Raw genomic sequence first — 121,896 nt, forward strand, 5'->3', positions numbered from 1 at the left:
TTGATCGCGTTCGGATTTTGAACATGTTCAAAGTTCAGATGTGACCAGCCACGACCACCTCGAGCTCGTGCGACCGTCTACAACGACTGCGAGTGCTCGCAAGACACCAAGGGATCGATCGTGCAACAACAAGAAAAAACTGTTGCAGGCGGTCGTAAACTGGTCGGACGTCAATTGTGAAAGGGGCTGAACGGTCGCATACATGCGAATGCAACGGTAGTGGAATGTAGTAAGCCGTAATTTCGATCGGTCTTGCAACAGTCTCATATTATCGCACCCAGTCGCAAGACTGGTCTCTGTAGGTCTCCAGCACATGTGCAAGTGTTGTACGACCTCCAGTCGACTAAATGCGACTATACTTAGTTGTGCCACCTCTCGCACCAAGTCGTACAACGTTGAACAACACTCACACGATGATCGCCCGACCGATGGTACGATCTGTTGCGAGTGAATCAATCGTATTTGATCGCGTTTGGATTTTGAACATGTTCAAAGTTCAGATGCGACCAGTCACGATCACCTCCGACCACCTCGAGTTTGTGCGATCGTCTACATATCGAAAACTTGTATGCAGTGTACCGGACATGTAAAAACATAGCAGACGACGTTTGCAGACCTCGCGATCATCGTATGACTAGTGGTGCGGAATGTTCCATTGCGGCTTTATGGGTGAAATAGCATTACAGAGGGATAAAATGTATACACAGATAATGTTTCAGCGTTGATTCGCAATATTTTGAGTCAATTTTCATGAATTATCGTTGTTTGAACATTTAAACATCATTATAAAATGAAAGAAATAAGCAAAACTTAATTTTCAGACTTAGCTATGCAGTGGTAAGCTAGGATGCACCCCTCGTATACATAATGGACCCGTCACGAGTGTAGGTTTGCTCTTCGGACATCACTATCACAAAGAAAATCTCCTCTGATTTGATGATAAAAGTGCCCTATTTCCTTATTAACCAATCTCCATGGTTCTTTCATGAGTATTTGCCTTACAATGTGCCCTTTATTGTAATCTGGGCGGAAATTCATGATACCACCACCCACCGATGTGACGAGGGATATAATCCACCCGGGTACTATAAAAATGTCCCCCAAACCCATTATCCCAATACATATTCCTGACTATGGATGGTTTTTAGTGATTTTAATGTAATAAAGTGCCATATTTCCCACCAATTGAATGTAAAGAAAATTATGGTCATCTGATAGAAGAAGTTGTTACCATTCATTTCAGGGAGGCGGAAATTCTATCTGAATCAACGCTTGTCCTTGATACACATTTGTTTGTGAAAAAAGGGTATAATGCAAGGGAATTCTGCGTGTTATAAGGGTGCGCGCGTGCAGCGAGGACCTTCTGTCCGCTAGTTTTCCATATGAACGACTGCGAGTGCTCGCAAGACACCAAGGGATCGATCGTGCAACAACAAGAAAAAACTGTTGCAGGTGGTCGTAAACAGGTCGTACGTCAATTGTGAAAGGGGCTTAAATGCGACTACTTAGTTGTGCCACCTCTCGCACCAAGTCGTACAACGTTGAACAACACTCGCACGATTATCACCCGACCGATCGCGATGGTACGACCCCGGGTACGGCCTGATGCGAGTGAATCGATCGTATTTGATCGCGTTCGGATTTTGAACATGTTCAAAGTTCAGATGTGACCAGTCACGACCACCTCGAGTTCGTGCGACCGTCTACAACGACTGCGAGTGCTCGCAAGACACCAAGAGATCGATCGTGCAACAACAAGAAAAAACTGTTGCAGGCGGTCGTAAACTGGTCGGACGTCAATTGTGAAAGGGGCTGAACGGTTGCATACATGCGAATGCAACGGTAGTGGAATGTAGTAAGCCGTAATTTCGATCGGTCTTGCAACAGTCTCATATTATCGCACCCAGTCGCAAGACTGGTCTCTGTAGGTCTCCAGCACATGTTCAAGTGTTGTACGACCTCCAGTCGACTAAATGCGACTATACTTAGTTGTGCCACCTCTCGCACCAAGTCGTACAACGTTGAACAACACTCACACGATGATCGCCCGACCGATGGTACGACCTGTTGCGAGTGAATCAATCGTATTTGATCGCGTTTGGATTTTGAACATGTTCAAAGTTCAGATGCGACCAGTCACGATCATCTCCGACCACCTCGAGTTTGTGCGATCGTCTTCAACGACTGCGAGTGCTCGCAAGACACCAATGGATCGATCGTGCAACAACAAGAAAAAACTGTTGCAGGTGGTCGTAAACAGGTCGTACGTCAATTGTGAAAGGGGCTTTAGGGACGCCACATCCGACATAGGGGGTGCCGAAATTAAGTTCTACCTAGGGGCGCCGATTTGATATTCGACATTGGAGCACCAATTTGATATTATTTTGTCCCGAGGCGCCAAATTCCTGTTCAACCGAAGGAGGCGGACGCCAAATTCATATTCGGCTTTTGGGGCGCCAATTTGATGTTTGACCGGGGGCGCCAAATTCATGTTTCACATGAGTTTGGCGCTCGCATCAAATGCATAGTTAGATACCCATCCTGTTCATGATTACCAAAAGTGCTTTAGAAAGTCAAAATTTTAGGTCAGAATATAACAAATTTTCATCTCGTGCTTCGCGCTCGCAACAGTTTTTTAGATAGATACCCATCCTATTCATGCATAAAATGATTTGTTAGATACCCATCCTGTTCATGATTACCAAAAATGTTTACTCGAATGTCCAAATTTTAGGTCAGAATTTCACAATTTTTCAGCTCGCGCTTCGCGCTCGCATCAATTATTTAGATAGATACCCATCCTGTTTATGGTTACGAAAGTGCTTAGAATTTCCAGTTTTGGATCGGAAATTAATTAGTTGTCAGCTCGCGCTTCGCGTCCGCATATAATTACGAGATAGATACCCACTATCCTGTTCATAATTACTTTAACAGCTTATAGATTTTCCAAATTTGAGGTCAGAATATCGACATTTTTCAGCTCGCGTTTCGCGCTCGCATCAATATTGTTTAGATGAAATTACGTATACCCATCATGGTCACGGTACTTGGTTGCAAAATGTGCATAGAAAGTCCGATCGGGAAACATAAAGATGAAAATATCCCCCCCCCCTATTGGCGAAAGCTGGATCCGCCCCTGGTAAAGAAATTACAGCTCCCGCACAAATAATTTTAGTAGGGCATACCATTCTGATGACAAGTTAAACTAAATTGAAATCCCAAATTGCTCAAAATTCTATGCCTTCTGGTCGCATTTATTCTTTTCAAAAAGTGGTATTACAACATACTCATGGATATCACTTTTTTCATGAACACATGAAAAAAAAGTGGTCTTCGATTGCCCTTTTATCACGTGATTATAAAACAAGAAATTCAACATGCATTTAACACGTTTAAGGCACCTATGATTGCCTGGCAGGGGGGGGGTAGCATTTTCCGAAAAGTTCAAAGGGGCGTCAAAATTAGGTCGGGCCCCCGTACGGTGGTGCAAAATCCTGGACACGCGCCTGGTATGCATCTCGTAAATAAAGTATTCAAAACCCCCGGTAACCCCCTTCAGAGCTGTCATCCAATTCCATCCGTTTTCATCCGCAAAGTTACCTATTAACAACTTTTTAACATCCGCCCTAAATACCACCCTAGTTCGCTCTTTTCCGTAGTGTTTTCGCATTTTTTTTTGTTATGGAGCGGATGAAAACAGATGGAGCCACCTGCGACATTTTGCTCGTCCGCTGTGTCCTTAAAGCCCCTTTCACAATTGACGTACGACCTGTTTACGACCGCCTGCAACAATATTTTCCTTTTGTTGCACGATCGATCTCTTGGTGTCTTGCGAGCACTCGCAGTCGTTGTAGACGATCTCACGAACTCGAGGTGGTCGTGACTGGTCGCATCTGAACTTTGAAGTTGTTCAAAATCCAAACCCGATCAAATACGATCGATTAACTTGCATCAGATCGTACCATCGGTCTTAAGATCATCGTGTGAGTGTTGTTCAACGTTGTACGACTTGATGCGAGAGGTGGCACAACTAAGTAGTCGCATTTAGTCGACTGGAGGTCGTACAACAATTGCACATGTGCTAGCGACCTATAGAGACCAGTCTTGCGACTGGGTGCGATACTATATAGGCCATAAGACTGTTGTAAGACCTATCGCAACACGGCTTACAACATTGCACTACCATTGCATTCGCATGTATGCGACCTTTCCTCGGTGTTACAAAATAGGAGTTAAGAATAAATAAAGCCCCTTTCACAATTGACGTACGACCAGATTACGACCGCCTGAAACAGTTTTTTCTTGTTGTTGCACGATCGATCTCTTGGTGTCTTGCGAGCACTCGCAGTCGTTGTAGACGGTCGCACGAACTCGAGGTGGTCGTGACTGGTCGCATCTGAACTTTTAACATGTTCCAAACGCGATCGAATACGATCGATTCACCCGCATCAGGACGTACCATCAGTCGGGCGATCATCGTGTGAGTGTTGTTCAACGTTGTACGACTTGGTGCGAGAGGTGGCACAATTAAGTAGTCGCATTTAGTCGACTGGAGGTCGTACAACACTTGCACATGTGCTAGCGACCTACATGTACAGAGACCAGTCTTGCGACTGTGTACGATAATATATAGGCCATAAGACTGTTGCAAGACCGATCGCAACGGCTTACAACATTGCACTACCATTGCATTCGCATGTATGCGACCGTTCCACTCGCAATCCCTCGTGCAACACTCGCATGTGATCGCACGAGCACAATAAGAGCATATGCGACTTACTCGTGCAACGGGATTTACTGGTTGTTTTGTTGTACGACAGCTGTTGCATTTGTGAAAGCCTCTGTGCGATCTTATGGGATGACTAGCGATTGATGCCTGTTGCAGCCTGTCGCACGACCAAAAGGTCGCAAATGGTCGTACGTCAATTGTGAAAGGGGCTTTATGAATACGTTTTGTATCCGTCGGCCGGTGGAGCCAGACCTTTAGGAACGGGAGAGAACGGGTCGGTTGATCAAGAAAGGTGAAAATGACGGAAATTTGGAACTGCTGGCAAGGCAAGAAACATGTGAAAAGGGGGAAAGGCCACTTGGGGCGGCACACACCCAGTGGCGTACCGTGGGTCACGGCATAGGGGGGGGGGGGGAGCACCAGCAAAAAAAAAATTAGTCACTCAGTGAGCGCGCGCAGTTGCCAGGTATACTGACCTAATAAAGACATTTTAAGGACAGTGCCATTAAATGGATAAGTATCTCACGGATCGCATAATGCAAGCGCGAAGCACGAGCTAAAATGTTTGTATATATTGACCCTAAGCAGGGACATTTTAAGGAATATATTTTAGGAATCCATTAAGAGTATACATGTCTCACCATAGTCATCTAATGCGAGTGCCAAACACTTGCTGATTTTGTTAGAATTACATCGAAACAAGCACTTGTAGTCATTGTAATCATGATTAACATACGCATCTCGCTCAGTAATAAATAATTGCGAGCGCGAAGCGCGAGCTTAAAATTTAGGAAATTCAGACCTGAAGATGGACATTTTAATGTTTGTTTGTAGGAATTTACGAAGACTATACGTATTTCACTAACCAAATGATTTTAAGGACTGATTTTAGGAACTCATGAAGAGCAGAAATATCTCACCAATCCACTAATCCGAACGTAAGCACGGACAAGAAATGTTTTATATTAAGACCTTAAAATGGGGCAATCACTTTAAGTAGTCATGAGAAAGAAGCATATGTAACTACATGAAACAATAATAATTCGAAGTGCGAGGAAATATATTTGTTATATGTTGACTTGAAAACGGGAGGTTTTAGTACAACAGGATTATATATCTCGTTAAACAGAAAATGCGAGCACCAGGAACAATGAAGCTAGACATAGGCCTTGAGCAAATTATGTTTCATAAAGTTATGAAAAAATGTTTTTATGCAATATAACATAACATATGATTATAATATGATATAAAATTATAATGAACAATATTTTTTCTTTCCCACTACGTTTCTTTCCCTTTCTCACTCTTTTATCCTTTTTTTGCCAGCCGATGGGGGGGGGGGGGGGGGGCACGTGCCACCCCCCCCCCCGTAGTTACGCCACTGCACACACCCGTACTGTCATTAGACGAACTTGCCCCCGGGGTTGAGGGGGATGGTTGTACTCTTCCTTTAATCCAATTTGAACAATAATCATAATTCAATCCGTCTTAAAAGTTCATTTAACATCGAGATTCCTTTTTTATCAAATATGCGAAGGCTTCTAGTAAGAATACCCATTGAAGGCAATAAAAAAAACCACGTATACACCTAGTTAAAAACAATGCATATAGCATTTCCATTTATTTGAAAGCAGGATAAAAGAGCGTTGTAGATTAGATGTCTTGCTCACGGGCATAGGTGCCGCGGCCGGGGATCGAACCCCGGACTTTCCATGTATAGCTAGGCGCCTTAAGGCCACCGTACACCTTACGATTGGTCTGAGACCCGATTTTGGAATAAAACAGAGGCGTGGGTTCAAATCCCAGCCACTGGCGTAGTTTCCTTCAGCAAGAAATTAATCCACATTGTGTTGCACTCAACCCAGGTGAGGTGAATGGGTACCTGGCAGGAATTTATTCCTTGAAATGCCGAGCACGTAAAAGCTGCTTGAGCTACAGCCAGGGTAATAATATCCAAGTCCTTTGGAAGCGCATAGAGACGTTATTCATAATGTGTTATGCGCTATACAAGAACTGACTATTATTACCATTATTAAAACGTAATAAATTTTGATCCAATATTGAGACATGGAATATCTTACTTAGTAATGTTCTAAATCCACTTACATCTATAGTCGCTATGACGTCATAACGTTCGTACGATTAATTGGCTACGATTTGAAACCGATTTGCAGTTTACTCCAAAATAAATGCTTGCAATCAATAACAATTAATATATTAGTATCCTTACAGCTAATTTGAACCTCATATAAAACTATATTTTTTATTCACATTTTCAGAAAAAGTCTAGAGCAAAAAGCGATTTGTTCCCAATTGGATCCGATCGTGGACCAGTTTTAAGGTGTGCGGTGCCGGTGGCCTTGAGACCACTAGCACTCAGTCACTTTTTGTTTTGAATAATATTTTATTTTCTTCCTCTTTCAAATCAATAAGTTGACAATCACAATTCATATAAATAAAGATTCTTTGCATGTATACAATCAATAAACAATCAAACAAATAAATATATCAATATCAATGAGATTACAAATATTTTTAAAATGATTACAAATGAAATTAAACTGCCAAATTTCTCTTCTATGACAATGTGAAACATTTTTTTTTATGTGAAAAAAAAAAAAACTCTTATAACTTTTCCCCAAAAAGTACATAATATAGCATAAAATTATTTCGATATTCTTAATATAAAAATTATGTCAAATCAAATAAACTACTTTTTTCATGAAACTCTATGCTCCTTTAAAGGAGAATGAAACTCTTGCAGCAAGTTAGCTTTTGTGAAAGCAGAAAAATCAAAGAATGAGATCAACAAAAGTTTGAGTAAAATAGGACTAGCAATAGAAGAGTTATGAGCATATGAATGTCGAGATCACTAATGCTATGGAGATCCTCCCATTGGCAATGCGACCAAGATCTATGATGTCACAGATGAACAACTCTCCCCTTTTGGACACTGAAAATAAACCGCAAAACATCTCTTTTTGCTCATTCTAATCATATGACAAACGATTCATCAATGATATAATGTTGTGAAACCTCTGTACTTGTCCTCTCATAAAAAGAACTCCTCACCTTGTGATAGACTCTATAAAAGTGAGAATATAAGTGAAATAAGTACTAAAGTAATGAGGGAGTTGTACGTGTGTGACATCACAGATCTTGGTCGCATTGCCAATGGGAGGATCTACATGGCATTAGTGATCTCAATATTCAAATGCTCATAACTTTCTTATTATTCATTCAATCTTCCTCAAACTTTCAACAATATGTTTCTTTGATTTTTCTCTTTGATATGGATTCAGCTGGTTTCAAGGGTTTCATTCTCCTTTAAGAGGAAGATTACATATATATAATATTTCACTCACCCACGCACCCCACACTCCCTACCACCCAACCATACCACCCCCCCAAAAAAAACACCCACGCACCCTCACACACATACACGCACACGCATCATACAACAGGTAGCACATCCGTTCTGGTCTGTCGATCTGTAACTTTGTATCATTTAAAAAAAAATAAATAAATAAAATAGAATACGATAAATGATAAGTCAAAGAAATGCACCAATTTGTTCCCATTTTCTTAAGTGTACTCCCAAATTCCCTGTTTTCTTGGCTATATTATATTCTTCTTTTCTGTAACCTTTAATCATATCTGTTTTTTTTTGTACGGACGGTGGTTCGCCCTTTTCTCTGGAAATAAAAATTATATGTTTGAGCAGAAAGATTATACAGTTTATTGCATGTATTCTCACACATTTACCAGATAGACCGATGAAAATTGTTTTCCAATCATCAATCCTAACTTCCTTTAAATGAAGCTTTTTGATGACCTCCTTCCATAACTTCAATCAAATTTCTCTTCTCTATCCACTTTTGATATATTCCTATTATTTTGTGCAATAAAAGATAGTCTCTTTTATTGCACTATACAGTCTGGTTTTCTATCCCCTTTCCTTTCGAGGCCTCCATCGCTTTCAAGCTCCAAGCTTAAGATGGAGGTCTCCCACATTTCTATATATATGTTCAGTAATTAAAGAAAATGTATATAGATATATAATTTCACAGTACAGTTGATATTTTATAATGATTTATGTGCATTATTCATTATGTTTAAAAAAATATTTGCTTATTATGTAATATTGAAAAAAAAATGTTATACTTGTATATTCTTTGTTTTTTGTTTAGAAATGTGGAAATAAAATAAATCAAATCAAATCAAACTGTTTAACCTTTAAACAATCTAAAAATAAATGTTGGTATGTTTCTACATGTTGTTTACAAAAAGAACAAAAATTGTCTGACTCAAAACCAAATTGGAAGAGCTTCTCTTTTGTATACACTACCCCATGTAATAGTTTGTACTGAAACTCCCTTTGTTTACTACATATAAAAGCATTCTTCAATCTTGTAAAGGTTTCTTTCAACTCCCCTATTCCAAGATCAGATCATATTCACAATGTCCATCATAAACCTTTAGAGTGTACTCTTTTTGAGATTGCTCAATAAAGTAATTATATATATATCTGGCTTTTAAATCCATAAATTTATGTAGGTAACCAAAGATCTTCAGTTCTATTTGAAAATTTTCACTATCTATAACTATAAAATCACTTTGTATCCATTCTTTTTTAATCACAGAAAATATTATTTGAATCATCAGCAGATTATCAGCAGTGTAACCCCGGTTATGGAAATATGAGACTGGTCTTAGTTGACCTCCTACAATGATATCTGATGCTTGAAATATACCTTTCTGAAAGAGTTCAACATCAAAAAACGGTTTATTATGAAGACATATAAATCTGTTGTTAAAAATCACAGGATTGATCTTGTTTTTCTCAAAGTTTCTACATTGATCCAAATCTTGCCATGCTTTCAACATATCTTTATAAAATATTGGTATACCTTGTGAGTCCATTTTATTTGCATCATAATTACAAAGAAATATACTCCGGCCTCCCAATGATCTAAAAAAGTAGTCAAAGGTTACTTTCCAACCTAAATATTTCTCACCGTACAGCAGCCTTTTAATCCACATAATTCTCTGAGTTTTAATGAAAACTTCAAAATGAGTTACTTTGAGTCCCCCTGCATAATAATCTTGATATAGAATTTTCCGTTTTATTCTGTCATTTCCATCCCAAATGAAATTAAAAGAAATCTTTTCAATTTCTTTAAAGATATTTTGAGGAACTGAAATAAGAGAAGAAACATAATTTAATTTTGAAAATACATGCATTTTTAACAATCTAATTTTACCAAACATTGTCAGATCTCGTTGCCTCCACCATCCAATTAATCTTTTGATTTTACTCAAAATTTCTTTATAATTTAGGTCATCTTTTATTTTGGAGTCTCGTGAAAAATATACCCCTAAAATTTGTATATATTGCATTCTATGTCCAAACAGAGGTAAAACCGGCCTATCACATTCTTCCCCCAACCACATAAAATTTGTCTTATCCATGTTTATTTTCAAACCACTCAATTTCTCAAACTCTAGCTCTCCGAAGACTTTCTTCACCCTATTAACTGAGTACGTGTCTTTTAGAAACAATGTACAATCATCTGCGTACAATACTTGTTTTATTTTTCTTTCACCAAACCCAATCCCTTCAATACCCGGATCATTTCGAATAGAATTAGCAAGTAATTCAATAGCTATAATAAATAAATAAGGAGAGAGGGGATCTCCTTGTCTTACTCCTCTTTTAACCTCAAAATATCCAGTTGAGTGTCCCCCATTCATCACACAGCTACTAACGTCATTATAAAGAATTCTAACCCAAGAGCACAATACATTACCAAAACCAAAAGATTCCAATGCTTTAAATAGAAGTCTATGTGATATACAATCAAATGCTTTTTCGAAATCTACAGCAATTACAAATCCTACTGGCTGATATAAGGATTGAAAGAATACATCGTCTATTAACCTCACTGCCTCTTCAATATTCCTATCTTTAACATACCCTACTTGGTCATAATGAATAATGTCCCCTAGTACCTCTTTTACCCTTTTAGCTAAAACTTTTGACAATATTTTGTAGTCTACATTAAGAAGTGTTATTGGTCTGTAGTTTTTCATATACAAATGATCTTTTGTATATGAAACGTTTTCTCTGTTAGCTTTGCCGCGCCCTCTACGTTCGTTAGGGCTGATGAAAGAAACACGGAAGATGATTTTGTAATAAACATTCGTGATCAGCGCCTTTTGTTGATTTTGTGTTCTTATTATTTAAAAACTGGTCACCAAGTACATCTGGATAGTTTTATTTGCCACGAAGACAAGTTACTTTTAGCAAATAATTTCCTTGCTTGATGATTTTCGGCTGCGAATTTCTACTAAAAAACGTCATCATCGGGCCACCGTCAGGCAACTGCAGCAATTCAACTCCCGAGTGACGCCCCGTGTGTGGATCAGAGCCGTGTCGGCGTAGGCCTACCGGTGCGGTGTATGTAGAATATACCGTACCAGCACGGACTGGTACACGTACATGTACATCATCAACAACAGTGAACAGGCAACAACAAACTCGGAACAGTAAACAAAGCTGTTTCTTTGGACTTTGACTCATTTCTCACACTCGCAGTCAAGTTTCGGCAAACATGCTCCATTTAACAGGCAAGGCTTTTATTTTTAATGTTAACTTTTTTTTTGCAGTTGGACTAAAAATTAATATGTGAGCAGATGAGATTGAGAGGTCCTATTTTTTCCTAATAAAAATAATTTTAAAATTAAACAATGTTAAGAAAGGTTAAGGCTTGCCTAGTCTTGAGGACTCCATGATGATGTTTTTTTTAAATATTTTGACATATATTTCTTCATCATGGAGTCTTGAAAGTTGAATCCCCGTCCATATATCTATAATTTTATAAGAGACGCGTCACATGTACACAAAGTCAAAGATGGATTTCCCTAGGAAATCCATAGAGGGTGAAATCGGTTTGTATTGTCGAATTGTATTTATCTATGAACCTTCAGGCGCCTAATGCGTATAAAGGGATAAAATTTATTTCACTATAAATGGTAAAAATGAGACGTTTCTTACCAGACCCGATCTCCCGTCGATCCCTCGATCTGTTTGTCAACAAAGCAAAGACAATAGACGTACCGGTACTTCCGACTAGAGATGCAGTTTTGAAGAACAATTTCTAGATAAAAATTATTATTTCACAAATACTAAAATTTAATACGTGATTATGTACAGTAGGTCTACATGTATATTATTCAGCATGGACAAAATTAGAAAAGGGAAAGAAATACACCCCAACAATCCCTGAGGCCTGAGGTCTATGCTCAAGATCACTCTACTAAACTCATTGTTTTTCAATTGCATTTTTGTATGTGTAAAAATGTACACAAAAATGTGATAGTCCCAGGGGACCAGTTACATTGACAAGTGGATACCATGCGTGACCAAAAAAACATAAAAAGGGTGTCTTTTCAAGATAGGGCACGTTACGTAGGTAACGTAATAAGTGTGTCAAAAACACTAAAATAATGATATACTGTAAGGGTACATGTATCTTTTTCGCCAGGAAGCTACATGTACGTGTTTAGGGTCAAATTTGCAATGGTATATCAAATTAAGACTAAAATGTTTTATAAAGGATGTACTTTTTGCCCCAAAAGTCAACACTACGTGTTTAGAGTACGATTTGCGAGAGGTGTGGGAGGTGGGGCTGTACTTAACCCAACGATGCAGGTAAAGGTGAACGATGACCAACGTCTGTGACATAACAATTAAAATATTGCTGTACTTGTTTAGGGGTTCAATTCAGGGAATACTTGCCAAGAGTATCGTTAAATTATTTCCAAAACGGGTAGGGTTTCATCACATGCCAATACTTGTTAAGGGGTACATTTTCAGAATATGGAAAATATGTGTTTAGGGTGCTATTTGAGACCCCATGGTTGCGCATGGTATCCACTCGTTAATGGAAGTGTCCCCCTGGGGCCCGTTTCTCAACACCTGGACAAGTTAGTCATATCTTTATCCACCAACCACGGAGTTAGTTCCAATCTTACTAAACCCGTTTCACGAAGGGCTTCCTAACTAGAATCCCTTGATATCGATACTATCGGTAGAAAGAGCAGACGAGACGTAGCCTTAGTCACAAAATAGCATAATTTTTGAAAAGCAAAAATGTGATAAAACTGCAATTATTGTGATTAATTTGGAAATACATCTAATGAAAATAATAGCAGAGGAAAAATATGAACCATGCATACTTAAACCATGAAGACTTGAGCATCTAATTGCTGAGAAAATCAAATTATGAATATATCATTTCATGACTAAAAAATCACATGGGGACAATGAGATGGGTATCCCCGGGATAGTAAATTTTGATAGTTTACGAAAGTAAACCACAATTGTTATCTTTGTAAAATAATGATAATTATACGTTTATTTATGGTTCCAAACATCATCAAAATATAGTTTAAATTAATTTTTAAAAATTTTTTTACATACCGAAACACACGATTTGACAAATTCTTTGCATAAATTAGAGATAGAATTTATCAAAAATGTTGATAAGTGTTTGAAAACGACGAATACGAGTCCAGTTATGGATGACCTCGGGGCCGTGGTAGAATCTTTATCGATTCAATTACTTTACTATTTTAAAATGAGTGGTTTTGTTGCGTTTTACCAACAGTTTTGATAGTTTCTGTGCATAACAATTACTATTGAATGATCTATCACACCTGTTTTGCAATGTAATTTCAACTTCTATGAATGATTACGTAAGATTACAATTTTCAAATTTCGAGGCAATTTTGCATGTCATAGTCTACCCACGTGATGCCACTACGTCATTAAGAAAGAAGTTATGACAGGTTCGGAGGTGTCATAAATATTTAGTGAGGTTGTTGTACCCGATCTTGGTAAAGAGGGCTTCGTGAAACGGTTAGCGGACAAGTAGCTCACTATCTCCGATTTAGTCAAGAAGTTAGACTTATGACGGTGTTGAGAAACGGGCCCCTGGGGTGATAGTATACATCTACGTCAAGAGTAAAGCAAAGTAAGACTATACTATATAAAGAGGACAGTACTCAACAGAAGAAGAAGAGTTAACTCTAGTACATGTAAGTAATGTCAGCATTCACTCTCCACTGCACTGTGCTGCAAAGACAAAACTTCATACAGCTGTCAGAAGTACATGTATGTATCTCATATTCATTTGTTGATTTTTGTTTAGGCCTACATGTTATACGCATGTACACTGTTTGTTTCAAATTATTTCAATTTTTTTATTTTACTACAGGTCAGCAGTTGGTTTTTCTGATGGTGATTCCATTGTTCATACAATCTGTGATTTCAATCAGCTTAGGTAAGAAAATGTATACAAAATATAATTTACAAGTGATCCTTGCATTCATTGAAAAAAAACACCCTTAAACATACATGGAGAAATGTATGTTGTCATGAAAACAAATTACATTCTAGATGATCTGTCAGTCTTTATCATCTTGAGAATAATGATGACTACATGTATGTTGATAATGTTATATTAATCAGGACTGAATATGATGATGATGATTATAAGAATATTGATGTGATCATGATGATGATGATTAAAATGATGATAGGTACACGTACATGTACATGGCGTATTGGCATGATGATAATGATGTTGGCATACAGGCAATGATAGCATGATGATAATGTTGAAGAATGATGATGAAAATGTAAGTTGATGGTATGGCATGGCATGAAAATGTGTGGAGTTTTACATGCACTTTCATGTACGGGCCTTAAAATTTGTTATTTTGGGGGCAATGAATGGCTGCCTGCTAGGGAGCATTTCATGGAAGGACTTGTCAGATGTTTTATCCGACATGCCCTGCTTTATACGATAGTTACCATGGTAACATTGCCTCTTTGCCAATCAGAATCAAGGAAAAATTGTCAGATCTGACAACTTGTCGGACAAAAATGTTGATGAAACGCTGGTATACGTTAGGGCACCAAGGCCAAAATCTGTTTTGTTTTTTCAAATAATTTCTGAATGGCAATTGGGGAATGTACAAAAATAAATGTTGATCCTCTTTTTAATTTGAGAAAATATACCAAATTGATTAAATTTATAAGTAATAAGTTCCGCCGATTTAAAGAATGTATTTTTTCTGTACATATGTACGTTTTGTGTTTGTTAGCTCCTTTGGCAGCATGTCCAGCGGACGATCCAGATAGACGTGAGCAGCAAGGGGAGATAACCAGCCCTAATTACCCTGATGAGTACCCGAATGGTTCTCAGTGCAAGTGGCGTATTTATCATGACCCGGATGAAGTTGTGACTATCAGGTAGGCTTACATAAAATTTACTACACGTTTATGACCATCAATAATCGATGACCTTAACCCATGTTAAATATTTTCCTACTCACACGAGCCAAATTTTCTGCCTAACTCCGGCTAAGGACAATGCTTGCTGTCTTCAAATGAAATTCAGTAGTCCCAGAGAAGTCGCCTTTAGATGGGGCTAACTAGGTATTAAGCCCCTATCGTATGGGGATTGAGGAAAATTTTGCCTGTGAGAAAAGGGTATAATGTGTAGTGTTTACAGTGACAGTCAAGGCGAAATTTACAGTTGGAAAGAAAAAGTTATTGTGATCTTTCACATGCCTTCCCGTTAGTTAGGAAATAATTTCATATAATTATAGGGAAAGATAACCCTGAAGAAAAGTTTGTTGTAAAAATAGCAGAAAAAATAATAAAAAATATTGGTGAAGAATTGAGGAAAAACCATTAAAGATTAAAAAAGTTATTAAAATTTAAAGTTTTGGATTTGTGCCGTCATAAACGAGCAGCTGTCCTGTAATACAAAATGCATGAATTTCAATTTTTTAATTGTTTGTGATGACTAATCATTGTTTTCTTTTTAAATGCCCGTCCTACGGGATGTATTATGGTATCATGCTCGGTGTCCGTCTGTCCGTACGTTAACTTTTCTTTGTAAACGCGATAACTTCAGTTTAACTTAACCTAGGTTCATATAATTTGGATTTTGGTGTGTATGATACAAGCATGGATCCCAGGAAGCCTATTGATTTTGAGGTCAAAACGTCAAAGGCCAAGGTCACAATGACATGCTTTCATCTTAACCTTCTGAAATCCTTATAAACGCGATAATTTGGCGTGTATGGTACTAGCATGGATCACAGGACTTCTCTTGATTTTGAGGTCAAAAGGTCAACTGTCAACTCGCCACTTTCCACTTTTCTTGCTTGACCAAAACATGTAACTCCATTTTCCATGTTACAGGCGGGCGTATTGTGTGTGCTCGCCCCAGCGACACTCTTGTTAGGAATGGGTGTGAAATGATTTGTCTATTGATATACATGTACTGAAGGTAGGCCTACAGTAAAAGCCGTTTTCAGTTTTCTGAGAAATGACATTTTTTTACCATATGATATGTACGTGTACATGTAGGAAATCTGCTAGCATATTTATCAAATAATTAAAATTCTAATAACTTTTTTATTTTTTGATGGATTTTTCTCAAACCTTGGGCAATATTTTTGATGATTTTTTTCTGCTATAGTTACAGTAAAATGTTGTCAGGGTGAACTTCCCCTTTAAAGAGATCTACTATTAGGACTGCTCTTTTAATAGATACCATCACACAAGTTTTCCCCATGAATAGGCTATCTTACAAGCCAAAACTTTTACATGTATGTGTCATCCGGGATGACACATAAAAGTTTTGGCTTGTAAGATAGCCTATTCATGGGGACTCATCCCATTCATGCTTTTTTGTGTGCACTCCATGTGACACACCAGAATCGAGTCCTTTGGTTTCTTTTTGTTGTTGTTGCTGATTCCAAAAATATTTACATGTACGTTTAATATCACAATATTATTTGCATACTGTACATGTACATTTACGTGTTTGGTTTTGGGAGAGCTACAATGTATGAAAGTGTTTAATAACTTTGAATGGAACTGAATATAATGGCTTGTACTACATGTGTTGAGCTTTGTTCAGATAAGTTGGAATAGAGCTCTACTACATGTATGATTTTACATTGTGCTCAGACACAATGCTATTTGTTTTAATTCAAGTCTTGAAAATTAGTGTTCATAATAAAATGTTTTGCGCTCAAATTTATTACATACAGGTTAATGTCATACATGAACATTGTAATTATTCATCATGACGTCATGCGGTCATAAGTCATGTCGAATGACGTCATGAGTTTGTCTGTGTAATCATAAACAAATTAATGTAAACTAAAAAAACTTTGATTGGCATTATGGTTGTTGCCCTGTGTCCCCACCCACACTCCCCAAACAAATGTCTCTTGCCTCTGCAATTTTTTTTCATATCATATTTACTTTTTTTGTTGCCGAGCTGTTGCACCATGTCTGAATAAACCAAAAAATTGCAACTTCCAAGTTCCCTGCAGTGCTATTGTGATTAGGCAGTTTACATTTCGCAGAGTTTCTTTGGTATGCATACATGTACATTACACATTTGTATCTACATGTAGTACGTCCATGGTTTTACTTAAACATAATGAGCTTTTCGTTCTGTACTTGTAATGACAAGTATATATTCTGACTGTCACATGCTCCAAAAGATAAAAGATCCAGTAGCGTGCAAACTGTCAACAAAAGTTTGAAGGCTCATCAGTGTTTATTGTTGTTATATCATTTTCCTTGGCTTAGTCTGTACCTGCCTACATGTAAAGGAGTATTAGTCCAAAGTTCAGTGAGTGTGTACAGTTTACGCCCATCAACTTCTTTTTTTCATTTTTTGGGGTGAAAATAAAGTACATGAACATGTATGAGAAGTTCAGAATATTCTGTTCACAGTTTTGTCTCACCTGCATGTACATTGTGTGTACCAGAAGTGGGACATACATTGTACAGTATGTTGGTGCCCTTTTTTTTTTTGGGGGGGGGGGAATCTGACATGCACTTGCGAAATGTTGTGTGATTTCGGAACCGTGTATCCTGGTCCGGGGGTCATAAATTTGGTCTCCAAAGTTGACAGAAAAAAAGTGATGGCACGGCATGTCACAAGCTTTTTAATTGGTACTGTACAGATTTATTATTAAAAAATGTTGGTATTATGAGGGTTAATCGATACACCACGATCCCATTGAATAAAAGTTGCCATTATGGTAACTACCATGGCAACAAGTCTCAACAGCCAATCAGAATCGAGGATTCCATGAAAGATATCATTGGAAGGCACATTATATTTATAATATAATTTTTGTTTATCGGGGCCCTGTATCGTACATGTACAGTATGTGTACACAGGTACTAAAAAATATGTGATACATTTTTAGTCATGTACATCATGCAAGCCTAGCTTTGCTTGCTTCCTTGATCTTGCTACAATGTAGTCCTTGCGTGCAGAGTCACAGATGAGTAGATCCAGGAAATTCAGCTCAGTGACAATGCATTTTACAATTTAAATGTGCATGTACATGTAGGGTTACATGTAATTTTTTAATAGATCAATTGCATTATAGACACAGTACATGTACAATGTACATTCATATACATGTACATGTATGGTTTACATGAATTATCCCAATATTTTATCATAAAGGTGTGTAGACAAATATACATTCATGTAGGGGAGAGTGGGATAGAAGAGGCCACGAGGTAAATAAAGCCACCTAATAGTTTTTACATGTAGCTCAGTGCTCAAGAATGGTAGGGTCAAATTGATTGCTGTTTGTGTAGTATTTTAGACAGTTCCTTAGCATACATGTAGCTTTTGCCGGGGGGGGGGGGGGCACTTCCATTGACGAGTGGATACCATGCGCGACCATGGGGTCTCGAAAAGCACCCTAAACACGTATTTTCCATATTCTAAAAATGCACCCCTTAGCAAGTATTGGCTTGTAAAACCCTACCCTTAACAAGTATTGGAAACAAAACGATACTCTTGGCAAGTGTTTCCTAAATTGACCCCCTAAACAAGTACAACGATAATTTTGTTGTTATGTCACGGACGTCGGTCGTCGGTTTTACCTTAACCTACATCATTGGGTTTAGTACAGCCCCACCTCCCACATCTCGCGCAAATCGTATACTCGAAACACGCAGTGTTGACTCTTGGGGCAAAAAGTACATCCTTTATAAAACATTTTAGTCTTAATTTTTTACACCCTCGCAAATTTGACCCTAAACACGTAGCTTTCCTAGCGAAAATAGATACCCTTTTTTTTTCATTATTTTAGTGTTTTTGACACCCTTATTCCGTTACGTACGTAACGTGCCCTATCTTGAAAAGGACATCCTTTTATGTGATTTTTGGTCGCGCATGGTATCCACTCATCAATGTAAGTGCCCCCCCCCCCCCCAGGAGCTTTTGAGCATGTTATAGAGAACGTCTTGCAGCCCAGTGCACATTGCCAGGACCAACAGGCAGCCTTATTTACCCATGGCCTATTTACCCCACTCTCCCCTATCTAAATGTTTAGTGATTGTATCAAACCAACTGAACTTTTCTTACTTTGAATACAGCAATGTAAAAATATGTTTTATTCAGGCTGCCTGATTTGCCCCATTTTGTTGGGGCAAATAAGGCCACCCGAAAAAAAAAAATTTATGGTTCATTAATATGCAAATTATTAGTTCTAACATCTCTAAATGGATAATGTTGGTCTACTCTAGAGCTACATGTACATGTAGTAATAGACATCGATATGTTTCTACTGCTTTACATTAAAAAGATACAGGTCTGTATAATTGGAATTATAAAAAAGGGGGCATTATTTACCCCACTCTCCCCTACATGTACATGTAAACATAGTCATGCCATGGGCATTGTACATGTACTTGTAAAATATTGCCTCTGAGAAAGACAACAAATATCAGTATTAAAAGGATTTCAGTTTTATTGTTCACAAATGGCCAGTTGAAGCACTGTACAGTAATACATGTACATGTACTGTAGGCCAGTTTAGTACTTTGTGTGCATGTACAATACAATACATAATGTACATGTCAAGTCATCAAATCTCAATGATAACTGCATGGAGATTGAAATTGAAAGTTACAATTTTGGCAGTTATGCTCAAGGAAGTTAGACGTTGATATGTGCAACAAAAGTGATAAAAAAAACTGATAAAAATCAAACAAGACAAGTTTAATGCACAGAATTTCATTGAAATTGGATATTATGTTTTGTTATTTTTATCGGGGGTGTACATGTACTTGCCTGTTAAGGGAATAGTAAACACCGAGTGATAAATTTAGTATGTACATGTATGTATCGCAATGTAAATGTATACGGTACTAATATGTGCATGTAGTTTGATGATTTTTTTCATGTATACCCACCCAGTTGGTGTGTGTCTGGACAGGTTGTGTGTCCGGATGATTGATTTTAAACAGCCATTTGAAAAAAGTCAACAAGCGAAGTTTCATCAATTTTTTGTGCAGTCTTACATGTAGGTAATAGAGAACAAAACTGGAAAAGTTACAATTGAATTCATATTTTTTGTGCAATCCATGAATTTAAAGTGTTTGGACACCCGACCCCCCGTCCTACATGTACATACTATACAAACAAGAACCTGTTGTGAAAACAAGCATATATTGAAATTTACTCTTATACATGTATGTACATGTACAGCCACATTGACATGTACATGTGTAGTTTCAAAGATTACTTGTTACACGTGTACATGTACATGTTTAAAATAAATTCAAATAAATATATCATTTGCACAGTTTAAAATTATCTGATACATGTAGGCTCTTTGCCTACATGTGTAATGTTATAAGCATACATGTACCGTACATGTATGCTTATAACATTACATGCATGTACTTGTTGTACAGAACAGCTCTTGTAAATTAAACCTTCTGAACAATGTAAGGGATTTTCCCTTTTTATACTGTGTACCGGTATATGTTTACAAAGAATGTGTGCAGTACATTTACATAGTACATTGTACATACACGTGTTTACACATGTACATGTACATGTAGTGAGATCAGATAAATTTCCCTGTACATAGTACTGTACATGTATGTGTACATACTGTACATGTACATGTACATATTTTTATGAAATATTGGCCATGATCGTTACATGTATGTTTTTTGTAAGGAATGTGGAAGGTATATCTGTAGAAGGAAGGGAAATCAAATATCGGTAAGTGAAAAGGAAGTTAATACAGTATGTGTACAGTTACATGTACTATATTTATCTTGATTAGTGTTAATATATCATACATGTACGTACAGGAGAGCATGCAGAGTGCATTTCACCTACCGGTAATCTTCATTGCATTTCAAGATCCATTGTACAGTTGTATTTGCACAGTTAGCCTACATGTACATGTTCATGCAGAGTCGTGGGGGGGGGGGGGGCAAAAAGTGTCATTTTGCCCCCCCCCCCCATAATTTCTGAGACTGAAAATAAAATCATTACAAATTGGCCAAAGAAGGTATAGGCACTAGTCTATCTAACTCACAGAATACATGACAAATAAAATTGTGCTTCCTTTAATTTGTTATGAAGATTGCATCCTCCCTGTCCATGATTAAAACAAAAGTAATTAAAATGTCCCATTTTCAGGTCTGAATATAATATATTTCAGCTTCCACGGCATGCTCACTTTATTTGCTTATATAGGCATCTTATTTTTGGTTACAATAACATTTTTTTTTTTCAATGACGCTTTTCAGGTCAGCGTAAAAAAAAATCAGCTTGATCTATTATTTCTGTAGTTTTCTGACATATTCTTGCTCACAATAAAAGTGCTTAAATTTCCCCTTTTCAAGTCAGTTTTTGAAAAATAATCATGAAAAAAAAAAAAATCAGCTCAAAGCCTCATGCTTACCGCTAAAATTATATCCTGTTCATGAATTCTTGCAAACACTACTTCAAATAAAAACCTTGCCCTAAAAAGATATAAATTTAAGGCCTGGTACATGTATATGTATAAAGGTGCAAGAAAGTATAAAGAAAACCTTCAAATTAATTATTTCTCATTTTCTCTTTTGTATTCTTGCAGCTTTACAGTATTTGGGGTTGAGGACACTGATGGGGGTGACTGTTCCTCAGATTATCTTGTTATTGAGGATAAGAAACAGACTCGGAAGTACTGCGGATACGACCGCCCTGCTCCGTACATCTCTGACCCAACCACTGGGAGCAAGACCATCATCATCAGATTTGAATCGGATCAACGGGTAACGGGGATCGGCTTCCTGCTGGAGTATTATAAAAGTAGGTGTTTAGATTTTAACGAAGGCGCTGTGACACGAAGATACTGTATGATATGCAATCAATTACAGGTTCCACTTGATTGGCCATTGTATGCTGCGATCGATCACCACTTTTACATTACTGAGTCAATGAGAGTGTTTCTTGAAGTTATTCATCCGTGAATTTCAGTGATAAATGGTATAAGCTTCTGAAATCCTTGCATTTTATTGACCCAAAGCATTTTTTTTCCAGCTGAAATCACTGACATAGTGTTTCACAAAACCCACTGCAAGTTTAATACAAAGTACAATGTAGTATTGTTCAAGGGAAGAACATTTTTTTATCATGAATCATAAAGTGTACATGTTTGTCATACAGGTATAAGAGTTAAAATGCTGATGTCGATTCATCATGCTTTGAAGAGGATACAATTTCATTGTATGCCTGAAGTGAACAGCATTGAATATTTAATGATCAGGCCCCTTTTTTCATACGTACCCCTTCCATGCTTACTGATTTGTAGCAACTGTATATAAAACATATAAAGAAGTTAATTTTCAGTTTTCACTTTTGTTCTCTTGTGGGAGGAGGGGGAAGGGGGAGGCTAAGATAGTGAATAGGTTAGGTCTGGTTTGGTCATTGTCAAATTATACAAGAATCTGTCCAATGCAATCAGTGTACAGTTGTTTTCCCCATTTTTGTCTCGCCTGCATAGTAGACCGAGACTATAGGCACTGCTTTTCCGACAGCGACATTAGTGTTTTCTTCAGTGAATAATTATTCATTAGCTGTTCTCAAAGGCAGCACTGCTGCTATATCGAATTGCGTAATGCAGGCGAGACTGCCAGAGGATCCCAAATGTTATTATTACATGTAGTTGGTATTCAATTACAATTATGAGAAAATAATGTTTAGTGTTGTTTTGTGCTGGGGAATCCCCTCAAGTGCTGGGGATCCCCCCAAAGTGCATACCACTTTCCTGATTCATTACAAGATTTTATGCTCTGGCCTAGTAACATAGTTACAGTGGAGGATATACATTAAAATAGTTTTACTGGATAAATTTGACAATTTAGAAAAGAAATATACATTGATCGCTTGCTCTACAAAAAAATATAGGGCATATCTTTTCATTCTGATATGAAACCTCTTACCAAGCTTGGAATGAGCTGAAATTTTAGGATATTTTTCTTTGTAGTATTCTGATACTAAATCCCTAAATTTGTAGATGCTTGAAATGCCATTTTAGAAGAAAAATAGAAACATCGCTGAGAGCGGATAGTAAATATCATTTATTCAAATTTTCATTAAAATCTGATGGTTGTAAAAAAAATTGATGGCCACTGAAGTTTTGTAAGGCTAAGAGTGGTATGTTATTTACATTTATGTTATATTATTATGATAGATGATAATTTAATTCACATTTACTGTTTTAAAATGTCATCATAACTAAGAAAGTATATGGGCTTAGTTCATGAAACTTAAACATAATGGTTATCTAGTATTCATTTTCAAAGTCAGCACTGCTGCCATATTGAATAGTGTACTGCATGCCCTCTTTCTATCGTCAACAGGTCAGCAAAATTTGGAATCGTGTCCTGATGTAGAATCTGACTTCCTGTGTCAGAACCACAGATGTATACCTAGGGAGTGGGTATGCAATCAAATGAATGAATGCGGGGATTATAGTGACGAGGCTGTGGATATTTGTCATTCAGGTAAGAATAAGAACAGTGATATTTTAGTTTGGGGGTTGGAGGGTGTCAAGCTTGTGCCTACCCAGTAAGACATCTTACAAAAAATTCAGAGCTGTGTCTATCCCGTGGAAACCCGCTGGAGCGTCGTGGCCCAGTGGATTAGTCTCCGGACTTTGAAACAGAAGGTTGTGGGTTCAAATCCTAGCCATGGCGTATTTTCCTTCAGCAAAGAATTCATCCAGTGTGCTGCACTTGAACCAGGTGAGGTAAAATGGGTACCGGCAGGAAGTAATTCCTCAAAAAGCTGGGTGCACTTAAATACATGTAGGTAGCCTAGCTTAGCCGGGTAATAATAATAGCAGGGTCCGCTTGGAAAACAGTCTTCGGAACTGAAGTGGCTACCCTGGGTAAATATACCGTTATTATTATTATTATTATCATCTTTCATTGCTATTTCTTCATACTGATTTAAAGTAATCTATTCTTGTTGTTAATTTGCTCTGAAATGCCTTGACAGGGTGCGCTGTGTAAGTATTATGTCTTATTTTGTTATTATCTATGGTAGAAATACCATACTATTCCTCTCCCGACCCACTTAAACTGGCAAAGGTCATCTCTATTATCCATCTATACCCTTTTTCCCCTGTAAAATTATTAGAGATTGAAGTATATGTGCCAGGATTATAAGGATTGTTGATTTCTCTACACAATACTGCTACAAAAGCTTTCTCATTGCAATAAGGAGAGAACATGCAGAACCACTCCTAAGGGTGCTCCCTAAAATTAACATGGTGAAGGGGATAGTGTGTGTGTGGTAGGCAAAGAGTTCAATGGGTTTGGAGTATAGGCAAGTTTGGCTACTTAAATCTTGTAGACGTATAGATTTTTTCCGGTAATCCTTCCTTGAAGGCACCATACATGTAGGACACTCCTGCAGTCTGCAGCCCCATTGAGTTTGTCTGTAATGAAATATTTGGCTAAGTGTTGAAAAGATACATACTTGCAGAATTCCAGCAGGAAAGATGCAGATTTTGACTTTTAATCAGGTGCCTCATTACTTTAGACCAAAATGTATAGGTACATGTTACCATTCATATAACGCTATTTCCATATTTAAATGCCCAAAATGTTTCAAGTTTAAAGGTAAATGCCAGTTGTGGTAACGATATCAAAATGAGTTCGTACAGAATCCAATGAAATGACCAATGAAATGACCACCAAAGTGTCTGTTTGTATAAATAAAACATATGTGCCAAAGGATTCTGGAAGAAATTGTGTAATTGCTGAGAAATCAGCAAATAAGCACAGGATTCGGGTCAAGCGTCGGGCCCGACATTCAAAGCAATAATTATACTCTGTCCCACGTGCGCTTATCTATGTTGGTGATCTTCAGTGTGAACATTTTTCAGCATAGATTTCAAGATTTCACAAAGTTCAGTTTATGTAACTGTACCAGATCTAGATTCTCGATAATATACTGACAATTAAGCCTTGTTTTACAGACTTTCTCATGAAATCAGTGTTTACTGCAACTACTGGCATTTCTCTTTAAAAGTAACAAAGAATATTTCTCCTTTCCAAGTCATATTTAATTTTAGTGTATTGATACCTATACAATTTTTGTCTTACCTGCATAGCAGAGTGAGACTATAGGCGCCGCTTTTCCGACGGCGACGGCGGCGGCGACGGCGACGGCGGCGTCAACACCAAATCTTAACCTGAGGTTAAGTTTTTGAAATGACAGCATAACTTAGAAAGTATATGGACCTAGTTCATGAAACTTGGCCATAAGGTTAATCAAGTATTACTGAACATCCTGCCTGAGTTTCATGTCACATGACCAAGGTCAAAGGTCATTTAGGGTCAATGAACTTAGACCATGTTGGGGGAATCAACATCAAAATCTTAACCTAAGGTTAAGTTTTTGAAATGTCATCATAAATTAGAAAATATATGGACCTAGTTCATGAAACTTATACATAAGTTTAATCAAGTATCACTGAACATCCTGCATGAGTTTCACGTCACATGACCAAGGTCAAAGATCATTTAGGGTCAATGAACTTTGGCCGAATTGGGGGTATCTGTTGAATTACCATCATAACTTTGAAAGTTTATGGATCTGATTCATGAAACTTGGACATAATAGTAATCAAGTATTACTGAACATCCTGTGCAAGTTTCAGGTCACATGATCAAGGTCAAAGGTCATTTAGGGTCAATGAACTTTGGCCAAATTGGGGTATTTGTTGAATTACAGCCATAAATTTGAAAGTGTGTTGGTCTAGTTCATAAAACTTGGACATAAGAGTAATCAAGTATCACTGAACATCCTGTGCGAGTTTCAGGTCACATGATCAAGGTCAAAGGTCATGTAAGGTCAAAGAACTTTGGCCACGTTGGGGGTATTTGTTGAATTGCCATCATATCTCTATAAGTGTATTGGTCTAATTCATAAAACGTGGAAATACGAGTAACCAAGTATCACTGAACATCTTGTGCGAGTTATAGTAGTTTTCAAAATCAGCACTGCTGCTATATTGAATCGCGTGATGCAGGTGAGACGGCCAGAGGCATTCCACTTGTTAATTCTAAGCTTTAGGTGTGGCAACAAAACAATTTCATGTAACTGTTTATCAATATACATATACACTTGTATCTGCACATACAGTATTTAATTGTCCATTTGATTTCTATAAGATTATAAGAGAATAATTTCCTGAAACTGCCCGAAATACATTTTTTGTCTCACCTGCATAGCAGAGTGAGACTATAGGCGCCGCTTTTCCGACGGCGACGGCGGCGGTGGCGTCAACACCAAATCTTAACCTGAGGTTAAGTTTTTGAAATGACAGCATAACTTAGAAAGTATATGGACCTAGTTCATGAAACTTGGCCATAAGGTTAATCAAGTATTACTGAACATCCTGCCTGAGTTTCATGTCACATGACCAAGGTCAAAGGTCATTTAGGGTCAATGAACTTAGACCATGTTGGGGGAATCAACATCAAAATCTTAACCTAAGGTTAAGTTTTTGAAATGTCATCATAACTTAGAAAATATATGGACCTAGTTCATGAAACTTATACATAAGGTTAATCAAGTATCACTGAACATCCTGCATGAGTTTCACGTCACATGACCAAGGTCAAAGGTCATTTAGGGTCAATGAACTTTGGCCGAATTGGGGGTATCTGTTGAATTACCATCATAACTTTGAAAGTTTATGGATCTGATTCATGAAACTTGGACATAATAGTAATCAAGTATTACTGAACATCCTGTGCAAGTTTCAGGTCACATGATCAAGGTCAAAGGTCATGTAAGGTCAAAGAAATTTGGCCACGTCGGGGGTATTTGTTGAATTGCCATCATATCTCTATAAGTGTATTGGTCTAGTTCATAAAACGTGGAAATACGAGTAACCAAGTATCACTGAACATCTTGTGCGAGTTATAGTAGTTTTCAAAATCAGCACTGCTGCTATATTGATCGCGTGATGCAGGTGAGACGGCCAGAGGCATTCCACTTGTTTAAAAATTGTCTTTCTTTGCAGAACCCTCGCAATCTCCTGCGACAGGAACCCCCACCTGCCCACCCCACACCATTTACTGCCTGAAGAACGATGGCACCACGTCACAGTGCCTTCCAGAAGACAAGAAGTGCGACGGAAACAAGGACTGCTACGGCAATGAGGACGAAATAGGGTGTCAGGTCACCTGTGTCCACGAGATGCCCCCTCCGTCTGGCTCGTTCTCCTCGCCAAACTTTCCGGGCAACTACCAGAACAACCTGGATTGCCGTTGGACGCTCATCGTTAGCGAGGGTAACATCATCCAACTGCGGTTCGTGGCGTTTGACGTCGAGCAGGGCTATCGTCGTGACTACGTGACCGTCTATGATGGAGGTTCCATTTCGGCAGTGAGTGTTTAATTTCTATCAATTCACTGCAAGATCATTTCAGATTTGTTCATTAAGTCTGACTCACACCTTTCGAATTGGGCTGCTTATTGCTGTGTCAGCTGGAAAAGGCAATGTGCAGCCTAATGCATCAAAATATTCAGATGCAATCACACTCTTTCCTACGAGCTCAGCACTTTAAAGCGTGGATTTTCTTTGTAATGCAAAGATGTGGATGGACACAACAGGTGACATTTGCTTTTATTTTTTATTTTGTTTAGGATGTGATTGGTTATTTCTACGGTTATGAGCCTTCCAGTAGTCACTACCCACCAACCGTCATAGAGGGAAGTGGCAATCGTCTCTATGTCACTTTCGTAACAGATGGAACCTCCACCAATACAGGGTTTAATGCAACTTACCAGAGTAAAGGCAAGTGGGATACTTTGTTATATGTGTCTTGTTATGTCAAAAGCAGACATAAGTCATGCTTTTTTTTTTCACTTGTTATGTAGTTAATCTGATTTACCATTTTATAAGCTTTAATTTGATATTTAGCACAAGCAGGGGGATAAAGTATTACGTGAAATATTGGCCTTTAAACCTGCTATTAAAGGCGAATGTTTTATAAAAAAAATCTTCAGGGAAAAACATGTCAAATTTCGGCCAAGGTTTTGTCTTCAAATTTTCTTTTTAAAACTGTCAATATCGGCTTCATTCTGGTAAAGCTCTCAGCAACCCTTTGTAAATCATCATGTAAATAAGTTCGTTTTTTATTTCTACTCACTTTAAATTCCTGTTTTGAATCGTTTCGATCATAAATCACAGCGGATTCAAAATTAAAATCCAAACTTTGCTCATCTATATGTAATTAATTTTACAGTGCTAATGTGTGATATATTTCAGATCTGGCAATGTCATCATACATGTAGTTAATTCTGGCTGAATGCAGTAAGGAAACAGTCTAGTTCTTTTCCGTGTGTATGCAGATTTTCCTGCATTAGTTACGCTATTTAAAGCAAATACAATATGTGAATATATCTTTTATTACAGGTGACTGCATTGATGGTCAACGTATATGTAGTGCCACAGATACCAACTGCTACGCTCAAAATGAACGATGTGACGGAAAGTTGACATGTCTGAAAGGAGAGGATGAGCAAGGATGCAGTAAGTGTCTAGTCCCTTGAATAGGATGTAAAATCAAAAAGCTCTCTCCATTGAAAATCGTCCATGTGCTCCATTAGGCTTTTCAAAAATCATTTTGAAAAGAGTCTTTAATGCTGTACAGGATCTGTGAAGAAATCTCAGAGCAAGAACGGATTTCACTGATATTTCTCTGTTTAAAAACAAATAAATACATAAGAATTTTAATAACAACAATGAAATACATGTTTTGTCAATTTTTTGTAGATATTTGTTAGAAATGTAAAAAAAAAGATATCTACACCAAAAATTTGCATCCTACTATCTATACTTTGTGAGTTAAAAGCAAAAAACATACATAAAAAACACATGCAGGCTAAATTTCATAGGCTTATAATAAACATCAGCGGCTGAGATCTGAAGGGGGGTGGGTCAAATTGATACCCCCGTATATCCTGGTCTGAAATAGCCCAGTTAAATGAGGGTAAAACCCGTTCACCCCCAAATGTTGTCCTATCATTCTATGTTTTATAAGGGGTCTCCAGGGAATCTTTCAAAAACATATCAAGCAAAAAAGAGGATGGAGAATTCAGCTAAATTTACTAGTTCTTTCATATTCATTACCATCCTGATTTTAAAACACTTTCACTATCCAAAAAGATGGCAATGCCAGCCCATATCAGAGTTCCTGTTTCTATATGTTCCAGGGAATCTTTCAAAAACATATCATGCAAAAAAGAGGATGGAAAATTCAGCTAAATTTACTAGTTCTTTCTTGTTCATTACCATCCTGATTTTAAAACACTTTCACTACCCAAAAAGATGGCAATGCCAGCCCATATCAAAGTTCCTGTTTCTATATGTTCCAGGGAATCTTTCAAAAACATATCAAGCAAAAAAGAGGATGGAGAATTCAGCTAAATTTACTAGTTCTTTCACTTTCATCACCATCCTGATTTTAAAACACTTTCACTACCCAAAAAGATGGCAATGCCAGCCCATATCAGAGTTCCTGTTTCTATGTTTTTCCTTTGTGACATCACAACTGGTTTATATATTGCATCTATGAACTTGTAAGCTGTCACATTTTTGATTGGCTGGTAGTTGACTGCTTTCCAAGCTGTGTCTTGTCTTGTATTCTCAAAAGTGGTTTCAATTGTACCATGGTACAATGGATTATGCCGATTTCTTGTATTATCGCGTTTCAATTATGCGCCCTTTGCCAAAAGCGCACATTTGTAATTGGATTTTCTTAGTGCACTTGATTGAATAAGCGTAATCATGTACACAAATCTGCGTAGTCCATAGGTTTGTACCATGGTGCAATTGAAACTTCTTTTGAAAATAAGGGCCAGTGTGAATGCATACTGATAGATGTATGCTGCCATCATTTTTATACACCCACAGTGAAATAATCCTTGGAAGAGGTTAGACAATAGTTTTAAGCTGTCATCATTGCCTGAAGTTACATTTTTGGAAACAGTCATTGAACTTTGACCTTTGCTGATAATGAATGTCATCCTCGGACACCCACAGTGAAATCAGACTGAACCGTCTTGGGGGAAAGGGTAGACGGTAGTTTCAAGCTGTCCTCATTGCCTGCTAGTTGAAGCAGTTATTGACCTTTGTGCCTTTTTTTTTTGGATGAATAGATGAATGTCCAGAAGGTGAGATCCCATGTTCTGATGAGACGCCAGTCCGATGCTACAGCAGCGCTGAAAGGTGTAATGGTCAACCACGTTGTGCAGGTAAGTCTCCATGCAAAGGGAAACTTCTTATAAGGTCGCTTCAAAATATTCAGGAAAAAATGTCTTAATGAAAAGTTATCCTGCATCTTTTTCAGATGCTCTTGCATTCAAAATGAGGCAAAGATTATTTGAAATGTTGGCCTAAACATTTCTTTGAAAATATTGTGCGAAATAGAAATCTGAAGTAGAACTAATCCAAAAATTCATTTTGCACAATGGATCGTGGGCCCGGCAGCTACTGTGTAGCACCAGATTGACGCTGCTCTATTTCTTAAATTGTTGAACGTTGAATAGGGTAGCAGCAACTTCCGTCTTTACCGTCTATTTGGTCTGATGCGGCTGGGGCTTGAAATCCCGACTTCCCTGTGCATGTAACTCACAGCAAGATGGTGTTAATTTATAATCATTTGGGTGATCTGAAAGTCCTGTAGCATACACTGATTCTCGGGTGTATTGAAGTCAACAATCCCCAATCACTTTTAGAGTATATCTATCAAAATTAATTTCATGACCAGTTAATCTTTCAACATTTTCCTCTGAAGATGAAGTTTATTTTAGGTTGTCAGATTCAATTTTTGGAGAAACAATCTTAAAGTGATTGCTAAATGTGAATGGCATTGCACATAGGAATCAGGCTACGCTCATTATGCTCTGAGAGTTGGATATCAGCAGTTTGATTGAAAATTTGGTTGGGACGAAAATTTGCATGGCAATAGAAAATGACATAATCTACATGTCTAAGCTAACAGGCTAAATTTCACTCTAATCATTTTGAATTTGGCTGTAAATCTATAAATATAGCCCTTGAACCAGTATTAAAGCTTTTGTTTAGAGACTCTGGGATTCCCATGTTTTCCTGATTTTGAAATTTCTCATGTATGTATTTGTTTTTTTACTTTTTTTTCCCACAAAAAATTGTCTTGGATAGTTTTTTTTATTATCATAAACAACATGAAATAAATTGCTTTGCAATGATAAAAGTAAGAATAATGATACAGTTATGAATTCTGGCTTGAAACAGAATTTGCATTTGATTTGTACATGAAACGACACCTTTGAGCAACTTTGGGTCTAACTTGCACTTGCAAAATATTGAAGGCCAACCAAAGCCAACGACAAGTCATCTGATGATGTCTTATTCGGACAAAAAATGTTGATGCACTCCACCCCTCTTTGAATTTTTACTTTTGACAGGTAAGGAGGATGAGTTGGACTGTCCAGCATCACTGTGTGGTGGAGAACATGGCCTCTTTCTTTGTGGATCAAAAAAGTGTATCAAGGAGAACTGGATATGCGACTCCAATGTGGACTGCCCGGATAGCACAGATGAAATGAATTGTCGTAAGTAGCCATCGATTCCAAACAAAAAGTTAAAAACCTGTATTTGGTGTGGAAAATCTCAAGATTACTCATTTTCAATATTTTGATTTAATTGTCAGATAAAATGAAACACATTTGTCATGAAAAATGGGAACTAAAAATGAGAAATTGGGTGTATAATGATGATATCAACATAAACTTCAACCTATGCACGTTACACACCATGCAACACCTCCTCCAGTGCCAAGACCTTGAAGATCTAGGTCAAGATGTCTGGATGGCTGCAAATGAGAAGGCTTTACAATGTGCTAAATTTCAAGACCAAATATCTGACAAATATGTGTACATATTGCCAGAAAAGAAGAATTTGTCAGTATTTAGCAACTGATTTTATTCTATATTACCATAATCCTTGGTTTTTCTTTTCTTTTCTGCTTGTTTCAGCTATGTCCCCCAAGGTAATCACAGCAGCTGTTGTTGGTTCCATAGTTTGCGGTCTCCTGCTTGTAGCTGCCCTCAGCTGTACCTGTAAACTCTACCAGCTTTACCATAGTGACCCCCATCCTCCTACCCACACCTCGCCCCTCAGTGAGATCGAAGATGAGCTCATGAGACGAGAGGCTCCACCCTCTTACACTGCCAGCATGTCCTCACCGCATTTCGACGAGGCCCAGCGAGCCTTCATTGAGAGTCTACAAGCCGCTGCCCAAGCCAGGACAAGTAGTAACAGATCTGGAAGGTCATCGAGACGGCGGAACAACAGTCAACCAGATAGAGAGACTGCTCAGCAGCAAAACACACCAGGAGCCAGCTCTCCGGATAGTGTGAACACAACTCAGGACACTATTTCTACCACAGCCAGTACTCCTGGCAGCCCTAATCCAGACAATACCCCATCATCGGAACCAGTCGATGATAGTTCCTCCCCGTATACAGAAATCACAGAGCTGCAGCAAACACAAAACTTGGGTGGCGATACAGCGAGCAGTTGTACAACTGATACTGATTCCGATACAAACGCAGAGGCGGAGCTGGAGCAAAGAGATCATGAGATCATTAGGGCAGCGACTAATATACGTCGCATGAGGTTGGCAGGAGGTATACAGACTATTGTTGATTCTGTGACAAACCGACAGAGAGAAGGTGCCGGGGAAGAGGAGACAAGGCGGCGATCGAGTAGCGGTTTGCAGAACATCATCGAGCGGGTCAATCGCACCAGGGAAAACCAGCAAAGAGGGGAGGATGGCACCAGCGGGCCAAACTCGCCGACAGGTGTTTCTCCTCCCTTGCCTGTACCGGATGGGACGCGTACTCCACCCAACACGCAGGAAAGCTCGGTCACAAGTGAAGACGACCATTCCCCTGAATGGGACAATGAACTGAACCACCATTCAACTTCGTCAGCGGATGGGAACGCGGTTGCACAGAGCGTGCCTGATTCTGCAGATCAAAATATTTCATCGTCCGGTGCCTCAAACAAGCCTAGCTCCAACTCACTACAGCCACCTCCATCTCCCTCACCTAGCTCAAGAAGTGACGATGCTCCCCTTGACCTTTCAAATTCATATGTTTTAAATGACGAGGACTCGACTCTTATAAATGATGACGAGGAAATGCTCTTGGCCAAATGATTTTTCTGAATCATAGCCCAACTTCACAGAGTACATTTTACTTCAAGTGCTTTCAGATGCTGCTCGACTATGTTGTTCTGTAGTTCAGTATTCATCAAACCAACAATCTGAAAGACACTCTTGCTTAGGATCATGTTGAATTTCTCTCCAGTTTGTACATTTTACTTTTCTATCACTGATATACTTGATGAAATCAAACCACCATTGTGATATCACTAATCACCTAGACAAAAAGAAAAAGATTTGGAAGTGATCTTAAATACTTGTGGAGGTTTGCCAGAGTAATTTGAGATCTTTCAAAGGATGAAATCTATATGCATAATTCTAATGCAAATTTTTAGTTGTTTTATAATTTTCGTTTGCAGGGAGAGCTTTTTAAAAGCCTGCATTTGTTATTCACTGTAAGTTGAACAGATAAGTTGCCGTATGATAGTTTTTGTTTTTGTGTTTTTACATTGTACTATGATTATGGCATATATCAGTCCGTAGTACATTCTTTTTGCTTTACTCTTTTTGTTGTTGTCGTTGGGAGCGGTATCAATGGCCTTTTGTTGTGACATATTCATATGCATGTCTAAACTGCTTTTGAAAATCCTACCTGGATTTATATCTTGTCCCAACGGTGGTATGACAACTTGATATATAATCATTCTGTCTGGTTCAATTGTTTGGATCATACTTGTAATACTGCATGTAATTTGGAAAAGGATTTGAATTCTCTCTACCCCCATAAACCTCTTATGAAGCACATTTATGTAGTTTATTTGGTGCTTAGAATTGTCATTTGGCTTTATAATCATTACCTCACTGTAAATAGGACAACCCTTTAAAGCAGTTGAGATATTTTCTTTGGAGCGAATTTGTTGAAACTTGATGAATGAAGTACTAGTTATCTACATATATTGTCATATATTTCATGTGGTCATAATACTTGGTGTGTTTTACATGCATTTGATCATGGCAAATGCTGTATTTATAGATTGTTTGCACAAATATCATTGGCATCTTTGCTTGTAAGCAGTGTATTTATCAAGAAGATTCGCTCATTCTACACGGAAGAACACAAATATAATAATGTTTTATATTATGGACTTGTAAAGTATAAAACTCATGTAAGCAGAGTATGCACTCTTTATTCCTGAGTGAGCCTCACACATTAAATTGTTTCCCCTCTTATTCTATGAATCTCTTATAACATTTAATGAAGTAATAAACACAAAATATTTGGGTTGCAGTTTGATCGCCAGGAAATGCAGTAATTACATGAGTTAAAGTGATAAAGTTTGCCATATCCCAGTCATTTGTAAATTGTTTCAGAACATTATGAAATTCTTTATGAAACAAGCCATCTGATTATACAGTTGTGCTTAAAAGTTAGTAAACCCCACCACAAAATGCACTTTTTCATGCTGAGTTCTGAATGTCGACAACAACACTACAATGTTTGGCAAGCCCAGAGAAACAAATTTTATTGAATGTAATATTTTATCACTTGACTTCACACTTCAATATCTAAAATAATTGTGAAGCGCTTTGAACAGTCGTAGATTGATAAAGCGCTATATAAATGCCAATTATTATTGTTATTATTACTAAAACATGGCAGAACTTTGAGCACATTATATATCTTCATGCACTGGTGGGGTTCACTAACTTTTGAGCACCACTGTATGTTCTCTCATGGGAATGATTGGGATCATTACTCAACCAATGAAAAAAACAATTTAATGATAATGAAAAAAAACATTGTGCCTTTGTGTATGATAGGATTCTTGCTCTGCTTCAAGCATTCACAAACATATAGTGCCATTCTCATGATTTTCTGTCAATTACAACCAACGAAATGAAGTCGTTACTTCAATGTAATACAAGATTGAACGCAAAATTGATCCAAGCTGCTGTATGAAAAAAGTGAGAATGATATGCAATATCCGTGTACTTCAAACTCTTCAAACCGATGAGGCAACTTGCAGTTGAGGAGTTTGCCCTTTCTGTATTCAAGTATGGTGAAAATATATGTTCCTGTAGATATGATTGCAAAAAAGTTATTTGTCTAAGATGGTTTGTTCTGAACCACCTTGTTTCACTACCATATAGTGGGTTGACTTCTACATGTACATTTAGATGGTATTTTGCCTGTATTTGTTTTTTTTTAAGCCTTAGCCCATCACAGGTGGATGCAGGAAGCATTATGTTATTGCTTTATTTGTCTGTAATGTTTTTCAATGCCATGACAACCAACAAGCCATTCTACAGATCAACTCCTATCTTTGTCCAAGTATGCATAGAGGAGTGATTATGTCCTGATTAGTTTTGAGGGTATTAAGCTCAAAGATCATAGAGGTCATTATATGCATAGAATGTATCATTCTCACAATGACTGAAGAATTTAGTCTAATATTTCAACTCCAAACTTGGCTCTTGTATTCATATTGGAGTGATGATTATCTGAGTAGATTTTGGAGACTTGAGGTCATTAAACATCTTGTTTTGGCTACGAATAGGTCTTTACAGGAAACATCTTGAAATTGGGCTCATTCATTTTGGATGTCATGAGGGAGTAACAATAATAATCAGATCAAATTTGAAGTTAATAAGGTCAAGGGTTATTCCATTCATGAGACTGGCCCATTCCCACTCACTAAATGGCTCAAATTAAGCTTTGTCTCATGTATGTATTTGGAAGTGATGGTGATCTGGGTCCCGTCTTACAAAGATTTACGATCGATCCGATCAATCACAACTATGGACGGCCAGCAACGTCAACATATGGAATGCATGTTTGTTCAAAAAAATTCTAGATATGAATGTATATCCATAAAGTCATTGATCTCTTGACAATCTGGTATGTTCTCCTTTGTTTACAAAGGACATTTAAAAAATTTCCTGTAGAAGAAATTATGACACTGATGGATTTCCATAGAGTTACGATTGATTGGATCGATCGTAACTCTTTGTAAGACGGGGCCCAGATGTCATTTTGGGGGTAACTTGGTCAAGGTCAGAGGTCATGGCTTGTCACATTATTTCAGATGTTTATAGATAAATAAGAATGAGGCTTGGTTCATAGGGGAGTGACGATCTGATGTGAGTGAAATATATATTTCAGATCTGGCAATGATGTACATGTATGCATAAAGTGAATTTTGACCGATGCAGTCAAGAGCCCATCTAATTTTTGCACTTTTGGTCGTTTTACCTTCAGTGATAAGATACAGTTTCGAGTTGGATAAGATATATTTTTCATTTAAATTAAGATTATAGGTCTTCTGCCTGTCATTTTAGAAGTAAGTTTTTATTGTGCAATTGAAACTATGTTTAAGAACAACCATTTTGTAATGTGAAACAACGTAATGTTGATCATGTGAGTGTGAGAATAATATTTAGTAATAATGGTTTTGTGATTTTGTAGATTTAATCTGGACAAAAATCAAATTTCTCTTTAATGCTTTCTATAGTGGATGAATCAAAAGTGGAATTATTTCTTTAAGAACACCATAATTACTAATTTGACCTGGCATTAATTGTCATCAATTTTAAAAATTCTCTTGAAAACTTCAGCTTAAAATGCTAAATTTCCTGAAGGTAAGCCTAAAGAATATTTAAGTGATATATGATTCTTACTTACAATTTCATTTCATTTTATACGGAAAAAATAAAAATAAATTACTATGCACATTTAGTGGTAACAGAAAGTATGGGATATTGTGTGCCTGATTATATGAACATGGAAGCTTTGTTTGTTAGAGCTCCCATTTTTAGGATTAGAAACAAAAGAAGAGATTTCAACAGCAAACTCTTTGTTTTAGCTTGAACTGCAATGTTGATAGATTTATGTATAAAAACAAATAGTTTTGTGTGTTACATAGTTGACTGCATTATAATTTTAGGTGCACCATTAAGTACTAATCTAACACAATAGTGACAGGTATCTGTGTGTAATAATCCTGTAGCAATTATTTAACTTTTGTAAATGAATGTCTGATTGTGCAGGGGACGGGGGGGGGGGGGGGGGGGCTAATTTACCTGATAGACATCTGGCATTTTTTGAGTTGGTAGTTCCAGAAATATCTATAATGTTCTGATAACTCTAAATTATTGGTTTGTTTCACAAGGAGTGAGTATCTCATTGATGTTGATGACTACTGTGTGATAGGCGATTCCCGAGTATGGCTTCAAAGGGAAACCTTTCCTCCTAGGGATCCCATGTGCTTTAACTGTTGACAATACGTAAATTTTGATTTTTGGTAACAAATTACCTGGTCATGTTATTTTTATTGAAAAACAGGAATGTTTGCAAGCATACCAGAGAGTACCCTATGTTTCCTTGGCAAAGATTGTGGTTAAGGAACCAGGGCCCATTTGAGTAGTGTAGGATTTGATTTGATGCCATTCAAAATGGCCATTATGTTTTGGCCTTAAGGCATACTTTATGAAACACCTAACGCACACATTTTGTGAAACAATGCCAAGGAAGGATATATCACCTTAAATTGTTGTTTTCCCTGTTGAATATTATGCTTCTACATCAGTACTAAGACTTAGTATCTACATTTCATGTACCAATTAAAACTGCCAATTACATAGGAAGTGCCGGAAAGGCCACCTTTTTGCCTTTGGTGCCAGTCATGTGAGGACATCTTACATTCTATATTTGAAATCGATTGCAATTTTGTGTGCATGCTTTGTCATTGATTTAAGTTGGCAATTGATTGCATGATTTGATTTGAATTTCAATTGTATTGTTGATTGGACTTAAGATTGTAAGATTGATTGTATCTTTTTGTGATGCTGGGCCCTGATTTAGTTGTGAGGTTTGAAAATACCTTGCTTTTGATATTAATACCCCAAAAGTATTATTCTTGACTCCAAAGTACTCTTTGAGTGGTATCTGGTTACATATTTTGTTTGTTTATAGCAAGGTTTGGCCAACAGAAAGGAGTTACTCACTTTTGGGCCATTTTGAGACCATTATGTTACCAAACTTATCAGTAGGCCACCACCTAGTGCAGATTCTGAAAACCAAATAATTTTCGCTCTCCATTGTGCATAAACTAAAGCAAAGTAACATCCCCACATTCAATATATTTCATCTATAGAACATTTATTAAACATCCTTTTGTCAAAATCACATGTCTTTATTTAGTTTAAGCCTTCTGACTGTTAACCCTCGGTGACATTGCTTTGTATGATGTTTGCACGCCTTTGCCATCCTTATTTTCAGAGAGAAAAAAGTGGAACCAAAAAGTAGTTTTTAAGAATACTATAACTAGAAGCTGCATATTACCCTTTTTACTGACAGAATGCACTTTCCCCATTGTACAATTATATTTATAACTTATTTAATTCTTTCTCATGTCAGTCACATTTTGAAATGAAAATTACAAAGAGACTAGTAGGTACAAAGTTTAAGCAAAAAGGTGCATGAATTTGTTAACTTTCATTTCGTCTTTATTTCTTTTTTTTCCTCTTACACTTAGGAAGTTTAACCCTGTTTTGTTATAGTTTACCATAAAGTAATGCTGATTCTCAGTGAAGCCCTAAAAAGTGCAAGAATTCCTATATCTGAAAATGAAATGTAAACTACACTGTATTTAAGCTTTTGTTTATACCCGTTTTTAAATATTGATTATTAATCAGATGTTTTTGTGTTTAAAAGTATTTTATATGATTTTACATATTTTCATTGCTTTGTGTTGTATATGATTTTGTTCATAAAATGATTGAAGCTTTGTACATTTTAAACAGTTGATTCAAGCATTTTCTGATTGCTTTGGAACTTAAAGAAGAATATATTTATATGAATATATATATATATATATATATAAAACAGAGACAGGTGAAAGTTTATCATCTATAGTATGAGTTTGGATTGTAATGTCCTTTCCCAGATTTTTTGTGTAAAAAAAAAAATAAATATGAATATGATAAAATGAAAACTAATATCTGCATGTTTTCTCTTTCGTTATGATTTTAGTGATTTAGAAATAGAACATAAAGAACCAGTGATGTAAAATAAGATATTTGATCAATATATGGTTTGAGCCCCCTGCCCCCCACATCAAACGTTTTTTTTTAAATGCTGTGAAAGAGAAAATATTTGGCCTAAGCCCTGTGCAAAACGGGAGAGGGCAGAGACTCCTTTTGGGAAAGAGCATGGGTATATTCTTTAGCACACAATAATAATTGTAGAATTTCCATTGCAAATGGAACCTGATCAGTACACATTTAGTCTGTCCTGACTTAAAACTTTTGTTGAGATACAGTGTCAATCTCAAATTATTTGCATTTGATTCCTTACACAATACCAATGAGGGCTTCTTCGGACTATCTACCACTTTCAACAGGTTGTTGCTAACAAATTTACAAAATATACTGTAGCAATGATATTAAGAAGACAGTCTGCTGTGCAAACCTTTCACTCAATGATGGTTTAGGCTATAGTGATGACGATGATGAATATATGACGATTATGACTGATGATGGTGGTGTGGTAATGATGTGGATGGTGGAGGTGGCGATGTTGATGATGATGATGATGATTAATTTGCTGATATGTATCATAGTATTGGTGATGACAATCACTCGATCATGCACGATGATGCTGGTGGCGGTTAACGTTGTTTAAAGATGGTTGTTTTATGAGATTGCAACTTTTGTTGTTGTTTTTTACGTCGACATGGATATTACATATCTCCGTCATTCACTTAATATTCACGGTTACCCTCATCATTTATCATGTTGTATGTTCAGCTCAAGTGCTCTAATCCAAACGAACAAGTAAATAAAACACCAACATCCAGATCGTATATCTTGTAAACAAGTCGAAAACGCATGCCATAATGCAGCCGACGGGTATCCGATGCGCATCGGGTACGGGCAAGCACCGATGGAAGCCAATTTCGTAATTGATTATTCGGATAGCCCGTAGTCATCCAATATAATTTGACTCGAAACCAGAAACCGGTACTATCTCCCTCTCCCCGCCGGGTGGGGGTGTTTGGCCGTGGGACCGGGATGCCGTCCAGTCGTTTGTTTTAAGGTTACACACCTCTCACAACAATGGGAGGTTGGCAGATTATGAAGGGAAGCGAGGTTTAGGTAACAATGCTGAAGATTCAGATGCAGTTTCCTTCGCCACCGGGTCTTGGAAGATAATCGATAGTTTCATAAGGTAGATCTCTTCCAATTCTAAATTCGATCTGCCGACTTCTTTTTCATTTTTTCTCTATCAGTGCATTTTCTTCCGATATCTCTTCAAGAAGTCACTGTATGAGAACGGGTCATTTCTCTAGACTTCATAGCTATTTTGATACATCTAGCAATCAGTTAATTTGTGTTTGAGTTTGAAATTATGCGCTTTATTTTATACAATATGACTTGTTATAAGGTTATTTGCAAATTTCAATTTTCAATAATTGCAATTTAAGGAACAATGCAGGCTTGGAACAATTTGGGGGTAAATCAGTTTTACAAAATTATTTATAGTAATCAGTATAATATATGATATGTACAACCCACTTTATTCACTTTAAAAACTGGCCAGCACCTACAGATTCTGAAAATGGCGTGTTGCGGAAAGTATAATTTGTATTCTTATGTTGAAAATATACCCTGAATGGCATGGAACTCGCTTCATCACATGCCGAGGAGATCTTAAAGTGGCATGAAAAAAAACGACGTCGAAGACAGAATTAGTACGAAAACGGCAAATGAAGACGAATAACCCTTTGTATAGGAAAAATGTTCTAAACTTGACATGGAACTTTATAATTGTGAAAAAAAAATCGAATATTACATTCCTTGAACATTTAACATTTCTTCAACATTCAAAGGGGTACTCTAGGCTGAGAATAATATGATTTGAGCAGAGCACACAAAGCACATAAAATTTGGTCAAAATCAGACAAGGAATAACAAAGTTATGGTATTTTTAAAATTTCCATTTGTTCAGTGAAACAGTTTTAGGCATGTCTTCATGAATATTCAATGAGCAAACTGATGATGTCATATCCCCACTTGTTCTTTTGTATTTTATTACATGAAATTACGTTTTTTCATTTTTTTCACAATAACTTAAACAATTGGATTGGCAACTGATTTAATACATTAGATTTTCATTGCTGCAACTAATTTCATTCGAATGGGTACTTATCATTCACATATATATGAAAAAGGAGATAATTATGATTTCATATAATAACAAGAAAACGGAAAGTGGGGATGTGACATCATCAGCCCACTTAATGAATATTCATGATGACTTGCAGAGAACTGTTTTCACAAAATATTGCTAAACATTGAAATTCAATAACTTCGTTATTGTTATTTGTTATCAGATTTTGATGGAATTTTCACATTTTGCTCTGTGAATTTTACTCTATTTATTTAGATATAAATATTTTCAGCCCGGAGTACCCCCTTTAACATGATAATAACAATGATGAGATATAGGAAGGTTTACTAATAATGCGGACAATTTTGGCTAGGGTTCTCATGTCCCTTGGAACCTATGGTGCTCAGATAATGAATATATAAATGAATAAAATAAAATTAGAAACTCTCATTTGCTATGATTATGGTTGAATACGAAAAAGGAGAAATATTCGACACGGCCAAAATATTAATAAAAAGTGTAAAGCATAGCTTTGGAAAGGATATAACACCACTCAGAGGCACTCCCGTTGCTAGGCAACTGTTTCCGAGCAAGGAGATTGAATAGCCAGGGGCTGGAAAGGTGTAAATTAACCCTGTTGAGAAGGTGAAGTTCAGGAGAGGTACAGGAGGATATTTTGAAGAACGGTTTCTTTAAACCATGACCACGAAGAGTCCTGGAAGGTATGTCAAGAAAGGAAAGTCGAAGGAGCTTGAAAATGGCATCCATTTCAATAACATCAACACTGTGTGTCTTTGTTTTAGTCAACCCAGTGGCGCAAAGTGAAATAAAAAAAATGAAAGAACATTGCGTACGAGGGAAAAAAACAAGTTGTCACGAGGAGCCGAAGAGAGCGAGCAAAAAATTGACTTTTTCAAAATGAGAATCTCATTTTGTGACATATGATAATTTCCCATTGGTAATATTTTTCGGGGGAGGGGGCAACAGTCCCGAGCCCCCTTTCTGTACGCCAGAGAGTCATCCAAACCAATAGTGATTATTTGACAAACGTCGCTTTGGTTTGCCGTTTACTTCCCAACGTATGGGCAAAAATGAACATACTTTTTGATTGACCAATGCATAACATTGGGAAGATATTTCCATTTCATACTAATTTTGTCTTTTTTACAGTGAATTGGCTTATTATAATACTCTTCAGTAAAGAACAATTTGCCCATTAACATTATAATCCATCCCCATATCCCTTTCGCCCCTCTAAAAGTACATAATGCCTGCAGTCCGTTGTGGTTTAGCACTGGGAACTAAGATTGAGGGAATCAGCACGCACTGCATTACCAGGTCCGACAAGGGGGACCCACCTGAGGGAATTCAAGGATCAAAACTCTTCATACACCTTAATCTTATTGCGAAGAGATTACCGACCAAATGCAATGACATATTAGTGAATCTCGCTAATGGAATACTAGTATAAAACACATTTCCTTGATTTACAAATTGTTATTAATATCAACATAAATGTACAGGATTGTGTGAATAATCATGAGAGCAAAAATCAATGCGCTAGCATCAATATTTGGTGAGGGATTTGTATTCTATACAAACTAAAACGTGAAATGTAATTCACTTGAGCAATAAAGACCATAATGTTTCACAAATTTGTCAGCACAACTTCTTGGCAAGCTGTATAATTTGTCAGTGGAACTGTAATGTCGTTAAATTATTGGCGAAATCAAAGCTCTATAGCGCCCTCCATGTAATATAAATGTATACAAGCATTTGGAACCTACTTTATTTATGATACTTTAAAAACACGATTCGATAGACGTGACATTGTGTCTGTATCAGGTATGATATTAAACTTCCGATAGAGGACGGAAGTTTGTAAAACATTCCGAAAACCAACAAAATTATAGTGCCTATATCATGAACTTTAGCATCATCCTAACATTATAACCATTGACGGAAAGCAAATTTATGTTGATTTAACTAAGGTGGGTTATCTGTTACATCAACAAGTTATATCGGTTAAGAACGTCACCTGGGTTCAAATCGCTGGATTAAATGACAGCGAAGATATGCCATAGTATACTAACAATGTCAAAGATCAAAATTCATGATATACCCGAGGCGATTTCTCAATGTCAATAGTATGTTGACAATGTCTAGGCTAGGTGAAAATGAAATATGAACCCTCGAGCCCGAGCCATCAACGATGAGCGGCTTTTGATTTGTGGAGCATTTTTGCAGATGAAATACAGAGATTTCGCTTTATGAGGATATGGAACTGGAGTAAAACGCATGGATCTAGACAAGAGGATACTTGTACTTAAAGTTATGTGTTATTATCTTGTCCTATAACTGCATAATTATTAAGATGAAAAGGAAGGTGGTGGGTTTGAGATACTGTACAGGCAGGTGAACATCCAAGTTTTTCATATAAGAGACTTGAGCTGATTGTCTACTGATTGCACTCATAGCCCAATTAATTTTTTTTTTACCTTTTCCAAATTGTACAAAATACTTGTGCATAGTTGTGTTTCTTTTCTTAGTGCGGATAATGTAACTTCTAGAAAAACAGTGCTTAGTCCATTGATGGGGTTACCCTGCATGGGTAAACAAAACGAAATAAATAAATAAATATAATATTTTCCTCCAAATTAGCCCGAATGTAAAATGTGAAACAAATAGATATCTCTTGATTTGTGTTGCTGAATTTTTTTTTTAAGTTCTAGAAATACTTGATTATACCATTTTTTTTCGAATGAAAATGTAGAAATCGAGTGAGTCTGAAACGCAACTAATACGAAAGTGGCGGGTTTGAGTTAACAAATCACTTCGAAGTTCTTCGTACTACTGAAGACACTTGAACGAAATAACGGATTGTCAGCTGATTGCGCTTATAACATTTTGTGTTACCTTTTTCAAATTGTGCCCCCCCCAAAAAAAAAAAAAAAAATGAAAAAAATGAAAAAGTGAAAAATTGCACCGAAAAAGGATGCTTCCCAAAATGTATTTTTTACCTACAAAAGTGCAAATGAAAAAAAAAAAATCCTTAGAAAAAAGTGACTTCTGGCATCAATTTCCTCCAAATCAGCCCGAAGATAATTATGATACAAGTAGGTCTCTCTTGATTAATGTTTCTGAAATATTTATATTCCAATAGACTGGGTTTCAAAGCTGTATAAATACTTCATGATTTTTTTTTCAAATGAAAATGAGGAAATCGAGTGAGTCTGAAACTCAACTAGGAGGGCGAGACTGAGATATGTCATTTGTTGTATTCATCTACCGTAGATCTGTGATGATTGCGGTGACGGATTGTAACGAACAAAATATCAGAGGCTGTCCGATCGCAGTGCTTCCTTGCTAAATCACTCTAGTATTATTATAGAGAATCGGGCTAGCATTTCAAGACGGTCATATGATTCGGAAGATTGGCTGGGATCAGAAGAAGATGAAAACACAAATGGGAAGTGTATTTATGGCACAGAAGGGCCGACAGTCCATTTAGGCAGCTAGAACATCGATCTCTTCCATGGATGCATGGTAACGTTTTTTTGTTATGAATGAGAGCATGCTTCGGTAAATTCAGATTTCAAGGTCAAATCTTTCATTCTATTAAGAATGCATTGAATAAAGATATTCTACTCTAGTTCTATCTCGTTTTCAATGTCAATATTCTACTTTCCAAAATTTTACTGAGTTGATATTCAGCCCCCCCCCCACCCACCCCCGCTCTAGCAGGACTGAATATGAATACCTTCACAACACTCCTCTGCCTAGATTAAAACTTTACCCAATATTTTATTTGGAGACAAATAAAATTGAGGATGAACGCATAGTCCAAAATAGATTTAAAAACACAATTCGATTGATGTGTTTCTAAGTGCATGCTTTTCTAGAAGAAGTTAAACCTGAAGTAAATAATCTTTATTACGATAAGTTCTTCGAATAAAGGATCATAATCGTGGTTTCCTTAGGCCGAGAAGGGGGGGGGGGGAGGGGGGCTTGGTGCATTTTACAGGTGCGTGAGGCGAAATCTCTATTCAATAGCCTTCATTTTTATATTTCCTTTTTTCTTCAGATCTCTTTTTATTTTGTTCAGACAACTTAAAATGACCCCTATTCCCGTAGAGTACACAACGCCTACTGACAGATCAGATACCTAGTTTTTTTTTACATACAAGTACACACCAAGTAACCAAGAATGCGTATAGCATTTCCATTTATTTGAATGCAGGATAAAATAGCATTGTAGATTAAATGCCTTGCTCACAGGCATAGGTGCTGCGGCCGGGGATCGAACCCCGGACTTTCAATGTATAATCAGGCGCCTTAAACCACTCGGATACGGCACCTCTATTTTCAATTGTCACGATTTGCGCCACGATCGTAACGGTGGTCTTAATCGTGGGGTAATCGTAGTGATCGTATCACATCGTACCAGGTCGTGACGGATCATTACTGTTGTGTCAATCGCATTGATCGTAGATAGCTTTTGAATGGTTAAAAAATCTTCGCGATCAGTTAAGCCCCTTTCACAACTGGTGGTGCGACTGCTTACAACCGTTGCGACTGTGTGCAACATATATTGTGACCAAATGATCGCAAACGATCGCACGAGCAATTGTGAAAGCCCCTTTTACGAAAAGCCAATCGTGGCGTTCGTAAATGATCGCACGACAGTGAGTACGAGGTATTAGGACTGACGCTTACGATTGATTGCAGTGACCATTATGTGCATCCAAACTCGACTGTACGATCAATAGCTAATCGTTGTGTTACAGCGACCAGTGGCGGATCCAGGGGGGGGGGGCACAGCCGGCCCATGCCCCCCCCCCCCCTCTTGAGAGCCATAATAAAAATGTGTAATGTAAATATACCTTCTTTACCCAAGTGTGTCCCCCTTTTGAAAGTGAGTTTTTTTTTTTTTTTTTTGCTTTTCAAATTTTCATCGGAAAAATGTGCCCCTCCCCCTTTTGGAAAATCCTGGATCCGCCCCTCTACACCACGTCTCTTTGAATCATTGTCAACGATTTTGATGGGAATTACTGCACCCAATCCTATCTCGATATTGGAGTACATTTCAAGGATGATTCATAAGAAAGCTATGTTTGCGTTACCTTGCACGGTATATACAGCGAAATAGAAGTATTTCATTATTTAATATGTTTCTATCATTGCCTATATCCTCAATCAAAATATAAATTCAAATAATCGAGTTATCTACGTCTGATTTTCTCTTTGCTCACTCGCATTTGAATTAGAAGTAAAAAATAAAAAAGAATGCATCAATAAGAGGCATAACTTGTCGCAAAGAGAAAACGACAAACCCCAAAATTGTCAAATATTGTAGCCCATTTAAAAACGTAATGAATCTGTCACAATCTTTTACATAGTTACTGATAGGATTCTTCACGAGTGAGTATAGTAGTCATGATAGTGCCTTCCTCTCACATACGTTATACAAGCCATTCTGTATCATTGTGATAACTAACTCTTAATTTCAAGAAGGAAAGGATAGTGGAAATATATCCTGCCTCGTGTATGACATGTGTTATGTATTTCCTTATTTTTAGTTATTAAATTTAGCATAATTGTAAAAAAGCCTTTCATCATGTTCAAAGGGATGTACACCATCGTACTTTTTTCTCCTCTTCAATTTACTCTGCCTTATCTTCCATTAGTCTACCAAAGTCATCGCAATAACCACTTTCATCACCTTCCTCATCATCAACGTCATCGAGATCCTCCTCCTCCTTTTCATCCATATTGTATTATATATTAAAAAAAATTAAAACTGTCTTCATTAAGACTGCCATCACGATGACCCTTTATCATCATGATCACAATCATCATCGTCTTCGTTGATTTCCGACGTCATAGCTCTGCAGCGACAACGCTATGATGTAACGTTGCCTCCAATACAACATCCATGACTCGTCCCGGGACTCGAAACATAAGGATACATCACCGTGATGTTTAATCATCTTGTTTTCAATAGCCGTTTTCAGTAATATATTTAATACAATCGATTATCAAAACAAGCACAGCAATTACGTCGAGCATTGATTACCTAGTAACATTGCAAGAGGAGAGAGTGATTATTATCTCGGGCTCCAAGCGATTTATGTGATAATTGGTCGCGCCTTTTAACTTTTGGCGTCACACACACTGTATCCAAAGCAATCAAGTCTTTAAACCCGACGTTTATAAATGCCCAAATTATAAAATCACGCCTCGATGAATGTTGTGAATCATTTATAAAGACTATTCTTAAAACAAATGCTATTGGCAACTTTGTCAAAAATTGGCACCTATATTATTTTAACATCAAACTTACTTTTCTTCAGACAAATTAAGTAAAGAAAACAACCAAAAAAAGAATACTTTTGAGGCTTTACTTGCGTGAAGACACGTCACGAATTCAGGAACGGATTTGCATGAACATGTTTAAGTCTATTCTGTTGTCATTTAGGCCTATATCGATCAGATTTTCCTTCATAATAAATACCAATATCTTCAATATTCTACTTCAATCGTCAATTATCAATGTGAATATGGCTCAATGGTTCAGCAGTGATCTAATTAGGCCTAAGTGATGGTCCGTGTTCTTAACCAAATCCCTCGACAGATCTTAAACACATTGGTCTTCTGATTAAAACAAAAACATTCATGAGTTCTGATTTTTAAAACCCAGACCAGACCAAAAGTGAAGAAAAAATCATATACCAACCGATAGCTTACAGACTACTTAACACAGCAATGCAAGCTTTATGCACTTTTACCGCTTTCCAACTGAGTATTTTGCTTATAAAGAATAACTGCAATTATTACTTCGAAAATAGGCTTTCTTGTACGTGCTTTCACCGGCCTCGAGACTGTGACGTCATGTTGTGCTAGCAGCGTAGCGATCCCATTTGGTTTTTACACAGAAATAAAAGTTAACGTTTCTGCTTTTCAGATTCTAAATTCGATTTTTTTTTTTTACTTGCAGAAAAAATGGAACGATAAACGATCCAGTGCTCAAATGAATTATTTCCTATGTTGTATCATTGAGTTGAGAAATGAAACGAACTTGAAACCTGCAACTCTTCACTAGATTTTTTGGTGATTTCTTTGTTTGGCTCTTATTGGGCCTAAATTGCTATGTCAGGAAAAGTTGTTACACATAGTTTGAATGAAGATAGAATTGGAAAGCTGTGCCAAATAAGAAGAAAATAAAATATGGTAAAGAATAACAAAAAGCCTCAGATTTCATCAATTCAAGCTTACAGGAAAGATATTTATGACATCTCTTTATGATAGAAGTGAAGAAATTAGAATACGTAATCTGAAAGCGGAAAATCACCCAGTTTGTTCGTGTACAAACCTATGGAATGACAACGCTTCTAACACAACATGACGTCATGGTCTCGAGGCCGGTGAAAGCAAGTGCAAGAAAGCATATTTTCGAAGCCCTATAATTAGAATTCTTAAGCAAAATACTCAGCTGGTAAGTGATGAAAATGCATAAATCCTTGCTTTTTTGTGTTAGATAGCTTATAAGCATTCGACAGTTATATGATTTGTCAAATTCACTTTTGGGTCCGGTCTAGGTCTTTAAGGAATTGGTTACAATCGCCATCATCACGAATTCACGATCAACATATCCAGCACCACTACCAACGTAATCACCATCATTCATTGTTAGCACCGTCTTCATCAAGTCCGTTTCGTAAAAGTTACATCGTAAGTTTGCCATTATGATAAGTACCATGGAAAGCTTGATTGTGATTGGCTGCCGAGCCCTGTTATCATGACAGTTGCCAAGATAGCAAAGTTACAACATTCCTAAGTCCTAAGTGGGCCCAGCACCACCTCACCACCACCACCACCACCATCATCATCATCATCATCATCAGCGTCATCATCATCATCATCGTCATTATCATCGTCATCATCATCATCATTATCACCATCATCATCATCGGCGTCATCATCGTCATCATCGTCATTATCATCGTCATCATCGTCATCATCATCATCATCATCATCATCATCATCATCATCATATCATAACAACACCATCACTACCATAATTTTTAATAATAATGTCTCTAAGTTAATCAGACTTTGAAAACAACTGAGCTTCTCGTCCATAATAAATTGCAGACGTTTTGAATGTTAGGTATATTGGACCACTAACCCCGACGTCATCATTAACGCGATTATAAATTCATATCGATTTCTCTCTCCTAGGCAGTCATCACAATACTGCATGCAATAATTATTTCTCTTTCATTAAGAGTACCGCTTCCGATTAACTTCGTTTGTTGTTACGTGAAAAGTGCATTCTGATCGATATTGTGACATGCATGTTGGTGTAAGCGACCAGGCACGGATCGGGGGGGGGGGGGGAGGGGGTTGTTTCATGAAAGCTGTCAGCACTGACTAAATTGTCAGCTGTGAAAGTTACAATGGTTACCATAGTAACTTTAGTAAGATTCAGAGTCAAGTGCTTCCCAGCCAATCAAAACCGAGGATTTCACTGAAATTTCACTGACAAATTACCAAATGAAGACAACTTTCATGACACATCCTCCAGAGGGATAGAGCAGGTCTCCACGGATAGACCCTTTTGCTCGTCAACTTTACTTTTCAACTGCTAACCCATAAGTGGTCAAAAAGTGCTCCCCTTTATCAAACCTAGATCTGCCCCTACATGTGATCGGACTAACTTGTCATCAAGCCCCCACCCCCCCCCCCCAAAAAAAAAAAAGACCCTCTGGGATTTTTGCCCGCACTCCAGTTGCTTCTGACGCGCCTTTTGACAGCTATTTCATTTATAAATCTGTCGAGCTTGCACATCCATGATGTATACAATGCAAAATTTATTCGAACCCAAAATGGACGAGGGTTGTGCTTCCTGACTCTCTACGTTGTTTCGTTTGAATAAAGTCATGGAAATGTGGAAGATGAAGAAAGGTATCAATAAGGCATCGATTTGGTTGACTAGTTTTGTTTCATTAAATCATATTTCAGTATTTAGAGTTCTCGAGAACTTTCCCGTCCTTTAACCATGTTAACGTCTATTCCTTTTTAGCTCATTAACAATGTCCCCCCCTCTATCTCTCCCCTCCCCTCCCTCTTTCTTCTGCACGCTCTATATATCAACCACAGACATCAAACACTAAACAGCAAAAAAAAAAAAAAAAAAACGAAACGGATGTGATTTGTAATTTCTCTTTCAAACACCTCAGAATTTAAACATGTTTTGCATTGTCTTAATATGTACATAATTCAGAGAAGTATTACAAAAAGTAATGCTTTAAAATAGTAACAAAAATATTCAAAATAAGTATCCAAGTGTCCTGAGCTTGGAAAAAGACTACGAAACGTGATTAAAGTAAATGACTTTCAATAAGATTCGTTTATCTTTCTGACTCTGGAAATTATTTGAAATCTTATAGAACAAGATACGAGCAATCACGAAAACAAGATGAAAGCATTGACAATGATGATATCAAGTTTAATATAACCATGGCCCTGGGACGCGGGGCGCCCAAGATTTTTCTGGGGTGCTGCGTATGTTATGGTTATACACTATATACGCGGCACTCCCCGGATATTGGGTTGAAGAGAGAAAATGTAGAGATTTGACAAAACTCTTCTTCATTTTGGAGTGAAATCTTTTCTGTTCTTTTTTTTTGGGGGGGAGGGCTTGTCAATGTTTATCTTACCAAAATCACCTTCATTTTAGAGTGAAAACTTGGATGGACAAAGAAAATCATAGATACATGATACCCCGTCCAAAACAGCAAATTATATCATGTTTTTCCAATCGGCAATAGGCTAAGATAAATTATTTTCTTTTTCATCAATCAAAATAACTTGATAATTGTGTCAATAACTTTGATGTCCCAATATTATTTATAACAAGGTACTATAGGGTTACAACAGGCGTTGATCCGAGGGGGTACTAAAAAGGCCATGGTACCCCCGCACCCTCGAGGCAAATTGTCTGTTATTTACTTGTCGGGAAAACGTTCTTCAGAAAAGTGCCCCGGCTGGGTTGGTAACGTTTCTGGTAAATCCTTGATTACCATGGGTAACAAAATTATCCATGGCTAGTTATGACCAAACTAGTTTAATTCAATACTCGAGTGTGATCTGAATGAATCTAACTGAGATAAATTATAAAAAGATGAAAAATAAATAATAATAGGATGTGTCGATATAGTCCCGAGTATAAATATAGAGAAATATCAGAAATGTAACTATTGTCTCTTTTTCGATTGTGGAAGTACTAGTAACATACGTTTTAAAGAAACTACCATTTCGACATCAATTTGATTTGAAAAACATAAGATGCAAAGAAAATGTTTATTATTTTTGGTAAACATGTCCCTATAAACATGATAAAAAATGTTCTCTATCATTTGTTATCATCATAATTTCAAACCGTGATGTGCATAATTGGCTGATATGCAAACGTGAGAGCCTTTGAAGTCAGAGATCCAAGATTCTTTATCACATACATTTTCATTTATAGTTTCCAATAAAGCAGTTGTTCATCCCTTAAAAGATTGATAAAAATCGTAATTAGGTTAAATAACAAGCGTCATATTTTGCATATTTTATGAGATTATACGAGCAATTTTATTTTGCAAACTCTTGTAATAATACAATGAATCGTCAGTGAGTAAACATCATCTCAGGACACATTCCACCCGTAGTATGCATATCATTAATTTTATGAAACTTCGCTAAATCTAAACAAACAGAACTTATTCCGATTTCGATGAATTTTAAAGTCTAAAGCATGTTTGATATTTCTGTCCTGCTTTTTATCGATTTTATTTTGGTGAGAGCTTTGCCTACAAAAAAAAACGAATTATTTCTACGGCGGATCTAAGGAAATTATGATCATGAATTTCTGAGATATGTTTTGTGCGAAAGACAGTAAACTTGTTATCTACCCTCAGTCAGACATAACCAAACACAAAGGTTATAGGCGTCACGAATTCCCCAGCAAATATATACAATATCACCATTCAACCAACAATATTGATGAATCCATTTAATCATTTCATTTTATCATTTCAGGTGCGAGACATATATAAAAAATCATACATTCTTAGAAGACATTTTGTATTTACAATCATGTACACATTATGTGCAAAAAGATAATATAAAAACCTTTTCTTTCGTCATAGCAGGTCAAATTGTACGTGGATTTATGTTATTTACAAATACAAGTAAAACAGGAAGCCATTAAAAAAATCAACTATTTCTAAAGTACAGTTTTTACTTTTGCTATAATAATCGCAACCTGACGGCTGATGTTATAAGTAGTACTATAACACTCAATAAAATGCTATTGCTAATTGTTATCTTTATTTTGGGGTCGGCACTGGATCTTGTATTCCCAGAGTTCTCAGTGTATAGTACTTCATAAGGGCTTTCATCCGAGCAATATAGTAATGGACTTTGGAATGATGTAGCTCTCAGGGACTCCTTATTCGGAGTTTGCCCGTCGCTGGGGCGTTGTCCTGTAAAGAGTAGGACGCCCATCTCAGCGTCTGATACTGTCTTTATCAGTTCGAACTCCGTGTGAGGTAAGCTGACTCCTATGACGTCACATCCGCCTGCTGACGTAACGTCGAGGGTCCGCCCGATCTTCCACGCGCCTCGCTTTCCGCATTGGACGTTCTTAGAGTTGAATCGCTCGACCTCCTTGTCGCACTGCGGTGTGAGGTACATGGCGAGACTGGTAAATTTATAATTTGTGGCGCCCTCTACTATGGCCGACGGCTCACCTGCTGTTCGGGTTCCTTTGACCGATACAGTGTACTTGGGAAACTGACACAGCGGGTCGCGGTAGTAATGGTAGTGGCCTTCCCACGTTTGATTATCGAAGAAGATGAGGTGGCGGGTTAAGAAGTAGATGTGTCGAACCTCGCAGTGGATGCTGACCCAGCCTCCTGCCAATGCTATATTCTTCTGTTGTATCCGGGGTAGAATTGGAGGCGCATGCTCACGTGCGTTGTAGACGATTCGACACACGGTACAGTATTCCTGAAATGACAAATGGAATAAAATTATATGATATTATTGTTGACTATAAAGGCCTACTTGGGGGAACGTATCATGATGTGAAAGTACCTTTAAAAAATATTGAACTTTACCTGATTATCAACAGCAAGAAGATACATAATAACGAAAAATTCAAGATAATACAGATATCATAATCTTCATGATGATTGTGCTTAGAAATATGACTGTAACAGTTAATAATGACTATTTATCAACTCTATTACTTCAGTCAGAGTATCACTACTAAGTAGACTCTGACAGAGGATCTTTACGTGGATTTGATGGCTGTCATCACATAAAAATCCTTGAGGAAGAAGACAAGTCTGTAACGAATAGACAGAGACGTCGAACAAAGTGAAATTGCTAAAGCTAATCATCGAAGAAGATTTTCTTAGTCCCACCAAAAGTAATTATTGACAAACTTCGGATCGATGAAAACATTACTTTAAAAGAAAATGCCCCGTATTGGTTAATTTAGACATGAACTGGTATTGTCTGCCTGTTTGTGTGACTGAAGTCTAAAGCGAGGAAAATGAGAAGAAATAACTACGCGGTCTTTACTAGCGAAGGTCAGGGGGTTAATCATGGCAACGTCGTGCCAATTTTTCGGCAGCGCCAACACCGACAGAATCAATTCATCGAGTATTGATGCACACCAATGAGCTTGTTCCGGATTGCCAGAAAATTACCATCCCCACGAATCCATCAAAGCTTTAGATGCTCTACGACAACGTGAAAACATTGCTTTTATTTGAAAACCTCCCTATTATACTAAAAAAAGCATCTTTAATATGCCTATGACATTTCAACAGTAACCGAAAGAGCCCTTGTGGACAATGCAAGTGTCAAGGTTGGTGCTGAAAATTGATTAATTATTATTTTTTCTTCATTTTTTAAATAGGCCTAGTTAACTTTCGTGGTTAGCTAATCGGAATATCTACCTCTAAACGATCGAATGTTTGGTAAAATTTCAATTTGTCTATAACCGCTTTGTTTACTGCCCGTTTGGTCTCCTCTCAGGGGGTATAATCCCGTTATTTCTGCAACCAGTTCGTCTGATAACCTTCCAGTCTGATTGCCACTGGTTCGAACTCCATTTGACAATTTAAAAAAGACATGAAGACGGAGTAAAAATTAGACCAACTTAGCATCAGACTAAATGAGAATTACACTTGGTGCATAAAAACTGAAAGGGGGTGTGATGGTCGATAAAAGAAAACAAATGCAATCATAATTATGCAGTGGCGACACGGGGAGGATGTGAACCAATATCCCCTCTTACACTGCAAAAATACCGGTGTTGATTTAACACCAGCCCAGAATCTATTTATGTCCACACCAGAGAAGTGTTATACAACACCAGTTTGGTTTTGGTCTAACACCAGATAGGTGTTTGTACAACACCAATTAGTATTAAAACAGCTTCGGTTTGATTCCAAATTGGTGTTGTTTCAATACTTCTCTGGTGTGGACATATATATATTCTGGGCTGGTGTTAAATCAACACCTGCGTTTTTGCAATTTTTCCTTCACCACCCTACCTCCAAACTAGCCCCCCTGCCCCCTCCCACTTAATAAAAAAAGTCTGCTACCGTCACTGCAAACATAAGAATGTGAGCCAGTGATCCCTTTTCCCTGAGTGTCAGGGGTAACCACATTGTTTGAAGGGTTGGCCATGCAGGATCTAAATGAGATGTGAAGTGGTTTTACGCGATACCATGGGTGCGTGGAGAGTGTGATAAGATGGAGAGAGATTGGGGCATGAGTGAAATGTAGGGAGGGAAGGACGGAAAATATTAAAAGTCAAAGAAGAAAATAAAATTATGTGAGGGGTAGAAGGGAGAACAAAAGTGAGAAGTTAGAGAGAGAAAGAGAGAGTAAGTAAGAAGGGGGGGGGGGGTAGAGAGAGAAAGAAAGAGGGGGGAGATAGAGCCATGTTGAAATCATGGTACGAATAACTACGAAATACTTGAGACAAATATAGCCGAGGGGAAAGTCTGCCAGTATAGTGCGCGTAAGATCAAAGGAGATGGAGTGAGATAAAAATACGAATAGGAAGGAAGTGGGCCTATCGCAAAAGCACATAGAGAAATATAAAATGCCGTTATTCACGCACTAATTAGCAAATGCGCACAAGTAGATTTTTATGAATGAATGGATCGCCCGCATCCTTGTAGAATTATGTGCCAATCATTCCTCAATTTCTTGCTGTAAATTATGTTCAGCTTAAGACATAATAAAACAATCGCAGTAGATTGGTGAATACCGATCTCTCTTTTCATCCATTTACCCGACATAGCATAATGACAATGAGAACAAACCGGATATATATTGGTCAGGATTCGACGAGCGGCTCTAGGCGGGGCAGTAATACAATGCTAATGCTTCGTCTCCCGATGGGGGCATAAAGCTCACCCCAATATAATGAAGAGTGGATGCAGATAATGACCACTTCAACCAGTTTTTATGCTAGACTCACTCAATGAGACCTGAATGAAACCGTATACTGCAGATCTAGTTTTTCCGGAACCTTTTCATTTTTTTTTTGTATTTCCCCTTTTTTCCGAGCCCCTTTTCATCCGCCCTAAATGCTGACGAGACATCAGTCATCGTGCTGCCTTCGCTTCTCCTACTCAGAGACAATAAGACACGTTTTGTGTTTTTGCTTTCCTGTCCAATTTAACACATTTTGATCAAAATAATGAAGACATGAAGGAAATCAAAGACGATCCAATTTCGCCTCTCAGTTTCTCTCATGACGCGATCATGTATCGCGTAACCGCTTGGAGCCCAGAGACAATTGATGCAAAATAATGATCCCCTTAAATATGGGCTTGTTTCCGAGATGAATGAACACATCACATTCACCGCACATCTGCCAGGCTGTGGCTTCGAAAACGGCGGTCACAGACAAACAGTTTTATCGATTGATATTTCAATTTTTTGTAGATTGCAAAAACCTAAACATTTCAGAAAGATGCTTTACATGGAGAGAAAGAAAACCAGGGAATATAATGTTGAATATGAGGACAAAGATAAAGTGAGTAGTTATCATTGGGTGCATTAACATGACTAATGACAATTTCACAATCTTTGACAACTCCTGTGTCATTTGTATTCTGAGTGTTGGTTACGGGCATTGCTAGGAAGAAGAAAAAGAAGAAGAAGAAGAAGGGGAGGAGGAGGAGGAGGAGGAGGTGGAAGAGGAGAAGAAGAAGAAGAAGAAGAAGAAGAAAAAAAAAAAAGAAGAACGGGAGAAGAAGAAGAAGAAAAAAAGAAGAAGAAGAAGAAGGAGGAGGAGAAGAAGAAGAAAAAAGAGGAGGAGAAGAAGAAGAATTAAGAAGAAGAACACTGTAAAAAATATTGGGTAAAATTTTTAACAGCACGAGGTAATTATGATTGTGTCCAACCGATTTGGGGCAGTATTTTTATTACCAATACGGGAAGCATATTGTCCAGTAAGGTTAAAGACTAAGCAGCAATTACTTTAGAATGGGCAAAATTTTCATCACACAGGATAAATAAAAGTGCCCAAAAGAAATTCCCAATGTTGGTTGGACACATAAATTACCCTCATGGAGCACTTTTACCCAATATTTTTTAGAGTGAAGAAGGAGGAGGAGGAAGAAGAAGATGAGAAGAAGAAGAAGAAGAAGAAAAGACAGAAGAAAAAGAAAAAAAAAAAAAGAAAGAAAGAAGGAGAAAAGAAGGTAAAGGAAAAGAAGAGATGGTTGTTGTATTAATGGTAGCAGCAGGAAAAGTACTGTTGTTGCAGCATTACTAGATCTAAAAAAATGTTCTTAAAGAAGGACATACAGGACAGGCGTAAAAAGTGGAACGAATAGATGTTACCCATTTTATAAAACAAATTAGATGGATGTCATATGCAGAATAATATAGGGAACGACCAAAAAAAAAACAGAGAGAGAGAGAAACGACATAAATCGAGAATAAAGAGTCGCGGGATACTCTCCGGGGCAAGTAAAATAAATAATGAAATCATATTATTTGTGAATTCAGAGCGACGATGTCTCTCACACAGGAAGCGTAGGGTATTCAATCATGCAAATGCCTTCCCCCAAAAGCATTACGAATTCATCCCTCACTTTCTCCTTCACAAGTATTTTTATATGTTACTGCAAAAGTTACAAAAACGTGCTTCTGACTAAAACATGGCTTTGATCAAGAACACCACCTCCAGAGGACATTCTACGTTTAACATCTCCGAGTTCTGTAAGATATATCATGTAGACAAGTCATCCGCTCCAAACGTGGCTCAAATTAGCTAGAAATCGTAACAGATGTAGAAATCTGGGTCTTTGCCCTCTTTTACACAACGCCAGTGGCAAGATATTATTTTTACCAAATATTCACTCCACCCACGATCATGACGATAGGCAACATATTAAGACGGAACTGCGTCTTCTCGTTCTAATTTCACTTCAAAGTATAACAATTCACTCATCTTCAATCTAATAACACAAATTACTCCAACTCACAATATTATTGTCTCCATCGAACATGTCTAGTAGAAGTAACAGTGCAATTTTACTCATCTAAAACGGAAATATTACAATCTATTCGCCAAATTTCAAATGATGTTCGGCACAGACACACAATTTTCCAAATTAGGTTAAGTACATGCACATTAATTAGGTCGCCGATAATACAATCGCATTTAGAATTTCGCCACGGGCTTGTTAAGACTGTGCCGCCTTTGCCGCTTTGTTCAAGCTAAAATATCGAGAAAAAAAAACCCGGCATATCCAGGCTGATAGGTTTAAACTGATCGATACAGTAAATTTTCCAAAAAAATCGTAAAAGAACCTTAAAAAGTAATATCCTCCGCTTCCAAAATGCCTAATCACTGATAATTTTCTAACATAAAAAAAATGATATCATAGACTTTTCACAACAGCTTTCACCATAATATAGATGTTTATGCAGGGGGCCGTTTCATAAATCTGTTCGTAAGTAAAGAGCGACTTTAAGAACGACTGGTGATCCTTTCTTACGCGCAAAACCATCGCTAATGAATATACCATTTATCAAAAGAAAGGATCACCAGTCGTTCTTAAAGTTGCTCTTGACTTACGAACAGCTTTATGTAACACCAACCAGGATCTATTTAATTCATTGTTAATTGTAGCAGTATAGGAATACCATAAGAATTCTAATCATATGATTATAAAAACCAGAAGAGATGGACATTCTTTAATTCTGTAAATTGAACATCGCTATGACAAAGATACAAGTCAGCTACGATAGCTCTTCTTTTATTAATCGCACATTCTGTTCAAAGTCAAGACAAGAATGAATGATGAACTTGAGACAAAATGATGAAGGACAACACAATCATCATTCAACGCGCGCCACGCCATTCTGGGTAAACGGGCGCCACGTGTTGAAGATAATATTTCTACATCTTAGGGAACGTCTTCACTGCCAGTATATATTTTCGGTTCCCCGTTTATTATTCGGGGATTCGTATGCAAATTCAAATCCTTTTATAATTCCGTATTGTACAGTTAACAGGGTGCTACCCAATACTGTTTCATAATTACTACATAATAATTTAGCAACTTTCCTCCTTATGTCTAAGTTCAACTTTGTTCTTCTTGTCTTCTGTTCTTGAAATATCCTTTTCACAGCGCTTTCAACAGATTAATATGATTTTCGACAACTCGGGGAAAAGATGGAGTCATTTTTCTTTTCATATCAAGATATAAGAAAAAGAGAAAATATACCCATCGAAAGGAGTTACCGTAACGGAAACAGAGATGCAGAAAGAGCTTCACAAATCTTAGAGACACAGTTATCGAGCGGGCAGTGCAAACACACCAATACATTTCAAAATAGCTCAACCCCATTAACCTCATTCGTTCGTCTGCAATTAATTCGTCTCCGCTAAGTCTTGTTCTCACACCCATTATTTCTCATCTTTGCCATAATCTCCTCTCATGGTGCTTCTGTTTCTTCATCAATAATATTGTTTTTCCAATTCATCATGACGACATGATTAATTGACGTATTGCGCCCTCCGAGATATGAATTATGATTTAGTTAGTTTTGTGACAAAATGGGGACTGTGTTTACTCACACGGGGTCAATTGACCCCATGTAGTCTGCAAAATTTGGTCACATTTTCCCCGCGGCTACGAACCCCAGTTTGTTATTAGTCTCTCAACAAAACTTGTCACATTTTAGTTTTACTTTGACATCAATCCTGTCAAGGAAATATAGGGTTTTGTTAGGTTAAAGGGGGAGAAAAGTGGCTAACACTGTGTGTCCTATTGAAGGTATGTTATCATGTGGGCGCGTCGTGGACTAGTGGTTCTGACTCTCGCCTTTCAAACAGAGGGTCATGGGTTCGAATCCTAGCCATGGTGTGTTTTCCTTCAGCAAGAGATTTATCCACACTGTGCTGCACTCGACACAGGTGAGGTAAATGGCTACCGGCAGGAAGTAATTCCTCAAAAGCTGTGCGCACCAGAATCGGTAGACTAGCTTAGCCGGGGTAATATAGGAGCGCCTTGAGCACCTAGCAAGGTGGATACGTGCGCTATACAAATCCTATATTATTATTTATTTATTAACTGCTTAGTCTTAAAATCTACCTTTTGAGATAACTATCAAGAGGATAGAGGATAAAATAGCCAATAATTTTCATTTTTGTACAGAAACTGAAATGTTTTGGGGGTAGAAAACTACCTGTTTTGCTACTTGATAGCGCAATTATTGCGATTATGAATGTATTGAGTAGTGAATTTGTGTGTTGTTATGTAATTGGGCCTGTTTTGCAAGACTACACTGCTAAGAATGCTGCATTATGGGCGATGAACCGGGTCTGATGTGAATAGTTCGGGACCTTTTTTCGTATAACTGTAGCTTTTCATAATCTAAATTTCATATGAACATATTCGGATTTTTTTCGTCTTGACTCCTACAAAAATCTTACTTCCGATATTGAGGACTTTTCAAGAGTATGAAAACCCTAGCTGTATGTCAACGAATAATTTTAGTTTTACTTTAATTTATGAAGTATACGTGGTCATGATAGTGGATCGGTTTTATTATTGTGTGTTTCCTTTCGTATTCTTCCAGTGCCCTTAGCATTTTCTTTATGAATGATAGTAGACTTTTATTTATTAGAATCATTTTAATCAAATAAATTCATCAAAGGCAAATATTAACACCCTCAAATAAATAACCAAAACTTACCACAAAATAGGGACAGACTCAAACACACAGACATAATAACACTGATTATATTGTTATGGCTTAACTGCAATCCTGAAGTGATTAATAATACATATTTCGGAAAGCTGTTTAAAAATTATAACAAGTTCTACGAAAATGTTATGTAAATTTTTTTTTTGAAAGTGATCTGATTGGTGAGTTTCAACGATTTGTAAGACGATTTTCGTAACTGTTTTTATTTTGCCATTCTTTAGCCATGTTGGTATTATTTCGCTGCATTTGTCATGTTTGTTTACTACAAATTTGTATAGGATATTTTTGTTGCGATCAAAGCTAAAGTAGGTCTGTAATGAGAGACAATGCTGTCAAGTTTAATAGCTTCAGAGTGCAAACATTAGCCAAGAGCGACGTCACTGACATGAATATTCATGACTGCAGGTTGGCGCCCCCGGTAATTGGTCGCAATATTACTCGGCGAGCAAGAGAAAGTATCGATAGCAAGAGATAGTCTGCACGAAATGAAGTTAGACGTACCCGACTGACTGGTCACCACGACTTGCTGAAAAAGACATCGAGTCAGGAATGATGCTATCGCAGTACGAAAGCAACTGAACTCAGAAGATAGGCAGGGTAGATACTCATCAGCTGGCGAATTACATTACGTCACAATGAGAATCAGCGATAATTAACACTTTCCGTCTTTCCGTATTATGAGGTATCGACTTGAGACTAGCAAGAAACATCAAAATTTGGGTTAGAGGAAATGTAGCCTTGCTTAGAGCAAAGATTTCTCGTTTTCTTGTTCAACCGCGTGTTGACATCTTGGAAGAAGCAGCAATGTAGTTTGAATAATATTTGTTGAAAAAAATATCTGGGTTAGGTTAGAGGATGTCGAAGATTTATGGCAACGTGATCTAAAAATACAAATAGAAGGGTTTCACCCCAAGAATATTTGTATAAAAAGAGGCCTCAGCAGCCTAAGTATCTTGTTTTTGCTGACTTTGGATACAAACTTATCTAAAAGGTTTGTGAAACCCATTTCTTCAGGTGGGCTGTATCCTTTCCGCCACTCTCCCCCACTCCTAGTCGTTGGTGGAATGGGGCACATATTATGTTAAAGGACGCTAAATGTGTGTTTTCTTACTGTTTTTACAAATTTTCTAGTGAGAGAAATGAGCGTGCTAAAATCGATAAATTTGAGATAATTCATTAATTTTGTAATTACTTGGGTTCGTACAAGGTCGAATAAGCCATATAGATATCAAAACAAATTCAATGAAATTATGACACTCGAAAATAAAATGAAATTATACAATAATTGTTGTGATTTATATTTTATATTGATATTTATGTCTCTCCCTTTCTGGACCTGCCTGGAACCATCTATCCCTCTTTCTCTCTCTCTCACACACACACACACACCCACCATCACCGACAAGCATACATATTATTATTACTATTATACCTGAGTATATTGTACTCACGCACCCACCTTTTTTCCTCCATCATATAATATGCCTATGACTCCCGTCAAATATTACCTTCAAACTTCAATTCTTTTACAAACGTGTATACTTAAATACTGAGATTCTAGTTAATATTTATAATATTTTATGTTATAATCCTTGTGTAACTATTATTATGCTGTTTTTTTTGGTGATGTCATTTGTTTTAGTTTTACCAATTTGGTAAAATAGGGTCCATGATTATAACTACCAAATTTGGTGATCCCTGTGTATCATGTGTAGCTTTAACAAGGATGATTGGACTAAACTGGCCGAGATGTCTGAAGTATGTTCATGATTCAAGACTGTAAAGACAGAGACACCAGTATTCAGGCTTTTGATTTACTAAAGTGCAATACAACCCTAACTTAGACAAAATCAGGTTAACGACTTTTCTGATCTCAATACAAGAAAACTTCAGCAAAATAATACTGCCAGTGATACAATATCATATTTTTGTCCGTCGCGACGGCCTTATCATCCACGTTGAATTGTGTTATCAATCATTCTGTTAACAAACCAAAAGCTAAACGTGGCGCCGTTTCGGAATAAACCACGTGATTATAACGAGATGGGAAGCACTCAAGCTTGTGCGTCAGTGTTGAATGTTGCTATTATTATGATGTCATATTTCAAAAGGTTGACCTCCGAATAAACATTTTTTTAAAGAATAAAACACAAGTAAGATATCAGAATTTTATCAAAGAAAATATTTTGTTCTTTGACAAACATTATTCATGTATAATCTTGCTTCTATATCGATAAAAACTTCACACGTCTTTGTGGGTTACGAACATTCTTGCTTGCGTCTACAATAGAATGTATAAAAAACCGCATGTGCGCATTATCACGTATTACTCAACAAAGAGGCGAAAATATTGCCATCAAATTACCTTCTTCGTGAGAATGGGTGTTGAATTGAGCGCATAGCTCCAGTTTTATAATCTCCCATTCCTTTCAATACTCATTACATAGTTGGGGTAATATTAACAATGATAGATGGCAAACAATGTTGATTAGTGCATGGGTCCATGAAAATTATATCCATCGTCTTTTATTTCAAATTATTTGCAGGTGCATCACACATGATAACCCAACGTGGGGGTATATTTTTCTCTTTCCTATCCTCGAAGGGCTGTTTGAAACACATCCCCAACCAAAGCGAGACAATATCGTATCCTAGTCTTTTTATCATCAGCTTGGATCGTGTGCGCCTGATGATTTTTCCCTTCTCCTATCCCACCCAGCCCAAACGCTCCTTAACAATAGCCATCATTTTTTTGCGGATGGAAATTAATTTTAATCCGATTTTTCTTCTCGGTTTCAGTTTGGAGGGTAATAGAAGCCGCGGGCGGTAGACATTTATTTGCCTTCAGTCCCAGGTACCGGTGGCGATGAATGTCTCTTTCTTCTTCGCCGCCTGTCATCGGGGCAAGCCAGGACCGACAGGCTTTTCAGCCCGTCTAATCTGGCGTGGTAATTTTGTAATATTATTAACTTTGTGCCGCTGCCATTGAGCAAATAGACGCCCGACTTAGCACTGTATTCTACCCTCCTTATTCTACTGCTAATCACAATTGGAACACTTAATCAATCGCGAATGAATTCAATAAGAGCTCTGCAAATGCTGGGTTGTTAAGATGATGATTAATGTGTGCTCTTGTTGCTTTCTGATCGAGGTCTAAATTTTTCTAGTTCATTGACATCATCCGACACCTTCTAGGCTTGTTTGTTTCTTCTTTTCTCTTTCTCATCACACCATTGCTTGCTCGGACACGATGATTAGATGTAGCCGCACTTTATGATTGGTCGTTCAACCAATCTAAAATGGACCGATCTAAACTTCAAAAGGAGGCGCCGCTTGCCAAAAATACACAATGGATCTTTTTCAGAGATGTTTTGAATGGTAAAATCTTCACAAAGAGATATTTTTCGATGCAAACATTTATATTGATGTTTCATGCGTTTTGTGCTAATCTTCTGTGGATTTTTGAGGCATAAATAATTACCCTGAATGCATGTATTAAGATACCACAAGCCCAGAGGGTCTGAAATGTTCACGATGTGATCTAGAAAATATCAGCATGTAATAAATGAGAGAAGTACATTTACCTTTTTATCAGATAAATCAAGACTTATTTTTCGTGTTGTATGTTTCGGAAAATGATAACTTGTCTCAAGTTTCAATATTATCTAGCCAACATCATAGCGCATGATAAGAATAATGTGTTCAAACGGCCAACTATAACTTGGTCATGATTGTGAACATAGGGGCTTAACACCATTTGTTAATATTTATAAACGGCATATTGTTTTATTTTCTGCACACATAATACAAGTAGATCACAATCACAATGATAGATACTTTTTGTACAGATATATATATATATATATATATATATATATATATATATCACAATGATAAAGATAAGCAAATCATTTAATCAAATGACGTCTTACTCCTTTAAATATCGATAAGAGAGGAATTACAAGAAATTTTAATTAAAATAAAGTACAAGCATTCTACTTATCCAATTGACAGTAAAAATTAAAAATGTAGAGGCCTACACAAATTGTCTTCTAATTTCGAGAAACGTCTCCACTTTTTAATACAATTTTGAAGTTAAGATATTTGCACAGTCCTACTATTTGTTACATGATCTTGAATGAGTCCGTTTATCATCTCAATTTAAGATTTCCCCATATCTTTTACCCGAGTATCCATCTCATTTTGAAAGACACCATGAAGGACAACAGACGGCAGTGCTGGTTAATGAAAGGGGAATCATTTCTGTCACTTTTGCCTCAGACCCTCATTTAGGAACGGACAAGACTATTTCAACTACTCGATGATCAATATTTCCAGAGAAAGGTTGTAGATTAATGTCGAAGACTCGAAGTGCTTTGAAACCAATAAAGACCCTTCGACTGCAGAGTAGAACGCTCAAGACTTTAAAGCGCTATATAAGTAACTATAAGTAATATTATATTACCACACTCTGTCTGTATCGGAAATTCATCAATGAATGGGATCTTTGAGAATACTAAATCTGGGGGACTGTTTCATGAAGCGGTTTTAAGTGTTTTTTTTTTACTGACATCTGATCATGGTAAAATTTGAAAAGTAGTTGTTTGTCATGTTTCTACGGCTTTGGAATTCAAAGGAAATAGATCACAGCATTTCCATTAAAACTTAAAAACTGACATCTGCTCTTGATCAAATTCAAGAAAGCAGTTGCTCGTCCTGTTTCTGCTTCGGATTGTAAAGGAAATAGCTTATAACATTTCTTTTTGAAATATCAAAAAAAGATATGTAATACATTGATGATAATCATAAGTCTCAATGAATTAGTAAGTACTTGATCGGGTTCAGATTCTCATGTACCTATGTGTCATCGATGTTGGCTACAGATTCATCCAGTAAATGTTGAATAAAAGGCAAAATTTTCAGCGAAACACAAGTCCGTCCATTTGTGAAACGTATATTTCTTGAAACACCGCTCCCCCCGGAAAAAAAAAACAATAAGTTTTGCAATGAGTAGCGTATTCCGGTTACTGATCGGACAGGGGGTAGCCATGCACAAAATAGAACGAATCGGACCATGTTTTCATGGCGTGCAGAAGTATATCCATGCACAAAACTAAATAATGTGGGACTAAGTCAAGCGAGTAACAACATACACGTATACTATCTGTTGCTCGTACGTATTGAAGACAAATCTGACAAGCAGAATGAAAGAAAAAAAATGACATACATATTTTCTTAAAATGATATGTGAAGGAATTGAACAAAATCGCTTCATAAAATGTAATGCAATGCAATATCATGAATCATGAACGACATTCAACAACGGGGCCTACTACCTCATTCGAGCAATCAGCGTTTTATAATCAATTTCCACATACTGAATTTAATAATTCAATATCAGTGATAAAAAAAACAACATCGGAATACTTATGCTAACATTTCATTTCCTATATCCATTTGTTTTTTTTAACCGTTTTAAAGTCTGAATTGCTCACGACATGTAAAGTCCCAAACCATGTCAAACTTTGGGTGAATCAATATCTCACATATCATCACGTCCTCTGTAAATGCTACATACGTGGGTGGATTATTTTTTTTTAGAAAACCATCTCGAACATGATAAAAATACTCGCCCGCAACTCTGTTAAACATTTCGAACAGTTCAATGAAACTTCTCTTCCCTCACTGTCAGCCAAACAGACGGGATCATTTATTGTGATCCATGTTAAGAGTGGTCGGATGCCATGTCGGTAACTCGACAACACGACATCGTCTTCCATTTCATTTTCCCAGTCGAGGCAGTATGAACAGTTTACAGTTATACATGCAAAGTTCGAGTCGAGTGGGGTCCTTACAGAATATACCGTGGAGTGGGATTGCCGCTGTAATTCCAGATCCTATAAAGCCGCGGGTCATAAAAGCTGAAAGACCTTATCTCACCGCTGCCACCAAAACTGTATCGCGGATTTTAGAACATTTCGTAATCCCACATCTCCTTCCGCATTTTCACACTGACTCCACTTAGTCCCATCGGAAAAGGGTTGTACACTACAGTACTATCAAGACAAGTCATTGATAGTGGCAATGTTTACATACCCCAATGGAAACGCACGTTTCTCGGCTGTGTCGCACCCTGAGGAGGTAACATCTCTCCTAATTCTGGATCTTAGTTTGTTAAAGATGCTCAAACCCATGCGTGTTTACCTCCCGGAATTAGCCAGGCTACAGGCAGTGAATGTCTTATTTTCTAAGACACTGGGGGATATCTTCATGAGACTTCTGAAGAGGATGGATATGCCCACCATCAATGAGATTTCTCTCCTTGTCTTCATGTTCAAGGGTATATATATATTGTATTTTGTGTTTTACATACGTCATGTACATGTAAATCCCCCCCAAAAAAAATATATATCTAGGATCTTTTTATAGAGCTGTTTGTATACAAACAACGCATAACTTTCGGACTAGCATCTGTTGTTGCCCAAAAAGGTGTACCAAATTGTTAAGGAGAATGACACTGAAATTCATACATCCCTCATCAACAAAGAACATAGATGAAGTTTAGCTGATAAAAATTTAAATGATTAAGCATAAGTCCCGAGCAGCGTCATGAACCCATTCTTAATAGGGCCAATGGTGAAACAGCCCTAAGGAGATAAACTGGTCGACAACACTATTATAATCATGAAAATACCACATGAAAATTCATTCACATCCTAAATACATATGCCCAGGGAATTTTTTTCTGAGGTTCCTCTCGCACAAAGACCATCAACCAACGTTCTAAACTGAAATACAATTACGACCTCTTTTAATATACTGTATATATATATATATATACATATACATATATATTTATTTATAAATATGGCATGTTTACAAAGCTGTGTTGATTGTGTAGGACGCCTTTGACAAATTTTGTTATCATACATGTAATATCTACACCACGTTGCTTTCGTAGACGATAGTCGGTCCCGTTACATAAGAAATATTTTTTTATAGGCAGAATGGCGACTCTCATTGAATCCTTTCTTCTGATTGGATGTTGAGCATTGTTACAATGATAGTTACCATTGGATTGAAAATTTAAATAGCAATAAAACATAATTTTTTGAAGCAGAATGGTAACTTGCCATTCAATGGTTACTTCCATGGAATACATTTCTTGGAAAGGATTTTGAACATTGTTGCCATGGCAATTACCATTGGATTGCAAAGTTGAATTATAGTAATTCTGTGCAACGTGGCTATGATAAAACAAACTCTTCATAGTTAAAAAACAACAACCAAAAATATCCTAAAGATTGGTTATTATATTATATTGATAGTTAAGTAACACTGTATTAAATAATGCAATTAACAAAATGAACGCCGAAATGTTTCCCCCCCCCCCCCCAAGTTAACAATGGTTAATGAAATACAATAGGTGAAACGCTCAATATGACCGATGTAGTTATATCTTAGCAGGTGAATTAATACCAAACGGCCACCATTACACCTCTAGGTGTTTTTTTTTCTGTAGGTAGTGGTGGTGGTCCATTCATCCAATACAAAATAGTTTTGGTAGATCAGGTAGTTAATCTATCCTTTTGGAGTGATCAAAGAGGGGAAGTAATGTGCTACTCGTCTGCTCATCAAATAACATTGAAGCGAAATGCTAAAGCGGCCCTTCATCTGCAAATCATGCAGATAAGTTGTTCTGAATTCAAATAGTTTACCCCCTACGGATCGGAAATGTGGTTTCAAACAGGTAACCTAGGGGTAATGATCGCGGGTATGTACTCCCATGACTACCATGGATACGATATATGAACCTGACAATAGCCCATCAATCGGAAGTCCAGTGGCATCGTATTCCGGTGACCCAGGTTCGAATCTAGGTCATTGTACTATTTACTTTGGGTAAGCAATCGATCTGTATCACCAGCCACTGGAGAGGATCTGTAGCCGTTGGTCCTATGGGTGCTAATCTAACCAGTCATGATTTCTAAGCAGTCGGGTACATACAGCAGTTAATCCATTGATCACGTTGATCAAGATAAGCATTTTTAATGTCAACACCTTTACAACAGTAGCCCTCATTTTATAAAAGTATACACAGCAAGTTTCCTACATTAAAACCCGCCAATACCCCTGACATCAAAGTCGTGATCGCCACAAAGGTGATTTAGCCCTAATTTGTCTTGTAGTTTCATGTTACATAATTCTGCTTGTAAATGATTAATATTTATAATATGGTTTCAGTTCGATAATCGTAGTCATTATCTCCAAGTAATTGTATTTGAGTTACTCAACAATGTTACAGCTGCATCATTCTGTTCAAAGGCAAAAGAGAGAAATCTTCTCAATTCCATGAATTTATGAGTAAGATTACCGATATCCCAAAAGAGAAGCATGATATATAAGGATACATTCATATTCTGATTCATTGGAGCTAATAAATTCCCTCTGAACCAAAAAAAAAATGAAAAAATATATATCTTTGCAAATCATTCAAGAGTGAATTCATGAAACGCTGATCAACTGTTGAAAATGTAAGGAAACATTCGATAAAAGCTGCTGGGCGATATCAGAAATCTAAAGATGATATCACGAGGTGTTTCTTCTTGCCTGAAAGTGATCCCGACACAACAACAGGGCATTCAACTCCATCATGGTTTGAAAATGGCATTCACCATCTTGTACGAAGGAATAATATTTCACGATAAGCATTTAAACTTCCTCTATCACCAGAATACTACCAACTGCAAACCCTTCTTTTCTCCAGGTCCTTATATTATTATGAAATCGACATCAACATGGTGCATGATGAATTATTGATATCATGGTTATGACATTTCTCCATAAGAGTTTAGATAAGCATTGCAATTAAAAAAGTGAAATGAATCACATTATATTTGAAACAAAATTGTATCACATACTTTTGTCATGGTTGTCATGGTTGTTGGTACATTAATTACATGGTGTCGACTTCAAAGTACATGTTCGTACCTTATCTTTTGAGGTAATTTGTACCACACGTTGTAGCTGTTTCATTCATAAGAAAGGATACTTGATAAAGCATCTTTCAACGAATGACTATTGGGTTATGAATCTAACAATTATCACAAATATATATTTTTTTTGCCTATGAATTTTTACTCATATAGTCAAAAGTCATCTTGGATACCTTGTGTCCAACAGGGCACCTGGTTCAAACGGTATGACATCTAATCTCACGGACATCTTGGCTACCCTGACTCTTGAAGATCATCTTCATCCGAAGAGGATAAAGGGTGACTGTCCTGTCCCTCATGCACTTTTTTAAAGTCTATCCATCCTTCGGCCAATCTAAAGTAAGGCAGACCCGAAAAATTCCAACATTTGCACAGCTCTGACACTTGTGAGTCATGGAATTAATCTTCCAGCTCTGTAACTTTTGAATATTGGTATGGTATCCAAGTTCAGAGGAACTCTCCCAGATCACCACCTTCATTACATGCCTAGAGGAAGTACGGCAGTGTGGCCACATGGCAATGATCGAACGCTACCAACTTTAACGACTATCATGACCATGATATAAGGTTTTTTCCCCAACCGACCAATGTTGAATCAAATTCTGATTTTATTAGTCACGATGGGCCAATAATCGTTGGGGCGTAGACAATGCCGATGGTGTAATGTCATTTTCTCCTCCGCTACTACTACCTGAACGAAACCATTGAGCGAGCCATGCTTTTAAATTTGGCATTCTCGTGGGGATACATCCATCTCCAAAACGTATTGACGGAAGACTTGAAAGCTGTTCACACATTCGGATGGGTGAGGAGTCAACACGAAAAAGAGTGGTTCTCGACCCTTATTATGCTAGAACAGTCATGCTGGTAAACTGGTAAAACACGCAGCACCATACTAACGCACGTATGAGGAGGGGTTGGGCACTTTCCAAAAGCGTTTTCTTGACCGTATGCAAGGTGATGCCAGATATGTGTGAACCCAGCTCACGAAATCATTGTAGAGAGAAGAATTTATTGATGGAATGTTGCCAATAAGCCAAAAGCCAACATGGCCAATGACGCGTCCCTTGAACTTTGAATAAAAATGTAGTCATGAATGAAAACCTCGAATAGAAGGTCATAACCGGTCAGAAGAGTACCTTTAGTCATTTAGTGCACAGACATTCATCATGTTCATGATGAACCAAGAAGTAGAATAATATTAAAATAAGAAGAAATGGAGGACGAGATTATATTAGGCAAAACAAGAAGAGATTGGTGGAAAACAAAGGAAACAAGGGATACTAAAGGAGATGGAGAAATAGTCTAAAATGAGTAGGGAAGAATATGAGAAAAAAATAACGGACTAGAAGAAGACGAAACAGGGGGAAAAGGAGGAAGACGAAGTAGAGACGTGGAAGTGGAAAGGAAGAATGCAATACAGTCATAGAAGGATAAAGGGAGGCAAATTTCATACAAACATAATTAAGGAAATAAAGAAATGGGAATGAAACTTGTACATAATTCAATTTAACATTATATCATTCATTACGCATTTGTGCAATTCAGATGTTATCATTTACTTTAAAATACTAAGAATGATAAAGATATATCTATAATCAAAATTGGATAAAGATAAAATGGAATCCCTCTTTCCAGAACGCTATGCAAACATTTCAATCATCAGCACGCAATCAATATCTCTATACGGTAATCTCCCAATTTCGCGTTCGTTTTATGCCGACATTCCTTGACATCTCGATGCCATTTATTCATCTTTGATTTCTCGTTTCTATCCAGCGAGAGATTCATTTTCACAAACGGGAATTATTTTTATTAGTGATAGTCATATAATTACATGAATTCGAAACAATAAACCAGGGAAGTAGTCAATGCCAGCCTCGAGGCCGACTTTGCCGGCCTAGTCATCGGCTTTGGGGACCTCTCACGACGTGTAGTAAGTATATGGGAGAGAGTTTACTCTAGCGGAATGACGACTAGGAAGTACTGACTTTGACTACAATCCTGTAATAAACCAATTCACCTCCGAAAATGATATTGAAAAAAAAATAGTGGGTTAACATCTACCGTAGATTGGCGTAGGTATTGCGTTTAGTCAAATACTTTCATTCATATTGCCATCTTGAGTTACTTTGGTAGAAATCTTCAGAATTCGGGGAACATACCAACAATGTCCCTTTTAATTAACTATGACCTATGGTTTGGCGCCGCCATTTGCTATGTAATAGACTGCAAGGAGAAAAAAAAATCAGTAACTGAGCATTTGCTTTCACCGTTTGTTCGATATCTGTTCATCTAACACTCACTGACCCTAACTCAATATTGCCATCTTTTACTTTATAGGAAATGATGAGCAGCGGAGAGATCAAGTTCGGACCATATTAATCCTCTCGATACATCAAACTAGATGTTTAATCCATATTTATCATATTCATATAGAATTTTAAAAATACATTGGTGATCAAGGAGCATAATTATAATAACTTCTTCGACCATCAAAGGCATGACTTTTCATTTTGAGAATCCCGTAAAGCATGATAATGTATTTTACATTATTTTTGGTTACCATTATACAGTACACATTCTTTTTCTCCCATCCTCTCTTTCTATCTCTCTTTTCCTTTCTCTGTCTATCTCTCCTCCACCATCATTCTCACTATTGCATTCTCCGTCTCCCAGTCAATGGTACAGGACAGCATCTCTGATTACTATGGCAACATGGTTTCCTTGACCACAAACCACATGAAGTGATAAGAAGTCGACCTGAGAGAGAGGAACATCCTACTCATGGCCTGCCTCTGGCATTTTATTGACAAGTTGGTCACCACTGACGGGGATATTAATGAACTTTTCTCTCTCTGTCCCTCTCTATCCCACTTTCTCTCTTTCTATCTCTATCATCCTCTCTCGCTCTCACACATGTTCAAACACACACTACTATCTCTCTCCTCTCTCCTCTCACTCTTTTCACTTTTTAACTTTCTATCCCTTTCTGTTTCCCTCTCTGCCTATGTTTCCTCAGTCACGCCCCCTCTCTGTTTCTGTCCCTTTTCTTCTTTTACTCTGATTCTTCATTACTCTTTATTTTCTTTTTGCATATTTCTCCCCTTGTATAATTTTCTCTGCCCCCACCCCTACCTCCACTTTTTTTTTATGCTTCGCCTTCTTCTTTTCTCCTCCTTCTTCTTCTCCTGCTTCTTCACTCTTGTTCATCATCATATTCTTCTTCTTCTTCATCATCATAATTTTCTTCTTCTTCTCCTTTATCATCATCACCTTCTTCTTCTTCATCTCCTTCATCATCATCTCATTCTTCATCATCATCATCTTCTTCTTCATCTTATTCTTCTTCTTCTTCATCATCATCTTCTTCTTCTTCTTCTTTTCCTTCATCATCATCTCCTTCTTCATCATCATCACCTTCTTCTTCTTCTACTCCTCCTCTTCCTCTCTCATCTTCTTCTTCCTTATTCTTCTTCTTCTTTCACTTCTTCTCCTTCTCCTCCTCCTCCCTTTTCTTTTTTGTTCTCCTCCCCCTTTCTCTCTCCATTTTTTCTATCACCACCCCTCTCTCTCTCTCTCTTAGAGTCTCTTTCTACCACATCCAATCAATAAGATCATAATTTTGCACACCATTTTCAATATCCGTCTTGCCCTTGGGTCAGAGGATGATGGTATTGATGACTTCTTCAAGATCATTGCTGTTACTGGGGTTACTGGGCAAATCTTCTTCACTTTCTACTTCTTCAACCCCAAGGAGGTGGACAGTCTAAACACTTGAGTCATTGCCTCAGGATTTGGATAGTCCTGCATTTATATTTGCTCAGTAAGATATTGTCAACTCTATTAATCATGGTGGAAATGAAACACATGCATTTCCCGGTTAATCTTTATTGATTCCATCACCCCATACCGTGATAACAGTTTCGTTCCAATATGAATTCAACTTTTTGATTAGTTTGCTCTAATCAAATACCAAGCACAATTACATAATTTTCAGCTAATCATAACATTTCAAAAGCAGCAGTATATTTTAAATCTACTTAAAAATACGTAATTTTGGTATTCATGAAAGCAAGTAAATATGCAGTACATAATTATGCAATATTACAAACGGAAATCTCTACTTTTTTATTAGTGAAATATCAGATTATCTTCTCCTAAATAAAGTTTCTTGAAAGGATCAATGAAGGTGGAAACTAAGAAAATTTGCTATTCTTACATTCAAATGAAGAAAAAAATGGAGTTGAAACTAATGTAGTAGTAGAGTATTATACTGAGAATGAGTTGAAAAGACTTGAATTCAACAGGTCTGACTATTCACTAGGAAAATGCAAGAGACAAAAAAGGAATTCCCAAACCCTTCGTGCATAAATGTAATAAAAAGACATGTGTAGTTTTCAAGATGAAATCATGCCTAATCACGTTTACACCCTTATCTTCATCAGATAATTTCTTCAAGTTAAAAGATATAGATTTCTACTCATGTTTTACCATTCTTTAACGTCTCAAGTGGGAAAAATGATGTATATTATATTCTTTCAACTCTAAAAATGGAAATTAACATCAATATCAGAAAGCCGAATGCTTAAGTCTCCATTTCCATAACTGGCGACCCTCCAAAACAGATCCGGCTTTACGCGCTACTTTATGTATGATCGAAAGAACGGACCAGACCAGCTAAAGCCGCGCTGTGCCCTGACCCCGAGGGCATTGAGGGAAGCGAAGAAAAGGACAGAAACACCATGTAATTAAATAGTGGATAGTGAGTATTAAAGCCGAACCTGTCATGATATTAATGTTCCGAGGAAACTGTGAATTTATCAAGCAATGTGTTCAGACAAATGCGAGAATAGTAAAGAAAAATAAAATAAAAATTATGTGAACGTTTGGTTGGTATGTTATGGCTGATTGCTGCCAGCTATGACAAGTAAAAGGCTTTCGATAATCATTTCATGGTAGAAAAGCTAAATTACGCTTTGAAAAATAAACCTTTTCTTAGAACTTACTGAAAAATGTTACAGAAAAGAGAGCGAACAAACAGAATAGGGGGTTGATATTTGTTTCCTTAATATTTGCAATTTTAATATTGTCTTTCAATAATTTCAGAAAGTTCAAAGGTACGCTGTTTGTATTTTGTTTGAATAATGTATTGAAGATTGGCTACGCTCCGAAAAGACAACAGTGGAAGTTTATAAGATACCATTCTCCATGAAAGAAGAATATTAACTGGTAGAAGGTGTACCTCATCTGTACTAAGAAAGATTTATCCTCATTACGAAGATGATAAATTTGAGTGTGAACCCTTGTCCTCTGTGTTGTTTGGAATACCCCTTCTTAGTATGGACGGCACGTACGCACTGCAGCGTGTACCATGCAATCCGATATAGTTCTTGAAAAAAGGGAGAAAGCTATATGAAGAAAGGAAGACAGGGCGTGCTTACAGTGGAGAATGGCACACAAAGATCCAGAGTGAGCAAGAGGAAAAGGCAGATAATGAAATAGGGGGAGACAGAAGAAAGAAAGAAAAAGGAAGAAAGAAAGAAAGGAAGGAAGGAAGGAAGGAAGGAAGGAAGGAAGGAAGGAAGGAAGGAAGGAAGGAAGGAAGGAAGGAAGGAAGGAAGGAAGGAAGGAAGGAAGGAAGGAAGGAAGGAAGGAATGAAGGAAGGAAGAAAGAAAGAAAGAAAGAAAGAAAGAAAGACAGGAAGGAAGGAAGGAAGGAATGAAGGAAGGAAGGAAGGAAGGAAGGAAGAAAGAAAGAAAGAAAGAAAGAAAGAAAGAAAGAAAGAAAGAAAGAAAGAAAGAAAGAAAGAAAGAAAGAAAGAAAGAAAGAAAGAAAGAAAGAAAGAAAGAAAGAAAGAAAGAAAGAAAGAAAGAAAGAAAGAAAGAAAGAAAGAAAGAAAGAAAGAAAGAAAGAAAGGAAGGAAGGAAGGAAGGAAGGAAGGAAGGAAGGAAGGAAGGAAGGAAGGAAGGAAGAAAGAAAGAAAGAAAGAAAGAAAGAAAGAAAGAAAGAAAGAAGAAAGAAAGAAAGAAAGAAAGAAAGAAAGAAAGAAAGAAAGAAAGAAAGAAAGAAAGAAAGAAAGAAAGAAAGAAAGAAAGAAAGAAAGAAAGGAAGAAAGAAAAGAAGGAAGAAAGAAAGAAAGAAAGAAAGGAAGGAAGGAAGGAAGGAAGGAAGGAAGAAAGAAAGAAAGACTAGGAAAGGGAAGAAAGAAGGAATGAGAGGGACAGACAGGGAGGAATAGAGAGGGGAAGGAATGCGTCAATTGAGGGAAGTACATGTACATGTACATTGAATGTAAATAATGACTCCGAAATCATTTAACTAAGAAAAAGAATATCAATCAAAATAAAAAAAGGAAACTAATTCGAAAGAAAAAGAAAATGAGAAAGACGAACAATGCATGGGTGAGAGATCGGGTGAGAGGGTGCATAATCATATTAAAAAAAACCATTCATTTCATATACGTTAGAAAAAAAGAGGGGACTATTATAGAATTGCTAGATTTGATGATCCGTATTATTATGTATTCGTATCAGACATGTCAGAGCCTCGGGTTGGACCGTGATCATACCATACGTCTACCACGCAACGACTGAAACAACATCGTCAAAATCAAATCACGAAACCGAGATTGAGTTATGATGGCGTTGATGAGGTCCGCAGAGTACCCGTCCATGGCGATGATGAGTGCTTCAGCATGCTCATAATCAAAATGATGGAGATTCAAGTTTCATAATAGCGTGGCTGATTATAGCGCAGTTGGATTACGTGCGTCTATATTCGACTTTAATATTCTGAGGACTGTGTGGCTGACACGATGGACATTTCTCTGTTTCATTTAAACATGTCAAAAAGTCAACCAAATATTAAAAAAAACGGTTCCATGGAAATTCTGGTATAACGCTGAGAATCAGAAACCATTACATTTTGATGAAACCAAAATGGTTTACATGTCACAAACATGTTGAATGATGATGAAGTGGATAATAAAATGGTTCGGAGAAAACGCTGATGTATCAAGGTGTTTATTTCCATACGAGCAATCTTATTTTATAACCGATGATTATTTTGCGACAAGTTTGATCACTATTTAAAAAAACGTAAAATTAGAAGTATACTATCATTCGAATCTTATATTCCGATAACATGAATAAGATAAGCTGAACTTTAGTAAGATTTGTAGGATATAATACACATATAACACAATTATAATGAAAACAGCATATGTAGAGATAACTTTTTGACAAATATAACATCGATCTTTCAAGTAATTTCCTGTAAGCATGTGTATCTACCAAAAGATTGGGACGGGAACAGCCAATTAAATGAGAAATTGTGAGTTCACCATAACTACACAAGACCATGAAGTCGGCACATGGGATGAATTATTGCTATACGAGGGAGCGAATCGACCAAGCTCATCAAGGGGGCTTTTTCATAAAAAAAAATGAAACTGAAGGATTATGTACAAACTTTTAGTGAATTTTCTTCTTTTTATACATTCAATTTATACCAGCCCCCCACACAAAAACAACTAGGGTTGGAGAGCCAGCGCACTAGGTGAAACAGTTTTGTGCAGATAATTATTTCTCACCAAAATTAAACGTTTTTATCAGTGGGTTAGAACCCCGATTTTTTTTAGTTAGAAACCATTGAAATCAGACATTAAGGCTACTTGAAACCGTTGCCCTGTGGATGAATGGATTTGCCATCTACTCCATTACCATGATTGCAGTGGACAAAAAAACAGAAGAAGTGTGAAAAGGTCTTTGGTCTTAACGTGTTAATGCGAAGTGTATCAAAATAACCGAAAAACACAGAACAGGAGTTTCTGGAGATAAAATCATCTGCATGGGTTTCTAGAACATGTAGAAAGAAATTATTGCACGGGCAAAATAAATTTCAACACATGATCAGGGGTTTCTATTGCACGTCGACATGGTGAAGTGTCATTTTCGCATTGTAAAACCCCTGTCCAGCGATTTCGGCTATTCTAATACGACCCCCATGCCATAACCGTCCTTACCTCGCTATCATCATCGTATCTTCTCAGGGGCGTCTGGTATCCTTTCGATCTGTAGATCACCCTCTGTCCAAAGTCCGTGTGGATATCTCCTAAGTAGAGTGACTCCGACCTTCGGACAATGCCCGAGTTCTCCACCCTTCGCTGGTATACCTCCTGGCGTATCAACTGGAGTTCGTTCATGGTGAATCCCAGTCCTGGCGTACAGTCTATCTGGACGACGTCTCGTGAGTTATCAAGCACGACGTACTTCCTGAAGACAGCAGAAAGTATAAATGCCATGAAAGAGGAACACATCTGGTGGAACCGTATGGGCCTACATCGAGAATCATTATGTTTGCTTCACCAGTATATTAGGAATTCTTGATTTAAAAAAAAACTTAAGCGTGTTTCTCCAAACGATGAATTCACCTACCGGTACGTCAAGCCTACTTGTTTCAAAACCGGCCAATTCACTTCTTGAACAATGATCAAAACTAAATCCTGCCAGATTTGTCTGACTGTAGCCTTTTACTTGACGGCAGTCTGGATATGAATGGGCTTCGTTTGAACGAAGTAAGGTACGGAGTAACTCAGTAATATAATTAGAATGGATTTTAAATGATTTATACAAACAAATCACTTGAAATCATTTTCATCTTCAATGAAATTGGTATTGTTAAAGTAAATCAATCGACTGATCATGGACGACAGATAAGGATAACACCGTATTTTGATATTCGGGTATAGGCCTATTAAGCAATTAAAAGTGCTTGTTAAAGGCGAGTTTTTCACTAATAAACATTCCCAGGGGCAATGATGTTAAATTTTGACGATACCTGAAAATAGCAAGCGGTTGGTTCGGTTCCACCATTCCCGGACAGCTACCATTTAATTGACGAGCCAGCACCATGGCGAATCTGTCCTGGAACACTGTCAATGACACCTTCTCCAGCTCGTACATGGCTTCGTTTGCCCCATCGAGGGTAAAAGTCAGTCCACCGACGGTGAGCTGGCCCCGGATCCGGTAGGAATAGGCCGGTGACTGGCACTGGTGGTCCGAGTAGTAGAACTGGTAGAAGGTGAAGCTGTGGTCTGAATGGAACTTGTACCGACGGGTGAGGTAGGAAGGTCCCGGTCTTGTTTCGCAGCTGTGATTGGAAAAAGAAAAGTATAAACCAGATGAAATTATTACATTTTTTTTCCATTTTGGTTTGATTATTACGTTAAACATTGCGATTGTCATAAGGTATGGTTCACTTATACATCGGGATCAGATCCACGCTTTAAAGTAACTCCATTAGAGTTATTTATTTCTATACATCTCTAACCACACATTAACAAAATTATAATATCAAGTAGGCTGACAATAGCATAAATTTGTACACGCATGACATCACCTACACACAAACACGCACACACCCACATATATAATATTTTGGGAAAGAAGTTAAAAATGCCCTGCTCATTTGGATAGATTTATAAGAGTTGAATTTGTGGTCGTAACTATTTCTAAATTAATATCGACATCATAGTGTGTGTGAGGGGGGGGGGAATTTGCGTGTGGAGGGGAGGGGAAGAACGTTATTTAGCTCTTCAACCAATAAAGTTAGCATTGTCATTTCAATTACCAACAAAGACCAGCCCCCTGTGTGCCCCCCCCCCTCTCCTCTATCTCCCTATTAATTTCAAACTCCTTCTACCCGCTCTGTCTGGGATAACTGATAACCACTGAACGGGGGCATCTCTTACTTGCTACAATTTGTTAAAAAAAAGTGAATCGTCTCTGGAAATCCATTCACTGTGCTAGACAAAGAACAAAAATTTCGGCTAATGACAGGGAAAATCGTTCATATTGGCGCGAAAAACTAAAGTCACATGGTTGATTAGGGCGATCGTTCATCCTAGTGACGAGGCAAGTTCATTATCCTCATTCCAACTGTCATATTTATGGTCTTTCAATTCAGACACTTTATTCTTTTGAATATTTTTTTTTCTTATTAAGCATGCTAATGATCAAACACAGAATACAAATCTGATTTTGATGTTAGGTCCCATGTTATTTCGACCAAAAATGTTCCATAGGTTTGTTGGTCTATCAATAACAAAAATTATCTTATGAAGAAAGAAAAAATAACCTATCACAGTTGTGATCTTCGAGACTACTTCAACTAGTCAATTTTGACAGACGCAGTATCGATTGGTCGAGATAAAAAAATATAGATATAGATAACAATGTTATTAAAGGCACAAAATCCACTATGTAAAAATGCGCATAAAGAATCAAGAAGTAAATAAAAAAGGATTTAAGGAGGTGTTTTTCAGAATCAACAGATAAATTGTTGATGTCTTCAGGAAGGCTATTCCACAATGTGATACCTGCATGAGAAAGGGACCTTCCTCCCTCTCCCAATTTTTCTGAGACTTACTAGAAAGTTTTTTTTTGCAACGCGACGCATGACGCTTTCAAGAACATAGAAAATATGTTTTTAAATGCCCTTCATGACAAAGTCATCAAGAAGTCGGTGTAAAAAATTGGTGAATCAAAATATTAGTTTCGTCCTGGACTCTGGCTGGACAAACGACATATTTGTATTTTTTTCGTCAGCTCTGAAACTCGGGACGAAATCGCTGTTCCGTTTCTCTGATTTTCGACAAATTCCTCCCAGCTGTTCATTGTCATTTGACATGCATTTTCAATACATTTTCTGTGTTCTTGAATTCGTTCTGAGCCGCGGTGCGAAACTCCCTAATGGTTTTCAAGGGAACCAGGGGCCCGCAACATAAAGGTTAGTGATTAATCGTACGCTTTATTTCTACGATTGATTGTACATTGTAGTCAATGCAGTCAATCGTAGAAAAATGTTCTACGATCATTGCTAAGCTTTGTGTTACGGTCCCCATATGTTAATGAGCGTAGAGGCCTGGCTGATCTGTAGTAATGGATAAAAAGTAGATTGTACAATCTAATTAAGATATCAACTCATCGCTCGCTTAATACAGTTTCCAAATGTCAGGGAACAACTGACCAGCAAACGTCACTGGTGTAAATGGAGTCTGAACAGTGACCAAGGGGAGGGGGGCAGCTCTAAGTTTGCTCAGAATTACAATCTGTCAATATAAGTACATGATCAAAGCTTATTACATTACCCGCATAATACCTTTTGATATCTGTCTGGTATATCGTCCCCACCGTTTTGAAGGCATTCGGGTTTGAATTTCAATCGCGCTTTTTAAACTACTCCCTACTGTATGACGCTAAATACACTTCAAATCTAAAAAAAATATCAACTTACATTTATTTCAATTACATAAATCCATTTACTTATACAGATCACATTATGGAAATAGACATACATAAATATAAAAAAAATCCAAAAGGTAGTGTATGTAATAACTATATAGGACTTATTTCTCAAACGTTGTAAAATGCGGTGTGCAATAGTAACGAAGTGTTATACTATACACGTTTAAAAAGAATACACGTTGAATTAATGTTTTACATGTTGTGTTATGTTGTCTTCAAATTAATTTGCATGGTGAGAGTCCGCGAAACTGGCATTACACAGACGGATTCAATTAATGTTGCGGAAAGAGGACGGCAATTTAATTAAGACAAGGGACATTCCAAGGTAGTCTAAATTAATTCAAGATTGGAACTTACGGTCGGACTAATTCATCAATGATAACCAAACCCTTTCCAGATTAAAGCATACAGATTTAAATAATTCCGCATACATTTTAAATACATTTACCGAAGACTATCTCTATTCATCAACTGCGAATAGATAAGGAAATACTGATTTTTTGCTTTTTTTTGTTGATTTTGTTTTATATTAGTTTGCAATGAAAAAAAACCCCACTATAATTCATAATAAGACTCGGTGATGTGTACTTTAATTTGAAAGTGGGTGCTGGTCGTGAAATGCCTTCTATACATCACGTTAAGCATCATGGATATGTGGGTCATATTTTGCCAACTGTACCTGGACCAAGAATTTACAGCACTTATCGAATTTATCTCTTTTCTTTTATCCTTACCCCCCCCCCCCCTTCTCTCTCTCTCTGCACCCCTCTGCCCATCTTTCTTAACATATATGTGTCACGGCTTTATTTTCAGTGTCCACGAACTTTACTTTCCATAACTTAAATCCTAAAATTTACCATGTATCTGCGGACGAGTCATAAACAAGTTGAGTTTGGTCTTAGGGCGAAATGATATAGCAGGAAATATGCTAGGTGGTTTCACACCGTTCCAGTGTATTAAAAAAATTGAATCTCCCGTATATCATTAAGCACTATTTGATTCTGGTCCCCATTCAAAGCCCAACGCACTAATACGTATCTCTTAAAAATAATTTTTAAACAATTTATGGAACTTTTCGAAACACCTTTTGCATTTATCACAGTAACGATTAGCCACATTGCCAAAAATACTCAATAAACTTATTGAGTTATAACAAAATTAATTTTACACACTCAATCTAATGGATGAATAATATAGTCCAATTTTATTTCGGTGCTGTTTTTATTGCACTTTCTTACTGGTGGCTTCAAGCAGGCCACTCCCTGCTTCAGGTATGCCCTGACGTTTTATTTCATGTGTCACGTGGCAAAATTGTGACCACGTGACAATTGACACTTTTCACTTCCCATTCATGAATCGTCAGTTCTGTACATTATACATGTATTTAAGTATCTTGAATTTCGAAGGAGAGAATGTAGGAATATAAGTAATAAAAAAAAAACTGGTATAGGGATCAATTACATAATCAAATAAAATTACATTAAATCAATTCATTTCAAGTTAATCTACAAATCAAGTTGATCGATTCTATAAATAATCATGATTTCGTAGTGGGGTATGAATCCACCTGTTTTTGTTGTCACTCGATAACATTGTTTTTGGAAGCATTCGTCACGGCTATTACATTCGTCACATATTCTTATTCTTTTGGGACTGCGTGAAGTATGTACCGTGATAATGTGTCTTGCGAGGTTATAAACCTATATCTTTTCGCTTTCAGACGAAAGGTTTTTTTTTCGTATAGATGAACGACTTACATAATACAGATATACATGTAGACGGTATTTTATCTCGATTCCCCATGATTTAACAGCATTTAGTCATTTTAATATATACTGCAAAATAACACGTGAGTTTTTATAAGTAAGAACAAAAAAAAAGGTTTATCCGCATGACTTACACAACTGTTCATATCTCAAGGAGAAAAATGCACCCTCTGAGTGATAAATCACGTTTATGCATTGGATGTAATAGTGAGAATGGCATTATCATGACTATTGAAAGGTCTTCGATAACTCAATTTAGAGAAATCAACATTTTTTTAAACACGAATTTCGATTTGCCATGGTGAGGATGTGCTGTTTTCATGACCGAATAAATTAAGAACCAAACGGTAGATGATAAATCAAGTCCACTTCTGTTACAGGCTTTAATCAACCATTGAAATTGATAAGGTTTCTTGATAATTCGATTTTCTTGATTACCGAGAATGTCAAAGTTGATTACAGCCTCACATGAATCTGATGCTAAACCTCATATATTGGTTTATCATTTCGTCATAACCCGAGGCCATCATCGTATAATAAACATGGTTTAGTTGAGAAGGGGAGAGGAGGGTGGGATGGGGGCGTGGGGTGCTACTTTGTAACTTGTCCGATTCCTACCTTGCAATATTTATGATAAATACTACAAAATATATGTCTCGAAATTTGACCCATCTGGTAGCTTTCATGCAAGAATACACCTGCTATTTCACGCTTCCCTGGTACGAATCAACCCACTGTTCTCCATTTGGAAAGACTTTAGTCTTGCATATGGAGGCATACCTTTCCAAAAATCAAGTCATCATAATTACGAACGACGTTTCACGCAGATAAGCATCGTGATTAAAGATTTTATTATTCTTTTTTGTAATTAAAAATTTCAATTGTTTGCCCTACATATTTCCATTTTCTTCTTAAAAAACCTTTCATATTCGATTAAAGGTATATTTCCCTTTGATTCCTAATGTTTCCCAAGTCCAAGTTGATAAGAATCGAGAAAATGCGCCCAAGTTTAACATTGAAAATGTCATCAGAATAGGATGTGAAAAAAAAAGTTCCCGCTGCATTTTCATGAAAGTCGTTGTTTCAAGTTTAATTTCTCGTGATGTCTTGTCATCTCAAAAAGAAACTGCCAATAATATATAGATTGTCATAAAACATATTTACGTCTTCGTCATGAGACTAACGTCCCTATAAACAGATGTTTGCCAGCCCGAGGGGTGAATGAACCTGAACTATATTCAATTTGATATCAAGACCAGAAAATAGAATCGTCTTAGGGAGAGGGAAGACGGCAGGAAATGACCAGACCAGACTTTACCGAGGAGGCAGATTTGCTAATAAAGAAGAGAGAATGTTATTTAAATTTTGATGACTGAAGGGGGAAAATAATTGTTTTTTAACATGAATTTACCTTTTTAGGACGAATATCTCCATGCGATTCCCTTTATTAAGACTTTTGTTTAAACGATAATTTAAGAGATAGAAATATTAAAATAAGACGTGAATAGTGCATAAGCTTTCAATTTTGATTCCATTTCGGGATGATCGCCCTTGTGGAAAAGCTGCACATTACATTAATAACTTATAACCTTTATGTTCAATCTTTTCCCTAATCTTTCTACCCTGAACCAAGCCCGGGAAAATTGGCCCTATATAAGAATAGTCATGATCGTGTCATTGAATATACCATTCACTCTTTAACTTTGTCCTATTTTCAACACTTCGTCGCTCTTCATCCCTCTGAATGTATTTTTTAAACAGAATTGTATCAATCAGATATGATTTCTTCCGTCTGGGACCGAAATTTAATGTCACCACCCAAAATATATGAGCAAGGAATCGAACCTCTCCATCAGTTCGTATCTCCCCCACATTTGGCCATGCAGTTATTGTGTGTCCGGACAATCGATTTTAAACAGCCATGCATTTGGAAAAGTTAACGAGAAAATGTCCACATTTTTTTTAGTATAAACTGTTAAGCAATATTATAGAGAACAGAACTGAAGAAGAATGCAACTTATTAATTTGTGTGTAATCTAAAGCCAAAAAGAAGGCTTCAAAATGTTAAAGAGTCCAAACACTCCACACCCCATCCTATATTTAGCGGTGTTGGCCGCTTCAAGTCCTCACTATACCACCCCCTCCAAAATTACATAAAATGGGGCCGGGGTTCGGGGTCAATTGCCTGGACACATAAGTTTTTTTTAAATATACACTGTAAAAACGCTGTTTGAAATTTTAAGCACATTATTTAAGCCCGTCACTGTAACAACTACTGTTTAAACAAATTGTTTAAACTTTTTAAACAAGTTGTTAAAAAAGTTTGAACAACTTGTTGTTAGAGTGCTATTTTTTTAAAATTCATTTTCGTTCCCATTCCCTTCGCCTTGCACTTCAACCCTATCAAGGACCTTGGAACGGTTTTGAAAGTAGAGTAGAAAGGGGAATCGGGGCTGACGATTAAAAATTCTCCATAGTTTACTGAAAAAGGTCCCTGCTTATCGCCCCCTCCCCTTCCTTCCTCCTTCATCCTCCCACATCTCACCTACTAGCAAATTGCCGTCGATCTCCGCATGCGATGACCTCTTGATACAACCATGATACAACGGAGCATTTACCGAACGACCTCACCTAATGAATTATGACATCCTTCAGTGATCGAAACAGTTGTCGAGCCGCATGTTACAGATGCATTACGAAGACCCTATCAAGAGGTTTTTCGTCTACGGGCAGTTGGTGTACTTCCAAGATAGTCTAATAACCACATTTGGGCTACACTCACTTGGTCTACCTTTCAATTTGGTCTAATATCCATTTGAAATACGCTACATTTGGTCTATACCCACTTAGTCCAGTTCCTAGTTTATGTAGGTTCCACTTCTTCAACTTATTACGGCCTATATTTTACCTTGTCAAATGAAAAAAAAATAGTTCATAACAGTTCATCTATAACCATGTTGTCCAAGCATGCCAAGTGCTGTTTGAGCAATTGGATATTGGACGAAATGGGTTTAGGCTAAGTGAACATTAGATAAAATGGCAAATGGGTTCAATGGCAATAAACACCAAGTGGTGAATAGACGAGCTAGTTGCAGATGAAAGTAGGATTAGACCATATGGGATGTGACCAAAAGGAAATTAGGCGAAATGGTTGTAGACCAATCGGCAATAAATACCAATCACTAAAGATTCTTAAATATTCCATTAAGTTTCCATTCTGAATTGGACCCGGATTCACCGCGGTCATGTTCGTATATGAAAGAGGCCAGAAATACATTGGCAAGAACATTTTGAGTATTAAATTATAATGTCACCAATCAGATCACCATGTGTATGAGAAGAAAAGCATCTGATTGGAATAGAACGAATATTGGCATTCCAAGGTATGTAGCATGGAGTATGTGTTCCCACAAACGTGACAAATGCAGTGCAATATGACCATTGTGTATTTTACTTAGCATGCTAAGTAAATTGGCATTTAATTCTAGCCACAGAACTACTAGTTTATTCACATTTTTTTAACGACAGTCATGGCGTGAATATTGGAGAAAAAAAGAACAAACGCACGGTAAAAACAAACAACAAAAGAAAACAAATTATGCGCAAGAGAGACATGAAAGATAGAGACTAAATACGATTTGTTTGATTCTATGGTTTCAGTGAATTCAGAAGTGAATAATAAATGTCCCTAAATAAATACCATACTGTGCATAATTATCAATTTGCATGATTATTTTGTTTACAGTATTAAAATCCGAAGAGTGAATAGATGAGTGACTTCCGTCCATTCAACTCAAGCGTTTGACCGAACATAACAGTAGGGATATCAACCATCCGAGTTTCATCTAAATTCACATCATTTTAATCAGATTAACATATAATCGAAAACGACCTCATCAACGCACCGTAGTTTTGTCTATGATCAATGTTATCAGTCGAATATACCTGCATTTCGTAATGTCAGAATCATGTTGCAATATCCATCATGATGCTACAGGGTAAGGCAATCTCCACCCCCCCCCCTCATTCTCAAACGATGAATACATATTTCATGCCTGCTGATCATTAATGTCAGTCGTATAATTTTCGTGCGTTAATCAATGTTAACAGCTGAATTGAAGACCAAACTCATTCTTGATTCATTCTTTGATTGACACGAGCTGGACCAACCCATGTTCTTGATGGCATTTATCTTCTGACGTCACAATTACTTTGGATGTTTCTTCGTTTGGCAAACAAGATCCTTTTATCGTATCGTATTGAAAATACTACACAGTAAAAAAAATAATTTATACAAGCCGGTTTGCCACATGAACTGATTAAATTTTAATCAAATTATTAACATTTTTGCTTCAAAGCTGATTATTGCTGATTAAAAATTTGAAGGCATTTTAAAAACTCTAAAAGAACAACCGAAAATCATATAGTAAACCAGCTTGTATATAAAAAAATTTACATTTTGTTCAAATTTTGTTTTACAGTGCATCCAAAGCAGGCCTGGGGAGTGTTTCATCAACATTTTCATCCGACAAGTTGTCAGATCTGACATCTTTCTCTGATGTTGATTGGCTGAGAGGTACTGTTACTATGGTAACTGTCGGATAAAATGGGACTTGTCGGATAAAACGTCCGACAAGTCCTTTCATGAAACGCTCCCCTGGACTCGAGAGAAAAAAAACCCCGATACCACTCATAAATAATAGCATAAATCATAAGAAAATAAGTACTTTAACCATTACGGAAGCAACAGACAACAGTTACTTTGATTGTAACACCAACCGTATTTTGGGAAAATCATGGGCGTTGTCATTGTAAGATGTCGACTAGACACGACTAGAAGATGCTTGACAATGTTGTCTTTTTGTTGATAATAATGTACACCGTTTATTCAATTTATCTGTCGGTACAGGCTCTGCCGATGAAACATTCACAGGTAACAGGATTATGAGGCAATATCACACTCTTTGAAGATGCCGCATCAAAGTACAGTGAACCCAAGATAAGGTGATCGTTGAAGATTTTCAGAAGGAGAGAGGGAGGGGGAGGCGGGAATCGTCTTCGTTTCTGCATCGATCCTATACTACAACATGGTTTCTGTCATGCTCATTCTGTTCACATATCCTTGATTTTCGCTCTGTATTTTTTTGTTACAAATAAATAATTTGTTTTTCACCTAGTTGCAAATTATGATCAGCCATGCACGAATGATTGTAAATCACTAAATACAAAAATGCATATTTTCAGACCCTTTTTGTGACCGTTGAAGCGTAAATTGCAAAACTTCAGAGATTATGACTTCTCTCCCTTTCATTCCTTCAAAAAGTTCGCAAAATACCGATAGAAATACCAAGGATTGTATATCAAAATAAATCTTATGCCTTAGACTGAATGCTCGTATTTTCGTAGGCACATAGCTATTGATTTATAATTATCATCATCATCATTGTTTCACCCCACCTCTTCCCCTCCCCCTCCCTCCATCTCGGATGCGATCTTACATGTATGATGGGAGGCGAATCCCATGAAGTAGTCACGTACTCGGGATCATTACACACGTGATACCGGGATAAAAAAATTGTGATAATGCGTGGAACAGATTAAAGAAACACCGTGTAACCAACTTGAAAATGTGTGTCCAATCCTCGTCTTACGGCTCATGGGAAACGGAACATCATGTTTAATAATATCAGAACTTCAGAAGCGTAAAATTCGGGACTGAAATGATTTGAATGTTATTGGTTTTTGAAGTCGCCCCTTATTGTAATTCTTTCTGCAACGAAACCTCGTTGTCGAATAATGTTACTTTTTTCAAGATGTAAGAAAATATATGAGAAATACATTAAAAAAAACACAAAGATTCAGATGCAAGTATATCATTATAAGAGCAATGGCGCTGATTTTTGGGGCGTATATCAGAAGAGCAAAGTATACCCAATAACCCGTTTTATCGCTTTGTTCATGTTCTTATTTAATATATTCCCAATATTTTGTATTATATATTTGCATGGTGGTTGTATTGAACATAATAGATACATTAGTTATTTTGTGAAGTCAAACAAAATTTTGAAATGTCTTAATATATTGTTTTACCTGAATACGTCCAATCTTTATATGACATCTCCAGCATTATGTTCGATTGGTCGCTCTGCATCTATTCAAATAAACCTGTTAAGTGGCTTGATTTTCAAAGACGTTATATTATAATACACAGTATGTCCTTCTTGGAGTATTCAAATTTGTAGCGTACTTTTCACCACATATACTTGTGCTGGGGTAAATACTTTCCTGGCAAAATGTAACGACAAAAGTGTAACTGTTTCAAAAATGTTTGGCCCGTCGAACAGGAGGGAGTAATGTCGTTCTCACATCACGAGAGGAACTTTGCCCCAGGACCGGCGGGAGACCAAATTAAGTTAAGGGGTTCTAAAAGATGCCGAAATCCGTGGGTCTTTACTTCGCAGCGAGACGTCTTTAGTGTAAGATGAAGAACCAACAGACCCATTATCACCGCACGAGATTGAGAGAGGAAATGGAAACATGGATCAGGTATTTCTTCTAAACTTTATTAGAGTCAGAGTCAGGTTCATTTTCATTCCCTTCCCGTTTACAATCACAACAAATCGAAACTAATAATAAAGATAAAATAACTGTAGGGCCTACTATCAATGGTGTTAGATCTAATGGCAATAGCACCTTATATTAATGATTATTTATGAGATGAATGATAGAAATTCATTAAAAAAGGAAAAGATTCACCATCAAGATAGATTGGCGAATTTAACTTGGAACATTATCGTCACGTTTTGGCCGCATTCGTACACTATTAAAATAGTTGAAAAAAATGCCCAACTATTAAACAACCCTGGGCAACATACTGTCCACACAACTATTGGTTAAAATCTGCCCAAATTGGGTAATAAAAACTAATAATTGTGTAATAAATTTGCTCAACTTGATAATAATTGCCCAGAATATATAAGATGGTGAACAGTCTGACACATTACGCACACTTAAAATGTTGGGCATGTTGGGTAATGTATATGTTGGTAAAATAATTTGACCAACATATACATTACCCAACATGCCCAACATTCAAGTGTGCGTAACGTGTCAGACTGTTTACCATCTTAAAATTAACTTTATCCGAATCTCAATGTTGCCACGAAGAGGTCTCATCTTATTTACTTACACCAGAAAGACTATTGGAAATATTGTTGCCCATATCCGATGTCTTAGCCGTTCCGCTTTTGGGCAACGATATCGATTGGGCACGTTTACGTCACGATAAGATATCAAAAAGACCCCCCCTCCTCCTCCTCGGTACAACCACGAACGTGTCGCATCGTTGACTTCTTAAGTCGACGATCCCATACCTACGTACCCCAGGGTGACGAGATAGAGATGATGAACGAAGGAAGATTCGATTTTAAAAATTCGATTTGTGACCACATGACGCTCCAAGTGAGATTCTTAAAAGATTAGTTGATTATGCAACCGTTCTCTATACCAGAGAAAACTTGTATTGCGTGATCATTCTAGTTTTTCCTGTCCCCTAATACCATGATGCTAAGCGTTGCACCATTAAATTTGACTGAAACGGGTTCAAACTGCCAGGAAACATGGATGGGCTTTGGACGTGAACAATTCCATGAAAAAAGTGAAAAAATCGTGAAGAACTCAATTGTACGCGAACGGAATTAACATATAAAATAGTAACAATTGCTTCCGATTTATTGAAGAACATTTAATGGGGAGGATTTGAGTGGAATTGGCCTGAAGGATGATATCCAGAGTGCTCGAGAAAGACATGGATTAATCTATGAGTTCTCACCAAAAAAAAATCTTATTTCTGCGGTGTAAAACTGACTCGGATTGGTACCAGCGCATGGAGTCAAAACTCCTCCGAGTCAAAGTGACTCGATTTTCGAGTAACCTTGATTCCGTTCCCAGTCAAATTAAATCGGAATCTGAGTCACTTTGACTCACACCTGGCGCCATTGCGACTAAAAATTGAGAAAATAGGGACATGGACGGACTGGAGTGCTCTGAATGGCGAATGTATCGGATCTTAACCTGATATGAACTGATCGCATACTGCAAGAACTCCTGTATTTATTTAAACACCAGCCCATATTGAGACCACATCAGTGAAGTGTTAACTTAATTTGAGGCTAACACCTAAAAAGGGTAATGAAACAACGCCAGTTTGTGTTTAAACACTACTATTTCGAGTTTAAACTGGTGCTGTAACAACACTTATCCTGAATGTGGTCATATAGATACCGTACCAGTTTTGCAGTGCATGGACTGTATACGTGTGACCTGGCGAGGTACAACTAAGTCTTCCAGGACCAAATCACAGTTTATCATTACGATGTCTTATCGGAACTGAACAGAGAACTTAAAACATAAGTAAAAATTGGTATATAATATACACTCTAAAAAAATGAAGTGCTAATTTAGCACTTAATGTCCTTGTATAATGACTGCACGTTGAGTGCTGATTTTCCACTTCAAATTTGAATGACTTAATCAGCACTCAAAGTGCAGTCACTATACAAGAACAATATTATACACTACAGTAAACAAAGATTTGTTTTTATCTTTAATCTCTCCTCAATAAGCCATGCCATATTTCTCGTATTTCAATATTGTCAAGTCAAGTGCAAATTAACGTGTATCTTTTGACTGATCATTTTTAAACGGCATGGTTCGGGGTCGTAGAAGGGTTATCAAATTTATTACATCTATTTCAATGGATTCATAAGCCAACGTTTGAGAACATGGGTCAAATCAAATGACAGAGATTCGCCTATTTTTCATAATATACCGTGTCATTTTTAATCATATAAAATATTTAGATTTCCCACGCAGAATTGAAAGGATAAAAGACCTACGGAGCTCCTAACAGTATACGCTCCACAGTGTTGGGGTCACAGAATGGCACGCAGGATGAACCCTCTATTTCTTTTTCAAAGCGATGTCAAATAACAAACCAGTCAATCAATGATTAAAACAGCTTTTCCATGCTCCAAAATACCTTTGTCAGATTTACTTTTCTCCACTAACATTGACCAAAGTTTCGTTAATCTTTAACGAAAGTTAGTATTGGCTGTGAAGTTAACAAAATAGAAAATAACAGTGAACTTTGTGAAGCGCGTTCGAACAAACTCTGGTATTGCATGCATGCAAACACAATATCAACCATGTCAGCCCGGGGTTTTGTCCCTTTTTTGCATCGTCTTGTGAAATCCAAATAGATTTTAACAGATTTCCGAGTTGCCTCGCCGTAAACATCACATTTCTCTGTTTGATTTGAAATGAATTCTGTTTTCTGTCCAACTATGTCGAAAAAATGAGTCATGTGAACGAAGTCGAAATTATCCTGTTTGGTTTTATCTTTGAAGGTACATTCAAGCTCCTCGAATAACGAAAAGCATCTTGATCATTGGCGGCGGAAGCCAAAAATTTTAGGGGGGGGGGACCACCAAAAAAAAAAAAAGGTTATCCACGTACCAAAATTCCAGGGAGGAACCACCAAACAATTTTGACAAGCAAAAAATAAAAATGGGGGGGGGGATCGTCCCCCACCTCAAATTTAGGGGGGACACATCTCCCCGTCCCCCCGCTTCCGCCGCCTATGATCTTGATATATTTACGTAGTATGGGCTACTTACTGCCACTACGATGAGGTAAATTGCCGATTCGTCTACTGCCAACTCGTCCACTCATCACATTTTCTACTTTCATTTAGTCTATTTGCCATTCCGTCCATCAATATTTCGTCTAACAACCATTTGGTCCAATCATCACTCCATCTAATCACCATTTCGTCTATGACCATTTCGACTCATAACCAGTTGGTCTGATATCCATTTCATTTTTATTCATTTCGCACAATCAACACTTAGTCCAATTAGACCAAAGTGTATATGGACTAAATGGCTATTGGACCAACTGGTTATTAGACGAAATGGTGAGTGGACAAATTGGCAATTAGACCATGTGGATAGTGGACGAACCGATGGTAGACCAAATGATAGTATACAAGTTGGAAATTGGACGAATTGGCATTGGACCAATTGGAAATAAACCCTACAATGACAGCAGACGGCAGGGGTGAATAATGGTATTGGGTTTACTTCAGACTGTAATAAAGCTCGAAGAAAGTTAGTAAGAAACATGATAATGCTGGAAAACTGAACGCAGTCCCATGCAATCATGGCAATTGCGAAATAAAACCCTCTAATCAGGGCATCCAATGTCTAATTGACGCCCCAGATACAGAAATCCTCGTGACATTTAGGAAACGAATTAAAACGAATTTATATCCACTGCAACATTTATGTGTTTGCCTCTCCGCCACAATAACGGGCAATCAACTTCCAATTAAGATTCTTCAGATCTCGTTCAGGAGTGATTATCGAAAAATGGTAGAGTATACAATAAATAAGATAGACGACCTATTAGAAACCCCATAAAATGGTCAGTTTGGTAGACTCGTCTCTGCAAATGCTTTTTGTTAAAGGATGCATTGAGTATCAATAATTTGGATGTTGTTATCGTTTTTATTATGCAGAAGTATCGTTGGCATGGATATGATAGTTTGGACGATCACGTCCAAATCCATCTTGGTTTATTTACCAACTAACATCAATTAATGTAGTCGTTTTTCAATCTAGCAGACAAATTGCCACTTCTCAAGTACGGAACCATACATTTAAAGAGTTTATTTCTACGGGATATATTAGTTTTCACAGTAAAACCGATTATTTCTTGACGAGACGCTTTAATAAATCGAAGAGCTGTGACCGCCGAAAGAGATCAATATGGGGTTTCGCGATTGACCAGTAAGGTACCCAGAAGGGGTAGCGTTCAAACCCTCCAGTTGAAACATTACCCCTCGCACACTTCCTCAAGACCTCTACAAAGCGGTAACTGACAATTCTGGAGAGGATGATTGCTTTGGTGTCCTTCCTTTAACCCTATTACCACATCATTGTGTAAATATCGGTACTTTGAAAATGAATGCAAATACTTAAATATATTTTCATAATGAGAAAATATTCACGCACTCCATGAACAGCCTTTTATTTTCTTCTCTACTTATATTACAATTCCGTTCCCCTTATTCTTCCATTTTCTCTTCTTCATAATAATTATATTTTCTATTCCTACTCTTCTTCCTTTAAAACAAATAATTATATCAATTTTTTAAATCATTCACTTTCTTCTTCTCCTTAGTTTTTTTATGTCTCCTTAAAGGGGAATCCAGCCTTGGCCATAAAATGTTGTGTTGGGAAGGAGAAAAATCAATTTAACAGAATGGTGAAAGTTTGAAAGAAATCAGACAAGCAATAAGAAAGTTATAGCTGCTTTAAACTTGAGATCATTAATGGTATGTAATTTCAAATTGGCAACTGGGTAAGTAAATTATGACAAGAGGCAAGGACAACTTTCCCATAGGCCATGTACTTTATTATCAGGGATTTGTGGTTTTCTCCTAAGTACCCATTCCCCCGGGGCAGTAATCTAAATATAACCCAGGTAGTATATTGTTTTATGTCCTCATGAAAGAAAAATGTAATTTGAAATTAAACTTTTGGGAAAAATGACATTTTAGCCATAATATGTATTGGAGTACATGGAAGAGTAGTCCTTGCCTTACATCACTATGACATCCCATATGCGGCCAATTTGAAGTCTCCATGGGTATAGTGATTACCAATATTTACAACTTTTAAAAATGTATAACTTTCTTGTTGTTTGTCCAATATTGTTCAAACTTTCACCTATCAACTTGTCTGATTTTTCTTTTTCTTATAAAAACAAGTTTTTATTTGGGTTGGATTCCCCTTTAAATTATCTCTTGTCCACTTCTATCCATCCCCTTATTTACACTCTAATATTTATGTATCCATCTTTTCAATATTCAACACAATGAATTATGGAGCTTATCCCGTGAGTGTAGACCAATCATGTTCCCATTTAACTTCATCTTCCCTTTCCCACTTCCTAAACCCATCCCAACAATCTTTCTTCTTTCTCAATTACCATTTATACCGACCTTGACGGCTGTACAGGGGGGGGGGGGTGGACAGGGGACGACCCCATATACAGGACTTGATTCTTTAAAAATAAGAGAGGGGAAAGAGGTGAAAAAAAGGGGAGAAGAAGGTTTAGTATGAAAAGCAAAGGATACGGATATGTAACTCTATACTATCCCTGAAACAAAATTTAAAAAACTGCCGTCAAACAGTAACAGATAGCTCGTCTTGCCCACATATTTATCCTGGCGCTGCACATGCCCAAAGTTTATACTCCTCCTCCCGATCCCATCTTTTCTATTCCTTCCCCTCCCTCCCTCCGCTAATCATCCACAATTGTCTCGCTCCTTCTTCTTTGAACTGATCACCTGAGCTCAGATCATGTGGATGCTAGGTCGGTTATTGTTGTTATCATTTGAGGAGCACCGGAGGGTTCGGGCTGCACGCTCTAATTAAAATCCCCGCTCCAATAGGCCCTAATCTAAGGTATACCGTGGCAGACGCGTATTACTTTCTTTCTCCACCTTTGACAAGGAATAATTAGCTATATAGCTATATGCACGTTTGTCAGTATTCTCAATAGTTTACTATTATTTTCATTTACTGGCTTTCTCTCGCGTTTGTTTTAATCTGACAAAATTATTGATGATCAGGGCAATGGTTTACGGTTTGCTAGAGGTATGGATTTGTAAGCTTATCCGACAAGTTTCGTTTTACCGAGACTTGACGTAAGGATTGAACACGGTTACCTTTTTTCAACTAATGGTAGCAAATAAAAGGGCAAATATTAAAACATGCGGTCACCCCCCCCCCGCAACAAGATGATAAACGAATGAAATGCGCAGAACAAGTTTCATCTCTGATAAAAGTAAGAATTTATCAATTTTTTAAAGCTTGACATTCCATAGAATAGAAGTATGAACTAAATCAGACTGTGTACACAGGGAATGTTATAAAACGAAAGGAAAAGGGAATAAGAAGGGGGGCAAATAAATGAAGGAAGGGTTTCACAAGGAACGATTTGATATCTACTCAGAAAGATTCACCCCCTCTCCCTTTAAAGGGCAAATGATATTTGAAATTAGGCTAACCTCTATCGAAGCCGAAATGTCATGTTGCCCAACTATTAGTGAAGAATAACGAATTAACAAGCTTGGTATTAAGTCTGGAAGGCAATACGGTAAACCCGGGTTTTATCTTAATTATGTGGAAAGGTGAGAGGCAAAACATCTTTTAATCTCCTGAAACTGGATAGTCACCGAACATAAGAAGGAGAAAGAATCCGTGATGTTGAACAGATCACAGCAAATTATTAAAGTCCTGCATGATGGCGTTGCCGATGATCATGCTAGTAAAACCATATATTTTCATATTTCTTTGGCTCAAGTTAAATGCTCACACAACCGTCGGGCCCGAAGTAGAAATGCTTGTAGCTATATGGACTGATTTCGAGAATTAGCCCCTGAGTGAAATCTAAAGACCAATCACGACATTTGAACACCCCCTGACCCACTTACCACCATTGTGGGGGTCTGATATCGTCACGTAATGGCAATGTGTTAACTGGACTAAAATATTCACGGCACCCAACCGTGATAATGCACGAACTCGCGGTCATGATTTTCTGCCAGATTGATTTCTTGATCATGAGTTATGATTAAATCATAAGTCATATAATGATGTTTGTAATAGAAAGTTTAGGTACAGAACCACATGAGGATGGGACAATGGCGTATAAACAGGGTCTAAATGGGGGGGGGGGTGATTCCATAATTATCGGTTTAATTAGGTCTACATAATGTAGGCCTACATGTACACCTATTTAATAACAACATAAAGAAATTCACATTTTGGCATCGCCCTCTCAATAATACTAAAGTGTGATAAATTTGATAGTACTTAGTTTCAGACAAACATGTAAAATCTAATTTATTTGATCCCTTTCACATATCAAACTATTAGAATTTTGTACTTCCCCACAGTCACAAATGAAGTAGACATACATCAAACAAATCTATCATTCTCAAACTCAAACGCTTGTCGCAACATAGAAGACGCAGATACGATTTATTAGACTTGGAGACACAAAGGCTCTCCCCTTAATGAAAGAATGATATTCCCTCACCGATGACAGCCGAGATGATATTATATATTTGTCTATCCTTTATTGATGTTTTGATTTCAATAAGTGTTTGTGGATCATTTATTATGTGCATCACCCGTGGAGATTCCCAACTTCAATCGACCTCCGATCAATGGATTTTTTCTTTCTGTTGTATTTGGTTCTGTCCCCCCCCCCCCCCCCCCTCTCTCTCTCTCTTCGTCAGCTCATCAATTTGGAAGGTCAAAATCCTTGAAGGAATTCAGGAACATGTTGCTAACTGCTGCTGGGATATCAAAATCTGGCATTATTATTTGATTACAAAACGGCAAACAGTGGTAGCACACTAAAAGAGACTATTGATCTTTTTCATGACTTCGAAATTATAAATCAAAGTTTTAATATATTTCTTTTTACAGCCACTTATAACCATTCGATACATAGTACTGAATGTGCACTTATCGGGTTGATCATGTGTACATGTACCTTAAAATGGGATTATCCATTGAACATTGTAGGTCTCAAAAATATATATTTGCTGGTCCTGTTAATTATCTCATATGTGCTGTTCGATAGTTCAAAAATAAAAATAAAAATACTTTTCCAGGCCACTGTTTATTCACGTACACACATGTACGTATAAATACATGTTTTGAATAAAATCGCTTTTAATTAGTCATTGTCAGCAAATCAACAACGACAAAAACAAAAGCTATTATAAAGAGCAATTAGAGAATTAGGAGATGAAAACATGTTGGTATACTACATGATTCTAGTATTGTTTTGTTTATGAATGGCAACATTTAATTGAGAGATTTGTAAAATTCTATCAACAATTTTGTTAAATTTGTCTACAAATATTATAACGTGCCAATTTTGTCTTGTTGGAGCTACTTTAAATTTAAAAATTCGTCAAAATCTAGTCGTGCTCTTGAATTAGGTTAACATTTTCCCTATTTTCGTTTGACTAGAATTTGGTCAGTGGTAGACACATTTGTAAAAAAAAATCTCAATCAAAGTTGAGCACAGATTTGTTCTAAGCTTTATATACAAAGTGTCACTTTATAATAAGAAGGAAGTATGAGAAAGCGAAAATGCCTTCCACCAGTTTTTCGTGGAGGGGGGGGGGGGGTCTTGTAAAAACACACGGTTTTACGGAGTTCTTTTAATGCTGTCGTGGTTGAGAGGGGAGAAAATTTATAAGTGATTCTATTTCTTTTTTACCAAAACTGGCGTACAGATAAGGAGGGGGGGCTTGGGGTCTATGGAACCCCCTAAAATGTCACTACCAAGAAAATAAAAGAAGAAAAAGAAAGAAAAGGAACGGAAAGGTGGTGAAATGTGATATCATTCTCTGAATATTACGTGAAAATCTATCACAAAATTTGATTAGGTCAACATTTTTAGATAGAAAATTTTGCCCATACGCCATGTCTAGCCCCCCTTCAAAATTTTGGCTCATTACACTCCTATTTACCAGGACCATAAACGGTGGTTTTAAACTTTCTCCTCGGCTGTAAGATTATCCTTGAAATTTCTTCAAGTCAAAAGAGGAGGTGTCGCTGAAAGTCGCTGCTAATCTCTGATATTAGAGACAATTATTTTTGCAAAAATCCGTCGCTTTTGTGGGCGAGTGGCTTAAGACGGATCGACGAGAGATGGTCACTTTTCTGATAGTTTCATTTTCAACGTTAAGCCCCCCGAATGTCAGAGAGCATATTTGTTTACAGCAGTGTGTTTGTGAAGATTTAAGGAGACGGATTTAGGACATCAAAACATCTTAGAGATTCACTGAGCCTGTTCCTTTTTTTTCAGAAATGAGGCTTAACGTGTCTCGGCATGTGGATATATTTACTCGCGAAAGTGTTATTTGGTATTTCGTGACTGGGGAATTCGATGAAGTGCATTGCCAGGCATGTGTCAATTTGGAAATCGCATCATAACAACTGCATAGGCCCATCCACAAGTTACACATACCGAGACTAGTAAAACATCTTGCAGATCCACAAGGGGTTAGGCGGAATTTCGGTGCATTATATGGCACACTCACACCATGGGCCCATGCTCACACGGTGTCTCTAATAAACTACCGACTCTTACCCGACCAGCTTTGGTCAGGCTGATCTCGGTTCATGGGCATTAGATTATAAAATGATAATTAGACCAGATATTCAGTGGCGTACAGATGGGGGGCTTTTTCATGACCAAGATTTTAAAAAAGAGAAAATGAAAGAGAGAAGAATTAATTATGATATATTTATCTGAATATTATGTATACATCTATCACAAAATTGGATTTTGTAATAAAAATGTTGAAATTTTTGCTCGCTCGCTTCGCTCACTTCAAACTTTTTATGACTTTTGTCAGATTCGCCATATCTCGCCCCCTCATTTTTTTGGGCTCAATACGGCACTGACGATTTTAGACCAAGAGTAGTATAGACCAAGTGGCAATTAGACTTAATCGACAGTAGACAAAACTGTGGGTTTAGCCCAGTTTAGCCCCTTTGGAATATGTCACATCGCCATAATTTACTGTGATTCAATCACGATTTTATTATCATCAAATCTAAAATTGAGATATTTTATATTTCATACCATAAAATTATTTTTTTTAAATAGCGAGTTGGGCGCATTGTTAACACTCTCATTACCATATCACCGGTATCGTGCTAATAATGATTTCTGATATTAAACAAATATTTTCACATCTCTCTAAATTTCACACCTGATTTTGGATGAATTTGCCACCGATGCTTAATCGAGTTCTTTTTTTATTTTTTTTTAAATTCAAATTACATTGCTGATGGGGTGAACTTTAAGATCCGAGGAATTGCCAGCAACTCTGGTATGAGCATGAAGGTTCAATCTAGACATAAACACAATATATAGCTCGATTCCCGCCCGATGAGCAATTTACGTTTACTGTCGTCTACTGTCGTCTACTGTCGTCTCAGCGCTAGATATCTGAAATTTCTTGAACCTCATTTTGGTAATGACCTCTAATGACCTTGAAGGTCCTAACGATTTAATGATTGACCTAGCTTCTTTCAATGAACCCTTATTCCAGCCCTAGGCTGTCCACTTCATTCTTATCTGCGCATACTACTCTGTCTTCGCTCATGTCATTCGTAGGCACTCCTCGTTTCGGGTTTGGGCATTTTAATATAGAAAAAAATTATTTTTTTCATCGATTGCTATATCGTATATTAAGAATGAAATATTATTAATCCCCATGTTTTGATTCCTAAATAAACCACTAGTATAGGACAGTGAATATTAAATAGAGAAGAGAAATAAATATATTTGCGCATCAGCATTTTAAATGTTTACTTTGAAAGTGCACTCTTAAAAAGGTTGTGCAAAAAGGCCCAATATTTAACCATCATGGACAACATACTGTCCACACAACTATTGGTTAAAATCTGTCCAAATTGGGAAATAAAAATAATAATTGGGTAATCAATTTGCTTAATTGGATTCTGGTAGAATTCCTATATTAAGTGTTGCTGTTAGTATCAATAATACGGTGTGATAACAACTATACCACGTTTTTCAAAAAGCAAAAACAATCAAACAAACCAAATAAAGACAACAATAAACAACCAACAGACCAAAGCAAAGGGGGTATGCAAGTGGCGAAAGAACCATAATGGACGGATAAAAGAAAATGGATAAAACCGAAGTGGATGCGATTTGTGAAAACAAGATAAATCGAACAGAAGAATATGAATGAAATACAGATTGGCTACATCAGAACATGACTTAGGTTTCACTGGAAGGTATAAAAGAAAGAGAAAAGTGACTGAAATTACAAAAGACTTTTCCGTGGAAATGCCAATCAATCGCCAAGCTCGTTCTGCATATAGTCCTAATGCATCTCTTGTTTTGAGCATAGAGCTACAAAACACAAATGGCTCCATGTTTTGAGCATAGTATGGAGAGAGAGCGTAAAGTGGCGAGAGAACGAAGGTGTAATGGTGAGAAGTTTGGAATATTTTCCTTGATCTTGAAATGAATTCAAACACATTTCATAAAAAAACAAATAAACAGATAACATAAATGTAAATTTACCCCACCCTACCCCACCTCCACTGAACCTTGTTTTTTAAACACGTATGAATTCCAACTCTCATTATACATAACTTCTGTACATACTTCGATTGTGAAATTTGTTATACTTTATTTATGTTTACGTTTATTGCTTGTTTATTACTTAGATAATTAAAAAAAAAGTTCCTCTTTTTCATCGTCATTTGTCTACCAGTGGCTCATAATATTTAGTACCTTATTTTCCTAAATAAATATATTTGCGCATCAGCATTTTAAATGTTTACTTTGAAAGTGCACTCTTAAAAAGGTTGTGCAAAAAGGCCCAATATTTAACCATCATGGACAACATACTGTCCACACAACTATTGGTTAAAATCTGTCCAAATTGGGAAATAAAAATAATAATTGGGTAATCAATTTGCTTAATTGGATTCTAGTAGAATTCCTATATTAAGTGTTGCTGTTAGTATCAATAATACGGTGTGATAACAACTATACCACGTTTTTCAAAAAGCAAAAACAATCAAACAAACCAAATAAAGACAGCAATAAACAACCAACAGACCAAAGCAAAGGGGGTATGCAAGTGGCGAAAGAACCATAATGGACGGATAAAAGAAAATGACGGTCGATAAAACCGAAGTGGGATGCGATTTGTGAAAACAAGATAAATCGAACAGAAGAAAATGAATGAAATACGGATTGGCTACATCAGAACATGACTTAGGTTTCACTGGAAGGTAGAAAAGAAAGAGAAAATTGACTGAAATTACAAAAGACTTTTCCGTGGAAATGCCAATCAATCGCCAAGCTCGTTCTGCATATAGTCCTAATGCATCTCTTGTTTTGAGCATAGAGCTACAAAACACAAATGGCTCCATGTTTTGAGCATAGTATGGAGAGAGAGCGTAAAGTGGCGAGAGAACGAAGGTGTACTGGTGAGAAGTTTGGAATATTTTCCTTGATCTTGAAATGAATTCAAACATATTTCATAAAAACAAATAAACAGATAACATAAATGTAAATCTACCCCCACCCTACCCCACCTCCAATGAACCTTGTTTTTTAAAAACACGTATGAATTCCAACTCTCATTATAACTGACTTCTGTACATACTCGGATATTGAAATTTGTTATACTTTACTTTATGCTTAAGTTTACTGCTTGTTTATTACTTGATAATTACAAAATGTTCCTCTTTTTCATCGGCCTTTGCCTACCAGTGGCTCATAATATTTAGTACCTTATTTTCCTACTCTATTTGTCAGTTTTGTTCTGTACTTATAGGGAGGAGGAGAGGATTGGAGGAGGATGAAGATCAGGAGGAAGGAGTGGGAGAGGAAAAGAAGGATGATGATGTAGAGGAAGAGATGTATGATGGTGAAGGAAAAGAATGAGCAGGAAAGGCAAGAGGACGAGCAGGAGAAAAACGATGAATCAGGGTGGTGGCGGGGGGGGGGTGAGGAAGATGGAGGGTAACGGGGAGGGGATCGAGGGGTGGAACAGAATAGGAGAAAGAGGATGGGGGTGAAAAAAATGAGAGTAGATGAGGAATCCGGGGAAAAAGGAAGATGCAGGGCCATCCGAATCAAACTTTCTCCTCACACTCACGACCCGATCCATCTTGCCTCAAACACTTGTCGCCGGTATAAATCACCCAAATTCTCTCAACAAAACTGGGATAAATCACCGTCATCCCGAAGCGCGAAGAAAATCAAGGAGGGAGACGAGTAAATCATCCCGGAGGAAGATTTGTGAATTTCTCACGATGATGTCAAACATGCTAATTTCATAAACAGCTTTTGGAGTATATAAACAATGATTTAACAAGAAAAACACATTTTGAGAGGGCGCCTATGAAAAAGTCCCGTATGCAACCCCTCCCCCATCCCGTCTTGGGCATGTTGGGAAAAGTATATCCATATACCTCCACTCGTCGTTGTATTCATTATCATGTCACACATCTTCTTCTACTTCCAACATCCATTAAGAGGAGTAATCGTGTGAATCATAACATGTTATTAACTAAGAAGTTATCATACTGGACCTCAGACCTTCCAATGTAGGTTTTACTTGTGAAAAGAGGTATTTATAAAACGATTATTAGCTTTCAACTTTATTTTTTATTTTTTCCCTCTAATATTCTCTATGTGTTCACTTACATTGATTTTGTGAATCTATAATGGAGTCCTCATTATAATTATTCTGATTTACAGGTTATATTTCTTCCAATTACTTTTTTCCCTGGTTGTATTTACCCTCATTTTCTCTCTTCTTTGTGTATCACAAACGGAGATTATTTACCCAAAAAGTATTCCAGGTGATTAACTTTGTGAACCTTTACTTTGTCAATTTAAGACCAATTTATCCATTTCAATTCCACAAACGAGGTAGATAGATAATAGATATAACTTGATTGATTAATCCATCAAACAGCAAAAGAAGTTTTATCGTTTCATCTAATGCGTTGTCGTTCAATGGTTTTGTAATAGGTTTATAATCATGATCCACCCTACATTCTTTTGTGGGGCTTTTATTGCTCGCGGAGGGGCGAAAAAATAAAACCAATAACTTGGGAGGAATTGATTATTACCCCGAGGATGGATTCGTGCATTCATTTTGGAATGACAATAGCAATACAGATATAGGTCTATAATGAAAGGGGATTACTTATCATAGCAAGTAACATGTTACAGATAAGGGGCCCGTAATACAGAGCTCAGCAATAATTGTAGAGAATTTTTATACGATGAATTGCACCGACTGCAATGTAGGTACAATTAATCGTGAAAAATCAAGCGTACGATTTATTGCTAAACTTTGTCTTACGAGATCCAGGCTTTAGGACGGGTTTTACCAGTTATTCAAATAATAGGGGTATAGGGCTTTCCCCTTGATGGTGAAATTGAATGCGAAAGAGAATAAAATATGAAGAAGAAAAAACTCCATTGAACGACAAATCTAGTGAAATTCTACGCTTTGAAATTGAGAAATTAATACATAGTGAGTCATATCACGTTTTGGTTTGGAAAAATGCAGCTTTTCTTTTCTTATAAACAAGGTGTCAATCTTATGTAAAAACGTCCCTTATTAGTTTTTTTTCCTATTTTTCGACTTGTCAAGCATAAGGTAGATATGTGCAGATGATGAAAATATATAAATAATATATATCATTATTATTATTATTTCCATTATCATTATTATTGTTATTATCATTATTATTATCAGTAGTATCATTATTAATGTCAATACTATACTATCATCATTGTCCTCATTATCATTACCGTTATTATGATGATGATCATCATCATATTTGACGTTGTAATAAATTGCAGGCCTATCTACAATTCATTCAGCTTGACCATCAAATAAAGAAATGCACCTTATTCTGCCATATCGATTGAGATTGGAAAGTCAAAGAAGAATGTGGACGAGATAAGATAGAGAGAAGGTTGATTGGTGCATTGACCTGATGAGATTCACCATACAGATTGAACACAAGTAAGCACTCAATTAAGGTGGTATTCTTTGTATTGTTGACGTTAAGCGACATATTGTTAAAAAAACCCGCGTAAGTCAAGCAAGAGACAGCGGTAGGTTAAAAGCTCCAAAGACGTCTTGGATAGATAACAAGGAATCTAAAAAAATCTTTTAGAAAGGAATTCCACCTGAGAATGGATAGCTTCGGATTTCACCGAATCAATTCTCTCCCGATTACAACTCCACAGTAACAATAGATTGGTTTTTGACCAGATATAATCCATCTCTTTCAAACGGGAATCCGTACGATTATTTCTTTAAGAAAACGAGAAATCGGATATTGCAAGTCGGTCGAGTAGATTAAATTTAATGTGACAATGTTAAAGAGGTAGAAAACAACCAGATTTTTTTTTTTTTTTTTTTTTTTTTTTTAACAAGCCCAGAAATACATTCGTGCACGTTGTCATCTTTGAAGGAACATAAATATACAATGACATTTTAATATGAAAATCTCGATTCTCTTGAAAATAAACACGGCTTCCCATTGTCCTTGGTTAAAACAATGTCTGGTCATTCACATTGAATTTCACTTTATATTTTTATATTAGCAAAAACATCAAGTAAATAATCAGATAATATCGATACATCACCTTTATAATTGTTTTGATACTCATGTTTGCTTTTCGTTTGTTGTTTGTCTGTTTGTTTTATTTCCGTCATAAAAACAATACACAACAAGAAACACAAAGAATAACATAAATATACGTAATGAAATAAATTATTGACAATTCTTGATAAAAGACAAAAGATAAAAGACCAAAGACAAAAGACGATTGGATAACCCATCGTCAGCTGCACCAATTTCGTAAACATACTTTAAAAATAATTGCAGTTTTTATTTTTTTTTGCATTTTACCCATTGCACTTGGGAGGGGCGCATGCCCATTAAATTTGATTCTCATTGATTACCATGACAACGTATTTACGACAGAAAGTGATGTACGATTGACGGCACTGATGATGACCTAGACCGTGAACTTTGAACTTAAGGTTACATTAAACCCTAATAGCAAACATTATTCGAGTTCTACATCCGGTTTTCATTTTTCTCTTTTTTTAGTCGTTGACGGACATGAAGATGATAAAAATATCAAATAAAGATTTTATCAAGTTGGGCAATGCGTGCTTAAATTTGACAAAAATACCATTCTACATGTACAGTATTTAATATACATTTTCGGTCATTACTCAGGATAACGCAACGAGACAACGAAGTTCGCTTTAATACCACGTTTTAGAACTTTGTTAGCATAGAGTATAATGTATGATGATACTCTCTTAGTACTGATATAAAAACCAGCAGATCCTTGAAATTTTTGCCCAATTTATTTTCCCACTCTTAAATTCAGCTTGATGCTTTGTATTTCTTATTTAGTTTTCTCTCTTATTTCGGCCATGCCTTGTCCAGTTTTAATTGATCTCTATTTCTTTAATCATTTTCACATTCGTAACAATTAATTTATTCGGTAGCCTTCTTGCATCCTGCTATTTGTTTCTATTTTTTTTGTGGTCTGCATTGTTACTTGATTAATATTTTTGTCACTAGGCAAATATCAGTTGTTTTGTTTCTATTATTTGGGGGTCTTATTATACACGCTATATTTTTAGTGAATCCCCCACTTAAACATTTAAACTATCAAATGCAAATGTATCTAATGATTTTATGTCATATGTTGCTTCACTTGGAAATAAATTTGGATTTTTAAGTTTCAATATGAATAGATTTTTTTTTTCATTTATTAAAAAAAATAATTTTGTGGGTACCTATTCTATGGCAGAAAAACTGAGATTATACTAAAGTTTATCCCCAACGTTTTTTTAACAGTATTAAATGAAAAAGTGACATCAATTATATTGGACGTCATAAGTCAGTTTGAAATTAACGATGATCATAACAAGGATGACAGTTTAACATGGTTGTTTGTTTGAGTGAAAATGATTAGATATAAAAAGGCATAATCTGTCCATTAACAACGAAAACGATGACATTTCACTGTCTCTATAAATTCTACAAAATATTATCCCCAATATGAAACTCAGGTTGTAAATTAAATTGGTTTCAATGTCATGATGCTCCCAGTAAACAAAGATTTTACGATTGTTAGTCGAGCTTCTCATAAAGTTGTATGATGCAAACACAAGAGGAGTTCGCAAAGTCCCTCAAATCAGTCCCAACAGAAGAATACTAATAAAACAGAACTTGATTGTTGAACTTTGGCTATCGAAATGCTGTTGTTTTTTACGGTGAAATTGTAGGTGGTCCCGGGGGATAAATCTTGACGAGATGGAGAGTACAGATTCATACATCATCATCTCTGTCGGTGTTATGATTTATGAAGTGAGTGTATATCATCAATCAACGAACAAAGGGGTGCGGTAAAGGGATGGATGGGGGGGGGGGGGGGTAGGGAAGGAGACGGGCAGGGGCGTTTCCGGGATATACTTTGGGGACTTTTTTTCTATTTAGTTCGAGCAATTACCATTATTACAGGGGATAGGGGTGATAGTAGGTATTATCAAATTTTATTTTTGAATGAACTTAATGGTTTTACAATCTAAACCCTGTAAAAATTAATTGTGCTCATCAAATCATATTCTTAAAAAGTGTCATGGGATGTGTAAGTGTTGTAAAATCATGTATTATTAACATTAATAACCTTCAGTCATGCACCAAAAACGTAATTTTGTCAAAATCATGGATAACATGTAGCAACATTTCTACCAAATTATTTTGCTGAAGTCCATTTCGTGGAATTATGGTAGTTTGAAGAAGTGGGAATGACGATTTCGTATGTGTGATTATTATCACACAAGTAAAGTTATCGCATGTTTATGAACACAAACCCACACATCCACACCCACATTCTCCTAGCAAACACACCCTAACACACACCTATCTATCGGTCAAGAGAACACGACACCCAAGTAGATGCCTTATTGAAAGCTCACTCATCGCCCAACCAACACTGAATACAGGCTCAAGTGAGATTGAAAGGCCTGCCTACCCCTCGAGATTAAGGGGTGAAAAGTTGCCCCTCCTCGGAAGAGGAGGTCCTCTGACCCATTTATCCGTCCCTTCAAGAATTATGTCTGCCTCTTCTGCAAAATAGGTCAACGTTATAGAAGAATGCCTTTGGTTGATAGGAGAGAACTGAGACAAAACTCGCAAATCGATACGTTGACAATTTTGTACCAGTTTTCTTTCCATCATAATAATCAATGGGTAAATTTTTTTTTTAAATTAACATAAATCATGCTCTATATGTTCATACTTTTACTCGTTTTTGTTATTGTTTCACTTGTACTTTTCATTAAAAGCGATGTAATGACAAAAGCGTATATCAGTAGACTTTTGTTTCTTACGCAAACACTAAATAATAGTCATTTAACAAATTGATAGAATTAAGATATATCACACATTGAATTACCAATATACAAATAACCCATCTGGCTAAACATTTAAATCAAATAAATCCAGAATTACTTTGCATCGGAGAAGAGCAAAGGAGAAAAGGAAAGGATAGATCCGCCAAAGAAGTGAGAAGACAAAACATGATTTACATAATACGTCTACATCTTATGCTGATAGCGAAGGCATCTAAATTGGAAAACACTATCATAACATTTCCCTTCTTTGTCAATATATAATGATATATGATGATTTTAGTGATCATCAACGATCATGTAACACATCCAAATCACAAAAGGTCCGCTACTATTTTACAAAAAAAAACGGTTTCTAATAAGTTTGGCGATGACAACGTCTTGCCGTTTATTTCGATCGGCCCAAACCCGGAGACCCTTAATAATTATGCGAGGGTTCGGAAAATGATCCATGGGATCCACTCAAGCCCCCCTTGTCTCAATAAGGAGCGCTTTGTGATTCAAAATTATAGTGTGAGGAGGGGAACCACAAGAAATTGACATGTCAAACTGCCCCCAAGGATCTCACTCTGAACTGTTGAAGGCCAGCTCTTTTGTTCATTTCGACACTAACACATTCAACAGTGATTCATTGCACATTAAAATTCATGTGAGTGTATGCTTGTTTCTATACTCAATCTTCAAAAAAATATAACTTGATGAAAATAAATGATGGTTTGGTTTGGCACCAGACATGATTTACGAAGAATTGCAAGGCACATACTAAATCAACCCTTCGGGTATGCCGATGGTCCTGGTGTTATGGTGTGGGAAATACGATATCATGATTTATCTTCATGATATCATTTTACCCGCGATACTCATTATTTTTGTAAGTACCTAATCATTGTCTAGGTGGATATCTTCATCGTTATCTCGATCAAACATTTCAAATAGGTATTAAGTATCGTCTCGCCTCTATCAATATTCATGAATTGATGATGACAATAATCAATGAATTATGATTTAACAAGTTTTTCAAAGAATCATACAATAATATATTTAGTAAAAATAATGATGACATGAAAAATTGAATAAAGAAGAATAATGAAGAAGCTTTCAAAAGAATGATGCAAAAACTTGAGGGTAGGAACAAATGTGTTTAATAGCATATTTGAAAGATTAGGCCGAAAGAGATGTGGTCTGACGGGTAATATAGGCGAAAATTATTGATTGCTGATTGATTGATTGATTATTGATTGCAAAAGCACGTTTACGATTGAAAGTACGTGGAGCAAAAGACAGTGGAGAAGAAGATCAGAGATGGTCAGACATTGCATATATCATAATAATAATAATCCGTTTTTTATATAGCGCTTAATACATCGGAACGACGTGTCTAAGCGCTTTACAGATATATTATTACCCCGGTCATCGGATTCAATCAGTCATTCCCGCACACAATGTGTGCACATACTCCACTCCCTAAGGAGTCTCTCCTCTTGGCTAGTCTTGTTCTTTATTCTCTTTCTTTGTTAATCTTTTATAATAATATAATATTCCGCATTTATATAGCGCTTAACACATCGGAACGACGTCTCTAAGCGCTTTACAGATATATCATTACCCCGGTCATCGGATCCTTGCATGCCCGCATACAATGTATGCACCTTCTCCACTCCCTGGGGAGCATTCCAACAAGAGTTCCAAGATTCAATTGCTAGGCACACTACATAGGCTTTCACATCCTACCGGGTACCCATTTAACACATGGGTGGAGAGTGGCAAATTGTGAATTGACGTCTTGCCAAAGGACGATAGGCCATGGTGGGATTCGAACGCACGACCCTCTGATTACAAGGCGAGAGTCAGAACCGCTACACCACGGAGCTTCCACAATCTTTCTAAAGTGTTATCTTCTAAGAATCTTATTACCACACGGTCAACATTCTCATATACATGAGGATCATCTTTCATCCATTATAACGAAATTTCCCATAAAAGATCATCGTTACGTCACAGTGTTTAGTAACGTACGACTGTTACATAACTCACCTGCTTGACACCCACTCTCCATGTAGATCTGGAGGGGTGACGGCTTCGATTCCCTGACCTCCCTGTAACCTCCGTAACCGCCTTCTGCATTCGGACCCTGGTCCCCAATTGGGTCCATTCAAATCTGGACTCATTAGACCATTGGACCTCGCCGTCTGGACGACAATCATTTCTGTCACAGCTGGAAAAAAAAAAAAATGAAAACACTGTTGTAAAGATTGTTTAATCGTTCTCAATTTAAGTGTAAATGTCTGGTGTTTGTATGAAGTCAGACCAAGAGTTACACTTGGATGATTCATGCACTGTAAAACCCATCACGCCAATGGTGTGTGCTTCTTTTAATACACTGAAGATTTAGATATCATAAAAGATTACACTAAAAAATAAAGTGCTAACTGAGCACTTTTAAGAGCACCTATAAAGACTATACTTCAGGTGCTGTTTTTAAGCTTTTGAGGTGCTCAATGTAGCACATCAGGTGCTGTTTAAACTGCAAATCAGCACATGAAGTGCGGTCAAAACAAACTCCTTAGAGTCCTGTCGATGGTGTCTCTTGAACTCTGCATGTAAAATGTGATTGTTTCCTGACATAGCGTTACATCGGACTCATCCAGTTATGCCATAGTCCAAGAGTGGCTATTACGGTAACGTAAATAAGTTATATAGATTTATAGTAAAATTTGCTAGATTTCAGTACATAATATCATAAATGCACCTCTACTGATGTTCAACAATCATAGCGTAACACATTGGCAGATTGGGGCTCATGCGACGATATCTGCCTTCAATTCGTAGGTCACTGGCAAGCACCGAATGTAAAATAGAGATTACTAGGCCATGAAAGTGTTATTATCGTGGACGGTAAGTGAAGAATAGCTCCCTTGATCATGTTGATTCCTGATGTGCCGTGCAATACCAGGTTACAAGTTGTTTCTCATGTTATTCGGTTTTCTGTTTAAAACCACTGTATATATAAAATACCACCGTGGGATGCATGGTATGCCTCGTAGCATATCTGCATGTGCATTGCCACCTCAGAAAATAATATCCCCGACACGTTATTGTCATCACTCTTCTCATATGAACGGGTGCAGAATTCGAACAGTTAATTGGGAAAGATTACGATCAAAATTTATTTTCCAAAAAAGTCAACATTCTCCTAACGGAATTCCCAAACCACGAAATTCTCTCACCGTGAGACAAAAGAAGAAAACAAAATTCTATCTCACCTCCCCGAAAATAGTAAACCCGAAAATATTTGAGCTAAAATCACTCTCAGTGAGTGATAAGCCAGACTGTTTCCACTCCATCTTCATGAATTTAAAATACATCACTCTTTTTGTTCGCCATACCCCTGAAATCACCAGGGAACATAACAATCTATATTTTATCTCCATTTTTTTTCTATTAGCCCTTTATTTCCTTAGTTCCATCGCTGCAATGTCTCCATCTAATCGTTCAATCTCAATTCGGTCGAAGTGTCTGGTAAAGACTTTTCCCCCGGCCCTTGCATTGGGACTCGATCACACCTGTGGGAGCTATACAGCTTTCGTACGCCTGTGCGAGGGGGCGGTACCTCAACGGGCGTCGAATCTGATGTGAAAATATGACCCACACTGTCAAAATGCTCAGATTTAACAGTGTAAATGTGATGTCCCATTGTGTTCCACACTGTGAACACCGTGAGACACTGTGAACACACTGTGGGACACCGTGGGATACCGTGGGACACTGTGAACACACTGTTGGATAACATGGGATACCGTGGGACACTGTGGGATACCGTGGAACACTGTGAACACACTATGGGACACTGTGAACACACTGTGGGACATCGTGGAACACTGTGAACACACTGTGGGGGTACTGTGGGATACCATGGAACACTGTGAACACACTGTGGGGTACTGTGGGATACCGTGGAACACTGTGAACACACTATGGGACACTGTGGAATACCGTGGGACACTGTGAACACACTGTTGGATAACGTGGGATACCGTGGAACACTGTGAACACACTATGGGACACTGTGAACACACTGTGGGACATCGTGGAACACTGTTAACACACTGTGGGGTACTGTGGGATACCGTGGAACACTGTGAACACACTGTGGGACACTGTGGAATACCGTGGGACACTGTGAACACACTGTTGGATAACGTGGGATACCGTGGAACACTGTGGGACACCGTGGAACACTGTGAACACACTAAGGGACACTGTGAAAACACTGTGGGACACCGTGGAACACTGTGAACACACTGTGGGACACTGTGGAATACCGTGGGACACTGTGAACACACTGTGGGACACTGTGGAATGCCGTGGGACAATGTGAACACACTGTGGGACACTGTGAACACAATGCGGGACACTGTGAACACACTGTGTGACACTGTGGGCCATTGTGAACACACTGTGAGACACTGTGGGTCACTGTGGGCCACTGTGAACACACTGTGGGACACGGTGGGACACTGTGAACAAACTGTTGGACACTGTTCACCAGCAGGGTAAAAGCTCGCATCTTCATTAAACACAATGAACACAATGCGGGACACTGTGAACACACTGTGTGACACCGTGGGACACTGTGAACACACTGTGGGACACTGTGGAATGCCGTGGGACAATGTGAACACACTGTGGGACACTGTGAACACAATGCGGGACACTGTGAACACACTGTGTGACACTGTGGGCCATTGTGAACACACTGTGAGACACTGTGGGTCACTGTGAACACACGGTGGGACACTGTGGGATGCCGTGGGACAATGTGAACACACTGTGGGACACTGTGGGCCACTGTGAACACACTGTGGGACACGGTGGGACACTGTGAACAAACTGTTGGACACTGTTCACCAGCAGGGTAAAAGCTCGCATCTTCATTAAAAACTGAGTTTGTAGACTCCATTAAAAAAAATGAAAGTTTTCAGCCTTTCTGAGCAATCTTTTACCCATGGATTTCTATTTATTTTTGAATAAATTCAGCATATTTGTAATAAACATTTTAGCAGACTATCCAATATCTGCTAACACAAATCGAACAAAAAAAAGTCCCTCCAAAATTACTTTTACACCCATTGCGATTTTTTTTTATTTTCAACTTAAGGCGTCCCCCTTCTGTTCTTGCCATCACCATGTGTCAGCACGTCGTAAGAAACTCATTTGTTTCAGGAGAAATATTTCCATACCCCTGAGCTTCGGGCAGGATTATGACAAAAATAGGTGCTGTAATTCAGAACCAATCTTGGCCCAAGTGTCACTAAAGGTCAGTGGGTAACACGACGATTCGAATCCATGGAATTTTGAACTTGATATTAATGGTGAAAGTCACGTGTTCATGGTATCTTCAAAACAGAGGGTTTGGGCATGTAAAGCCCTTTTGTGTTTGGCGACATATAGACGTCCAACCCACTTTTAAAGTCAAATTGATTTTTATTCAGGTTATATGAAACGACATCTTTCGCTTGCAATAACTAGTGTGAGAGAAAATCATTCACAATCTGAGGAGAATTTAAAGAAACCATAATAAAAAGATAAAGTTATCTTTATTATGTTTGGGTTCTTCATAGTTTCCAACATGGAGTTAAAACTACAGTTAAACAAGAGTTTACAAAAATGCAATTTCAACTTCAAAGCAGCTGATTTTGTGTCGTTTGGAGCCATCCTCACATACATGAAAAATGTTAAAATATCTTCTTAGAATTAGTTAATATCGTCACATTAAATCATGGTCTTCGCATATCAAGGAAGACACTCGCCTCGACATTCAATAATATTGATTTTCCCGTTCAAGTTCAAGTATTCCGTCAGCTCGTTGCGTCTACATATTTACTCTATTTAACACACCATAACAATCTCTCTTCATCTCTCGTCATTCAACCACTTCGATTGCGCGCCAAAGTGCTCCTCCACATGCCAGAAGGCACATCGTGCAATAAAATGTCAACATTATTGCAGAGAGAAAACAAACATAACACAACACATTATGTGTCGTCACTAAAAATGCAGACATGAAACACAACAATCCTTAAATTGATATTTGGCGTGAGAACATTTTTAAAAATAAATTTTAGAGATAAGTTCTCTTCGGGTTATATTTTCACTCCTCCCAGGCAGAGGAGGTTAATCCGGGAGGAGTGACGTTCGATGTCAGAGGCGTCACGTGATGTCATGACAGTGACTAGGGAGGGTGGTAGGAGAGGAAAAAGTGACGAGGCGAAAGAGATGGGGAAAAACTGGAGCAAAGAACGATAGGAGACGGCAGAGGACCTAGATGGAGACAGTTGTGAAACGACTAAATAACCCAGGAGGAATAAAAGAAGACTAGCGGGATATGTTTTATGCAACAAAATGAAAATACTTGCATTTCATTAGAGATAATGAATAAACATCAATATGGAAATCGTGAAAGAAAGCATATAAAATCCGATGTGTCACGCATGGCGAGAAGTGAGAGAAAACAAAGAAAACTAAAAGGTTACTCAATATACTTAGCCAAAATTTGATTATGAAAAGAGGAAGGTCCTGATCGTTATTACATGGTTTATATTATTTCTTGGTCTACAAGCAGATGGTCTACTTCTGAGATATAGTCTAATACCACATAGACTAAACCTATTGGCCCGTATTCTGAAGTCAGGTTTAACTTACACCACGGTCTAACTCTGTGCTAAAATTATGGGGAGCCAAAAAAATGTATATATTGTATATTCATTATGTTTACTATTTTGATCCCTTTTGCTTTCATAATGAAAAAAGACACTCCAGTTATCGTTCTCAAACAATTATGAACAATTTGGGTGTCATATGAGTTAACAAATTGAATGTGTACTGTAAGGGATTTGTGCTCCGATTGGCTCTCCATAGTTAAACCACAACTTTAAACCAGGGTTTCATGTAAACCCGAGTTCAGAATACGGGCCAATAGGCCTGCTACTATCAATTTGGTCCACTTGCCATTTGGTCTACACTACACCATCCTGACCAGGGACCTTACTTTCATGCACCCTTCTAAGCATGCTTATAGGTCCATTCTCTAACATACGTGGGTGTACACACAAGTAGGGAGGGTGGGGGGGGGGGTATAGAAAAAAATATTCTGCATGTTGGGAGGTGTCTATACAGGAAAGGAAAACTACAGCATGTCACATCTTCTGATAGTCATACAGCGCATCCCTACATTCCGAACGCGGAAACGAGAGGTCTCGAGATCGCACATTTATTTTGGAAGAAAAAAAATGTGTTATTTCGCTCATATTAAGCGCTTCCTTTTGTATGATTATGAAACTTCAGAAATATTCTTGGATTCACATTAATGGCGCAAAACAAGACAGGAGATGGATGTTCAGCGATGTAGAATTAAGTTTCCATCGAATGTACTTTTGCAAAAATTGCTTGCTGAAAAGCAGAAATAGCATATGCGGACTCGGGGAGTGGCGGTAGTGTAAACCCGCTCTGACCAGAAGAGCGGAAATTTGTGTCAATTTATGCACTTAAAACAATACTTTTCATATATTAAACCAATGTATACTTTATAACGTAGTAGAAAAAGGGTATGGGAAACAAAGGGGCAAGGCATTTTCGATATTATTTGCGTGCGGAGCGCGGAAGCAAAATTTTGTACGAAGAGAGAGAAGAACATTTCGTTTAGGTTTTTATTGTTTTGACAAAAATAAGAAGGAAAGAAGACAATAAAGCTTTAACCTTCTTCCCTTTTCTCCGTTCGCTTTTTCTTTTTCTCCTTTTTCCTTTTTTTTTCTTTTTGGGCACGATTTTTTTTTTGTGTGGGGGGGGGCCACCGCCCCTACCGCCCCCTGTGACATCTTTATTTTTCCTCCGAGAATGGTAGGTCTATTGATCATGTTGCTAAGATTGACAGAACGAATGTGTGTACATGTATGACGGGGATGGAGGAAGTTGTTTTTTTTTAAATGAAATTTCACACACATGCATGTAGTAATGTTTCCTGAGAAGAAAGCGTGGCATTCGTTTTGAAATGCAAGGTAGAGTTAACAAAGGAAACAACAGGCGGGTGACAAGGTTATGAGCTATAAAAGAGATGGGGGTCTGTGAGAGTCTTGCCTTTGGATGTAGCTAATAATGTTACTATTTTAATTTGTTACGAATTGAGTTTGTCAGTGAAGTCTGGATCGCGGCACGAAGAATCCTGTTGCTTCCAGCTTGCACAGTGGGATCCCTCCAGAGTTTACCTTGCTAAAAACCCCGTCCCAGCTCATAGGTTAAGTTGATTAACCCTCTAAAACCTTAAGGAACTCTTTGACGTTTAGCGGTGTCATCCGCCCCCGGCATTGTCTCCCAGAAGATTGGGGACTTAACGCATTTTTGGGGTTTCGCTGAAGATAGCATCTTGGTTCTCTGAAATATGACTTGAGTATTATTTTGTGTTGCTTCAAAGCTTTCAGCAAGGCTCTGAGAATGCGTGTGATTCGTGGAGATATCGCAAGAGTGGCGATAAGATGTAGAGCGGCTGAGACAATGGAGACCATGTACATTAAAATGAAACAAGTTTAAATGCATGAATGAGCAAGAACATGGAGAAGGGACTCCCGATGGGCGTGGGACATGTACAGTGGTGCTCGAAAGTTAGTGAACCCCATCAGAAAATGAACATATTTAGAAGTGTTCAAGTTCTGCCAAGTTTTAGATAATTAATTGTGAAGTCAGATGATAAAATATTACATTCAATACAGGGGCCACGGAAGCGGGGGGGGGGGCTGTTTGGGCTTCAGCTTTTTTTCCCCTTAGGGTAAGCGATATGAAGGTGCCTTTAAAGACGATTAAACATGCCATATTGTCGTAACAGGTAAGCGTTTAATTTCGTTATTTCCAATAAGCTTTATCTTGTTACTTTAGAATAATCCCTCGAACTCTTTGGGTATAAATGTGATTTCTGTTTTAATCAAGCAATCCATTAACGAACCCATCCTCGCTTACACCTCAGTCACATTCGCTCTACGGCGTCCGTGTGGCGAGTCGAAAACAGTCGTTTTATTCATTTTTATTCAAACCACCTATATGTAGCTGGTACAAAAAAAACATGTTAAAACGGCTGTTTTCGACTCACCGTACGGCCACCGCGCACCGTAGAGAAGATGTGACTGAGGTATTAGGCCCCAAAAATTTTGATGTACTGTAATAGATCTTTATTGGCTTTTAAGCCTTTGGTTGTGTCATTTATAATCTTTAATCGATATGATTACAAAACAAATACTAAATGGGCCCAATTTGTTTCCGTTTTCTATTGAACACATTTCCTCCCTCGCACAAAGCCTCCATTTACCAACTAAAAAAATATATTGTGTCGCCACAATCTCCAAGTGAAGTCCATGTAATACTTTTTTCCAAAACCGTGTACAAAAACGTAAAAATGACCATAGGATTGTGATTTTTGCATGGTCAGCCCCCCCCAACATTTGGCTCAGCCCCCCCCCCCCCCCCACTTTGAATACCGTTCCGCGGCCCCTGCAATAAATATTGTTTCTATGGGCTCGCCGAACGTTGTGATGTTGTTGTCTACATTCAACAATCAGCATGAAGGAGTGCATTTGTGGTGAGGCTCACTTACTTTTGAGCACAACTGTAGGAGCGGAGACGGAATGGGGGCTGGTTTGAGGACATGGGCGATTATAAAGGGGACATATTGTAGAATGCTGTAAACGACTTTTAGAAAAAAAATAACCACCATGCCGTGTTTATTATGCCATAAAAATATATTATTTGAATTATATGAATGCAAAAGAAAGCAAATCAAATCAAGTGAAACGTGAAACACTGCCCCTTAACGACACCTTTTTTTTGCATCTGCTAAGTTGAATAACACACACGTTGCCTGTCTGTAATAATCCTCACCCAAACTATGTTTTTGTTGTTCAAAGGTAGAACGAAAAAAAAAATGAAAATAAAGGAATACAGAATAGAGCGGTTGATTCGTACAATACATATTTCGAATTTCATATAAAACGATAAAAAGTAACCTCACAAAACGTACTACTGTACTATATGTGTAATGTAATTACAACGTTATATATGCTGTTTACATCAAGTTCTGCCCTTTCTACTATATGCGAACAAAATACGTTTCGATTCCAGCTCCACTCGACTCTCTTCTAAGTAGGCATCCAGGTTTTGAGGCCAAGAAGTGAGCAGGGCCCCAACATAAGACTGATTTTCTCGTACCTTTCGTCCGACAGTAAAGATCTTTTTTGGCCCGGAGCAAGATCCTATCCCCTTAGGGTAAGCGATATGAAGGTGCCTTTAAAGACGATTAAACATGCCATATTGTCGTAACAGGTAAGCGTTTAATTTCGTTATTTCCAATAAGCTTTATCTTGTTACTTTAGAATAATCCCTCGAACTCTTTGGGTATAAATGTGATTTCTGTTTTAATCAAGCAATCCATTAACGAACCCATCCTCGCTTACACCTCAGTCACATTCGCTCTACGGCGTCCGTGTGGCGAGTCGAAAACAGTCGTTTTATTCATTTTTATTCAAACCACCTATATGTAGCTGGTACAAAAAAAACATGTTAAAACGGCTGTTTTCGACTCACCGTACGGCCACCGCGCACCGTAGAGAAGATGTGACTGAGGTATTAGGCCCCAAAAAATTTGATGTACTGTAATAGATCTTTATTGGCTTTTAAGCCTTTGGTTGTGTCATTTATAATCTTTAATCGATATGATTACAAAACAAATACTAAATGGGCCCAATTTGTTTCCGTTTTCTATTGAACACATTTCCTCCCTCGCACAAAGCCTCCATTTACCAACTAAAAAAATATATTGTGTCGCCACAATCTCCAAGTGAAGTCCATGTAATACATATTATGACCGAATGGAAATCAATTCTTACATTACATCTTACAATACAATCCTATATAAAACGGAGAGCCAATAAGTAAAGACGGGGCAGAGGGAGGGGGGCTGTCCCCCCGGTTCCACGACCAAAGGCAAAAAAGGGGTAGAAAGCAAAAGAAAGCCAAAATGGGGGGGGGGGGTATATGATTTTATTTTTAATCTATGTTCAATACTATATCAAAAAATCTTACCACAAAATTACACATTTAAAATGTTGGGCAACATACTGTCCACTGTGTTGGGTAATGTATGTTGGTAATATATATATATATATATATCCAATTGAGCAAATTTATTACCAAATTATGAGTTTTTATTACCCAATTAGGGATGACACAATTTTTCATTTTTAAGACGACAAAAAACATAAAAAGATAAAGAAAAATCGTGTATTTTTTGCACTAGGCTATTATATCGATTTGGATTAGAATATCACCGGCAATTTATTCTAAATGTTAAGTTAACTCTACTGAACAATTTTACCATTAGCACTGATTAGTCTATTATTATAATCCTCATGTTTTGGGATATGCTTTTGGGTTTTTAGTCTCGAAAGAAGTGTGACTATTTCTATGAACAATTCGAGTGATTTAGGCGGAAGTAAAAATGATGAGTGGATGGGAAATGAAAATTCACTCATTTCTGCTAAGCATTACTATTTATTGTCGTGTCCTATGTCCCCACGCAGCGCCAAAAGAGCATCCATAGATCTAATAGGCCTACAACTTCGAAAGTGACGAAAGAACGACACGTCCCTTTTTAGGGGTCAATGTTTTGTTCGGTTTGTAGTACATGTTGTAGGTCTATCCAAGGGGATTACGGAGAGTTGTTAATGGACTCCTGTTCTATATATTTCCAGAGTTTGTTAAAACATGACAAGTGGTTGTTAATTAATAAGCAAGAAAAACTCAATGGATATCGATCACAGGCTTAAATTGGGGAGATCGATACCGGGCGCTCGTTTTCTATTTTGGAGTAAAGGGCCGGGTGCCTGCATGCATGGGAGGATCATGAGGATGTTGATTAGCTTCACACGTTTCGAGTCACATGGGAAGAGATTACCGCGGTTGCATTAATATGCCATTTAGACATTAACAAATCATGATTGTCTTCTATGACAATTTATTGAATTGTTTTGATAATCATTCCCGCTCAACGTTAGTGGTCTATCGTATGTCCGCGTAATAGGTCTACAAAAAGGCGAACGGAGCAACGGCAATACTGGTTGACGAAAAATGGGTCACGTCAAATCAGGAAATTGTGAAAGCCAAAATTCATGAAAAAAAATCTATCATGTAAAATCAAAATTACATGGATATCCATTGGGTAATAGACGTGAATATACTAATATTCAAAGAGACAGAAATAATTTTTTTCAAAAGAAGGTATAATTGATAACAATATACACAAAAAGCGGTTCACGCTTATGTTTCAAAGCGCTATTAAGAAAAGAAGACATAGAAATATGAAAGTAAACAACATTTTACGAATAAATAATAAACAACAAAGAATATGAATGTCAAAACATCACTTTAATATAAATACAATATAGGAAAAAAAATCAAAATTGTAATAAAGGCCTACGAATTTAATATTAAAGATTGATGCGTTCATCGTCTCCTTTCTATTCATCCTGATATCAAACGTGTCAATGATGCAAAATATATTCAAAGTAGCGTAAAATAAAAACTACATGCATAAGTCGGCCTCGAAACTCTTTAATCTGTACTCAACGTGACACAAAACTATGCATCCTTATTGTGAGAAAAAGGGGGATTTAGTCAGGGGCCAACACCGAAAGTGTCAGTGGTGAATATAATAGTACGATTAAAACGGTGGGAGAATTATTCCACAAGGAGTGTATTTGAATATCTTGACATTGGTGGCGAATGGTAAATTGTGCAAAGTAAGACTTTGAATAGAGATATGAAATGCACAACATCATCATGATCACGAACGGCAGTTCAGATGGAACGGTGGGTGATGCTGTAGTAAGGGGACAGGGTATAGGAATACGATTATAGGGGTAATATGTATGTACATACTAAGAAATATTTGTTCACATTTGAATCCTAGGGTTGGTACAATAGCAGAGTTTATTTTCAATTCGTCTAAAACCAATTCATCCAATTGCCAACTCGTCTACAATCATTTGGTCTACTATCAGTTCGTCCACTATCCACATGGTCTAATTGCCAATTTGTCTACACTTCATCTAATAACCAGTTAGTCCAAAAGCAATTCAGTCCATATACAATTTTGTCTAATTGGACTAAGTGAAAATTTTGCAAAATAAATGAAAATGAAATTGATATCAGACCAACTGTGTATGAGTCGAAATGGTCATAGAAGAAATGGTGATTAAATGAATTGATGATTGGACACAATGGTTATTGGACCAAATAGTTGTTAGACGAAATATTGATGGACAGAATGGCATTAGACTAAATCAAAGTAGTCCATGTGGTGAGTGGACGAGTTGGCAGTAGACGAACTGGCAATTTACCCAATAGCAGCACCCCGAAGGCTGCTCCTGAGTGTAATTTTGCTCATTTTATGCACCTTTAAGAGCTCAGTTAGCGACCTCAAGCACTCTATTAGGGTGCCGCAGAGATGAACCGTGCAAATTTGAACCTTTCTTCACGTCAAGTACATGTATTATCAACAAAAAAGGGTGAAAAGTTGCGTCTTTTAGGGTGCAAATGAGCATTTCTTGGAGCAAATGATAATAATAATAAAGTGCATCTTAGCACCCTTTTTTAACTTAGTCTAGAATAGAAGAGGCATAACCTTGTTTTTTCATATATACAATATTTTTTGATGGTTTCTTGTCAATTCGAGGGTGCTGATTACGAATCTGAATGATGCCACTCGTGTAACCTTAAAGGGGAATCCAACCCAGATAAAAACTTGTTTTTATAAGGAAAAGAAAAATCAGACAAGTTGATAGGTGAAAGTTTGAACA

General features: G+C 37.3%; 3 protein-coding genes across 3 annotated transcripts; 1 reads left to right on the forward strand and 2 right to left on the reverse strand.

Moving 5' to 3' along the window:
- Positions 1 to 10,879: 10,879 nt before the first annotated feature.
- LOC129254476 (low-density lipoprotein receptor-related protein 3-like) lies at positions 10,880 to 36,776 on the forward strand. The gene is made up of 11 exons (XM_064114551.1): positions 10,880 to 11,359; positions 14,011 to 14,076; positions 14,903 to 15,050; positions 21,740 to 21,954; positions 23,508 to 23,651; positions 27,188 to 27,552; positions 27,813 to 27,963; positions 28,585 to 28,701; positions 30,330 to 30,425; positions 31,620 to 31,766; positions 32,190 to 36,776. The coding sequence occupies exons 1-11, from the start codon at positions 11,344 to 11,346 to the stop codon at positions 33,374 to 33,376; spliced, it is 2,652 nt and encodes an 883-aa protein (XP_063970621.1). The 5' UTR covers positions 10,880 to 11,343; the 3' UTR covers positions 33,377 to 36,776.
- Positions 36,777 to 50,721: 13,945 nt separating this feature from the next.
- On the reverse strand, positions 50,722 to 73,090 carry LOC129282169 (protein APCDD1-like). The gene is made up of 2 exons (XM_064095584.1): positions 72,938 to 73,090; positions 50,722 to 53,552 (listed from the first exon to the last, which is right to left on the reverse strand). The coding sequence occupies exons 1-2, from the start codon at positions 73,088 to 73,090 to the stop codon at positions 52,791 to 52,793; spliced, it is 915 nt and encodes a 304-aa protein (XP_063951654.1). The 3' UTR covers positions 50,722 to 52,790.
- Positions 73,091 to 77,793: 4,703 nt separating this feature from the next.
- On the reverse strand, positions 77,794 to 110,205 carry LOC129282159 (protein APCDD1-like). The gene is made up of 3 exons (XM_054918089.2): positions 110,036 to 110,205; positions 78,642 to 78,953; positions 77,794 to 78,076 (listed from the first exon to the last, which is right to left on the reverse strand). The coding sequence occupies exons 1-3, from the start codon at positions 110,203 to 110,205 to the stop codon at positions 77,794 to 77,796; spliced, it is 765 nt and encodes a 254-aa protein (XP_054774064.2).
- Between the last annotated feature and the right edge of the window lie 11,691 nt (positions 110,206 to 121,896).

This window comes from Lytechinus pictus, chromosome 2, assembly GCF_037042905.1.
Source record: "Lytechinus pictus isolate F3 Inbred chromosome 2, Lp3.0, whole genome shotgun sequence".
NCBI classification, from domain to species: Eukaryota; Metazoa; Echinodermata; class Echinoidea; order Temnopleuroida; family Toxopneustidae; genus Lytechinus; species Lytechinus pictus.

What these genes read in the sequence shown, in the direction of transcription:
- LOC129282169 (XM_064095584.1), bottom strand. Translation starts at nt 73,090, where the DNA reads ATGAAGAAGAAGAAGGTGATGATGATAAAGGAGAAGAAGAAGAAAATT. An exon ending in AGCATAAAAAAAAAGTGGAG is followed by an intron (nt 53,553 to 72,937) that starts GTAGGGGTGGGG and finishes TTGTCATTTCAG; the next exon opens with GAATACTGTACCGTGTGTCG.
- LOC129282159 (XM_054918089.2), bottom strand. Translation starts at nt 110,205, where the DNA reads ATGATTGTCGTCCAGACGGCGAGGTCCAATGGTCTAATGAGTCCAGAT. An exon ending in GGAGAGTGGGTGTCAAGCAG is followed by an intron (nt 78,954 to 110,035) that starts GTGAGTTATGTA and finishes TTCCAATCACAG; the next exon opens with CTGCGAAACAAGACCGGGAC. An exon ending in CAACCGCTTGCTATTTTCAG is followed by an intron (nt 78,077 to 78,641) that starts GTATCGTCAAAA and finishes TGCTGTCTTCAG; the next exon opens with GAAGTACGTCGTGCTTGATA.
- LOC129254476 (XM_064114551.1), top strand. An exon ending in CCTGCTGGAGTATTATAAAA is followed by an intron (nt 21,955 to 23,507) that starts GTAGGTGTTTAG and finishes TATCGTCAACAG; the next exon opens with GTCAGCAAAATTTGGAATCG. An exon ending in TGGTCAACCACGTTGTGCAG is followed by an intron (nt 30,426 to 31,619) that starts GTAAGTCTCCAT and finishes TACTTTTGACAG; the next exon opens with GTAAGGAGGATGAGTTGGAC.